General features: G+C 43.8%; 4 protein-coding genes across 5 annotated transcripts; 2 read left to right on the forward strand and 2 right to left on the reverse strand.

Moving 5' to 3' along the window:
* Positions 1 to 21138: 21138 nt before the first annotated feature.
* Positions 21139 to 22413, reverse strand: LOC142214453 (nuclear factor 7, ovary-like). Its single transcript, XM_075283401.1, has one exon. The coding sequence runs from the start codon at positions 22411 to 22413 to the stop codon at positions 21139 to 21141; it is 1275 nt and encodes a 424-aa protein (XP_075139502.1).
* A 14055-nt stretch (positions 22414 to 36468) lies between these two features.
* On the forward strand, positions 36469 to 60730 carry DEF8 (differentially expressed in FDCP 8 homolog). Its single transcript, XM_075281968.1, has 12 exons — positions 36469 to 36613; positions 40824 to 40946; positions 41602 to 41699; positions 44485 to 44634; positions 46169 to 46310; positions 48315 to 48479; positions 51879 to 52006; positions 53208 to 53321; positions 53980 to 54060; positions 54446 to 54586; positions 58977 to 59086; positions 59591 to 60730. Exons 2-12 carry the CDS (start codon positions 40835 to 40837, stop codon positions 59688 to 59690), a joined length of 1341 nt encoding a protein of 446 aa, XP_075138069.1. The 5' UTR covers positions 36469 to 36613; positions 40824 to 40834; the 3' UTR covers positions 59691 to 60730.
* Positions 60731 to 66473: 5743 nt separating this feature from the next.
* On the forward strand, positions 66474 to 85250 carry LOC142213590 (mitochondrial inner membrane m-AAA protease component AFG3L1-like). The gene is made up of 16 exons (XM_075281969.1): positions 66474 to 66596; positions 68534 to 68621; positions 70002 to 70099; positions 70635 to 70784; positions 71779 to 71847; positions 72028 to 72152; positions 73564 to 73834; positions 74731 to 74868; positions 74962 to 75115; positions 76668 to 76775; positions 77023 to 77148; positions 77248 to 77358; positions 80018 to 80133; positions 81207 to 81407; positions 82275 to 82469; positions 83102 to 85250. The coding sequence occupies exons 1-16, from the start codon at positions 66498 to 66500 to the stop codon at positions 83303 to 83305; spliced, it is 2253 nt and encodes a 750-aa protein (XP_075138070.1). The 5' UTR covers positions 66474 to 66497; the 3' UTR covers positions 83306 to 85250.
* Positions 85251 to 100076: 14826 nt separating this feature from the next.
* Positions 100077 to 111615, reverse strand: DBNDD1 (dysbindin domain containing 1). Of its 2 annotated transcripts, none has more exons than XM_075281975.1 (4): positions 111321 to 111615; positions 103819 to 103966; positions 103024 to 103164; positions 100077 to 101347 (listed from the first exon to the last, which is right to left on the reverse strand). In XM_075281975.1, exons 1-4 carry the CDS (start codon positions 111417 to 111419, stop codon positions 101190 to 101192), a joined length of 546 nt encoding a protein of 181 aa, XP_075138076.1. In that variant the 5' UTR covers positions 111420 to 111615; the 3' UTR covers positions 100077 to 101189. The 2 variants fall into 2 exon arrangements, with proteins under 2 accessions (XP_075138076.1, XP_075138077.1); XM_075281976.1 differs by having other exon boundaries at positions 103819 to 103971; positions 111321 to 111611.
* Positions 111616 to 121548: the final 9933 nt, after the last annotated feature.

The following is a 121548-nucleotide window of genomic DNA, read 5'->3' on the forward strand; positions in this document are numbered from 1 at the left end:
GCCTCTATTCTGGGGCAGCGACAAGTCCATACGCCGCCCCACCTGTGTGGCCTCACCACAGGACCGCAGTACTCTGCCGCAGCTGGACAGGGGTCGCCTGTGCCGCTCTCTGGAACGCCGGTTCGGCCAGCGTCTGCCGTCTCTGGACACTACAAGTCGGAACATCGGTGCACGGGAAGCCCAGGGTGTGGTGAGGCCGGGGCCACAGGTTGGTAGGGGGAAGGGGACACACAGTCGCCAGGATCTGGTGGGGGGAAAAGGGGGCACGGGGTAGGTAAGACAGGGGAAGGGGGTAGGAGGAAGGAGTGACCACATGGGGAAGCGGGTAGGGACAAAGGGGGATGGCGGACGCCAGGAGGGAAAGGAGGTAAAGAGTTACAGCGGGCTGCAGGGTGGCGGGGCATGGGGTAGGTAAGACGGGGGAAGGGGCCATGGGGTAGGGGGAAAAAGGGGGCACAGAGACGGTAATACGGGAGAAGGCATGGGGTTAGGAGGGAAGGGGGCACGTTCCTCTGGGGCACAGGGTAGGAGCAAGGAGTGACCACATGGGGAAGCGGGTAGGGACAAAGGAGGGTGCGCCAGGAGGGAGAGGAGGTAAACAGTTCCAGCGAGCTGCAGGGTGGGCCCCGAGGGTCCATGGACCCACAGGTGTAGGAAGGGCCTGTTGCGGACACAAGGCAAAGGAATAAGCCTGCGCACCGCTCCAGGTGGGTCCCGCAGGAGGTCGGGGTTCCGCGAACGAAGTCGCGGGTAAAAGCTAGTTATCTATTGCACCAAGTCAGAGTTGTAGCAGGGAGTTATAATATGTATATATTGTGACGTGGAGAGGGGTATAGTGTGGGAGAACGGCTATTTTTCCCCAATACTGTTGCAGTATGCACAGGCGTTTAGCTTGTAGGTCCCGGACTGGAGTAAAGTTCGGGCCAGTCCTGCAGGGCAATCCATTCCAGGCTTGGAAACAGACCAGCAGAGCTCTGTAAGTAGCACAGGTGTGCTGGTTAGTGAGAGAGAGGAGAGAGACTGAAACACTGACACAGTCAACTAGCCTGAGAAAGCTCTGCCAAAAGGACGCTGTTAAAGTGCTGGGTATGTGTAAACCTTGTTTTGTTAGGAGGTCAGCAGTAGGCTGACCCCCTGGTTAGTGAGGGAAGAACTCGTTTAGTAAGCAACCGGACAGGCATAGGTCTTTATTTCCAATTGTTTGTTTTGACATGCTGAGCTGCTGAGCAGCACTACCTGTACCTGTAAGCTTGTCTGCTGCAATAAAGACTGCTTTTGGGAAAAAAAACAGAGGTTCTGAATCCCCCGTACATCACTATATATATATATATATATATATATATATATATATATATATATATATATATACACACACTAGCCTCTGCCCACGACTTCATCTGCGTGTTGTTGGCATTGATGATCCACCTATATTCAGCAAATTGCTGCCGTTGATAATCTGCCTGCTCCGGCGTTTTGGCAGCTCTTGAGCTTTCCTGCTGCTGAACTTGTTCCTCTCGCCGTGCCTATGATTGTTCCAGCATCTAAGCAGCTGGCTGGGACGCTAGTAATGCATAAAAACAGGCACTGAATAAGAAAAGAAAGGCACAATAGGCTGCATAAATTCCCCTGATTGACTAAACACACTTTTCAGCCCCTGTTGTAATATATAGTGTTTCTCAATTTCATACAAATGTAGGAAATCTGTTGAAAATATTTCAACAAATTGCTGATTTCTAGCTCCTTTTGTTTGTTTTGCAATAGTTTTATGGTTAAAGGGGTTTCTGCACTACTAACTCTTATCTCCTATCCAAGGGATAATGGCAAGGACGTTTATAGACAAAGTGTAGCCCTAGGCAAAATTTAAAGTGGCAAAGACCGAACCAACAGCATTCGCATTCAGTCAATTCAGAAAGAAGTGTGCAAAGAGGTACAGCAGTGATCTTTAGTACTTCCAAGGGCATTGCTCATAACTTAACAGGTTAGGGCACAATCTCCAAGTCATATGTCTATCCCCACACAAATACCAAAATGCCATACAAAGACAAATGTTACCAATGACACTACTATAGAAACAATAATACCTTCACATATTACGCATATAGTGTATTAATATGACCAAATTGCTACTAAATAAAAAACAGCACAACGAGCAGTATTGCAACCTTAGGCCGATTGCAGACGGCTGTGCTGCAACCGGCCTGCCATAAATTTAAAGCATGGGCTGCACACGGGGAACATGTGGATGTCCCCGTGCACCACCCGTGCACAAGCCGTACTTCAGTGTCTTTCATTAAATGAATAGGAGAACAGACTCTCAGCCTTCAAATGGGACCATGAAATCAGTGGCATAATATAGGAATGGCTAGGCCAGAAGACGAACATTTGCCATGGCCCCCACCACCCGACCCACCTACCCCTTTCCCACCACACACACACACAAACCACATTCCTACACACACCATCATGCCCCATAGTGGCCCCTGCACACAGTATTATGTCCCATAGTGGACCACCCAGAGTATACTCGGACCCTAGAGTATAATGAACAGAGACCCACGGGAGGATACAAACATAAAAAAACGCTGTTACTTACCTCTGCTGGGCTCCCTGCTGATGTTGGCCATCTTCAATGATGGACCAGACATCACGTGAGCCGGCCTTGAATCGCGACACATAATGATGCAGGCCCAGCCCACGTGCCATCTGGAACATCACCAAATAGGCCTGAAGTCTTCAGGAGCACAGGTAAGTATCAGTGTTTTTCTGAAACACTGATACTGAAAAGACACCCCCGCATATAATGATAGCAGTATTTGTTGAGTGTATGAGTCTGTGGCCTCACTTACTGATCCCCCCTCCTGATCATAGCCGTCTCAGCAGAAGGGGAAGCACCAGCGGCCATGAGCACAAGCGAGGATCGGTAAATAGATAGTGGAAACGCTAGTGGAAACTTAATTCCTACCTCTTGGACGATGCGGCTGTCCTCACCGATGTTAAATCATGGTTAGCGGAAAGAGACTGCGGGACTTGTCCCCCCTGTAGTGTGAGAAGCCCATCATTGTTTGATTCACGGGATCCTTATACAACATGGCTCCCGCCTGTAAAAAGAACAGCTATGTAAGTTCCCTTTTACAATGTACTGTATACACATGCTTGAACTGCTTCATAAACGCAACACTACTGCTGACACTTATGCCCAACTTGTAAGCATACAGGAAGAATTGTGCTCCTTTTTGCCCGACAAAGCTAAGGGGACCCTAGTGAATCCCACAATAAGTGTAGTCATTCGTTGGCGAGAGCCCTCCGCATGCAAAAAGCTTCCACTTATGGACCACAAACCTGAACTACCGTATTTTTCGGACTATAAGACGCACTTTTTATCCCCAAAATTTCGGAGGAAAATGAGGGTGCGTCTTATAGTCTGAATGTGGGTTTGCAGCATGGCCGCGCTACTGCCACCGCTGGTTTTCTTCAGCGGCAGTAGCGCGGCAATCCGCAGGCCCCGGCAGCTAAGACAGTCCCCGGCATCTGCTGTAATAGACCGGCGGATGCCGGGGACTGTCTTAGCTGCCGGGGCCTGCAGATTGCCGCGCTACTGTCACCGCTGGTTTTCTTCAGCGGCAGGAGTGTGACAATACTGCAGGCCCCGGCAGCTAAGACACTCCCCGGCATCCGCCGGCCTATTACAGCAGATGCCGGGGACTGTCTTAGCTGCCGGGGCCTGCGGATTGCCGCGCTACTGCCGCTGAAGAAAACCAGCGGTGGCAGTAGCACGGCCATGCTGCAAACCCACTGCTCCTCCGCAGGTCCCGACAGTCAGTTAGCCCCCCCCACCGGCCCCATACCTTTAGTGATGCAGGCCGGCTCCTGCACGGCGAGGCCGCAGGAGCCGGCCTGTTCCGATGACAGCCGGGAGCTAATGAAGGCTCCCAGGCCTGTCATAGATATATATTACTATCGCGGCTGGTCTATGACACTTGTATTGCCGTCTATGGGACTTGCAATCAAATGATTGCAGGTTCAAGCCCCCTAGGCGGGGGATATTAAAATAGTAAAAAAAAAAAAAAAAAAAAAAAAAAACAAACCACTTAAAAAAAATATAATAAAAAATAAAATAAATAAAAGTTCACCTCCTTTCCCTAGAATACATATAAAAGTATAACATTACTGTGAAACATATACATTAGGTATCCCTGTGTCTGAAAATGCCCGGTCTACACCTGGCCACACAAAAAAAAACGCCCTATACATCCCCGTACAGCTGCAGGGTCACCTGTCAATGTGGCCTTGCAGCTGTTCCAAAACTACAACTCCCATATATTAAATATTTTACCATTTTTTGCCTGAAAATTTTTTTTCCCTATTTTTCTCCTCTAAAACCTGGGTGCGTCTTATAGTCCGAAAAATACGGTACTCATAGCACGAGATCAAACCTCCCTTCTGAGATTGCAGCGGAGTTTCAGGAATACTATGCTTTATTATACTTGCTCAATGCCTCTAAACCTGAAATGACTCTGCTTCAGGTATGTGCAGTATCGTGTATGTGTGTGTGGTGTGTGTGTGTGTGTGTGTGTGTGTGTGTGTGTGTGTGTGTGTGGTGTGTATATGTGGTGTGTTATAGAAGAAGAAAACCATTGTTGAAAGAAAGACATGAGAATTGCAGTTTGGCACAAGTCATATAGGGGACACAGCAAATATTTTGGCCTAAATGCAAAGAGCTATGTGTTGCTGAAAAGTAACACTACTCATTACCCGGAACACACCATCCTCACTGTGAAACATGGTGGTGGCTGAATCATGCTGTGGGGAGGCTTTTCTTCAGCAGGGACAGGGAAGATGGTCGGAGTTGATGGGAAGATGGATGGAGTTAAATGTAGGGCAATCCTGGAAGAAAACCTGAGAGGCTGTAAAGCCTTGAGACTGGGAAGTAGATTCACCTTCCAGCAAGACAATAACCCTAACATACAGCCAGAGCTACAGTGAGTGAGTGAGTTGGTTTAGATTAAAGGGAATATTCATGTGTTAGAATGACCCAGTCAAAGTCCAGATGTAAATCCCATTGAGCGTTTGTGGCAAGACATGAACATTGCTTTTCATCCAATCTGGCTGAGCTTGAGCTATTTTGCAAAGAAGAACAGGCAAATATCTTAGTCTCTAGATGGGCAAAGTTGGTAGAGAAATACCCCCAAAGGCTTGAAGCTGTAATTGTAGCGAAAGGTGGCTCTACAAAGTATTGATATAGGGGGCTGAATATTTTTGCACATCATACTTTTCAGATTTTTATTTGATTAACATTTTGAAAACCATGCATCATTTCCAGGTGGGTTAGTAGGCCCCTAATTCCTGCAACTGTGGTTCATGACAAAGAACACTTAATACACTACATTCAGACAAGCAGTGTACAGCCTCTCATGCAGCTTATGAAACCATATAATAAACTGGGTAAAATATTTAAAGAGATCACCTTTCACGTCCTCGGAAATGGGTGGTATTATGTTCCACCAGAAAGCTGACAGTGCGCTGAATTCAAGGTGCTGTCAGCTTTCCAGTGGTAAATAATATATTATGAAAGGTCCTCTTTAAACATTATATTCAGTTTATTATATGGTCGCAAAAGCTGCATTAGAGGTTGTACACTGCTCTTAACCAGCACCATCAACAGAAAAATAAAAATATTACGACTCTCAGAAGTTGGAAATGCAAAAACAATTGATTTTCTGACCTAATTTTATTTTGCAAAATCATCAAGTATCACTTTAATCGTACCAACCGATAGAATAAAGGTAACATGTTACTTATGTTGTATGGTGAACAGAGAGAAAATAAATAGTGAAAAGCAATGCAAGATTTTTTATTTATTTATTTATTTATTTATTTATTTATTTTTAATCCCACCCAGAAAGAGTGTGTCTGGTGTCATCCCACAAACATAGCCCCAGAGAAAAAAATATATAGCGTGTACTATCTAGCAACAAAAAAAAAATAAAAAAAAATCACTGCATCTTTAGTAGTAAACTGGTTGTGGGCATAAAAGAAATGTATAATCTATGTGAGTGTACTGTATATCAGAGTATACCATCTGTATAGAGTTCGAAATAACGTGAAGAAGACCCGTTCCTGAAGAAGATGGAGGCGGTGCTGGAGAGTTCTCTTGCAGCATTGGGGACGCCCCCAGTGCTGTTTGAGCGCTGGGGCCGCCCCAAGTGCTGTGAGAGAACTCATTTGCATACAGACGAAAACCGGATTATATACTGAATGGCGGCACGGAGAAGACATCTAAAGGTAAGAGACGAATAGCCTTTCTTAAGGCTATTCCGATGTGGTAGGCAGAAAATAAATGAGTTTTAATGATAGGATCCCTTTAAAATGGGGTCACTTTCTGGGGAATTACACTTTACTCCACTTCAAGACTCCACATAATCTGAATATTCACTCTAAAAGCCAAACAACGCTCCTTCACTTTCAAATACTGCTGTGTGCCCAAAGAAGCAGTGCTATTTGGATTTTGGAGCACAGATTTAACAATTTGGTCTTTGGATACCAGACTCTTTTGCAGAGCCCCTGAAATGCCAGTAAAGTGGAATAAACTGTGCATTCATTTCTGGAAATTGAGTTGTGGGAGGAAAAAAACACAGAAAGATGCGCTCTTTTTGAGGCGATAGATATACAATGCGGTATACCAGCCAAATCCTCCAATCTGAGCTGCAAAACAACTGCCCCCAAAGAGTTGAGATGTCCACAGTACAATATATAGATGCAGTTGTCTGGGTGAAGGTCGAAATCTACCCTGGTGGACCGACTGGCAGCCAAGGCCATATAGTGTCGGTGTCAGTCACTGGAACATACACTGAAACAGTGAAAAAAAAACAGGTGGCGCACTCCTCAAGGCACGAGCACAGATGTAGATAAGTAGAAGCTTTATACAGTAGGATAACGCGTTTCGGGGTTTGGCGAGACAAAACACGTATCCCTTCGTCAGATCTCTAATCTAGTGTGCAATGAATGGATACAGGGAAGTACGAGGGATTCATCAGTGTTTTCTCCATTTCTGGAAATAAAAATAATGCAACCCTGGAGGGGTAAAAATGCTACACCTCTGACACTGTCCACCTCTGATTGGCGGTCTGAATCACGCCACTTCCCTGTTCCTGCAGAGCGAATGTAACATATCAGGAATCAAAACTTACTGCACTCATTGCTTGGGAACAGTGGGGGCTAGAAAAAAATATAAAAAATTTGAATCAGTAGACTGGCACCTATTAAAAGGTGCTAAGATAGAGCCCCTTATAAGTAGACTAGCCTCTGCCTTTGACTTCATCTGCGTGTTGTTGGCATCGATAATCCGCCTATATTGAGCAAATTGCTGCCGACAATGGTTTGCCTGTTCTGGTGTGTCGGCAGCTCTTAAAGAGGACCTTTCACCAGTTTTGGGCACATGCAGTGTTATATACTGCCAGAAAGCCGACAGTGTGCTGATTTCAGCGCACTGTCGGCTTTCCCGATCCGTGCCCGGTGTAAAGAGCTTATGGTGCCGGTACCGTAGTGCTCTATGGTCAGAAGGGCGTTTCTGACCATTAGCCAGAGACATCCTTCTGCCTCTCCTGATAATACTCGTCTATGGACGAGCAGAGGGAGGGGGCGTTCCTCCCCGCTCCACAGCACAGCGAGATTGGCGCTGCGCGGCAGAAGGACGTCTCTGGCTAATGGTCAGAAACGCCCTTCTGACCATAGAGCACTACGGTACCGGCACCGTAAGCTCTTTATACCGGGCACGGATCGGGAAAGCCGACAGTGCGCTGAAATCAGCACACTGTCGGCTTTCTGGCAGTATATAACACTGCATGTGCCCAAAAGTGGTGAAAGGTCCTCTTTAAGCTGTCCTGCTGCTGAACTTCTTCCTCACGCCGTGCCTGAGCTTGTTCCGGCATCTTAGCAGCTCACTGGGATGCCATATAATGAGCATGTTGTTGTCGTTGATGATCTGCCTGCTCCGGCGTTTCAGCAGCTGTCAAGCTGGCCTTCCGCTGAACTCATTCCTCGCACTGTGCCCGTGATTGTTCCAGCATCTCAGCAGCTCGCTGGGAAGCCATATAATGCGTGTGACTTCCTTCATAGCTCTCATTGTTTTAGAATTCTGCAACAAATTATATTTTCTTTTCCCTGGCATGTTTAAAAGTAGCAAACTGCCAATTTGGATTAAAGGTGCTTTCCCATCCAGTGTGTCAACATGTTGCTTGAAGCAGATCAGATAATATGCAAATGCATGTACAGAATCCACTGAGGGTTAACTGAGTGTTTACATAGAGCGATAACAGACCTGGCTTTATCAGAACTTGAGATAAGCTGGTGCAACAGCAGTGTAATATGGTATGTGAACATAAATTCATAACAGTCATGAAGCCATGTCATTTACCGAGATAAAAAGTTGCCTATGTGTTAATCAAGGTTACAAACTATCTATGTGCCAAATTTCATTCAAATCCATTCAGCCATTTTTGCATGATTGAGGAACAAAAACACAAATATCCAAACACACAAACTTTCACATCTTAATAATATTATAAATGTGAAAGTTTGTGTGTTTGGATGTTTGTTTGGACCTCATCATTATATATACCCTGCGCCTGCCTAGAGTGTGGCTGCATGTGTTTACAGCTGCTGAAACTAAACTGATCTTTCTCTATCCCGTCCTTTTTTGTTCACTTTTTTCTATTACTATAAGGAGTATTAGTATAAGAACTTACCATGGGCTGGAATTTGATGCAGAAACTCTTATAAAGAAATCCTTTTTGAGCCTTTTTGTCTGAAGCATGCCTCCACACAGACAAGGAAGACTGGTTTACACTAAGGAGACACTATTACACCTTAGAAGCATGCTGCAGGACAAGCTGGACAAGCATGCTCTTACCATCCCCCACGAACTAATAAGGAGACTTAGAAAACGCAGAAAACGCGGAAAACGAGCCGGCATACTGAGACGCGAAGGAAGAAAACGCAAAAAGCATGTGATCCCGTCCATCATTATGGGGAATGTGAGATCAATTGTGAATAAGATGGATGAACTGACAGCACTGACCAGACATCAACAGGAGTTTCGTGAGTGCAGTATGATGCTGTTTACAGAGACTTGGCTTACTGAAATCACTCCGGACATACTTGCCTCCGTGGAGGGCTTCAAACTTCTTCGGGCGGACAGAACACTGGAGAGCGGTAAGCGAATAGGCGGAGGAATTGCAATATTTGTCAATGAGAGATGGTGTAATCCAGGACATATTGTGGTTAAGAAACAATTGTGTGGAAAGGATATTGAACTGCTAGCCGTGGGCATGAGACCTTTTTACCTGCCAAGGGAACTATCACATGTTATTGTACTAGCTGCCTATGTCCCCCCCTCTGCTAAAGCTGACGCTGCCTGTGAAGTCCTCCATGCTGTTGTGAGTGAGCTGCAATCATCTCACCCCCATGCCCTGCTCCTAGTGTCTGGAGACTTCAACCATGTCTCAGCATCCACTCTACCAGGCTTCACACAGTATGTAACCTGCCATACAAGAGACAACAAGACGCTGGACTTGCTCTTTGCCAATGTAAGGGATGCATATAACTCATCTGCCCTACCACCCCTAGGCAGATCAGATCACAACCTGGTACATCTGCGACCCACATACATTCCACTGGTGCGCAGAGAACCGGCGGTTACCCGTACCGTGAAGATTTGGTCAGAGGGAAGTGTCGAGTCTCTAAGGGACTGCTTTGATATAACTTTATGGGAAGTGTTTCAAGACTCATTTCCAGAGGACATTGAGGGACTCACACATTGCATAACGGACTACATTAATTTCTGTGTGGACAGCACGGTACCAACTAGGAAGGTGAGGTGTTTCTCCAATAACAAACCATGGATTAACTCTGAGATTAAAACTCTCCTCAAGCAAAAAAGAGAATTTTTAGGTCTGGGGACAAAGATGGCCTGGGGGCGGTTCAGAAACAGCTGAGACAATTGATCAGGGAAGGGAAAGCCAACTACAGACGGAAGATGGAGCTACAGATGGGGGAGGGTAGAATCTCTGAGGTGTGGGACAGCCTTAAGGCAATTTCGGGACACAAGGAAAAGACAAGGCACCGAACAGTAGGGGACAGGAAGTGGCTTAACGAGCTTAATCTATTCTTCAATAGATTCGACTCCAAGCAAATGCTCCCTCCACCAGCATGTCAGCTAACCGCCCTCCCCTCACACACCAAGACCCAACCCCCACCGAACTGCGGTCAACTGCAATCTGACTATCTGATCCTGCAGGAGTCTCAAGTGTGTAAGGAAATGAAGAACATTAGAGCGAACAAAGCGGGGGGACCTGATGGTATAAGCGCAAGAGTTCTTAAAATGTGCAGTGACCAGCTGTGTGGTATTATAACGCACATGTACAATATGAGCCTGAAGCTGGGGGTGGTACCTCAACTGTGGAAAACATCTTGCGTGGTACCAGTCCCAAAGAAACCCAACCCGATGGGCTACAATGACTACCGACCTGTAGCACTGACATCACACCTAATGAAGGTCCTAGAGAGACTGGTCCTGACACACCTACGCCCCCTAGTGAGCTTCGCTCTGGACCCCCTCCAGTTTGCCTACCGGCCAGGCATTGGGGTAGATGATGCCATCATCCACCTTCTTCATAGAGCTCTCTCTCACCTGGAGAAACCCGGGAACACTGTGAGAATAATGTTCTTTGATTTCTCCAGTGCGTTCAACACCATTCAGCCAGGGCTACTGAGGGAGAAGCTGAACCTTGGTGGTGTGGACCATCACCTGTCCAACTGGATCCTAGACTACCTGACAAACCACCCTCAGTATGTGAGAGCCCAGGACTCTGTGTCTGACACTGTGATCTGTAGTACGGGGGCACCTCAAGGTACAGTTCTTGCCCCATTCCTCTTCACACTGTACACTGCTGACTTCAGGCACAACTCATCCAGCTGTTACTTACAGAAGTACTCCGATGACTCTGCTATAGTCGGCCTTATCACTGATGGCGATGATAGGGAATACAGAGACTTAAACCGGGATTTTGTTGAATGGTGCCAGCAGAACCAGCTCAGGATTAATGCTGGGAAGACCAAGGAGATGGTGGTGGACTTTAGTAAACGGAGAGGTGCTCCGACCCCGGTGGAGATCCAAGGAACATGTATTGAGATAGTCAGGACCTATAAGTACCTGGGCGTGCTCCTCAATAATAAACTAGACTGGGCTGATCACCTGGAGGCGCTGCACAGAAAGGGCCACAGCAGACTCTACCTGCTCAGGAGGCTGAGGGCCTTCGGAGTCCAGGGGACACTTCTTAGGGCCTTCTTCAACTCTGTGGTTGCCTCAGCCATCTTTTTCGGTGTGGCCTGCTGGGGAAGCAGTATATCAACCAGGGACAGAAATAGACTTGACAGGCTGATCAGGAGGGCCAGCTCTGTCCTGGGGAGCCCCTTGGACCCAGTACAGGTGGTGGGTGACAGAAGGATACTGTCTGTGGTGACCTCCATGCGGGGGAACAAATCCCACCCCATGTATGGGACCCTGATGGGACTTGGCAGCACTGTAAGCGACCGTCTGCTTTACCCCAAGTGTGAGAAGGAGCGCTATCGCAGGTCCTTCCTTCCAACCGCGACCAGGCTGTATAATCTACATCAGACCAAACGAAGAGCTCTCCGCACAGAGAACTAATGATTATGAGGATGACCATGAGGTCTTCCTCTTTCTCTTCTGTTTTTCCTTAGCTGCCATGGACTCCTAGTATATCTTCTCTTCTCAGCTTATCTGTGTCTACGTCTGTAACATATTACTCTGTATTATCCTGTATCTGTATTACTATGCTGCTGTAACACGCTGAAATTTCCCCAAGGTGGGACTATTAAAGGATTATCTTATCTTATCTTATCATGTGTCCTTAAGCCGTTCTTGGATAGAATCACGCTATTGGGTGGGCGGAGCTACATGCTATTTTGTGGGCGGAGCTATATAGGATGAAACCGTATGAAAGCTGCAGAAAATGGAGTCTCATGGAAGATCTGGAGAGTGCAGAACATGCAGGCTGTGTGTGAGCAAGAGGAGTATATCGGGTGTAGAGTTTGTGTGATTATGACGGGGAATGTGCTCTGATGGGGGAGGGAGAAGAACTTTGGCAAATTTCAGCAAGATCCGTTCAGCCTTTTCTAACACAGAAGCTGCTCAGACACTCACATAACCAAACCCCTGTAATCAAAATTGCCGGATGTAGCAGAGCTTAGGCAGTACTGTAGCACAGCTCAGTAGGCTCTCCATAGGCAAAGATGTGCATACAGCTAGGTATCCTGCACATATGCAGCGATGTAGCAGAGCCAAGACGCGGGAGCAAGCTGATCAAACTGCGGCAAATTTCAGCTACATCAGTTCAGCCCTTTCTAACACAGAAGCTGCTCAGACACTGACATAAGAACACCCCTGTAATCCAAATGGCCAGATGTAGCAGAGCTAAGGCAGCGCTGTAGCACAGCTGAGTAGGCTCTCCATATGCAGAGATGTACATACAGCTGGGTATGCTGCGCATATGCAGCAATGTAGCAGAGCCGATACACGGGAGCAGGCGGATCATCGACAACAATTGGCTAAATATAAGCGGATCATCGCCAACAACACGCAGACAAACTTGCGGGCAGATACAAGTTTATAATATTAGTAGGATAACATGGATCCTTATAGGCAATAGTGCCCTTACAGCTAATAGTGCCACATTTGGTTAACAGTGCCATCCCATAGTTAATAGTGCCTCCTTTTCAAAGCATAAACATATAAATCTTGTACTCAATTTAACATCAATCTGCCAATTACTATTGTGCCGGAAGGGTCTTCTGGCTTTTGGAGTCAATAACTTGGTACAAGTGTTACAATGCAGTGATTAGGGTTGAGCCGATCTTGAGATTTCAGGATTGCTTTTTAAAATCTGATTTTCGATCATTTTCCAGCCGATCCCGATTCCAAACATGAAATTTGCTCGATTGCTGATTGGGATCCGATCTTTCCCGATCGCTCATCCCTAGATACAACTTTATGTTTATTAGGGTTGAGCCAATCTTGAGATTTCAGGATCTGATTTCCATCATTTTCCAGTCGATCCCAATCGTGACATTTTCTCGATCGGGATCTGATCTTTCCCAAGCCTGATCGCTCAACCTTAGTGGGGGTGGATTAAGAAAGGGGTCATATACTGTGGGGGCCCCTAAGGGGGGGGGGCATCATGCAACCAAAGATATTGGGTGGGTAATTTTTAGTCTGAACTAAAGGCTCTCGCTCATATTGGATATGTTTCTCAACTACACCTAAGCTATTATCTTGCTCACATCGCTGAGGGTTTGCTACACCGTATCAGTGTAGAAAAGAGCTGAAAGAGGAATTTCTGCTTCAGTGCATAGCTTAGGAAATTGTCCACACTGATACACTTTAACATACCCTAAGCTGTAGGAGCAAGACTTGATTTAAATGCCTGATTTTACTTAAAGACTATGTGCTTCTTCACAGCCTTCCTTTATATACTTTATTTGCATATCAAAGGTAAGAAAATGAAGCAACTTTGCAATACGTAGGTTTCAAAGGGGCTTTCTGGGATGATGATATTGATGACTTTATTTGCTTGAATTTCCACCAGAGGTCACCATAACTGGTCTGTTAACTAAAAGCCACTTAAGAAATATTCTGAGATGGCTTGGCTTTTCACCATACAGAAAAGGGCACCGCCCAGAAAAAAGTAGAACCACCCATGAGGAAAGAGCCATTATGAGCTGTCAGCTGGCTTTGCTCTCCACCAATCAGAAAAGGGCCCCACCCTTATTTCCACCAATCAGAGAGCAGCACTGGGTATAACTAACAGCCACCGCCACCTATTCCCCTCATTCTTGGTTATTGTCTTGTATGGTAGCCATATTGTTCCTTGTGAACATGTCTCAGAGAGAATAAGCAGATAATAAGCAGGATGAGCAGAACATCCAGAGCTGGCCTGAAGTTTCCAGTTGGCCGTTTTCATTTCTTTCTGACGAAAGGGAATTATGGCAAACACTTCAGTGCTAATGCTCCAGTATTCCTGATTGCTGTGATGGAGGATTTGACCAAGGAGATCTTGTTCTTGGCAGGGTACGAAGCCTGGGCCTGGGGCAATCACCATATCATACCCCATCACTTACAGCTGGCAATACATCAGGATCTGGACCTGGATGAACTGTTTAAAAATGTCATCATATCCCAGGGGGGCGCTGTCACCTGCGCAACAATCCGGGATGTATACCAATGTGTCATCCAGGTACTGCCATCTGCAGACTTCTAAATGCCTCTCTCACAGACCCAACGGCCCTTTTAAGGGCCACCCAATGTGTCAAAAAATAGAACTAATAATCAATTTATCATAAACCTGCAAGAGTATACTCACAGCAGTGCAGATACACTAAGAGGAATTTTCTTCCTTTTCGGCCACGTGATTGCTTCACCGGAATGTAGTGCATTGGCATTCCATTGCGGCATTCCTCTGCTGATTAGCACCACGTGAATGGGTTTCCCAAACTGTGGAATCTTCGCCAACCAGATTAGGTGTGGAATCTGCCACAAATTTGGGGGTGGAATTCACTCCCAAATCCGTGGCAATTTCCTCCATGTGAACTTAGTCTAAGACTCTGCATCACTATTTTGTTGCAAAAAAAAGTCATAAATGAGCAGTTTCCGACTTTTTAAATGACACTTTTGACTAAAATAGTTGCAAGTAGCGTTTTTACATCAGCCTTGTCACTTTTGTAAAAATGGATGGGCATGGAGTGGCTGGAGACAACGCCCGCACCAAACCTACTAACATTTACGCCAATTTTCTGCCCGATGATGACGCTGAGCTGTGAGGCCGGCCCCTCTGACAGTGCAGTGATATTGGTACCCAAACTAACATTAACAACATCTCTGGCACCGGGCAGATACCTGCAAATCTGACACTCCACTCAGTTCAGTTTTGCATCAGTGTGTAACATGCTACACTTTCTAGGACAAAATATAATAGATTATAAATACAGTGAAACCTCCCTAGAAAACCCCTCATTTAAGAAGATCCCCCCTCTCATCAATATTGATTTTTTTTTTCCAATTAAGGATTTCCCTCCCGTTATACTATATGGAAGTTGCCACTTTATGAGCAGACCACCCCCTTATCCAACTAAATGCCACTTTTTGGAGCAAATTTTTTCAACGGGAACCTTCTTGAAAAGACCACACATTTTACTTACATACACTGTTGGACCAATATGGACATCAATATTAGATCCACGAGGGTTATGCTCCATTACCTACACTATCCACTACAGTTTGTACAGCTAATTTGTGACTATATTCTGGTTAGATGCTCCATTTGACATGAAAATGTTTTGTTTTTTTTTTCCTTTTTTTGAAGGTGGAAGGCTAAGTGTTATAAATCTTCTCACTTTACTTCACCAGAGGACAGGGATAATAAATTTAGAATGTGCAAACTCCTAGTCATCAAAGAGATTCAGAAAGGTGATCAAAGAAGTTTAATCAGCTTTAGTTTGGTGACCTATGAACCCCCAGGATTATGGACCCAGTGGCAGTGAACCATTTGTTATATCGGTGCTTACGGGCCCTCTAAGGCTTCTGCAAAACACAAACTTGTGTACCGAGCAACCCTCCGCTGTCTCTTCCTAGGTAGGAGGAAGTTTCTTGACAGTTCAACTGATAGGTGTCGCTGGAGATATAACAGCAGCAAGGATGTCCGACAACCCCTTGGGGAGGTAACGACCAGAAAATACTCGACCAAACAGATGGACACTGCGCTACTCCAGATGGGATGGAAATGTACAAGCACTTTATTGAGAATTCTTTACACTTTACACTCTAAGGCTTCTGGACCCAAGTTATGTCCCCGATACATTGCAAGAAGGACAGTGCAAGTACCTACCTCCATATGCGCTACTGATATGCCTCTTGCTTACTGCCAATAACTTTGTTCACCTTGTCAGTAACCTTCTTTGCTAAAGAACCAACTTTGCTAAACTAATGACCTATACTGTTTAAAAGTGTGGATTATGGTCTACAAAATATACAACTACAATATAGAAAAGTGAGAGAAGGTCTCAGAAATATATTCAAACATTCACGAGTGGAATAACAGAGGATGGTGAAAAAAAGAGACTATTTACTGGGAATTCAAGAAAGATAAATTATCAATGCAGTGAAACATCTCCAGAAGAACACTAAGACTCATTTTCATTTCCTTGTACTATATGGAAGCTTCCACTTTATAAGCAGACCACCCCTTTACTTGAAGAGGACCTTTCATGGTCCGGGGCACAGGCAGTTCTATATACTGCTGGAAAGCTGACGGCTTTTCCGATCTGTGCCCCGAGTAAAGCGCTATCGGTCCCGGTACCGTAGCGCTTTACAGTCAGAAGGGCGTTTCTGACAGTAAGCCAGGGACGCCCTTCTGCCCAGCAGCGCCTATAGCACTGTACTGTGTGAGCGGGGAGGAACGTCCCCTCCCTCTGCTCACAGTGCTCGTCCATAGACGAGTATTATCAGGAGGGGAGGGGGGCGTTCCTCCCCGCTCACACTGTACAGCGCGATAGGCGCTGCTGGGTAGAAGGGCGTCCCTGGCTAACTGGCAGAAGCGCCCTTCTGACTGTAAAGCGCTACAGTACCGGGACCGATAGCGCTTTACCCGGGGCACAGATCGGGAAAGCCGACAGTGTACTGAATTCAGTGCACGGTCAGCTTTCCAGCAGTATATAGAACTGCCTGTGCCCAAACTGATGAAAGATCCTCTTTAAAGGGGTTGTCCCACGTCGCATACTTACCCGTCTTCGTTTCTGTGAAATCTTCTTTCTTCCGGCTTTGTTTCGTCATCGGTGGGCGGGGTCACATATGCAAAGCCAAGCGGCGAGATGCCACTGGCCCTGCGTGCACGCTCATACACCAGTCTAGCCTTCACAATGCAAATACAGACCCGACAGGCATCTCGCCGCTTGGCTTTGCATATGTGACCCCGGAGCGGAATAACAGAATTGCTTCTGCGGCTGGTTGCTTCAGCGATGTTGCTGGCTTCACCTGTGCCAGCGTCTAACTGTCTCTCTCTATTACAGCGGATGCTGGGGAGTGTTAGACGCCGGCACAGGTGAAGTCAGCAACATCGCTATGCTTCTGCCCTGCATGAAGCAAGCAGCGGCAGAAGCGATGCTGTTATTCCGCTCCTCCGCGCCCAGAAGCATAGCGATGTTGCTGGCTTCACCTGTGCCGGCGTCTAACCCTGTGCCGGCGTCTAACCCTGCATTGGCGGCCCCTTCCCCCAAAGGGTAAACTACCCCCCCCCCCTCCAGGCTCGCTCCCGTGCACTTAGCCCCTCCTCCCTCCCCCTGAGAGCAGGCAGACACATCACTTGACTCAGGAGCAGCTAGGTCAGGACTGTGGCCACAAAAAAATGAAAAAAGTAATATAGCGGCCAAACAAAGCAGTTTTGTTGAAGTAATGTATTTAGGAAAAGGCTTACATTCACATTTACAAGCATTATAGATAGGATCCTTGTGACGGGGCAACCCCTTTAAACGCCACATTTTTTAGCAAATTTTTCAGTCTGAACCATTTTCAAAAGAATTGGCAGACATTGGCAGGGCCGATGGGACACTGCGTATGGGATTTAAAAATGGGTCATATACTGTGGGGGTGGGGTGTAAAAGGAGGTCAGAAACTGTGTAGAGCCATAAATAGTGGAAACATATGCTGTGGGGGGTAAAAAAAAGGGGGTCATATACTGTGTGGTGGCCATAAAAAGGGGTCAGATACTATATGGGGGGCATAAAAAGAGTTCAGATACTATGTGGGGGGGGGCGGCAAAAAAAAAGTGTCATATATTGTGGGGGAGAAAGAAAGGGGTCATATAGAGTGGGGGTTAGGGTTGAGCCGATCTTGAGATTTCAGGATCGTTTTTAAAATCCGATTTTCGATCATTTTCCAACTGATCCTGATCCCGATCGTGAAATTTGCCCGATCGACGATCGGGAACCTTTCTTTTCCGATCCCAATTGCTCAGCCCTAGCAGTGATGTCACTCTGTTGCCTGTTATGAGATGCAGACGTACTATAGGCCACAATTCTGTCATCCTATAGGCCACAAGCAGTAAAAGTAACAATATTCACTTCCTGAAGAGGTGAATACAGATGAAAGTGCGGCTCTATTCATCACTGAAGGAACCAGTTTGCCCGTCCTGCTGTTCTGTCCATTACCAGTCTGTCAAAGGGGTAAACACGACAGCTGGTTTCCCACAAGTCCAGTGCTTTAGAGTGATGAACAGACTAAACGACAGTAAAGAAATATAAAGATGTCCGTGTGACATGTAAAAGAAAGGGGAGACAGTGAAGAGATTGAGATTAAGTGTGCTATGTGCAAAATTAAGTTGGTTACATGTCTGTTGGTGCCGGGGTCTTTGAGAGGGAGGTAAATGAGTAATAAAAGGTGGTTCTTCAGGTAGTAGGTGTCAAGGTAATTGGATGAGGGTAGTGGAGTGATGTGGGTAATAAAAGGTCGGTGAGGGCAGAAGGTTAATGCTATTTCTACATCACATGCCACCCACCTAGCACTTAACATAGGTTTTGATGTAATGTGTTTTGTAAAGTGGGATTACGGCACTTAAAGGGGTTGTCCCACGTCGCATACTCACCATTCTTCGTTGCTATAAAATCTTCTGTCTTCCGGCTTTGTTGCGTCATTGGTGGGCGGGGTCACATATGCAAAGCCAGTGGTGAGATGCCGTGGCGGTCACAGGCTTCAAGAAGGCCCTGAAGACTCACCTATTCAGGAAGGCCTACAACCTCCAATAACACTATCACCGGACCACCATCTGTACAGGCTCCCCCTCTCCTTCTGTCTCTACCCCCCTTCCCTCATAGATTGTAAACCCTCGCGGGCAGGGCCCTCTACCCCACTGTGCCAGTCGGTCACTGTTAGTATTATATCTACCTGTATATTGTATGTAACCCCCAAATGTAAAGCACCATGGAATTAATGGTGCTATATAAATAAATAATAATAATAATGCCGCTGGCCCTGCGTGCGCGCTCATAGACCAGTCTAGCCTTCACAATGCGGCAGAAGCGATGATGTTATTCCGCTCCACCGCCCCCCCCCCCCCCCCCCCCCCCCGGAATAGCAGCATCGCTCCTGCTGCTGCTGGCTTCATGCAAGGCAGAAGCATAGCAATGTTGTTGGCATCTGTGCTCGAGTCTAACCGTCCCCGGCATCCGCCTCTCTATTACAGCGGATGCCGGGGTCTGTATTGGCGGCCCCTTCCCCCCAAAGGGTAAACTACTCCCCCCTCCAGGCTCGCTCCCGTGCACTTAGCCCCTCCTCCCTCCCCCCTCAGAGCAGCAAATACATCACTTGACTTATGACCAGATAAGTCAAGGGATGTGTCCCAAAAAAAATGAATAAAGTAAGATAGTGGACAAACAAAGCAGTTTTGCTGAAGCAATGTATTTAGGAAAAGTCTTACATTCACTTTAGCAAACAGTATAGATAGGATCCTTGTGATGGGACAACCCCTTTAACACATATGGAGGTAATATATATGGGCCATTGCAAGATGACCCCAAGCTTCACAGCATGGTTTCTTGTCTGTGGAAGGGCAAAAGATACACGGCTGGCCCCTGTTTCAGTCGGACTTAGGCAACAATGAAGTTTGGTCATGGTGGCCAGTGGTTGCTTGGGAGGAATCAGTGGGCAGGCCAAGGACAAATGTGCCCCAGCTCATTAAGTAAGGTTCACCCAACTGTCTGGTATGCTGTTGTTAACAAACAGTGGCTCATGTCACAAAAAATCTGCCACAATATTGCTGGGTTTGGTTATTTATTCTGGAGGAATGGATGTTTAACTTAGGCCTGGTTCACATCTGCATTTGGTAATCCGTTCAGGGAATCCGCATGGGGACCCCACCAAACGGAATACTGATAATAGTTAATAATAATAGTAAAAGGAAGACCACGAAAGGCACAGAAACCCCACCCCAGGAAATACCAGACCAGAAAAAGGTGCGCTGTTTCAGCATCACAAATAACATAAGTCACATCACAACACACCGTGCAGCAAAGAATCAGCAGCAATGACAAAACAGTAAACTTTACAAATACAATGTGGTGTTCCCACAAGCCAGCCCTGAGTGAGGACCATCACCTAACCTCAGTCCTTCCACCACCTTGTAAGAGGATCGCAGGGGACCCAGCAGCTGCGGTTCTAAACAGTGGTCAGCTGGTATCAGGGTGAAGCTATCAGCAGATGGGTGACTAAATGCTCTTGGGCCCTGATGCAGAACCTGTACCATGTGCTCTGTATAATACTGGTGTATTATTATGCTGTAATGAGGCCTTTGGGGCCCCTGAGCCTCCAGGGCCCGATAGCATTGGCTATCTGCACTCTCTATAGCTACGCCCTTGTTTAGCACATTGGATATATAGGATTATACTGCAGTACTGCACTAGAACAGGTGACGGATTATCAGATTTCTGTATTTCTGGAGGCTATAGTGCCTGAGGGGTGTAACATGAAGCTCCTGGGCCCCAATGCAAAATCTGGACTGGGCCCCTACCTACCTAATGGTATATTTTTTGTAACAGAAGGATCTTCGGACCCTCTGACTATAGCTACGGTCCTGTTATCCCCATAAGTACACAAGTGATCCTCAAGGAACTCTTTATAGAGCAAATGGAGAAACCTGAGGAACAGGAAGACTTAGATCTAGTGTGTATACTGGCCTATAGTCTAGCAGGCATGAGGATAGGAAGAGGGGCCTAACAATAGCACTCATTCCAAAAAGAAAGCTGTGTCTCTAAGGCCGGTTACACATGACTATGTGCTTACTGTAGGCCGTGACTATAAGGCAGATGTCCCCCATATCACGCCTAACGTGTCATCTAATAGATGGAAGGAAGCGTTCCTAAGGTGACATTGGTCATTGGTGCGCATTGGTTGCAGATATGGCATCCCCACTCCTACTCTGCAGACCATCGGTATGACTACTATCACTAACCCCTAAGCCAACTAACTTAGAAATGTGTGACGTGGTCCATATGTAAAATTAGCACAGGGAGTAGAAGTCACCGCCCTGCCTTATACCGAGGCTCCCTTTTTCGGATTGTTATGCGACTGTCTGGGAACACACAGAAGGCGGCATAAAGGATCTCGGTGAAGGGGGCAGAAAAGCTATATAAATGTCTCATATGGTCACCCAGCTGGTAAAAGGATATGAGTCCAGATTGATAGTTCACGTACACACCGAGCAGATGTATAGGAGAGTTCGCAGCCACTTCTGCCCTCACTTTATTGTGAAGAGCAGAAAGACAATGGTGGTGCTGACGGTATTCCAGACCCCACGACTTGTCATTGAAACCTATGTAGGCCTCATCGGCCAGTGATTTCCTGTCCATGGTCTGGTAAACCACTCCGACAATCCATTCTTTGGCCTTACGCACATCCACCACCCAATAATGCTGTGCTGAGAAGCTGCAGGTGCTGAGAACCTGACAGACATTGAAGCGCTGTGGGCCTTCCGGATACCCTTGATCCACATTAACGTAAGAGGCCGATCTGCAGTCGGGTGATACACGTATATAGTTACAGGCGGATTTTATATCCAGGAATACATCCGAAGGCTTTAGCCCAGGGCTCGAATGGATGAATTCAGACAGCATATGAATGAGACTGGACAAGCACCGCTTCAATGTCAAGCTGATGGGTGTCTGGTCCAAATAAACCGTAACGCTGTCACTTTGGTGATACCTGTCCACTATTCCAGGCCCCTGTTGTAAAACGGTTGTGGGATCGTCAACATGGAGCATCTCCTGGGTCTCCTGTATCTTCTTGGACAGCTCGTGCTTCCTCATCTCCAGCTCCTGGATGAATCTGGAGACCTGTCCCAGGGCATGTTCCTTATTTCTAGAGATCTCGCCCAGCACAGCCTTCTGGAATTTCTTGATATCTTCTTCTATCATAGTAAAGAATTGGTTTATTACCTTCTCCAGACTATCCGAGGTTTCTTGAATTTTACTTTTCTGTTCATTGAGATTGTCAATCCTCTGCTCGGTGGCTTCTCGCTCTCTGGTAAGGTCCGAAAGTGAATGTTGTAGTTTCTTCTGAGAATTCACCTGCAGACCTTGTATTATGTTTCGCAGCTTTAGGTTTCTTAGTATCACAGGGTATTGGTCATACTGTATCTTGCACTCGGGGCAGGTGTAATGTCCAGATCTATTGGTTGCGGCCAGAGCACGGTGAATGCACTGAAGACAGAAGTTATGGCCACAGGACAGCATCATGGGGTCATTGTAGATGTCCAGACAGATGCAGCAGATCAGCTCACCGCCCAGTGACTCCATAGTGCAAAGACACTATCGGAAACCTGAAAGCAGAAACCAAAAAAGACACGGTGAGAGTAATCCTGGCTTCCTGTACCTTGTTGTTTCTGTTTCTATGTGATGCACAAAGTCCTCAGAGAAGGAGAGGAGGAGAGGACTGCAGAGTCTACTGAGGATACGACCTGGTGTTTCTTGGTTCATTCCTTGGATTCACACGGAGAGTGACAGTGGTAGATCAGAAGCTCTGCTGTATACAAGGAGCAGCCGGTTATATATGACCCAGCCCAGTACATGTCTCCTGTGTATCCGCTCCCTCTGGAAGTGTCAATAATACAAGTGCTGCAAATGGCGTCCCGCACTTTCACTTACTTAAAGAGGACCAGGTCTGAAAAACCCAATAACATACGTGATATGATGTCAGCGGAATAGTTCTGGATTCCGGGTGCAGTCCTGGTTGGTGGGAGATATGGCCCAACTTAAACTCATCTGTGCTTGAATATAAAGGTGAAGCAGCGAGCCATCTCATTCCCTCCTTCACCATTTGGGCCCTGTCTCTGCTCCCGGTGTCTTGGGATAAGTCGGTGTAATGTGAGGATGTCATTTATATTGTACCTGCTATTCCCTGAATCCTCTAGGAGCAGAGATGGGAGACACCAGCAGGGGAACAGGGCAAAGTGAAATTTGGGTATGGAATCCGTTCAGCCATTGTAAAGAAATAAGCCCTTATAGGCTAATGCCCGGCGCAGGTCGCAGCAAAAACGCACTGCGGGAAAAACCGTGGAGGCAACGAATGGCGGTTTTTCCCACAGCGCTTTTCACAGAAAGTCTGCAGAGGTTTCTGCTTCTATTATACCTATGGGGAAACTGCTATCATTTCCATAAGTAGAATTCAGATGCTGTGATTTGCAAAACCGTGACGGGAGATAAAACGCCACGTGGGGCCTTAGTGTTGATGCCACTTGACCACCAAGTGGTTGGTAAAATTGCATTATATATAGCAAGCAGAGATCCCTCTCCCAGAGAAAACACAATGTTACAAGCCACTTGGCCACTTACAAATGATACAGATCTATGAATGGCTGATCAGATTTGGCTAAACAAAACCCAACTATTGGCAACAACTATTAGATGACACATGTTATGACATATTAAGAGGATGGTAAGGCATCATCCACAGGCATGAAGGACTCCGCAGTTTAGTGCTGAGACCAGAACTCAGCATGGCCAGGGATGAGACTTAAGGGTCCCAATTTTACCAACCTCAGGGATGGAAAAAATGCATCATGGCTGCTGCTTCGGACTTTACTTTACATGTTACAAAAAAACTGCCCCCCAAAATGGCCCGGTCTTTGGGTTGATTCCTTCTGAACCTCCCATTGAAGTCATATAAATATGACTTTGCACACAAGGACCCAACCATGCTGCACCTTCCCCAAACTGTTGGAAACTGTTCTTGTACATTGTAGCAATTAAAATTACTTAAAAAATGGATGCAACGACGGGATAGTAACACACCAGGTATTTCTGCAGAGCTGTTGCTACTCCGAGACACTTCCCCTTCTCTATAGTTACAGTAATTTACCTTTCAACTGTCTTGGATTTCGGGTTCTGTCCTTCACTGCAGGCAGTAGGTCCCGGCTACAACTCTATCTGCAGGGTAAAGGAGGAAACGGGGGCAGATATGTTTTTACTATGGAGTCTTCACAGATGTTGATGTTGTCCTGGTCGCGTCTTCGAGGTATCTTGAATATCCTATTTCCTGATGCAGCAATTGCACTTACCCACAAGGAACTCAGTACAAAAAAATATACAGACACAACAGAAATAAAATTCGGCTCCAACCAGAGAGAGGAACATCCAAATAGGTCCAAATTGTAAGTTTAAAACTTCAATATTTATTAGTCATCCATATGGATGTTCCTCTCTCTGGTTGGAGCCGAATTTTATTTCTGTTGTGTCTGTATATTCATCGGTGAAGTCCTTCCCGGTTCTGGTCTCCCAGAAAATTTGGATTGACTTGTATACAAAAAAATATATTTACTCTCACCTGTAAATATTCTTATAGTTTTCCCTATCAGGACATTTACGAGCCTCAATAAGCGGAACCACAAGGGGGACTTTCCTCCCGAAAGAAACAAAAGAAGGTTCCAGAGGGCTCCCCTATAGTATGACAAGGCGCGCATATATTAGGTGCAATCTAAGACAGGGCAAAGATTAAGAAGACTGGTGAGCCTTGTCGCAATCTTCCACCCACAGGCAGAAGAAACTTCCTTTAGGCGACCTCCTTTTCCTGTCTGCATCCTCTAATTCTGCAGAACCTCTTGGTCGGTATCAGAGATTCCCTATAGATAGAATCTCCAGATTTTAGGAAGTTTTGTAAGAAGCCGCTATATGTAACATCTTATGTGTTTTCTTACCAGCTCTTGCATCTTGAAAGTTCTGCGACACCTGCACTCATATCTTATAAAAAAATTATCTGGCTTCCAAAGTCCGATCCTCCACTTGGTTGACAATGGATCTCGCTGTATAGAGGAAATATGGAAGACAACTGCATAAGCCAAACAGATTCAGTGACATGAGGTAGCCCACCCACTAGCTAAGCAGATCATTGCACCCACATATGTCCTACAGGGCCGCCCCACACAATAGCACCATGATGTACGGTCATATACCTTCCAGGGAAGTCCTTTAATCTTACTTAAAGGGATTGTCCAGACTTAGGTGACAAAATAAACTACGTTTTCCAATCTACATATTGTGTGTAGAATTGCCATTGACACACGACCCCCCACCTATCATCTGTTCTCAGCAGCTGAAACACAGAAAATAGAGCAGGAAGCAGACAGCGCTGTTCTCTATGTAGTGGCCTGACTAGGTACTGCAGCTCAACTCTTATTCACTGCTATTTGTGGGTTTTTATGGCCACTCTGAATCCCATATAAAAGCTAGACATTTGGTAGCATGGAAAAGCTGAGTGACAATCTGTGGAAGCTGTAAAGACACAGGGATAGTGGTAATGATGTCTGTACAGATTATCAGGAAATAATGGGGTGTTTTGGACAAAAACCATTATTAAGATGCCTTGGTTTGTAGTAATTTGTTGGGGTCAGACCCCCCACCCAGCGCCGCACCTCCCATGAGGCGACCTGAAGCGAGCGCTTCAGGCGGCGCTATGGCAGGGCCCCAGGGAGGGTGGCATTTTTTCTTACCTAAGCCAGTCCAGGACAAGCTGTCCTGGACTGGCTTAGCACGGAGCGGTGGATTGGGGAGGCCACTGGAGCAGTGCTGCTCCAGCAGCCTCCCCTCACGCTCAGGCAGAGAGCAGGTCTTCTCCGTGCCTGTTCTCTGCCTGTGAACGGTGCTCAGCCCCGCCCCTTCACTCCGCCATGCCCCCTCCTGGGGGGGGGGGGGCGGCTTTCTGTAGTTCGCTTCGGGCGGCAAAAGGAGCAGGTTCACCCCTGCCCCCACCATACTATCCATAACCACCTATCCATGGCATAAGTGACCAGTATACTCCTTTACAGACCCGGGTTCTGTGTGCACTCCCATCATTCACCATGCTCAGATCTGCCGCCTGCTTCAGATGATGGAATAGTCATATATATATATATATATATAGCAGCTCCGGCAGCAGGGACACGCCGTAAACATGTAATTACTGTATCGAGGTTGTTTTGGAGAATATGTCTGAGCTGTGACTGTCTACATCTATTATTTGTATTGTATCCAGTAAGAAAATCCCACAAGACATCAGTGCAAAATGTACAGGGACCCCAAAATCTTTAATCTGGGGCCCATACAATGCATTATATTGGTCCCTCCCTTTATTCTTCCCTGGTGGTTGCTATCGGGCCCTCAAAGAGAGGGGTCCAGCTCTGGTTGCTCCCACTATAATGAGTAATGACAGGGCACCTGAAGTTCCATCAGCAGAGAGAGGACTCACAACACCTCGGCCTTCCTCTGTATTGTAGATGTTGGGGTACAGGAGGTAACACATCCAGGCCTTGTTAGCATTAGTTGCACAGGCCTTTGGGGTTGCATCTGTACCTGGGCTCCCACTAACCATATACGCTGGGGTGCGCTGGATCCCTGAACCATATACTTATCAATATTACAGAAGTCATGTCATCATATAATCGTATGTACAAGTCTCCGGGTAAGAAATCGATTCCTCCTGTCTGATATTAATGATATGAAATATATTAGAAGTTGTCTTCTCTATCATGTAAGTGAATGTCCGAGAAAGAAAATACAAAATGACGAAAATGTTGTTTTTACTTTTTTTAGTCATCTCAAGTCTACAAAGACTGGAATCAAAAAGTGACCAAATACCCCAAATTGGTACCAATAAGCAGCTCTCACAATACAAGTCCTCCTAGCGCTCTGTTCACACAGTCCTCTCCCAAATATAAACTATAAGTTCTATGTACCCAAAGATTACATAACCCACAATGGGGTCTGCCGGGTTTCCACCGGTTCTATACGTTTTTTGTTTTTTTTTCTTAAATGTAGATTGTGAGCCCCACATAGAGCTCACAATGTACATTTTTCCCTATCAGTATGTCTTTTTGGAATATGGGATGGAAATCCATGCAAACACGGGGAGAACATACAAACTCCTTGCAGACGGTTTTTGCCCTTGGTGGGATTTGAACACCAGGACTCCAGCGCTGCAAGGCTGCAGTGCTAACCACTGAGCCACCGTGTGGCCCTATGTTTCTATACGTTTTTGGCCGAATCTGCAGTGGATGTGAGCCGAGCCATAGACTGCTGCATGGCCGCCTGCCGGGACCTCCAGTACTCAGGACAGCGAGCCTCCTTTCATGCTCCAGTTGTTGTGGAACTACAAGTTTCAGCATGGCTTCTTGCTTTTACTTCTCATGGACATACCCATAGAAATAAATTAAGCATGCTGGGAGTTGTAGTTCCACAGCAGCTGTAGTTCTGATGGTTGCCGAACAGATACCCCTGTAAGGACAAGTCCACACATGACGGCGACAGCAAATTTTTCATCATAGAAATCCATAAAAAATCTGTGAAATCCGCGGTGAAGCCTGCAGCGTAAACTGACATGGGGCAGAATGAAAAGCATCGGATACACTGCAGATATAGGAGAGCATTATACCTATAGGGGGAGGAACCCTATACGTATATATAGCATCAATGGTCTGTATACAATGCATAGAAGCCAGGTCTGTAGGTGCAACCACCAGGGGCGCTATTACAATAAATGGTTAACCCCTCTCTATCCCAAATACACTAAATATAGAGTAAAGCTCATTGTAAGAGGGGGCAGAACTTTCACATGATTATTTTCTGTACCCTTAGTGCCAGAGTGTCCCCTAAAGATTAGAGTACCCCTAAAGAATATTAGAGTGTCCCATAAAGAAGAGTAGAGTGCCCCAATAACCATTGTCAGAGTCCTTTCATATGATTATGTTTTTTATAGACCCCCAGGAACATGTATTACACATCTATTCTTCCCATACACATTAGTAATAACACTGTATAATAATGGACTATGGGCATGGCCGGCCCTCATACAGCGGTCACTTCTTCCCCATCTACTAATAAGGCAGCACTAGAAGTTGCCATAAAGGTCTCTCCCAATCCTCAGGACACTGGACTGTCTCTCACAGTGTATATGTCAGTGCAGGGCAATGGACACTGCCAGGCAGGAGCTACCTGAGGGTCTCACGGCCATGACATCACGTCACCTGCGCACGGCCAACTGACATTCAGTTCTTAACTGTCGACGGCGGAGAGAAGAAGCGATTCGAAAGATTTCTAAGGATTTCTACAGATTTTATTTTGGATTAATTGGATTAATTTGGACTGAGTGAGACAACCAGGATGGTGTCCACTGGAAGAGGAGAGGACGGAGAGGAGAAGAAGAGGAAGAGGGAAGAGGAGAGCAACGGAGAGGATGAGAAGAGAGAAGAAAAGAGAAAGAGGGAAGAGGAGAGTGACGGAGAGGAGAAGAAGCGTGAAGAGAAGAGGAAGAGGGAAGAGGAGAGCAATGATGGACTAAAGGAGAAGAACAAGAAGAGAAGATCCCAGGATAAAGGATCGGAGGAAAAAGAACCGACCCCTGGCAGGAGCCAAGACGCTGACACATCAGGCCCCTACCCCAGCTTTACCATCAGCCGCTTCATCCTCCACAAGATGTTGGGTAGGGGCAGCTTTGGCAAAGTAAGTTATATCACTTCTTATTCATTTTGACCATTTTATTTTGACCATTTTATTTTGTGTTGTCAACATTGCAGACTGGGTAGATATTAATTGTAGTCTAGGTCTATGGGGTGACTGTTAGGATGCCCAGAGACTTTCCTGCCCCCATGACCACTGCTTTGTGCCCCATATCTCATCTGCTCTGTGTATCACCATAGTTAGGTTTAGTGTTAATATAAAGGAGTACTCTGACTCATGGAGGATCTCAGGATTAGAGCTGTGGGGGTGGGGTGGGGTGGGTGGTGGTGGACTGTTTATTTCCATGCTGATCCCAAACCGATCCACCCAGCCTTCTTGTGCCTATTCTGTCCATTCCCATATGGTAATAGTAGAGTCCCCCTTTATGGTCTTTCCATACACAATCCCAGAGCTGACACTACATGATGCCTATGAGCCCCATTTCCTTTTTGATGTAGTAACCAATTTCTATTTGTCTCCTTCAGGTTTTCCTGGCATCAGTCCCTGGCCGACAGACCTTCATGGCCATCAAGACCATCGACAAAAGAGAGGACAATATGGATACCATCGTGAGAGAGCAGCAGATACTCGCCGCTGCCAGAGAATGCCCATTCATATGCCACCTCTATGCCGCACACCACTCTGAGCAGCGGGCATATTTAATAACCGAGTATCTGTCTGGCGGCAGCCTGAAGGATTTGATAAAGATGTGCGGCTGCCTGAACATCGGCAATGTAAGGTAAGAAAAAGGGGAAATACCGGGGGGGGGGGGGGGGGGGAAGGGGGAGAAGATAAAAGCTGAGGTCGGGGGTTGTAGTCAGGGATTTACTAACACTGACATTTCTCTTTGTTCTTCCCCGAGATTCTACGCGGCAGAGATCGTTTGCGGACTTCAGTTCCTCCATGGACACGGCATCGTCCATCGGTAAGAACTTTCTTCCTTCTATGTCTCCCCTTTACATTCTGGATTTCATGCACCCAGCTTTCCTAGGGTCCTGCCTGGTCTTGTAGTCACCCATCCCCCGTCTCCATTGTCATTGGTCAGATTGTAATTTTCTTCTCTTATTTCATTACAGTGACATCAAGCCAGCGAACATCATGTTGGATGCAGAAGGCCACACCCGTATCATCGACCTGGGGCTGGCCCAAGATGGAATCACCACCTCCTCCAAACTCTGTGGCGTGACGGGCACCTTCAATTACATGGCCCCAGAGGTGCATTTCAACACAGGATATAGTGTAGCAGTGGACTGGTGGAGCTTGGGAATAGTGACATCCAAGATGGCAACAGGACGCCACCCGTTTTCCGAGGGTAAAAACCGACGGGAAGCCTTTAGAGCCAAGCTCACCAAGAAGCCAGAATTTCCAGATGACATCGATGCGGACTTGAAAAATCTTGTCGAAAATCTGCTACACAAGTTTCCTAAGGAGCGCCTGGGTGTGTGCCGGAACATCAGAGAGCATCCATTCTTTGCTACCATCGGCTGGGAGGAACTGGAGCAGAGGAGAGCGCGGCCACCATTTACACCGTTTCAGCCAGTTCTGGAGAAGGAACATCTACAGTGGCCGGAGGACAGGAGCGCCCTTCATCCCACCAACCACCATAACTACATGTCACCAAGCTGGGATGCCTTGCAGAATGAACCGGCGCCCACAGCCCAGAACTACACGACTCCTCCATGTCTCTGCTGCTCTGAACGACCAAGGCTGCCTTGAAACACACAAACTCTCTCCATCACCATGCCACACTTGCCAGAACAGCGTGAAGATCTTCTGCGTCCATCGGGATTGGCCTGTGCTCAGCTCAGCACAGGCCTGGTAAGTATGACGCACAACACACATCACATACACTACATGATAGGTATAGGCAGCACACGCACTACATGATAGGTATAGGCAGCGCACACACTACATGATAGGTATAGGCAGCACACACACTACATGATAGGTATAGGCAGCACACACTACATGATAGGTATAGGCAGCACACACTACATGATAGGTATAGGCAGCACACGTAGACACATAGAGATAGCGGCCATTGATCCTGGGATTTATTCCGATTGCCAGATTTGGGGTCAGGAAGGAATTTTCCCCTATGCTGAGGACAATTGGCCCATTCCTCACAGGGTTTTCGCCTTCCTTAGGATCAAAACACGGCCTTAAATAGGATTAGATAAGTAAGTAGTAGTAATAGTAAGCTAAAAATAGGAATTAATAGGAAAAAATGTAGTTACAAAAATATAAAGATTAGATAAATGTATAAGAATCTGGAAACAGAAATAGTAGAATAGAAATCTAGGAAAAAACTAAAAAAAACTAAAAAAAAAAAAAAGATGTAGCTCACATAGATAATAAAATTTTAATATTATAGTATAAAAGAAAAAATAAAATAAAATATAACTCATAGATCTCACACACATATAGAATATATATACACACTCGCTTAGTAGACGTATCAAAAAAACTTAATACATAGTTTTAAGATTATAGATTAAAATAAAACATAAAAAAATTTAAATAAAATATTAGACAGAACACACATACCTGTGTGTATATATATATATATACATATATATATATATATATATATATATATATATATATAAAAACGTACAGTAGTTTAGTAAGTATAATAATAGCGTAATATATTGTTTTAATGTATAGTATTAAATAGTAAAATATAAAACTAAAAAAAAATAAAAAAATTGCAAAATGTAATTCTGACTACCCATGTTAATATATAGCAGTGTAACACATAGGAAAAAATAGTATATCTATATACACATGCAGGTATACAATAGTGACATATAGCATTAATATAGTAATAAAATGTAACCCCTCCCCCATCTATAAATAAGATTAGTATAATACACATTATATAGACGTAATATAATAGGAATATACCGTAGTAATGTAATATAATATGACCTCTCCCCCATCTATAAACAAGATTAGTATAATACACATATATATAGACGTAATATAATAAGAATATAGTAATATAATACGACCCCTCCCCCATCTATAAATACACTTAGTATAATACACATATATAGACGTAATATAATAGGAATATACGATAGTAATGTAATATAATATGACCCCTCCCCCATCTATAAATAAGATTAATATAATACACATATATATAGACGTAATATAATAAGAATATAGTAATATAATACGACCCCTCCCCCATCTATAAATACGCTTAGTATAATACACATATATATAGACGTAATATAATAGGAATATACGATAGTAATGTAATATAATATGACCCCTCCCCCATCTATAAATAAGATTAATATAATACACATATATATAGACGTAATATAATAAGAATATAGTAATACAATATGACCCCTCCCCCATCTATAAATAAATTCTCCCCTTTACCTCTTACATCTTTGTCCTTGTCTTTATTCTCATTGGATCTCCTTGTAGTAAATGTTGTTCAGGCCTCGATGTCCTTTCCCAGCACTTGGGATCTTCAGGGGTTTCCAATCTCACTTTAAGTCATTTTACCTCTAGATGTCTATAGGTGGTGTGAACAGAGCCCCAAAGGGTTGTCGGCTCTTTACCATCCCGTCCTGTAACCTGTGGTCGGACCTGACTGCAGCCATTCACTTTCCCTACAGCGCCTCTAGAGGTAATAAAGTATAACACACTTCTCACTAACATCACTGGGTTCTCCATGGACATGTTGGGTCTTCTGTTAATCCCATTCTGGGTAATAGTTGGTGGTTGTGGCTGGAGGACCCCCTCTACTACCTTAGAATTCCCTGGGGCAGTATTTTATATGGGTTTTCTAAGGCCTGGTTTACATCTGTGTTCGGTATTCCGTTCGGGGAGTTCGGTTGGATAGCCCTCAAACAGAATACCGAATGCATTAAAAAGTGGTTAGCTAAGAAACCACATGGACCCCAGGGTAGGACTGGGGTGTCTAGGGCCCACCAGTGGAATTGTTTTTAGGGGCCCAGCGCCAGGACCCCTGTAGATGAGCTGTACCGAGACAGGGCGGCTAAGGTAATAATATATCAGGAGCCGGCTGCTCATCCGCCATACAATGTGTACCACTGCCCTATCTAAACCCACTGCTACACACTGTATGGCAAGGACTCCTTGGACCCGTATATATAATAAATCCCTTGAACCATGGTGACGTGAAACATAAGCTTCCTACAATAAAAAACATGACTCCTTAAGTGTGGTATACGTCGGGTATAAGTGGGGTATACATGGGGTAGGCCACAGCTTTATTGATCTGAACAATCCAAAACACTGTGAAAAGTAAACATACTTGTCCATGCCCCTCCTCCGAATACGTCTTCCTCCTCCTCCTACTCCGCAGTGAACCAGTGAGCATGTAGGTCCCTACTTTACCGTATCTGGACATGGACCCCCCCCCCCCCTTTCCCCCCGCCTGCTGTGACAACGAACCTGAGTGAAGAGAGAGAGAGAGAGAAAGAAAGCAAGAAGGTGTGAACCCGCGTTCACCTGTAGCCGCACTGTAATGGAAAAACTCATCTGCAGAGGTCCTGGCTGTCAGACTCCCGCAGATCTAATATTGATGGTCTATCCTAAGGACAGGCCATAAATATTAGAAACATGGATAAATCCTTTAAAGATGTTGTCCAGGAATTGGAGCAGCCCATGTGGCGGGCCGGAGGTTTAAAATAACAAAGAATACTCACCTGTCCTTGGCACCCCGTTGTCCGCCACCAGTGTCCATTCAGTCTCGTGCTGGCACCTTTTTGCTGGGAGTCCTGCACCTCATATGACCGCTAAGACGAATTGGATACAGGATTTCCATAAATGAAGCCATGAGACCGAACAGACAGAGGCGGAGGACAACAGGGTGCTGGGGACAGGTGAGTATGTTTGTTTCTTTAATTTTTACACCTCCGTGGCAGCCGCAGCGTCCTGCACTAATTGTTTTCAATGGGAGTCAGAATGAGGGAAGAATCAGCTGTTGCAGTGAACCGTGGTACCTGTGTAAGCGCCGTGACCCCTTCTCTGTTTACACATTGTCGTACATCTCATAGTGGCCATGTCATGTAATTACAGCCTCGTCCTATAAGCGTCTATGTAACAAGACTGTAACTACATCATCACACGGTCACTATAAACATACAGCGTGTGATATACACAGGCACCATGGCCCCTTCATACAGCTGATCAGGGGGTCACTTATCTCTTATTGATGATTTATTCTGAGGAGAGATCATCAATATAAATGAGCTGGAAAACTCCTTAAAGGGGTTGTCCTGTCACAAGGATCCTATCTATAATGCTTGTAAATGTGAATGTAAGACTTTTCCTAAATACATTGCTTCAGCAGAACTCCTTTGTTTCTTCACTATATTACTTTATTCATTTTTTTGTGGCCACAGCCCTGACCTAGCTGCTCCTGAGTCAAGTGATGTTTCAGCCTGCTCACAGGGGGAGGGAGGAGGGGCTAAGTGCACAGGAGCAAGCCTGGAGGGGGGGGGGGGGGGGGAGTTTACCCTTTCGGGGAAGGGGCCGCCAATACACTGTTAGACGCCGGCACAGGTGAAGCCAGCAACATCGCTATGCTTCTGCCCTGCATGAAGCCAGCAGCGGCAGAAGCGATGCTGTTATTCCACTCCGGGGTCACATATGCAAAGCCAAGTGGCGAGATGCCGCCGGCCCTGCGTGCGCGCTCATACACCAGTCTAGCCTTCACAATGCGAATACAGACCCGACACCCTGTCGGGTCTGTATTTGCATTGTGAAGGCTAGACGGTCTATGAGCGCGCACGCAGGGCTGGCGGCATCTCGTCGCTTGGCTTTGCATACGTGACCCCGCCCACCATTGACGAGACAAAGCCGGAAGACAGAAGATTTCACAGAAACGAAGACTGGTAAGTATGCGACGTGGGACAACCCCTTTAAGCTTAAGGCCCCACGTGGTGTCCTGCAGCAAAAAAGCGCTACGGGAAAACCGTGGCCATGACGCATCACGTTTCTTCCTGCAGCCCTTTGCACAGAAAGTTTGCAGAGCTTTCCGCTGTATTTTCTGCTTCAATTATATCTAAACCGCCAGAATCTCTGTAGCTATGCTGCAATGTCTAAAACCGCTGGAAATTACAGCATGTATCTTATTTTACCACAAAGTGGGGATGGGGCCTCAACGGTTGAAAACACAGCGGGAAAACAGTTCCTGCAAAGTGAATGGTAGTCTAGCAATTCCCATCCACACATTGTGGAAAAATTATGTGCAGTGAACATGTTTCCATAACCGTTTGGGTTTTGGAATTTGCAGCAAATCAATTATACCTACGAAAACATCAGCACTTTCCCTATAGGGGTAATGGAAGCAGAAAGTGAAAAGCGCTGCGGAAAAAAACCCACAATGCGTTACTGCTTCGGTTTTTCCTGCAGTGCTATTTTGTTGCAATTTGCAACGTGAGGCCTTAGTCTTAATAAAGCCCAAGTGCCACATTCATTAAATGAATTGCCCCCACATAGTATGCCCCTGATTTCCCCTGACAAATACTGCACCCCTAATGACCCCTAATATCAATGACCACCCCCTTATGTTCATAATGCCTCCTAAGATAACATGCAACTGTGAACAGAGATGCAGGGACATGAAACTGGGCAGAGATGGAGGGGCATGAATCTGGGGGAGAGATGGAGAGGACATGAATCTGGGGGCAGAGATGGGGGAACATGAATCTGGGGGCAGAGATGGGGGAACATGAATCTGGGCAGAGATGGAGGGACATGAAACTGGGGGAGAGATGGAGAGGACATGAATCTGGGGGCAGAGATGGAGGGGACATGAAACTGGGGGAGAGATGGAGAGGACATGAATCTGGGGGCAGAGATGGGGGGACATGAATCTTGGGGCAGAGATGGGGGACATGAATCTGTGGGCAGAGATGGAGGGGACATGAATCTGGGGGAAGAGATGTGGGGACATGAATCTGGGGACAGAGATGGAGGGACATGAAACTGGGCAGAGATGGAGGGGACATGAATCTGGGGGAAGAGATGGGGGGACATGAATCTGGGAGCAGAGATGTGAGGACATGAATCTGGGAGCAGAAATGGAGGGGACATGAATCTGGGGGCAGAGATGGGGGACATGAATCTGGGGGCAGAGATGGAGGGGACATGAATCTGGGGGCCGAGATGGAGGGGACATGAATCTGGGGGCAGAGATGGAGGGGACATGAATCTGGGGACAGAGATGGAGGGACATGAATCTGGGGGAAGAGATGTGGGGACATGAATCTGGGGACAGAGATGGAGGGGGGACATGAAACTGGGGGCAGATGAAGGGGTGTATATGAAACTGGGGGAGACATGGAGGGGGGACATATAATTTACGGGTGACTGTAGGAGGATTATACTGTGTGCGGGCACATGAAAAATAAATGAGAATGGGTGGAGTCAACACAAAAGTGGGAGGAGCTAAATATGCTACCGCGCGCTGCACTTGTGCACATTATGTGCCTCTTTCTGCTCTTCAAAAGTTGTGAGGTATGTGAATGACATGCCATGCTGTCTGCTTGCACAAGAAGTTTTTAAAAGGGTTCACTTTTTTAGGTTGAGCATTAAGACTATAGCCTTCTGAGAGATTGCACTGCAATATTACCACAGCCATGAAATATAATAAAATATCACGTCTATATTTGACTATTGTCTGATATGGCCAGACAAGACAGCTATTTTACCTCGTCAGGCTGCAGCTACAACATGGCCGGGAACACAACACCCTGATAACAGAAAGGGCAAAATAATGGCATTTCATATCCCCGCATTTGGCGAGGGAGCGGCTTGCAGTACCCACATTCTGCCAGCAGAGGGAAGCCTGGCGATCACATAGGAGGGGTTATGATCGCCTGATGACTGGAGCCTGGTAATAGCGGCCGCCCCGCCCCGTCTGACAACCGGAGCGACCAGGAGGGGGGGATATTGGTTACCGGGCCGGCAGGGGACCGGAGGAGGGCCGCTCCTGGACGGGGAGGCCTCAGGATAACGGGCCGGACATGCCGAGGTGAGCTAGAGCGCCATGGGGGACGTCTGACAGCTGACGTGTATACAGCAGTGGGGTAATATCCGGCCATCGGGGTGCTATTTACTAATACATCGCTCATCCTATAGCCACCTGTATATTGCTATGTGTGCAAGGCTGTAATATTGTGGGTGTATATACAGTAAGATAAAGTGTGGTACATAGAACTACAATATCATTCTGTACATGTCACTGCACTAGTCTGTTATTCAATGTTGTAGTTGTGTACAGTAAATAAGCGTCATACATAGAACTACAAATATATATATATATACAGTATATATATATATATATATATACAGTATATATATATATATACAGTATATATATATATATACAGTATATATATATATATACAGTATATATATATATATATCAGCAATGTTCTATTATTCAGTATTGTATACATACAACTTCAATATTGTAGTAATTGTATTGTCACTGTGTTGTTGTATTATCCAGTATTGTGCTTGTATATACAGTAAATAATGTGATATCTATACCTATAATATTATTATGTATGTCACATGACCAGTATTGTGTTGTACATACAGAAAATAATAGTATGGTTCATATAGCTGCAATATTTTATGTGTCACAACACTGTTCTATTATCCAGTATTTTGTGGATTATTGGAAGTTGTAGGCTATAAAGGTCTATACTATAGACCTTATACTATAGACTCTATAGTAATGTTCCTGTCTTGCAGCTCATCTCCTATAGCTCATTTGTATACACAGCCTCATGATAACATTAGGAAGTGTGATCTATAAGAGTATGTTCACATGGCACTGCAGTTCCCAAGTTTCTCGCCACTATTTTATATGTTTGCAGACCTGCAGTTCAAACTGCTAACCGACGGCGGAGATCCATAATGGAGCCTGTTGTGAATTCTATAGCTAAGGCTTGGTTCACATCAGCGCACGGGTTTCCCTTTGGGGGGTTGGATTGGGGACCCCCTGAACGGAAACCTAATCCACATAAAAAAAGCGGTTACCTTAGGAAACCCCATAAACTATAATGGGGGTCTGCATGGTTTTCGTTCAGTTTCTGCACGAAAAAGGCAGAGACAAAAGCACTGCTTGCTGCGCTTTTCTCTCCACATTTTCATGCGCAGAGGCGACCAGAATGCCTGTACGGAGACCAAGTGCATATGTGAACCAGGCCTCATTTCTTTGAAAAATCATGTGTGTGAACAGATCCTAATGTCACTGTAGCAACTAGCTTTATCACACAGCCCCACTCCACAGAGGACCAGAAGGGGACGCTCTCCTGATGAGTTGTTATAATGTTTCAGCGTAGTAAAAGGCTTCATTATGTGGTCAGGCAACTGAAGCAAACCCTCAGCTGTGAAGCGTATTAGGACTATACAATTTCCAGATGTAAACATAAAAGAATCTTTTCAGTAATTTTTCTTGTTCTCCCACTTTTCTAAGTGAGTCTGTATGTACGTATGTAGGGAATGTTGGGTATGTAGGATAATGGCGGGTATGTAGAGCAATTCACCCTCTGGTACAAGATGCGCCTGAATTATTAAGATTCTCTGGCCTCTTAGTAATTCTAACACACTCCTGTGCGGCAGAACTAAAATCTACACCAGGCAGAGAATTGAGTAGATTTCAGGTAGGCGATTATGACCTAAATAGAAATCACAATTAGTTGGGCATTTTGCCTCAATTACAGTAAATGAACAAACTGCACAATAGGTTATTAGGGTAAACGTTCGATTAATTTCCCTGGCGTGAGATATAGTATTTGTAGGGCCGAGACTCCCTCTCACCACTGACTTTTGTAAAAACTGGCATAGATGGGTTAATAAATTCCCCCCCTGTTGTGTGTCAGATTGGCAATGCAGATCTAGGCCACAGACATGCAGTGGCAGAGCTTTCAGGTATAACGCACGGTCATCTTCTGGCAGGAATTCTAGTAAATCTTGTCGGGCAGAGACACCTTGATTCCTCTTCTGCTTCTGCATGCTTTTCTCAAAGCAAGCAAATCAGAAAAGAGATAAGGTGGTATTTTTTAGAGCAAATAATCATGAGCCAAAATGTGACACTTTTGTGCCAGAAAAAGTGGCATGCTAGGCGCAACAAGGTGCCTCAGTGGTTAGCACTAGTGTAGGAATGCGTGTAATCTGCCGAATACCAAGCGGTTAAACGCTTCGAATATTCAATGTGTTTAACCCCTTGGTGTTCGGCCGATTACACGCATTCCTATGCCGGTGAGGTATTTGAATACCACTCGCTCAACACTAGTTAGCACTGCAGCCTTGTAGCGCTGGAGTCCTGGGTTCGAATCCTGCCAGGAACAAGAACTGCAAGGAGTTTGTATGTTCTCCCCGTGTTTGTGTGGATTTCCTCCCATTCTACATAAAACATACTGAGAGGAGAAAAAAAATGTACAGGTAGTCCTCGACTTATGACGTTGATCCGTTCTTACGCGGCGTCATAAACCGAATTTCGACGTAAGTCGGAAACATACCATATGACGCCGCATAGAAACGGATCAACGTACTGTACAGGGAGAGCTGGCAGCTTGCATTTATGCGGGAGCTTACTTTTTCTCATAGGAATGCTTGGCCAGCATTGATTGGCCAGTGTACAGCATTCGGCCAATCAACGCTGGCCAGGAGGCGGAGTCTAATATCGGACCACAATGGAGACTGCTGTGGTCCGATCTTAGACTCCGCCTCCTCACAGACGAGCCTCCGGCAGAACCAGCGTTGATTGGCCGAATGCTGTACACTGGCCAATCAACGCTGGTCAATTCAATCCTATGAGAAAAAGTAAGCTCCCTTATAACAGCAAGCTGCCAGCTCTCTTCCAACTAGCAAGGACGAGCCTGCAGCAGATCCAGCGTTGATTTGCCGCAGGCTCGTCCTTGCTAGTCGGGAGTGCTGGCAGCTTTCTGATACGAGTGAGCTTTACTTTTTAGCTCATCTCTAGTCATAACCACGAAACATCATAACCCGAGAACTACCTTGTACATTGTGATTTCTATATGGGGCTCACAATCTACATAGAAAAGAAAAAGTGGCATGCTGACATTAGTAAATTCACCCGACTATGTGCATCAGCAAAGCAGAGAGTAGGTCAGTTCTTCAATGGGGTGCATATAACTTCCCAATAAAGTAGTCAGGCTAGGTTCACATCCGCGCTCAGATTTCCCCAAGCGGACCCCCCAAATGGAAGCCTAATCAGCATTAAAAAGCGGTTACCTTAGGAAACCCACAGATCCCATGAACTATAATGGGGTCCGTGTGGTTTCTGTTCGAAAAGGGCGAAAAATGCCAAGCGCTGCAAGCAGTAGTTTTCTCTCTGCATTTTTCATGCGGAGAGGGGAACTCTGTTCTCCTACAGATTGGCAAGCGCAGATGTGAACCGAGCCTTAGTTAATCTGTAACATTACACTACATACAGGCTCATTTTCAGACAGGAGGGACAAAAGTTATTTTTACTGGAGTGCTTCTTGATTATTTCTATTCAGTGCCTGGAATCATATTTTGCAACCAGTCAGGAATTGATACAAAAAGTATATCAGAAAATTGCTTTGCTTTTCATTCTACTGTGATTTGGCTTATTCACATACAACAGGAAACCCTTAGAAAGTTCGACCGTCCTCTTTTTTTGAGAGGAAGATTCATTGCAAATATTAGCCAGAGAGAGTGATGATAAAATGGGTACATTGCCCCAGCTGCTGCCAAACTTCTTTGGGGAAAAACAAATGTCAGGAATAGGAATAGCAGAGGTGCATTTACAGATCTGAGCATTCATTGTATAGACACTGAATGTTATTATGCTTTGCATGCAGTTTGCTAAAGTGTGGGGTGTGGACTGTGGGGGTTATCCTGCTATTTGCGGCATCATGTAAGCAGTTAGTGATCTGCAGAGCTGCCAGGTCCAGACCAAGTCCTCTGCTGATGCTGTGTAATGATGCCCCACAAGGTGCTGATCGGACACATGTTATCTGCTTATTCGATATTGGATATTCTTCATTTATGAGCATTACGCATAATATTATGTTACTAGGGTTATAAGAATTTCACAATGAGGCAGACATATAGACTAATATTTCATCCAGTAGAGGGAGCTTGTGTCTATAATGTATATACTCTATGTTCGCCCTATAAAATAAATGCACTTGTCCTGATGTTTATATTGCTACGTGTCAAGTGTTGCTACTGTTTTGCAGTGTGACTGGATATGGAATACAATGACAAACTGGCCAGGTTCCGTCAGGGTCATCTCAACCCTTTCAATAAACCTAAAGAGGAGGAAAGTCCCCAGGAGGACGGAGAACAGGAGTCTTCCAAGGGTTCGTATTTCAAGAATGAGACAATGTTTTATCAATGAGAGCCTAACCTTCACAGACATAAACAAGCAGAAATAAGTCCTTGAGTCATCCATTCTGTCAATGCAACTATTTCTTAGTTATATGTGTGGCGGCGAAAGTAGGGTGACAGCTGTTATAGTCACAATGACATTTCCCATTGGGATTGTCACCAAGACTGTCGTGACCCTATATTGGCAAAATTGCCTAATATTTAAGCATCACTCTCTTCATATAGACACATAATAATGTACATTTGGCATTCAGGAAAGTAAGAAAGTAAGAGTCAATGCACACTGAGTTTTTGCGCGCTGAATTTGACTTGTAATTTTTCCGTGCGGGAAAAAAACCTGATGTTTTTTGACGCCTCACGGTTTTTACCAATTCCGTAACCAAATCGGCAACGCGGAATTTCTGCAACCCAGTGACTGCGTTGGTTTTTGCAGGTGAAATCTGCCTGAAGGAAGCTTTTTTTTCCACTTGTGGAAGAATTCCGCGAGTAGAAAAAAAAGCAAGCGGAACCCATAGAACTCTATGGGGAGGTGTTTTTTCTACGCGGTTTGACACAGATCCATGTGCATTGACCCTTAGGTCACCAATTTTGCGCTCCTTGAATGTCTTACACTATTTTTACTTTCAGGATCTCCACCAGGATCTCCCCTGCGTGTACCAGAATTCCAGTGCCCCGAGCGAGTTATGGATTTAGGTGTGTCAGAAGATCACTTCTCCCGGCCAGTGGTAAGCATAGCACAGATTCATAATACTACCATATAAAAGGTAAAGGATCTGTGTAATCCTCCTGTCCTAATACAGTTTGTACTTTGGCTTTTGGTACCTTTTGTTCATTTTTAAGCATATTAATGTTATTGTCCTTCCTTTTTCTTTCTTACTTTATGAAACCATTTTATGCCTATGCATGTATAGTTTGTCTGTACAAAACTGTATATGTTCAAACTTTAATAAAAATTACAATTATATTTTTAAAAAATAAATAAATAAAGGATCATAAGTTAACATCCTCGTACTGCACAAGGGTTAGCTTACATGAAAGACAGGGGACCCTAGCAGGAGGAAGCAAGAACATGGAGTTCTACCCAAGCTACAACATTTAGTCATGACCTTTAGGCTAGACACCATGTAGCGAAGTGCAGCAAAAAATCGATGTGGTAAAAACTCCAGCGGACACCCATCATGTTTTTTCCTGCATCATTTTTCATTGTAATTTTGCAAAGTTTTCCTCTGCGGACTCTCTGCCCCTATTATACCTATACAGAAAATGCCAGGGTTTCCGCAGGTATAATTGACATGCTGCGATTTTCCACTAAATATTTTTTTCTGCAGTGTGTGTATGGGATTAGCCAGAATCCCACCCACTTTGCAGATACTGTAAAATGCAGTGTTTTTGCAGCGTGGGGCTTTAGCCTTAAATTCTCAGAAGGGTAAAGTGAGTAGCATGGGTTATCTCATTACAATGGCACCTTCAAAGGGTGAAATATATTTGGCAACAAGTAATGTGACCGTTGAGGCCAATCAGCGAAGGGCCTGAATGTCACTAACTGTGACCCAGGTCCTCTTCCTGAGGACAATCACCAGCTTCAGCACAATGCCGGAAGATACCCGGAAAAGCAAACAAACCGGGACCCTTGGGATGACAACAGAGCAACTGGGACAGGTGAGTATGTTTTTTATTTATTTTATTTATTTATTTTTATTCATTGTCTCCAACGCATTTAAAGGGGCTCTATCATTGGGAAAAGTCATTTTCAGCTAAGCACATACTTGCATTGCCTTTAGAAAGGCTATTCCACACATACTTTTTGTATGTAAATTACCTCAGTAGTTTTTGAATGAGTCCATTTTTATTCATATGCTAATTAGCCGTCTCCGTGCACTCCGGGAGTGTCTGTGTCTGCTATTCTCTATGTGTATGAGAGCAGAAAAGTTGCTGTGCTGATGACTCATCTCTCTAACTTTTCCCAATGATAGAGCCTCTTTAAACTTTAAAAGTTTAGCCTGGACAACCCCTTTAACGGCAGCCGGGGAGAGTGACCTGGGGACCACAATGACTTTAGATCAATGGCAGGAGTGTTGTATAGTTACTAGCAAAGGAAGTTGACAAATCACAATCGTGGAATCTTCTTAAGATATTGCTTAGGATTTATATAGTCCCAATTAACCCCCCTCTGGTTTTCGACTAGCAGGACTTGGGACTTAAAGGGATTCTATCATAGAATATCCTTCTTTAACTAAGTACCTTTATTATTTCTGATATGCGCCGCTGTTCCTGAGAAATATTTTCTTTCTTCCTTATGTAAATGAGTTCTTAGACAGCACGGAGGAAAACTCTCCAGTGATGTCTCCAACTTCTTCTCCAGACTGCCTCTTCTCCCGCGTCACCGTTGCATCTTCATCCAAAAGTGCCGACTGCGCATATCCGTTGGCCATTTTCCTGCGGCCACTTCCGTTAGGCCACAGGAAAATGGTCGACGGATATGCGCTGGAGAGTTTTCAAACAGCACAGGGGACACCACTGTGCTGTCTAAAAACTCATTTACAAAAGGACGAAAAAAGATATTTCTCAGAAACGGCATCGTGCATCAGAATAATAAAGGTAAGAGAAGAATAGCCTTTCTTAAAAAAGGGAATTCTAGTGATAGAGTCTCTTTAAGCATAAGTGCATTACAATTCACCACAAGTGTAGCATGCTTATTGACACTGTGACTTTAACTCCAGAGCCAAGCCATGAGGGCTGCAATCTTTAAAACAAGACCAAGATTAGGTCTGTAGCCCCCGTAGATTTAGAGGTATCACTGGTTAAAACAGAGGTGCATATACACACCCTTTCAGTATAACCAGTGTACAGAAACACACCAACAGCTGACAATACAGGAAGAGAAGAAAAATATTTTGTTATTCTCCTGTCTCTGTCACTTTAGATTAGATAACCCCAAGGAAGGGGATATGGACTTTTGTTCATGATATCCCCCCCTCCTATTATCAATCAGAAACATATTTGCCATTCAACCCTTTATATGCAGCGTTCGTCCTTTTACAGAAAAAAAGTAAAAGTAAAAATAAAAATAGACTTTTTTTCCCCCCACTTGTTAATGAAAAAACTAAACAAACACACACTTGTTATCACCACATCTGTAACAACCCCTAAAATAAGATGAATACTTTTTTATTCAGATTGTGTTATATTTTATTTCAGCCATTTATAGAAAAAATATGTGTGTGAGGTCCAGAATTAGGGCAAAATTAGCTCACCTCCATCATTCATTATCATTGCAATTCCAGTAGTGCCCAGGTCCTCACTTCCTGCACCATTAACTTTTTGCTCAGCATTGCCAGGTTATGGGTATTTCTTCCAAATCCAGTGACTACCCCATAATCTATAATAGAAGTGCTATTTGAACACTGGTCAATGTTTATGATTGTCATGATGTTATATCTGTTCGGAATAATGGGTTTTATAGCCAAAACTCACAAATTTGTAATATCTTTTCCCCTGCTTTTCTTTAAGGGCCTCTTTCTGGCGTCTGACATCCAGCAGTTGAGACAGGCGATTGAGGAGTGCAAGCAGGTGATCCTTGAGTTACCTGAGCAATCAGACAAGCAAAAGGACGCAGTGGTCAGACTCATTCATCTCCGGCTCAAGCTGCAGGAGCTGAAGGTATGCAGTGGTTATTTTGTTTATTCGCCCCAACTTCTTGTCCTTTAAGAATTATAACAACAAATATTCCTTACACATAATAATGAGGAAAGAATTAAAATAAAAACAAGCCCTTAAGTGTGCATTATTATTTTACTGCTATAGTTGTATGGAGTTACAGTGCTAAATCTTGAAGCTGCATTACTGAAAGATTCTGATGACAACACTTTCTATTCACTTTCTACACAATATACACTGATGTCCCCACATATGTTACATTATTCAAGCAAGGAAGGAAGGAGATTATGATTTAAATAAAAAAAAAATCACAACTACGGTAATAGCACATTTTACCTCAATTACGATTGATAAACAATTTCCTTAGGGCATTCCCCCCCCCCTTTTTTTTTTTTTGCCACATCCCTATCTATTTGCAATGCCATGCCAGTGAATTTTGGGTTTCAATCATTCACGTATCAACAGTTCTGATTGCATAGTGTACAGTTAGTGATCTATTCTTTAACCAATCCTAATGTGAGACAGGATGACATGGATGGAAAATAAGTTAAATGATACAATGAAATAATTGAGCCAACTTTCCTTTTTGGTTATTTTGTATTAATTGTCCGGCACCTAAGACCAGAATGTGATTTGCTGTTGTTAGAATTTGTCAGTAGCAGCTTCAGGCTTTGCATCTCTAACCGTAAAGAATTTTTCATTGACCTATATTAAAGAGGACCTTTCACCACCTCCAACAATCCAGTTCTTTACATCAATTAATAGGTACTGGTCCACTGACTCTGGCACAGTTGAACTTTTTTCTCTTCCCCCACCGTTCCCTAGCAATCAGTGCTGTTAGTTTTAGTTCTTCATATGCTATTTAGGTTCTCTATTGTCAGGTGAGCAATGTCAGGCAGGAGCGGACAAGGGGTGTGATTGTGAGCTCTGACACTGGCTGACTCTGATTGGAGCCATGAACATACCCCCCTGCCTGACACTGCCCTTCTAATATTACAGAGCCTAAATAGCACACCAGGCAACAAAACTAACTGTGCTTGTTACATAGGAAAGTTGGGGGCTAGAGAGAATATTCCAACTGTGCTGGAATCCATGGTGTGGCACCAATTAATATATGATAAGAGGAATTCCTCTTCATTTTATGGCCACCTTTTTGCAGCAGTCGGCTCAGCGCAGCAGATGAATAGGCCTAATCAGAGGGGAGTGTTGAACCGTGGACATCCATGGTAAGATCAAGCAGGATGTGTATTCTTTCAATATATTTCCAAATTCCTACATGTGAACAGCCCCTAAAGTACAGCCATCTATTAATTGTCTTCTAATGACAGAAATCAACAAAATCATAAAATGTTTTATAATCTACCCTAAGGAGACAACAACCTAGTATGTGCGAACTTGCTGAGCCCTCATGATTAGCTCACCATAAAATAACTGGCTCAGGAAAAGGGGTTGCCCCAATAAGTCATGCTGCTTAAAGTTGCTGTTTCAGCTTTGGTACAGTGTCCTCATCATTATTTCTTTCTTTACTGTTATCCAGGACCCACATGAGGATGAGCCTAATATGCGGATTATATTAGAACATCGATTCTACAAAGAGAAAAGTAAAAGTGTAAAACAAGTGTGTGACAAGTGCAGCACTTTTATTTGGGGCTTGATCCAGACTTGGTACATTTGTACAGGTGAGAGACCTTATTTACATCCACTACAATTCTGTTCACACCAGTGATTTGTTTGCTTGCTTATGTTACATATACATCTAGGTTACTGATCCTCATGGTTCAGACAAATTGAAATAGAATGTCCACTACTTAACATTATATTGTCTTTCGATCTAACAAAATTTTTTACATCTTTACACCAGTCACACTGGGAAGGAGAGTGGGAATGCTCAGGCTGGGTTCACACCAGCGCTTGTACTATGTTTGGGGATTCTGTTCCCTTTTCAGCATGAAAAATGCAGAGAGAAAAGCACTGCAGAAGTGCAACATTTGATAAGTTTGGCACATATAACGCCAACACAGACTCCAGCAAAACAGAACAAAACCCCCTCATGGTAAATTCCCCTCTGACATCTACCGCATATACTCGAGTATAAGCCGACCCGAATATAAGCCGAGGCCCCTAATTTTACCACAAAAAACTGGGAAAACTTATTGACTCAAGTATAAGCTGAGGGGAGGAAATGCAGCAGCTACTGGAAAATTCCAAAAATTAAAATGGAGTTTTTGGGTGCAGTAGATGCTGGATGTTGGGAAAGGGGAGGGGGTGTTTTGGTTGTCTGTCTGCCCCTTCCCTGAGCTTGAGGATTGGGATTTTTTTCCCCCCACTTGGAATTCAGCCTGGCTGAATATAGGGTATCTGCAGTGCTCCTATTAACCCCTTCTCGACGGAACAGGAGCACTGCAGATCCCCTATATTCAGTAGACTGGGCACTTTCAGACACAGGGAGACCTAATGTGTATGTGTTTCACAGTAACTTTCTACTTCTATATGTATTCTAGGGAAAGGAGGGATTTAGAAATTTATTTTAATTCTTAATATATTTTTTTTCTTTTTTTTTTAAACTATTTTATGGGAGATTCTATACATTACTTTTGCGGCTGGTCATAGACAAAAAAAAAATAAAAAATTGTTTTTGCTTGACTCGAGTGTAAGCCGAAGGGGGCTTTTTCAGCACAAAAACTGTGCTGAAAAACTCGGCTTATACTCGAGTATATACGGTATTCAATCTGATCTGCCACAGTCATACTATAGAAAATGATTTGCTGAGTAGATTGTAGTACATATATATAGTGACATGGAGAAAGAATGGAAAAGAATAATAAGAATAATTTGTATTTTAGTTTTTTTAAGTTCCTGCTCTTTCTAGGCTTGGGATTGACAGCTATTTCTGAAGCTGTGCATATACTGGGAAGCTTGTTACTCATTGATAAGACTGCCCATTGGACTCCTACACCCAGAATTAGCAATAAATTATAAGTTTTACCATATATCAGTCCATCTCTGGTCTGTAAGATGCTGCCTGCAGAGCAGACTGCTATGCTTACTGAGACAGGTTCCCTTTAAAGGGAATGCATCCCCATAAAAATTACCTTTTATTTTTCTTTTCAGCAGTCACCTCATTAATATCACAGACAACACAGTCAGGATTAGAATAGAAGATAACATCTCTATAGAATACACCACATACCGATTTCTTCCACTACTGACAATAGATGATGTCACAGTTTATATTCTCCCCCTTTCTGCACAGAGAATCCCTTGAAAACTCTCATATATGTCATTGAATTGACTCCAGACTATTGCTGCCTGTGACCATGACTCAGTCAATCAAGTGAGGCCATTAAAAGATTCACGACCCTCAGAATTGGAAAAAATGTAACAAAACTTTATTCAGCGCACAAAGTTAAAAACATTTTTTTAAAAATAAAACCTTCCACAGCTGCCGGAGAGGATAACAACCACATTATAAAGTGTGAAACACACAGAGCATTTGATGATGGTGCATATCGGGTATTTCCTGGGATGGCACATTATCTATATCAATTTAGGCCATTCCCTAGTAAGCAATGACTTGACATAGACCCTGGGACATAAGTACACGGTGAACTCATCCACTGTGTATAGGTTATATCTTCTAGTATACATATCCTAACCACTGTAAACACTTTGATTTTTTTCAGGTTGTTACTATCGCTGTCATAGCAAATGTCTAAACCTTATTACGAAGCCTTGTGTGAGGTCAAAGGTCAGTCATCAGGCGGAGTATGAATTAACCATTTGCCCAGAGACTGGACTGGACAGTCAGGACTACCGCTGTGCTGAGTGCAGGGCACCCATCTCATTACGTAAGCATAGAAAGAAAGTATATTGAGGATTATGACCAGAGGTTGGCGTCATAGGCACCTGTAAAAGGAACTTTATGCTTTTATTAATTGTCTCATGTGTATTAATGTGTGTTCTGAGCGGGGGAAGAAGCTGCTGCATGCTGGTGTGAAATTGCTTTAATTAATTATAGCATCAGATTTGCCATTGGTAAGGAATAGACTAACAGGTGCTGTAATCTGTTAAAGTCACTGTGAATAATGGCGTGCAGTTGCTGCAGAATCCCTCTATTGGTCACATTATGAGTACTTGCAAATAAATTCTTTTTTTTAAAGGGGTGGTGCTGTTAAGGACACTTTTTCTCTATCTATTGGATAAGAGATATGTGTCTGGTCAGTGGGGGACTTACTACTAGGTTCCCCAGAGATCAGGAGGACTTAAATCTCCCCTAAAACCTCTGAATGAAGTACCGGTGCACTTGTGGGTCCGGCGTTCCAATCACTGCTATGGGACTACTAGACTGTAGTATTCTGCAGTGCCCAAAGCCCCATAGCAGTGAATGGAGCACTGGTCACACAAGTGCAATGGTGCTCCATCCACAAAGAGCCTTTAGAGGGACTTTTGGTCCCCCTTCTTATTGTTAGGGAATTTGGTAGTCGGACCTCCAGCAATAAAGTACTTATTCCCTAACCCATGGATAGAAAATAAGTGTCTGGAACCTCTTAGTATTATTTATGCCTGTATGTTATGTGTTGGTATTACTACAAATTTCATACTCCTCGAAAGGAATATTTCTACTCTTCCAGAAAAAAATTATTGCAACCTCTGATTATGACGGTGCCAGAAAGTGATTTCTGTGCCTAGTGTGTTTCATCATAGTGAATGTAATACCAGATACTAAGAACCACATACTGCTTACGTTTACTATTAGGTGGAAAATTGATTTAATGATTGGATATTACAAAATGCTGAAAACATGGTTACTTGCCTTACTGTAACTTACAACTATCCCATGTAATCGGTAATTGCTGAGAAGAACTGAGTACAATTCCTGTGTCTATTATGGCCAGTGGAACAAATTTCCTTTTGGTTAAAACTGATCATTTTATTTCCATAGAGATGACATTAATTGCTATTGTTCGTCCATCTCATTGGAATTGTTCACTGTTCACAGCAAGGTAGACGTTGTGGGAACAGCACAGTCTGGGTGAGACAAGCGGATCAGAGCAAGCATTTTGTGTAAAGCAGCTTAGAGTGGACACTATATGCCTGGGAGTACGAGTATATGGTGTTTTTACCTTTCTACATGGTAAACTGCAGACAACCTATGATTTGGTTTAGCCTTGGTTTTACTCACATTGGCATTTAAAGAGGACCTTTCACCGATTTGGGCACAAGCAGTTCTATATACTGCTGGAAAGCTGACCGTGCGCTGAATTAAGCGCACTGTCGGCTTTCCCGATCTGTGCCCCGGGTAAAGCGCTATCGGTCCCAGTACTGTAGCTCTTTACAGTCAGAAGGGCGTTTCTGACAGTCAGTCAGATACGTCCTTCTTCACAGCAGCGCCTATCGCGCTGTACAGTGTGAGCGGAGAGGAACACCCCCTCCTGATAATACTCGTCTATGGACGAGCACTGTGAGCAGAGGGAGGGGCGTTCCTCCACGCTCACATTGTACAGCGGGATAGGCGCTGCTGTGAAGAAGGACATACCTGACTGACTGTCAGAAACGCCCTTCTGACTGTAAAGAGCTACAGTACTGGGACCGATAGCGCTTTACCCGGGGCACAGATCGGGAAAGCCAACAGTGCGCTGAATTCAGTGCACTGTCAGCTTTCCAGCAGTATATAGAACTGCCTGTGCTCAAATCAGTGAAAGGTCCTCTCTTCAGTACCGGGCCAATTTGTGGTCCAGGACCAGACACATTTTAGGTTTATTTTGTATGTGCGGTTTTGAGGGCTTTTTCCCATATGTCTGTCAACTAATTTTTGTGTCTTTTTTCGGGGACACATAGGGCTTTATTTTTATGTTATCTTTATTTTCGAATGTGTTTTAATTTTTTTTATATCTGGGAAAATATAAACAAAATAGGAGGGAAATTGTGTCTGGTTTTCAATTTATTTTTTTTTTAAATTTAATAACACAAAGTGTCACTGAAAAACTTTATAATATAGTTTTTCCTCTCCGTTACGGTAATTTTTATTTTGTATGGTGTCGTCGGGGGTGGGGCTATAACCTTTAATAACGGCGTTTTATTAGCGTATTATTTATTTATTTTTTATTTTATTTACATTTTTTTAAAACTTTTTTATTATATTTTTATTTTATTTTTTTTCCAGATTGTGTCCCCATAAAGTCATAAGAGACCTTTGGGGACATCTGATCACTTTTTTTTTTGTACTTGAGGCTGATTTCTCCTATAACTGGGGCTGGTACATTTAACCTCAGATACAGGAGAAATCCAACCTCCTGCATGCTGTATACACAGCTTACTGAGCTGATCTGAGTCCTGTAGGACCCAGCAGCTCTGGTAAGACTCTGCTCCCAGCGGATCACGTGTCCGCCGGGTCAGAGGGCGGCTGAATTATGGCAGCATCCATAGCTGTGTATACAGGGCTCATTGAGCGCTGTATACACAGCGATGGAGAAGGCAGGGGAGGTAATAAATCTGCCCTGTCTTCTCTCTGGGAGCTCCGGCTGAAGTTACAGCCAGCTCCTAGTGAAAGCAGCTACAATATCTCCGTGCAGCTGCTGTGTACTGATGGACGTACAGGTACGTCCTGGCAGAACAAGGCAACCACTTCCCGGACGTATATAGTCTATGGGCGGTCCGGAAGTGGTTAAGGCAACACTAACCAAAACTGATATATTGTGTTGTAGGATCTAAGGAAGCTGTGTACAACACAGGGATTCTGTTCAGATCCTTGTGTCTAGTTTCCCTCCCTATGACCTACATAACAGAGTGTTCCTTTACAATGTAATCTGAGCTTTTATTTAATATAGCATTCCATTATATCATATAATCTTACCATACACATAAGATATACTGAACAGCAAAACAGCTGAAAACAATCTTTCCAAAGTCTTTCCAAAACTTGCACTTTTGGGTCAGCAGATTACATATGCCATTTTATTAAGGAGAGGTAATTGGCTTCCAGACATATTCCCTGGCTATGTAACTACTAGGAGTTTATTCTCTAATGTTCTTTCACGGTTACAGAAATTTACACAGTGGATCTGCACAAAATAGAAGACACTGGGTATCTCTGTTTAAACTAAAACAAAAAACAATAGGTTAGCATACAATGAAATACAGTAGCTTAACATAGGGTGCAGTTCAGTGGCACTGCACCCTTTCAGCTCTTTATTTGTACCCAAATACATGGGAAACCCTCTTTCAATATCAGTATTCTGGTTTACCAGGAGCAGTGCCCAGCGAGGCCCGGCAGTGTGATTACACGGGGCAATACTACTGCAGCAACTGCCACTGGAATGATCTTGCTGTCATTCCAGCTCGTGTCATTCATAACTGGGACTTTGAACCACGCAAGGTAAGCATGTATCTGACATCAGCTGTTATTGAGATGTGTCAGAAAATAAAATAGATGTTAGTATGCATTTTAGACATGTCAACATTGTGTATATTGCATAGTCATCAACTTGTAGATAAGGAAATAAAGTACTGCTGGTCCTTCATTTTAGTGATGGACCCTTCTGCCAAGCCTCAATGACATGTTAGTGGACAGGTACAAGTGGAGCTGTACTGCTGCTGATAACTAAATTTGGCTCATTCCTCTAATGACATCTGCAAATCTGCTACATCCGTTGGACAATGTTTACTGCCAGTCTTTTGGAGTTTATACCAGATAATGGCAAATAACTTCCAATGCACTAATACAAGTGACATAGTTGACTAAGGCTGTATTGATCACTCCAGTAGTCTATTTAACCCCTTCCTACTGCAGGCATTTCTCAATTTTCTTTTTTTTATTTCCCACCTTCCAAATCCCATATTTTTTTTTTTTTTGTATTTTTCTATTCAAACAGCCATATGAGAACTTACTATTTGAAGGACAAATTATACTTTGTAATGGTACCATTTAATATTCTGTACAATGTATTTGGAAGCAGGAAAATAATTCAGAATGAGGTGGAATTGGAGAAAAACTGCATTTGTTCAACTTTCTTACGGGCTGTGTTTTTACAGCATTTACTTTGCAGACAAAATGACATGGCACCTGGATTTGGCCATTATGATTTTGGGGATACCAGAATTTTATAGTGTTTTGTTGGGGTTTTTTTGTTTTTTTTCTTTACATTTTAAGCCATTAAAAAAAATTCTTGGAGTTGCCGTATTCTGAAATCCATATTTTTTTAATATTTCCATTAAAGATCCAGGATACACTATACTACTATGGTGGAGGTCGGGAAGGGGTTAAACAATATAAGGTTGTTACCCTGGCAGGAAGTCTAGTGCCATTTGCATTGTGTTGAGATTAAAGCTGGCCATACACAAAGTTGTCTGAAGCCATCAGTGGATTGGCTGACAGTCATGTTAGAGGGAATCTGTCACCCAAACACAGCATACCAACCCAGCCCCACAGATAGATAGGTAGGGTCACGTGAATCAAACACTGCTTCCACTTGTAAATCGGTGCCTCTGTTACCAAGATATCGTCTTTTTTTTTTTTTTTAATTGATATGCAAATAAGGTAAGGACGTTTAGACCTAAACTGCCGTCTCCATCGCCAGGTGTCTCGTTGCAGTATGCGGTATCTTGCCCTGATGCTGGGACGTCCAGTGCTGAAGCTGCGGGAAACTAACCCTTTGCTGTTTAACTATGTGGAAGAACTGGTGGAGATTCGGGTGAGAAATGACTACACCCTGAATATATAGGGTGGTGTACAGAGTGCACTCTGTTCTCCTAATTCCATCCTGGAGAATAGATTTGCATATTTTTTACCCAGAATCCCTAGCGGAGCAGGAATGACTTGTAAGTCTCCGTACTGCCTATGTAGGCACACGCTCTCCCTGATGTGTACGATTGTCCCCTGACCCTGGTCTATAGTCTCTCACTCTGCCAAATCAGTATCCCTACGCTATGCTGAGGATGGCCCAATAGGCCGAAACAGCGCTGTCTATAGTTGGGAATCTGTTCCTTTTGGGACAGAAATACTGATTTGGCAATTAAATCCACATTATGATTAAAAGACTTTATAACTGAGTCGTTCATGATGTTAAGGATGCTGCCCTCTATAGGGTGGTGTACAGAGTGCACTGTTCTCCTAATTCCATCCTGGAGAATAGATTTGCATATTTTTTACCCAGAATCCCTAGTGGAACAGGAATGACTTGTAAGTCTCCGTACTGCCTATGTAGGCAAACACTCCCTGATGTGTACGATTGTCCCCACACCCTGAATATTAAGTGTATTTGTTTCCCCTATATCCAGACATATAATTTATATAAATGTAATTTGCAGAATGTCTTAGGTGACTGGTCTTTTCTCTCGTCTCATCCATAGAAGTTACGTCAGGATATCCTCCTCATGAAGCCATACTTCATCACCTGTAAAGAAGCGATGGAGGCCCGGTTGCTGCTGCAGGTCAGAATCTTATTTGGATTTCATTCAAATTGTTTCATTCACATTGGTCCAAATTTACTAATAGACAGGGGGCAGTCTGAAAAAAACAGCTTTAGAACCCTGACTGATGCTGAATGATAAATCTTGTGTACCTGTGAACAGACTAGTCCACATTTCTGTTACCTCTTAGTTGGCTTACTGTGAGTCAGAGTTTTATGACAAAGGGTTGGCACATTGTGGCACGTTTAATCTATGCCTCCTTTTTCTTTTTTGGAGCATTCACACCAATATGTCGAAAGTTGAAAAATTAGGCACATCTAGTTTTTGACTAAATTTTCATCTAACTGTATCCACCATAGTACTTAGGGACATTGTTTCTGTTTAACTATATATGTTCTCTATACAGCTCCAGGATCGTCAGCATTTTGTGGAGAACGATGATATGTATTCCCTGCAGGATCTCCTAGATGTTAGCAGTGGACGGCTGGGAGCCTCCCTCACAGACATACACACCATGTTTGCCAAGCATATTAAGCTGGACTGTGAGGTGGGTCATTCAATGAAATGGGATTTTAATAGAACATAATGTATTAGAGGTGCCATTTTTATTGGAAGTTGAAACATCTTTTGACTGAATTCTTTAATGTGTGTTGGTTTAAAGCAAGTCGATGCTGTGGGAAAGGTCTATATCATGGCTCCTCCTTAGACATTTATGTCGTCTATCTCTACATTTTGTAGTCTTTTCTGTCAGTAACCTTCTCAACAATCTGTGACTAGACAGCTTTACTTGTCCTTAAAGTAGGACTCCCACAGTTAGTACAATTTCTACTGACCAGGATGGCCATTTCCTAGTCAGTTATTTTTGTCCCCCTCATAATATTGTATGTAGCAGCAGCACTCGTGTTGAGCCATGGCTGTATACAGATCAGTCAGCACCGTGTCCAGGAGGCTGAAGGTCCAATAATGGAAAATACAAAAAGCAAGGAGGTAATTTAGGTATGTGTACTAAATATTCAATAGCAAACTCTGAGAAAATAGTGGGATTTGAGTACACTATAAAATTTAACTTTTATTAATATTGTCCATAAAAAGTAGCCATCAAACAATATTAAAAACATTCAATCTATAATCTAATCTATTTATTAGATTAGTGCACCAATACGCACTGACGCTAGCCATCTAGCGGTACTCAGTGAAGTCCTCGAATCAATAAATGGGGTCTGCTTGGATCTGTTCTGAGTCATATACATGTTATGCATTACGGATGATTTATCAATACTAAACACTATATATGGGCGTGGTTTTTTTAGGGATCTAATGGTGACCTATAAGGTTTTCATCCATATGTTCATAAACAGTGTTACTATGGGGAACATGTATATGGGTCTTTGAATAGGGGTTCACCGTTTTTACTATATGGTGAATCCTATTTACTTTCTGGTGAAACAGTTTAGTAGGGATTCAATCTGGGATTCAATCATACTCATCCACATAGATTGAATATTTTTAATATTGTTTAATGGATACTTTTTATGGACATTAATAAAAGTTAAATTTTATAGTACTCAAATCCCACTATTTTCCAATAATGGGAAACAATTCAAAATAGAATTCTAAATTCAACCCCCTAGTGGGGATGCTTTTGAAGGAGCTCTCTAAGTTTGTGACCATACATTGTGGAAAAATTGTATTTTTAAAAAAAAATATATATATTTTTTTTTTGTATGACGTTTTGCTGTGTATTTTTGAACCAAAGCCAAAAGTGGCTTTAAAAGGAATGCTAACATAGTTGAAAGCCACATGGACCTTGGCCACACTCTGAACAGACGTGACCTCATGCCCACTCAGTAGTATACCATTTGCTTGTATCTAGTTGTGCTCATCATCCCCTCCCTTCGGTGCGGTCTGGATGTCCAAGCAGGGTAAATCTTTCATATCCACCTAACAGGCCAAATGCTTCTCCCTTTTCCTATAAGGCCGTGATTGCATCTAAGGCACAGGAAACAAGCTACAAGACCACTGGTACCCATATTTCCTACTTGTCTGCTGCCTCTAGCCTTGTACTTCACTCTTTTCTTCCTTTCCTTACCCATTGTCTGTTCTACCTATTGTTATAGCTCTAAGATTTTTAGACTTTATACTTGGAGTAGGAGAATGGCCTACATGTGATATGTCCTTTTATTTTATTTCTCATATGCACTCTCCAGCCCAGTCTTAATGGATGGCCACTGTGACCCTATCCCAACACGTGTGATAGGTGCCTCTTAGTCATTTTAGTTTCCTGATTATCACTGTTTAGCATCTTTTGTTCCTTTTGTAACTTTTTCTTTCTTGTAAGTTACTACTGTAATTCTGTCTATTACAGAGGTCTAATGCCGTATTCCCAACCAATGCTACAGACAACGGTATAACTATCTAAAATGTAACTTTTATTGAACTCAATTAAAAATAATGTACTTGAAAAACTACTGGCGTCTCACAATGGAGATAGTTGGATCAGAGTGTGTAGTATTCGTCCGAACCATATATAAAGCCTCAGATGGAGTAAGAAGATGACCACCTCCCCTCTGAGTGTTATGTTAGATTCAGAGCCCACACTCTACCCATTGATACAATTAAACAAACATTCAATTTGGCATGCAGAGGAGCGCAGTGATAGCCAAACAATATTACTTCATATACTGACAGTCTGAGGCATTGACTGTATCAGTCCCGGCTATAAAACTGCCCTTCCCCGTTAGTGTCCGCCAATCAAATATGGATTAATATCCCTGATATAGCATTCGCTGAGGTATGTAGTTGCTTCAACCACAGCTTTTAGGTCAGTGCCCCATTAAGTCTCATATCGCAAGGGTCTCAATATTAAAGGCCACCTTGATGCCGTGGCACTCAGATCCGTATTTCAATAGACCATCATGGAACTACCTATATATGTAGACCCCAGCTGGGACCTAAGATTGTCAGTGTCACAACCAATGTAAACGATTGTGTCTGACACTATTAATTAAACTGGTAACATTCTCGTGCTATTTAAATGCTCTACGCATTTCCCCCTATATATTAAGGGTTCGTCAGGAGTTCTGCACTTTCTCTAATGACCTAATACTCAGGATCAAGAAAACAAAAAACTGCAGTCAAAACTGCATTTCCTGGTCCATTTTCTGATGGTGAGCGGCCAGTACTCGCCAATGTGTAGACGCCGCGGCCACGTCTCCTCTGTCTTATATAGACCTAATGCTGTGATGCGGTCACGTCCGGCCCCTGTCACGTGACACGTCCGGCAGCCAATCATTATTCTTGTTGCCGTCACTCCCTGGTTCGTCACTCCCTCGTTCGTCACTCCCTGGGGGCGGAACATGCTCCCGATGTAAACAGAGCTTCTACGATCGCAGAACCATATATAAAGCCTCAGATGGAGGAGGTAAACAAGAAAAATACGAAAAAACAACTAAAGGCAAAAAAGTTTTAGATGATAATCCAAAAAAATTAATATAGAACATGGACAATGGAATCATCATATGTAAAAAAATGATTTATTTGAAAATATTAAAAAACATTGATACAACACGGTGCAGAGACATAAACATATACGGGGACCAATGCTACCTGTCAAAGAACATACGTGGAACGAGCCCCGACGTGTAAATATGTAACAAAAATGTAATCTAGCAAAAAAGTATGGTGATAAATAATAGCCTTTAGCAGAGAAATCAACATAAGTGTTTATATGTAGTGACGTCGGCAAAAAGCGCGTCGGGGCGCGTTCTTATCGTGGTATGTACTATCCTTTATGATCTGACTTCATTTACTTCACTGTTTTCCAGCATCCACAGTATTTTTTACACTTGTCCTTATGCAGAGCGAACTATATTAACTCCCATATGAAAGCTGTCACTATGACTTCACTACATATAAACACTCACTTATGTTGATTTCTCTGCTAAAGGCTGTTATTTATCACCATACTTTTTTGCTAGATTACATTTTTGTTACATATTTACACATTTTTTCAACTACCACGTATGTTCTTTGACAGGTAGCATTGGTCCCCTTATATGTATATGTTTATGTCTCTGCACCGTGTTGTATCAATGTTTTTTAATATTTTCAAATCATTTTTTTACGTATGATGATTCCATTGTCCATGTTCTATAAGGAGGTAAACAAGACTAAATGGTAAGTATTTAGGTTCTCTTTGACCAACAACTATTCCATAAGATCATAGTGTGTTCTAATGTATCTGAGCTCCCTTATTAAAAGGTGAATGTGTTTGCAGTCAGTGGTCGTTCATATATGATATTGTATTTTGGCCACTGACATCTCAGTCTCAGGGATCAATGTTAGGTCTCCGTTTAGTGGGGATATATTTCTGTGTAATGCTCAGTACTCTATTAAAAGTGCACATACTGATGCGATAGTCAGCCCTCTATTAGATGTATCTATACTCATCGTCCATCCCCAGGCTGTATCTCCTCAGGGGTCATAACTCAAACCATAAACCTGATCTATATACTGCTCCCATATGTGCATTGGAGTCAGTCCTATTAGATCGTTTTACTCTAAGCCCGTTATTCAGAGGCTATGAGACCATTGGGTCCCATAGTTTTTTAAGTACATTATTTTTAATTGAGTTCAATAAAAGTTACATTTTAGATTGTAATTCTGTCTAAGTCCAATAAAACTTTGACTTTAATAAAACCAGTTCTAAATCTCCTCCTTGCTTTGGCTCTAAGTACTGCAGCAATAGCTGCCACAAAAGAAGAAAAAAAAAACACTGCTTCTCCACAACTTGTGGTTTTGGCCTAAGTTTAGCTTTCCAAATCCCCTCTTCCTCTTCCTCATCTGTCACTGGCATTGCATTGGCTGGTAACAGAAACCAATTTAATGTTTCTCTGATTTTTATTTTTGTGTTCATGGTGTAACCTTTACTTTTTCAGCGCTGCCAGGCTAAAGGCTTTGTGTGTGAACTGTGCAAGGAAGGAGACATTTTATTTCCATTTGATAGCCACACATCTGTGTGCCAGGATTGTGCTGCTGTGTTCCACAGGTGAGACTGTTTATGTAAGACTACATGTGGACAGAAGGCTAAAGGGAAATTCACGCAGAGTTTTTTTCAGGCTGAAAATATCTACGGCAGACATTACAAAGCATTTTTTATGTGGTTTTTGACACTTTTTTTTTGCCTCTAGCACAGAAAATTTGCTTAAAGAACACTATCCTTTTTTCAAAAACTGCATCAAAACACTGCAACACGTTTTTTTCCAACTTCCAATCATTTCTATGGGGTTTGCAAGGCCCATAGAAATTAATGGGAGACATTTGAAGCAGATTCAGCAAAAACCTTTGTGTGAACCTACCCTAAGACTGTCACAATTTATACAGATGAATTTCTTTAGGATAGAAAATGACACCAGTAGTTTTTTGTTTTTTTTTTAAATCTTGGCTGTCTGACCTCACATGTAACTGCAGCCTCCAGATGTTTGTATGCAGACATGACCTATTAGTAGAGATATCTACTGTTATATGTAATGTATTTTATTTTCTCTACCAGGGACTGCTATTATGACAATTCGACAAGCTGCCCCCGTTGTATGAGGCTGAACCTCCGGAAACAGATACAGGAGCCTGAAGAGGAAACGTGGCAGCAGTGAGAGAAAGATCCCACCTATGGAACAAACTATTTACAGGGAAAGGGATGCTTGAATCATGTGGGACAAACAGAGGGAGCAACTGCTGAGCCCTAGTGGGAGACCTTGGAAAGAACCATCTAAAGATCATGGACAAAATATGTTCATTGAATTTGAGTCTTATGAGACATTCCAGTATAATAGACACTTACTACGGTATTCCTGCAGAGATGTTATGTCTCGATGAGTGACTATGGTTATTCCTGTATGTAGATCTCATGTGGTGCCTTATTACCGCATTATACGTGGTGATCTCAATTAGAGTGGGGGCTGACATATAAGATACAGTCCTGTAATTCCCTACTCTTGCTCTCTCCTGCTGGCACTGCCAAGGACAACACCATTAAAAGCAGGTTTATGGCTATTCTGCATAGCTGTAACATCTTTTGCATATAACGTGTATAGTCCCTGGCAGTCTGTTTAATAGGTAAAAGTCTTTAGGAATGTTCAGTGCCTCACTTAATCTCTCTGACTAAGGGGCTGAGGTTCTTTTTTTTTTTTTTTTCTTCTCTTGTCTTGCACCTAAATTTGCAAGCTTTAAAATGCCCTATGGGTTTGTACAAGCCAGAGAGGGTTATTGCACATGAAACTCAGCTTTTCACAACACTAGACCCCAGTCTCTGTCTGGACCACCCTTTCTGCCATGAAATAGATGCTGGCAGTCTAAGGCCTCATTCAGACAGTTGTAATTTTACCCATAGGGTATTCACGGTGCTGAATGTTATATTTGGATTATGTAAAGGTATATGCTGGTGCAAAGCGCCTATCTGAATGAGTCCTAACTGTTGGCATGATATGTTGATCTTTAGAAACTTGTTCAGTTCTGCATTATTATTCATCCTTTTGACATTGCTCAGAAATCAATCATTGTAAATAAGTGAAACCCAATAGTTTACATAATGGGGGAGGTGCCAGAGTCATATTATTTATTTAGAGAATTATCGCTATTATTTATCCCCTTGTACATTAAAAGCAATTTTGTCAATAAAATCTATAATATTCAATACTGTGCTGTCAGTACTTTTATCAAGAGGACTTCATTCAGCTACAGATGTAATGATATGGCCATTAACAATTCTCAAATACCAATAGGTTTGATTAAGAAAAAATCTTGCACTGTTCTGTTATATCGCTCTTATGCTTACGTGTCCTCCATGGTGACAGACTACAAACCTTGTGTGATTTGATCTTGCAGTCATGTGTTATCCTCATCGCTCTAACCAAGAAACATCAGATGGAGTACAATAGCACATGACTCCAGGACAACTTTCCATAAACTTTAGGAAAATGGTTATCATTGGGGGAAGGGGAGAAATATTTCTTACTCAAATTTCCCTTCTTAGAACCAGGGCAGAGAGTGACTAGGGAGTGCTGATTTGGAGGACCCCACCCACAAATGTTACCCTTCGTTCACATCTGCATTCGGTATTCCATCCAGGGGGGGCCGCATAAGGACCACCCAAACAGAATACCGAACGCAACTACAAGCGGTGTGCAGTAAAAGCACACGGACACCATAGACTATAATGGAGTCTGTGTGCTTGCCGCACATCCCTGCGGAGACCTGGCTGCAAGTACACGGATCCCATTATAGTCTATGGGGTTCGTATGCTTACACTGGCACACCGCTTGCAGTGAAACGCATATGTGAACGAGGTCATTGTGGAGTAAATGTCTGGCAGCCCTCAGGTTTTACCAGTTATATCAGCAGCTGGATGAATTTGGTGCAACTGTACCCTCAAACTCTTTAAGGGTCTTTTCACAGTGAGCAGTGTTCACCCTCCCACTAGAATCCTCAGAAACATACCTTTGAGAGAGGCCAATGAGTGACATAAAACACACAAGCACCTACACAAAATGCTGCAAGTGTTTTTCTTTTTACTGATGCTTCTGTATGGAATAGCGCTGTCTATAGTAAAATCTAAACTGGACTCCAGCCATAATACTACCAAACTAAGGCCAAATGAAGACTCTAGGACTCGGCCAATTAATCTGAAGGGCCTGGGCTCCAATGTCAAGCGATGTTTGGTCTTTGGCGAGCTTCGTTCCCTTTGGGCTGATGTAGCTTTTTTGCAGGAGACTCATTTTGACCATACGAGAACGTTTAATTTTGCTAAACACCATTTTCCCTTGGCCTTCTCTGCGTTTCATGATCGTCGCAGGGCGGGGGTTGCCAATTTGCTATCTCGTTCCTGCCCGATCTCAATCAGGGCCTTCCACCTTGACCCTCAAGGCTGTTACGTTATCCTAGAGTGAATCCTCCATGGGTCCCTGATAATTTTGTGTAATGTCTATGCCCCTAATTCCTTCCAGATACCTGTCCTGCGTCAGGTCCTCTCCCCGCGCTTGCGTTCTCTTTCATCTGCTACTTGGCTTCTGGGCGGGGACTTTAACATGGTCTTTTCTGAGCACACTGATTGTCTGTCTGTACCCCAGAGGCCATTGCCCCATCCACAGGTTCAACTGGCTAAGGAATTCCGGCGGTTCATTCATTCCCATGCACTGTATGACCTTTGGTGAGTAGACAATCCTACTGGGCACTCCTTTACTTTCTTTTCCCAGCCCCACAACAATCACTCACGTATAGACTACTTTTTTGGGAACACCCCAGCTCTCTGCTAGCTGACTGATGCACGTATTGGCCCTCTTTCTTGGTCCGACCATGCCCCAGTGGTGGTGACCTTGTCCCCTAACCCCATGACCACTCAACAGTGCCATTGGCACCTTAATGAGTCTTTACTGAAGTCGCTGACTTCGCTCCCTATTTTACTCACCCTTCTAGCTATTTCCGCGATAACTTGGGCTTTGTCAACTCCCCTGGGGTTCTATCGGAAGCCCATAAGGCTGTCATGAGAGGTCAAATACGAAAACACAACTAAAGGGTGCATTCACCCTACGTAACGCCGGGCGTGTATGAGAGCCGTACACGCCGGCATTACGGCAGACTGCCGAACACTTCCCATTCACTTCAATGGGAGCGCTCGTAACAGCGGCGTTTACGAGCGCTCCCATTGAAGTGAATGGGAAGTGTTCGGCAGTCTGCCGTAATGCCGGCGTGTACGGCTCTCATACACGCCCGGCGTTACGTAGTGTGCATGCACCCTAAGGCAAAAAAGTCTTAGATGATAATCCAAAAAAAATCAACAATATAGAACATGGACAATGGAATCATCATACGTAAAAAAAAAAAAAGATTTATGACCTTCTATACGAGGCAATAAGGCTCATACTTTACTAGCGAGGACCCTCAGAGATTACTGTGCCACTTCTGTCCTGCATGCCGTTCGTGACGCCTCTGCTTTTCACTCTTATTACACTAAGCTGTACAATCTCCCTGTTCTGCGGGCCTTGCATTCCCCTGGTGGTCGATCTGGTTTAGCTTCCTACCTAGCTGCCTGTGGTCTGCAGAAATCCTCTCAATGTGTAACCTTCCGTGAGGTTCAATATAAGCTGTTGATGCAATGGTATCATACCCGTTCTCCTTCATGCATTGAACCCTGGCTATTCCTTCGGTGTGTTGGCGCTGCCAGGCCGCGGTGGGTACACATTTTCTGGATGTGTCCTCTTATTCTGGGCTTTTGGAGGGAGGTTAGGGCTCTGATGGCTTTTCTCTTTATTCAAGGGGTTCCTCTTGACCCGCTTATGTACCTCCTTGGCCTCCCTCCTGGGTCCCTGGGTCAGAGGACATCCAGGCTGTTTTTGTATCTTTGCACAGCAGCTAAAACACTCATAGCCAGGCATAGGAGCAGCGTGGCACCTCCCAGTGAGTCTGCGTTTCTGGCCAGGATGAATGGTGTCTTGAGTTTTTCATGCTGAGTTTTAATAACACCCTTGACACCTTCCAATCTATTTGGGCCCCCTGGGACACTTATTGTATCTTGCAGGGCTTTTAATTTTGGTCTCCCTCCCCTCACCCTCTCTTTTTCCTTTCCTTTTGTGCCCTTCCTCGGTCCTTTATCTTATCGTTGTCCTTCCCCTTCTTGTTCTAGTCTTCCTTGTCTTTTTGGCACATCCTTTTGGTTTGACGATTTATTTGCACTTTGCTGTTTAGAAGCCGGGGGGGCATCTGCCCCTTCCCTCTTATTGTTATGCCTTTTCTTGATTGGTTTTTGTATTGGAAAATGTTTAATAAAAATTAGTTGAAAAAGAAATAAAACAAAAAACTCCAGCTGCTGCAGCATCTCAACAAGGATGACCCAGATTGGCGCACTGAATTTCCAGAATGGGCAAAACAAAAATTGGAACAGGATTCTAAGTTTAAACAGAACATTATGTTAAGTGATGAGGCAAACTTTTTTGTGAATGGTGAAGTTAACAAACAAAACCACTACTATTGGTGTGACACTAACTACACTGGATAGATCCCTCCAAGACTGGTGGAACACAAAAATTGATGGTATGGTATATGGTACAAAGATAGTGGGGGCCATTCATCATCAATGGAAACCTTAATGCCACTGGATATCTGAAATTGCTACATGATGTGTTTCCCTCTTTATACACTGAAGCTGGCACGTTCCCTGAGATTTTCCAATAAGATGGTGCACCACCACATTATGGGTGTCAGGTCCAAGCATTGTCGTGGGCCAGTTGAATGGCCACCAAGGTCTCTTCATCTGACCTCCTTAGACTTTTATCTATGGGGTCATCTGAAGGCAATTGTCTATGCTGTGAAGATATGAGATGTGCAGCACCTAAAACAACTGATACAGGACGACTGAGCTAGTATTTGTTCTGCGGTGTTGCTATCAGTGTGTCAAGAGTGGGAGAAGAGGGCAATTGGCAATCCAACACAATGGGCAGCACTTTGAACACATTTTATAAGTGGTCAGAAATTTGTAAATAACTCATGAAAGAATAATAGTTACATTAAATCCAACCACACCATTGTTTTTCTTATGAAATTCTCAATAAGTCTGATGTGTCACATGACCCTCTTCCCATTGAAAAAAGCTAAAGTTAGGATCCAAAATGGCTGAGTTCCAAATGGCCGCCATGGTCACCACCCATCTTGAAAAGTTTTCCCCTTCCCATATGCTAATGTGCCACAAACAGGAAGATGATATCACCAACCATTCCATTTCGGTGTATCCAAATACATGGCCCACCCTCAGTGGCGTAACTAGGAATGGCGGGGCCTCGTGGCGAACTTTTGACATAGGGACCCCCTCCTGACTGACGCCGAAGACCTTGACCGACCAACCCCCCCCCGCATTCCTGCCCCTGCTTTATTATGCCCCATAGTGGCCCCTGCACACAATATTATGCCCCATAGTGGCCCCTGCACACAGTATTATGCCCCATAGTGGCCCCTCCACACAGTATTATGCCCACTGTGGACACCCATTAACAATTATTATACTCTGGGGTCTTTTCAGACCCCAGAGTATAATAATCGGAGACCGAGAAAGGATACCAACATAAAAAAACACTGTCAGTTACCTATCCCTGGCTCCGCTGCAGTCCTCGGTGGTGTCGGCCATCTTCAATGACGTTTGGACGTCACATGACCCGGGACGCAGGCCTGAGTCATGTGACATCAGAGACGTCACAAAACTAGGCCTGAAGCCTGTCTGGAGCGCGGAGAGGTAATAAGGGTGCATTCACACTACGGAACGCCAGCGTGTATCACAGCCGTACACGCCGGCGTTACAGCAGGGCTGCCGGACACTTCCCATTCATTTCTATGGGAGCCGGCATGCGAGCGCTCCCCATAGAAATGAATGGACTGCTTTTTTTCCATTCATTTCTATGGGGAGCGCTCGCATGCCGGCTCCCATAGAAATGAATGGGAAGTGTCCGGCAGCCCTGCTGTAACGCCGGCGTGTACGGCTGTGATACACGCCGGCGTTCCGTAGTGTGAATGCACCCTAACGGTGTTTTTTATGTTCTCTTACCTCTTCCGGGCCTCCGATCATTATACGGAAAAGACCCTCGAGTATAATAATAGTGTTTTTGGGGCCTGCGGCATCACTTACCGATCCCGGCTGGAGTAATGGCCTATTAAGAAAAAAACAAAAAAACGCAGTGGTAGCGGCTATCGCCGGGCACCTAATGCCCCGGGCCCTGTGGCAGTCGCTAACCCTGCTACCCCGGTAGTTACGCCACTGCACACCCTTCTACACCCACACACTTACTCTGAATGACCTATCACCTTTGAGGAACAGACCATAAAAACACAAGTAAAAACAAAATAAAATATACACATGAATTACCCCCTAAACATGACAGAGATAAAACACATATTTGGGGATAAAAGTATTTGATTATCAGAGAAATGAACTAGAATGTAAAAAGGATTTTCTTTTTATTATTGGTTTACTGGAAATAGCCTGGACCTGAACTGGTTAAAGAGAGAACACTGCCCATAGACCGCCGATAGAGGGTTCTCATGGCCAATGCTTCAACCTGTGTAAAACTACAACTCCCAGCATTGCTTGTCACACCATCGGTGGGAAGCTACTGCCCCCTACAGTAAATACATTATAATGTGAATGTATCATCCCCTTGTCCAGAGCTGAGCGATCTACAGGGCCAAACCACAACACCTCGCAGACCTCCGCTAACGGGAACCAAATAACCGATACTTTGTTTCTTACCATACAGTAATATATGAGGAACCCCGAAGGGCCGGCCGTGAAGGACCCAATGGTGTGCCCTAACACTGCCTGTCCAGAATGCCGCTCTTCTATTGGCTAGAAGTTGACCGGCGTAGATTGGAGCAGAGTATGTGTCAGTTTCAGTGACATTGCTTCAGCCCCATGCAGTGAGATGAGTACCGGGCTCGCTCGCTTGTTCTCCTCTGGGGTTGTGAGATGTTGTCGGGTCGGCTGGTGGCGGGGTCTGTCTTGTGGGGCCGGAGCACGTCAGGTGAGGGCTAGTTGTCATTGTGCGGCTCGTGTGCTGCCTACTACCTGTGATGTAAGTGTATTGTTGTCATTATCTGGAGCTGGTGACAGGAGGAACTCCATAGGGTACTGTATAATGATAAGTTCCTAATATTCCTTGTGTTCTAATTTGTCACTATAGTCACTTCCTCTACTTGATGTCAATGAACGGGAGCATTCTAATTCACTTCCAGAGGCTGAAATCTGTTCATATCTTATTGCTTTTCACAGCTGAGGGTTTGCTACTATTGTATCCAGTGTAGATAATTCCACAACTGTAAACTGATACATGTAATGTAGACCTGATACTTTTGTAGCAAATTATTAGGTCAGTAGGGACATTTTTGTGTCTGGAATGTTAAACTCATAGAGTATTTAAGATAAGATAATCCTTTAATAGTCCCACCATCGGGAAATTAATTGTGTTACAGCAGAATAATAATACAAGAAAAATAACAAACAAAAAGCACAGATATAAAGATATAGGAGAGAAGATAGTAGGCGTCATAACAAAAACTTCAGGATCTTGTAGTTCTCGGTACAGAGTGCTCTTCGCTTAGCCTGGTGTAGGGTGCAGCAGTCGGTCACTGACAGTACTGACCAATGCTGTCACGGTCTCATGTATGGAATGGGAGTTATTCTCCAACATGGAAGTCACCACTGACAGTATCATTCTGTCTCCCACCACCTGCACTTGGTCCAGGGGGCTCCCCAGGAAAGAGCTGGTCCTTCTAATCAGTCTGTCAAGTCTATTCCTATCCCTGGCTGGTATGCTATTCCCCCAGCAGGCCACTCCAAAGAAGATGGCTGATGCCACTACAGAGTTGAAAAAGGTCCTAAGAAGTGCCCCCTGGACTCCGAAGGCCATCAGCCTCCTGAGCAGGTAGAACCTGCTGTGACCCTTTCTGTGCGCACATTCAGGTGATCAGCCTAGTTCAACTTATTATGGAGGAGCACACCCAGGTACTTATAGCTATTGACTAATGTCCGTCCCCTGGATGTCCACTGGTTTTGGAGCACATCTCCGCTAACTAAAGTCCACCACCATCTCCTTGGTCTTCCCACCATTAATCCCTAGGTGGTTCCGCTGGCACCAATCCACAAAATCTTGGTTTAAGTCTCTGTACTGCCTGTCATCTCCTTCTGTGATGAGGCCTACTATAGCAGAGTCATCAGAGTACTTTTGTAAGTGGCAGCTTGATGAGTTGTACCTAAAGTCAACAGTGTACAGTGTGAAGAGGAAAGGGGCAAGAACTGTACCTTGAGGTGCCCCTGTATTACAGATCAGTGTCTGATACACAGCCTCGGATTATGGATTGCAGCAACCTGCTGTGTAGTGAATTAAGTATGATGAGCATGATTATCTATTTATCTCTGGACAAGGACAGAACTTTTTGTGACTGAGAATTAGTTTGCTTGTATTGCATGATTGACCGATGAGTTATAAAAGTAACTCGCAGCAAGCACGACAATGAAAGCGATCAAAAGATAGTAGCTGTCAGAGAATGGTGGGGGTTGTATTGGGTTGAATCCACTGGAAGTTGAATTCGGGCCTGTGTAGTCAGTAGACCAAACCACCAACTCCAAATCCTTTATTTTTCCACAGCCCGATTCTGACTCCAACTCCATAATTGGCTGATAGCTGTGGTCCATTAGAAGCAGTTATCCTCAAATTCATTAATTGATTTCCTATGAAAGTAGATATGCAACAAACTATGCATCTAATTATTATACAATGTTAATAATTGTACAGTTAAAACGAAGTGAACATTTTATTTTTAAACCGAGGTCAGAAACGGTTTTTCTGGCTCCACAGCCCTGGTCGGAGTACCACAGTTTGAATACTGCTGTTGTTAAGGTTGACGTTGCATTGCATTCACAAAGATGACTGACACTTGTGTTGTGTTTTTCCTGTTGCAGTCTCTAAGAGGAGGCCTGGTATTACATCAGAATCTCCAATGGAGGCCACCACAGATGTTATCATTTATGGGCTCTAAGCCTTTCAGAGGTAAGTAGCACGTAGTGACATACCCTGTGCTAGCATTGATGTAGTAGACTAAACACCCACAAATGTGCGACCACTGGTTTTGTAACAGACATTTCTTAGTAATTTTTACATTGCAGGAGATGTATGATGGCTTGTATGGCAGTTCTGACGTAAATTGTGATTTTAGTGCAAAAATAGCAACTTTTCCTCTTTTATGCCATCCTTGTCATTTATGATAACTTACCCTAGTTTACTGTCATAAATAATGGCTGAAATCTATGTCCGCTATGGGAATCCATTCACAGCAAAAATGGCTTCTTAAAATATAACTTTTAATACATCAGTTAAAACTGCTTCATCTATATGGTAAAAACAGATCCAGTCACCATGTTTTCTTTTGTTGTTTTTTTTTATTTTGGCCCTTTATATTATTATTATTATTAATAATAATTAATATATATATATATATATATATATATATATATATATATTTTGAGAAGTCTTCAATAAACTTTAATGTTAAAAAATAGGGGGAAAGAGGGGGGGGGGGGAACCAGGCACAAGGCAGGCTAACAAGGTAGGGTGTAAGGGAAGCAGGGGAGGGGATTTGGGGAACAAAGACTCTGACGCAGCAGAGCCAGAATATTCAAGAAGTACAAAAAAGAAGAAAGGCAAAATCCAATATAAATGGCAATGAACATGAGAAAACGAAAACTTAAAACACAGAGACAAGGACATTTGACAACATTACAAGGGAACAGAGGGGAACAGAGTGCGGAAGGCAGCGGAATAATAGAAATGGTTCCATAGTAGCCAAGTCTGCTGATGCACCCCATCATCAGGGTGGAGCCGAGCCATCAAGTCTTCCATCATGCGTAAATGTACAAACTCCTTCAGCCAGGAGAGGAGTGTGGGGGAGGGAGGGGGGGGGGGAGTCCTGGGATTTCCATAGTCTAGGTATGACTGACTTTAAGATTATTCTTCTACGTGGTCCAACAGTGATCACTTACTGTGAAGTAGCCTTCTCGTCAGCTATCTTCACGTTATGTCCTACCTGTCCATTTATCTTACGTTAAGAGGCATGTCACTCATGTTAAAAATATATTTGTATGCGCGCTGACTCCACAGAGCACAGATTATACTTCTTTACTAAAGGACAATACATGTAATAGTTTAGTCTTCTACACTATTACATGTAGACAAAAAGCAGATACCTCAATGAATACCTTCCAAACTAAGGTTTAATGAATGCTCCAGGAGCAATGAATGGACAGACTGGATATTATGTGAAAGTAGCTTTCCTTTGCCAGTAGAAGCTATTTTATATGACTGTACTTATACTTTTCCCCTGAACCTCTGAATAATGGGATTATGATAAAAATATGTGTATCTTCATTACAGACAAGTCAAAAGAACCTGGTTCACAAGGCAGTGGTTGGAACAATAGGAAAAATGATGGAAACAAGAAAGAACCCAACTGGTGGCAGCGAATACAGAAGGTGTGTGAGTAGGAACATGTTAGGATCCCATATAAAGAAGCCCATGTAGACAAGTGCTATTAGCAGAAGTGTTAACATTCTTCCTCATTGTTTAAAAATATTTTTGTAAAGGGCACCTGTCATCCATCAGAACCCAACATATTAACCCAGTCCTGCAGATCGATAGGTCAGGGTTACCTGAAGCAAACAGTGTTTTTACCTAGTGAATAATTTTCTCGGTTGCCATTTATGCAAATGAGCTCTTTGGAGCAACCAGGGCATTGTCACTTACCTCTTTGGAGCAATGGCAGCATCCTCATTGCTGCAAAGCTCATTTATATACTGACAAAAAAAACTATATCACCAAAATGGAGGCACCAGTTGAAAAGATTCACATGACCATAAGTTATCTATCTGTGGGACTAGGCAGGACAGAAGTGTTTAATCTCCTAAATTATTCAGTGAAAGCCTGGATTCTCATATGGCTGTTTATAATAGGTAATCTGCTTGGTATAAACAAATATTAACATTTCTTTATTCTGCCTTGTCTCTAAAGGGTGAGTTCCCATGGGATGATAAAGATTTCCGCAGCCTTATGTTTCTCGCAGCCGGACTGGTTACTGGATTTGCGGTATTTTACGTTAGAGACTCCGGCAAGGAAATAAGTTGGAAGGAATTTGTTCATTCCTACCTGGAAAGGGGATTGGTATGTGTCATTGTATATTGTGCTGTGAAATGTGGCTGTGTTGGTGTGTTCATATATTGTCGTGCTCCTTCATTTAGAACTCATCGCAGAGATGGAGATAAGCAACTGCTAGGCACATTGCATCTAGTTACTCCATAAAAGACAAATCCACCCTGTCTGTCCCTTTTTATTGGCTGTTGCATTACAATGCAAGTTTTGTTTTTGTCAAATCCTGTGGAAAATTAGCAGAATCCACCATGAAATATATGATGTCTGCCGCCAAAGCATGTTACTTCAATAGGTGTGGAGGATATAAATCCCAGCAGATCCCTACCATTTCTCATCTTGGCAGAAGCAATACTCTGGACGCATTTGTTATAGATCTATTTCTAAATGTCCCACTACTCCCCGGTATTCCTTCAGCGACATGAGACGTCATCGCTGCATGACTTGTGGTGACATTTAAAGACTGACTCAGGGCTCGTTCACATCAGCGTTGTGAACTCCGTTATGCAGGTTTCCGTTTCCTGCCTAAAACAGAGGCAGGAGAAGGAAACCTGCAGGAGTCTCTCTCACCCATTCATTTGAATGGGTGAGAGAGATGTCCAGCCGTGAGCAGCGGTGAGCGTTTTATGCTCTCCGCCGCGAAACCAGGTTTTATAATCCGGACACAGAGTCGGACATGCAGTACTGTGTCCGGATAAAAAAAATCCGGTTTCGCGGCGGAGAGCATAAAACGCTCACCGCCGCTCACAGCCGGACCCGGTCTGCGCTTTCCGTCTTCTGGCATGCAGAAGACGGAAAGCACAGAACGGAAAGAAGAACGCAGGTGTGAACCTAGCGTCATGGGTGTTTCGTTAGTTTTTTACCGATTTCTGCATCAGTATTTTAAAAAGTCCTGGAAACTAATTAACTAACTGTTGGCAGAAATTTAATGTCTGTGAACATCTTGGACACGAGAATGGATTGAGCATTATTGCTATCATATATCTTTTTGCTTTTCTATTCGCTATAGGTGGATCGCCTAGAAATTGTCAATAAGCAATATGTAAGAGTGATTCCTGCACATGGGGCCTCTTCTGAGGTGAGTATAATGCTTACTATCCTAGCTACGTCACCTGCTGCTATAGGGAATGTTTCCAGCTATAGCATTCACCACTCTGCTCCCTGCATAGCTCAGTGTTCATTGGGCCTTAACAGTGTCTTTGTGTATATATCATAGGAATATATGTGACGCATCATGCAGTATCCTTGTGAATTGCAGGCACAAGCTTGGTTTAATATCGGTAGTGTGGACAGCTTTGAGCGCAACCTGGAGATGGCACAGCAGGATCTGGGGATAGAACCAGCTGATCGTATTGCTGTTGTGTACACCACTGAAAATGATGGGTGAGTGATTAAGCTTTGAGGGTATGTATGCATATGCAGAGCCTGCATCCACAACCTAAAATAGCTGATAAATGAGAATATTAGACTACATTCAGCTGCTTAGCAGTATACATCAGACAGATTTTTAGGTTAAAGTATTTTAACCCTTTAAGGATATGGCCTAAAAACACCTTAAAGACCAGGCCCCGTTCTTAATAAATGATTGTCAAATTTATGTGGGGTAATTACTTCAAGAGGCTTTAACTTACCCAAGTGATTTTAAAATGTATATTTTTCGTGACACATTGTACTTCATGTTAGTGGTAAACTCTGGTTAATAATTTTTTTTTTGCATTTATCTATGAAATAATAACAACTTCAGAAAAATTTGCAACTTTCAAGATGTGAAATGCTCTGCTTTTCACCCAGATAGTCATACCATCCAAATTCTGTAATAAATATTTTCTAGCCTCAATTCTGTGCAGGATCAACCAGGGAATTGGGCTCTGGCTATCGATATTGGCACCCCCCCTCTCCCTCCCAAACACACTGTGGGGGGACAATCACGTACAAAAACCCCTTAGATGTCATGATTATGATTACTTGCAGCATTTAAGGAGGTTAATGCCACCAGACCTGGTGGCTTGTCCTCTCTCTATAACCGCCGATGTGGGTAGCAAGACGGGGAGAGCGGAGAAGCCACCTGCACTTCTAGCGCAGGGGGCTTCTCCAGTGCTTTTTTTTTTTTTCTTCTCCTTTTTTTTTTTTTTTTTTTTCTACCAATGCTGAATTGGCTTGGTAATTGGGATGTAAATAGACACGCTAGTGCCTGGAAACGGTTAAAGGGTATCTGTCACTCTGGTGAAGAATATTAAACCAGAATTAGATGGGCCTGACCTATCTAACACTTTTTCCTAAGGAAAATTTGTACCTCAGTTGCTGAAATATTCTTTTATTTCAGAATTTGTAAATTAGAAATCTGGAGCACCGCAGGTTGGCTCCATTTCTCCAAACTGTTATGTTCCACACTGCCCAGGAGCCCCCCACCCTCACTCTTTCAGTCACTGGGCCAAGCAAGTTTTCAGTTTAACTATCTTGCCCCATCACTCAAATAAGGAAGGAGATAGAGGGCAATGTGGGGCGTCGAATTTCGGAGCAATGAAGTCGCACTTGGTGCTCCAGATTGCTCGTTTGTGTATTGTGAAATACATTCTTGGCAACTGAGTCACAAATTTTCCTGGGGAAAAAAGTGTTACAGTCAGATGAGCCTGCATTGTGTTGCTGGTTCAATATGCTTCACCCTCGTGACTGCCTTTAAAAACCTTGAGCCAGTTAAATTTTTATTGCTTCTGATTTCAAAGCATTGCACCATGTATGTATGTAATGCAGGCTATGTATAAATATAAAGGACTTTATTTGCTTGTTTTTACAGATCGTTTCTCATGAGTATCATTCCCTCGCTACTCATCATAGGATACATATTTTATAGCCTACGGAGAGGCATTATGGGGTCTGTCCGAGGAGGAAAAAGCGGAGGAATTTTTGGTATTGGAGAGACAACAGCCAAGATGATGAAAGGAAACATTGATGTCAAGTTTCGTGACGTGGCTGGATGTGAGGAGGCGAAATTGGAGATAATGGAATTTGTGAATTTCCTTAAAAACCCCAAACAATATCATGATTTGGGTGCAAAGATACCTCGGGTAAGAGACATTGGAAAAGTGTGAATTATGCAATGTGGGGCATTAAATGCGCCCACTCTGTTTCGCTGACCACAGAAGGATTTTCCTGCTATGTTCTTGGTATGAATATGGATTGCTAATCTTTGTTTTGCTTGTTCTGAATTCAAAGCAAGATAGATATTGTTAGAAAGTATCTTAAAGAACTGGTATGGCAATATGAAGTTCTCCCCAATCCACGCCAACACTGGGACTCTCACCAATGATGACAATCAGGGTCCAGTTCCCAGTTTGCGTATGTGACTGGAACTGCAAGTCAAGCACACTCCCATATCCTTTCCTTTTTATGGGACTGCCAATAGGGGAGCACAATGCTCAGCTATCTACAACAGTCCTGTAGAAGTGAAGGGAAGTGCAATACATATTCAACTAGTGGATTCATTCATACAAGAAAAATTAAAGGGGTTGCCTTGTCATAGACCCCCCTCTATTAGTCCTAGATGAAAAAGTGACCGCACACTCACTGGTCATCTATTCATTAAATGGTCACCATGTGGGACTATGTTCTTCCATCACTGGTGAGAGTGTTGTGGAGTTGGTAGGCCAAGCCACTAACTGAGATTACTTTATTTTTTCACAACCTGATTATGACTCCTTTATATCCAGCCGTGGCTAGCAAGAAGCTGTAAAGCTCCCCTGATTCATTAAAAAGCTAGTAATTGAAAGTAAATATGTAACACACTATGTATCTATCTATATCTATATAATTATATAAAATTAAAATTGTATGGTATGATGTTATATAAATAACATTTGTTATTTGTATTTGTTTCAGCAGCAGGTGTTTTAACTCATCTAGATATTACAACCGTGTTAAATAAAACCCTAGCTTTATTCTTTTATTTCTGTTCTCTTGATAGGGAGCAATGCTCACTGGACCCCCAGGCACTGGTAAAACCCTACTTGCAAAGGCGACTGCAGGAGAAGCCAATGTACCATTTATAACTGTGAATGGATCAGAGTTCCTGGAAATGTTTGTAGGAGTTGGCCCTGCCAGGGTATGATTGTAGTTGCCCTTCTAGATACTCATTGTTTTAAAACGGATATGATATATATATTTTTTTTTTTTTAAATAATAATTTTTTTTATAGGTGCGGGACATGTTTACTTTGGCTCGAAAAAATGCACCGTGTATCCTCTTTATTGACGAGATTGATGCTGTTGGCAGGAAACGAGGACAAGGAACCTTCGGAGGGCACAGTGAGCAGGAAAATACTTTAAACCAGCTGCTTGTTGAAATGGATGGTTAGTACTAATTGCCTAGAACTGATGTAACAGAGTTAGTGGAACTCGTACTAGCAGTTGCTGTGTAGTCCTGCAGCTTTAGGTTCCCCCAGAACCCTTATAAACCTTTACATTCAGTGCACTCACTGGTAAACCTGCAACCTGTGTTTTGGCTACACTGTGAGAAACTACAGTAATGTGCAAATGTTTTAGACAGGTGAGCAAAAATATATGCTAAGTAATATTGCTTTAAAAAATAGAAGCGTTAATACATTTTTTGTTAATTAAAAAAAAGAAAGTGAACGACCAAAAGAGAAATCTAATTAAAATCAATATTTGGTGTGACCACCTTTGCCTTCAGAAAAGTATGAATTCTTGTAGGTACACTTGCACACAGTTTGTGAAGGAGATCGCCAGGTAGATTGTCCCAAACATATTAAAGATCTAACCACAGATCTTGTGTGGTTGTAGACTTGCTCAAATCATTCTGTGTAATCCTAGACTGACTTGCTGATCTTGAGATCAGGGCTCTGCGACAGCCATATCATCTCTTCTAAGACTCTTCCTCTAAAGGGTGGTCACACCTAATATTGATTTGATTTACATTTCTCTCTTGTTCATCCACTTAATTTTGTTAATTGACAAAAATAAACTATTAACATTTTCCACACCTACCTAAAATGTTTGCACAGCACTGTATGTTCAGCCTGACTGGTAATTGACATCAGAACATCTGAATTATGATGATTCAAATGTGTATGCTGAATCTTTGATTGTATGTGTGAATGTGTTTCTTGCTGTATACTGTGTGCGTGCGTGCGTGCGTTTTCTTGGTTTGTGTGTTCTTCAGTTTATCTCTATGTATTCCATTGTGTGTTTGCTTGTGTATTTTTGTTGTTTTTTTATTTTATTTTATTTTATTTTGGTATATCTGTATTTTTATACATGTTTTATGTGCAAAATCCACCCTTTGTAATAATTGCATGAGCACAATCCATAATTTAAGCGTTCTCTCAGTTGATCCAGTTAATTGTCTTGAAGCTAGTGACTACCCTGGAGCATATAGGATTGTGTGACTCATGTAACCAACCTGTAATGAGTGAATAGATGATGCAATGTATTGTATAACATAAAGTCTACAGCAAGGAAACATAAGCACACCAGCAGGTGGCAGTATAGAGATTTTGGATCTACACATTGTATAAGAGAAGGGACTGTCTGACTTCTCTCTTATACAACCTCAGTGGATCACTTCTAGTGGTTCATTTTCTGGTCCGTCTGATTGCTAGTTAGTTACAGGGTATTGGTTAGTAACTGTAACTAGAGCATTGCTTAGTAAGCAAGTGTTTGGCACTGCACTGCACAGCATTGGATGCAGGATGAAAACTATTGCAGTAGAACTATTGCTATTCTTGTAAAATGTTAGCATGCATATGCTTTGGTAGGCCATGCTGAGAGCTGTAGTCTTGCCTTAGCTGGAGAGCCACAGGTTAAAGGTCATGGATTAGAGTAGATAGCCACTAATGTTCAGACTTCCTTTATTTCTCATTACTTTTTCTCTCTTTTGCTTCAGGTTTTAACTCTGACACAAATGTGGTCGTCTTGGCTGGTACCAACCGTGCAGATATACTGGACCCTGCCTTAATGAGACCGGGGCGATTTGATAGGCAGATCTTCATTGGTAGGTTATAACTCTTGGAGGGGTTACCTTCAGATAAAACCAAATCAGCAATTATTATATTGTAATAAATATGATCAATGAAAATCGTGCGATCTTTGGGTTTAGATTCTAAAACAGAATGGTACCATATATATTGAAAAGGATACTCTTAATATTTTTAACTATACAGTCATACAGTAAAACTGCAAAACTAGGAGATCCCTTGATAACTGATGTCTTTATATTAGTCATATATTTTATCCTGTAGGCCCCCCTGATATAAAAGGAAGGGCATCTATATTTAAGGTTCACCTCCGCCCTTTGAAGTTGCCTGAGAGCCTCAGCAAGGATGACTTGTCTCGGAAGCTGGCTGCACTGACTCCAGGCTTTACAGGTGATGATTTCATAGTATTGTAGTAGATTATGATCTAGAATAACTAGCCCACTTTCTTGCTTCTTCTGCACCATGACTTTATCACCATATTTATCCCAGGTGCTGATATCGCCAATGTCTGCAATGAAGCCGCTCTGATCGCCGCAAGACACCTGAATGAGTATGTGATAGAGAAACACTTTGAGAAGGCCATTGAGCGTGTCATTGGAGGTGAGAACTCTGGAAATTGCAGCCTTTATTTCACACTAGCAGGAGGGCCTGGTTTTGCACGGGTATATTTCATTTTTTGTTTATGTAGTGGCCCTATAAGCATTGCCCAGTTTTGCAATCGTGTATTTTGTATGTCATTTGTGTATGTGTGTGTGTGTGTGTGTGTGTGTGTCTCTGCCCGTGACTTGATCTGCATGTTGTTGGCATCGATGATCCGCCTATATTCAGCAAATTGCTGCCGTCGATGGTTGGCCTGCTCTGGCGTTTCGGCAGCTCTTAAGCAGTCCTGCTGCTGAACTTGTTCCTCACACCATGCCTGTGATTGTTCCGGCATCTCAGCAGCTCGCTGGGACACCATATAATGAGCATGTTGTTGGTGTTGATGATCAGCCTGCTCCGGCGTTTCGGAAGCCGTCAAGCTGGCCTGCCGCTGAACTCATTCCTCGTGCTGTGCTCGTGATTGTTCCGGCATCTCAGCAGCTCGCTGGGAAGCCATATAATGAGCATGTTGTTGGCATTGATGATCCACCTGCTCGGGTGTTTCGGAAGCTGTTAAGCTGGCCTGCCACTCAATGCATTCCTCGTGTTGTGCCCATGATTGTTCCGGCATCTCAGCAGCTTGCTGGGATGCCATATAATGGGTGTGTTGTTAGCGCTGATGATCCCCCTCAGCTCCACTTGAGGAGAACTCTGTTGACTTCTGGCTCCTTCATAGCTGTCGTTTTCTTAGAATTTTGCAACAAATTAGTTTTTCTTTTCCCCGGCGTGTTTAAAAGTAGCAAACTGCCAATTTGGCTTAAAGGTGTTTTCCGATCTAGTGTGTTAGCACTGCCTGGAGCTGATCAGATAATATGCAAATGTGTGTACAGAATTCACTGAGGGTTAGTGTGTGTTTACACAGAGAGATAACAGACCTGGTACCTGAGATAAGTTGCTGCAAGTGCAGTGTAATACAGTATGTGAACATAAATGCATAACAGTCATTAAGCCATGTCATTTACCGGGATAAAAAGTAGCCTATAGGTTACAATCTATGTGCCAAATTTCATCCAAATCCGTTCAGCCGTTTTTGCGTCAGGGCAGGATGCATTTTCAAGATTCTAGTCTATGAATAAATACACTTTGTATAAGGAAAAATAGCTTTGAACCGTGTTAGCCAGTGGATATGAAAAAAGGATTACACGCAATTACACGCAAACTACATCCACTACTGCAAAAAGACAACCATCTAAAATCTATATTTCCAGACCCCCCTCTCCTATGCTATAGACAGCCTCCAAACCTCAGGAATATGGTTATTAGCAACTCACTGTCACCTCCAACTAACACAGGAACATTTCCATGCGGACAGAAAAGTTGCAAAACCTGTCCGCACATACTAACCACGGATAAAATAAAGATCCCGAGCTCTGATCAAAACTACAAGATCCCAGGTACTTCACCTGCAGCACACCTAATGTGGTGTATTTAATAATGTGTACCAATGTCCTGGGGGCTTGTATGTAGGTGAGACAGGACAGACACTGAGGATGAGGATGAACTCACACAGACATACGATTAGAGAGCAGAGAATGGACCTCCCTGTGCCAAAACACTTCTGCAATCAAAATAATAATATCACCAATGATATGAAGATCCTGGTTTTAAGAGGCAATTTCAAAAACAAAAAAGATCGGAGGATATGGGAATATAAACTAAAGATGACCTTTGACTCCTTCCAAATGGGGCTAAACCAGTCACAGGGTTTTATGACGTTTTACAACAACTAGACACCACGTGACTGATCAAAGGAGCCATAAACCCTGAGAACTCTCCTGTAAACTGATATGTTTTTTTTTAAACTGGTTATTTTCATGTTCTGCTTTCCATCTATTTTGCATCTAACACTCTATTCCTGTATAAATATGCCTGCCTTCAGATATTGTGTTATACCAGCCTGATGAAGGGACCATTCTAGCAGTTTCCGAAAGCTCGCAATTTGTCATCGTTTTTTAAGTTAACCATTAATAAAGGTATCAACTACTGAAGACTTCTCTCAATTTTTATTTTTTTTAAATACACTTTGAGAGGATAAAAATCTTTAAAGACTTCACATGCGCAAGAGGTGGATACAGTTGTACCCAGTTTACACAATCCACTGTAAGGCTCTTTTCATGCTGAACTCTGAGGTGTCCTTCCAAGATTTATACAGTGTAGTAAATGCTTTTTCTGGATCTCTATGCAATAGAAATGTCTGCTGTGCTACTTCATACAGGAAAAGAAATCAACCCTGTCAGTGAGTGTATCATGTGGTGCACACTTAAAGAACTCTAATTTGTTCTCCACCATTGAACATATGCACCAAAAAGCATATGTCAGATGTGTCAGGGAATAGCGGTGTGAAAGGAGCCAAAGGAACTGGTTACATTCTTATTGATCACTCTTGACATAGACCACTGGTAATACTTTGTTAATGAGCATTTTTATGAGCATTTTGCAAATTATGTTAGTTTGGTTTGCTGTGATATTGAAAAGCAATGAGTAGTCTTCAACATGTTAGTATTAAGTCTACTCCTCCAAGTGTAGCAAGACAGCGTTTGTTAGCACTTATCTGTGTAAGGTACATTATATGAAGTGGCTTTTGAAACTGACAACTCTTGTTGCATTTTTCTGCTTTCAGGACTGGAGAAGAAGACTCAGGTCCTTCAGCCAGATGAGAAGCGCACAGTAGCTTACCATGAGGCTGGACATGCAGTGGTTGGCTGGTTCTTGGAACATGCAGACCCCCTTCTCAAGGTGGCATGTAGATATAATTTGTTAGGCACCATTAAAGAGGTCTTCCAACTCTTTAGTTTTGATGATCTGTGTATTAGACTGGTGACATTCTCACCCTCGCTGATAAGTTGATTGAAGGGGCTGCTGCTCTCAGGCTGAGGATCTGCCTTTTCATTATGCCAGGAACAGCACCTTACATCATGTTGAGGCTATGCCTGGTGTTGCTGCTCAGCCCCCTTCACACAAAATTTTTATTTATTTTTTTCAATTCAAGTATTTTATTAAATGTTCCAAGATAAAATAACATCATAATAGACCCAGAATACATGAATATAACATACAAACAGAGCAGAGCCACCAAACGCAAACCCAAGGCTTCTGTCAGATGTAGATGCAGAGACACTGGTAATGCCAGCGGTGGAGGACCACTGTCAGAAATTGTAGTCCACCATTTAAGCCCTATAGGGGGGTCCAGAGCCCAGAAGCCTCTGATACTCTGCAGAATGTTGGAATTCCTAACCGTAAAACCAGATATTGTTAAAGGCCTCACTGGTGTCATGTAGGAAGGAACACAACCTACACAACTGGTTAGTGAGGGTCTGTGGACTAACCTAATAGTGATGACCTGTCCTAACGTTAGGATCAATTTTATGTTAGGAGGCCCACCTTAAAACCTTGTTCGTAAACCTAATGTTTGTTAATACATATTGAAGTGATTCTCTAACAACATAAAAGGACTGGTTCAATGTTTGGAGCAGATTCTGAGCAAAAGTCAGGATCATATTTTAAAGGAATTGAAAATATAAAGGAAGCGCTTGTACTTGTATTTTTGTTTCCTGCTTGATCCACATGTGTTTTTATACAAGAAACATGCATGTGTTCCCAGCCATGTTGAGGAAGTGGAAAAGGTTTCAGTCTTCAGACAGAAGTGTTTTGAGTAACAGTTGTTCAAAACTTACAATGAAATGCATACTGTAATATATGCTCATGTGCTTTTGACTTAGTCGATGATATTTTTCATATTCTGTTACAATTAAAAGATGTTAATAGGAAGCACAAACACATGTTAAATCTCTAATTTTGTCCACATCTAGGTATCAATCATTCCTCGAGGGAAAGGCTTAGGTTATGCACAATACCTTCCTAAGGAGCAGTATCTATACACCAAGGAACAATTATTTGACCGCATGTGCATGATGCTTGGGGGCCGTGTAGCTGAACAGATCTTCTTTGGCCGCATCACAACAGGGGCGCAGGATGACTTGAAGAAGGTCACACAGACTGCATATGCACAGGTCAGGACTAAATGAATGATAAATTCAACAAAATCTTTTCTTTATCACTATAAATGTTTAAGATGACGCGTTTCGGGGTTTAGGAGTCGCACAAGATCTTCCAGCCTTTCATCAGATCTGTGAGAAGCTGCAGACTCCTCTCTGAGTAGTGCACAGGCACGGATAGGTGTGTGTTTAAAAAGCAGAAGCTGTGAAGGTAGACCGGCCCCTCCCTTCTGTTTGTGTTCTGTCTTTAGACTACTGCTTTCTAAAGACAGACCTTCACTAGGAAGTGAGGCGATACCTAGGGACAGGAAATTTTCTCTAAACTTCCTGTCCCTAGGTATCACCTCACTTCCTAGTGAAGGTCTGTCTTTAGAAAGCAGTAGTCTAAAGACAGAACACAAACAGAAGGGAGGGGCCGGTCTGCCTTCACAGCCTCTGCTTGTTAACACACACCTATTCTTGCCTGCGCACTACTCAGAGAGGAGTCTGCAGCTTCTCACAGATCTGATGAAGGGGTGGAGCATCCTGTGCGACTCCTAAACCCCGAAACGCGTCATATTAAATATCTGAATAAATACTCGCCTTGATTCTAACCATCATCTTTGTCCCGAGTGAGCGCGTTTTACTGTCATCTATTGGTATATCCAATACTTACCTGTTGCATTCCCACCGACCTACGGTTGTTCGAGTCTAACGCTGCCAAATATACTCGGTGTATCTTTAAGGGCATATACATGTGATGTAAGTGATTCCTGCTGTTTTGAAGATCAAAAAGAAGCGCGGTTATTCTTCCAATATATTATCACTAAATGTGTTTTAGCTAGTTGTGAGTATGCTGGTTGAAGTGAATTCTATCGAATTTCAATCTCTTTGTCCTTACAGATTGTTACATTTGGAATGAGCAAAAAGTTGGGTCAGGTGTCCTTTGACCTCGGACGTCAGGGGGAAATGATTGCAGATAGACCCTATAGCGAAGCAACTGCAGAGCTTATTGACCAAGAGGCCAGAGAGCTCATCAACTCTGCTTATGAGAGAACTGTGGAGCTCATAACACAGTGCAGGGAGCAGGTGGAAAAGGTAAAGTAATGCCAAGCTCAATTCACTGGCAAGTTATTATTGCTGTCCAGAGATGCCTTGCAGAGACAACAGAAACAGGTCGGGTTCATTGATTCAAAGCAGCGCCTATAGTGCTGTGCTGTGTGAGCGGGGCGTTTCTCTCCGCTCACACTGTACAGCACAATAGGCGCTGCTTTGAAGAAGGACGTACCTGACTGACTGTCTGGAACGCCCTTCTGACTGTAAAGAGCTACGGTACCGGGACCGATAGCGCTTTACCCGGGGCACTGTCTGCTTTCCAGCAGTATATAGAACTGCCTGTGCCCCACACCATGAAAGGTCCTCTTTAATGTCTTCTGTATAGGAAAGCAGTGTGCTGCCCTTTCCTATACAGTTGGAAAAAAAGTATACTAACCAGTTTGACAGAACAAACACACACTCGTTTGACCTCCATTGGATGATTGGAACCCTTTATAAATGTTTGCCAGGGGTTAAATGCAAGGCTCAACCACAGTGTGCACTGATCCATAACTTCCTGCATTAGTTTTTCAGTTATGGGTATAACAGTCCTCTGTAGCTCTGCTTAAAGCACATGCAGTAGGTCATTCTACCTTGACATGTGAGTAATAACTTGTAATGTTTGCCACCAACAGGTTGGGAAGCTGTTGCTGGAAAAAGAAGTTTTAGAAAAATCTGACATGATTGACCTATTGGGCCCTAGGCCTTTCCCAGAGAAGTCGTCTTATGAAGAGTTTGTAGAAGGAACTGGTAGCTTTGAAGAGGATACATCTTTACCTCAAGGGTTGAAAGACTGGAATCAAGAGAAGACTGAAGAGCGTGACAAAACAAAGCCGTAAACCAGCACTTACCTCATTCTCTGATATGGACCTATGAGTATATTACTCAGCTAATAAGGCGGAATCTCAGGGAAGTCTACCAAGAAAACAACGGGCCAATTTTCTTCCATATTGACAATGTAGGACCATACCGTCAGTGCCTCAGCAATAGCTATAACACTTCAGAAGAAAAGTACATAATACAGAGTTAATCTGTAATGGCATTGAGTTCAGGAGACTCTGTATAGCATCAAGTGTTTGCCTAGAGGGGTATTCCAGGCAGAGAACTCCTCACTGTTACAACAAATGTATATTTATCTAAAGCGCTTAGTAATGTACTTGCTGTCTGGCAATTGGACTCTTTTGTGAGATTAGATCTCATCTCCTCCTGGCAGGAAATTGGTTGTCTTCTGTTTTTACACAACTCAGATGTCTCCTCTTCTATGCAGGGTGAGGAACGCTCCCCCTCACTTCTAAGACAAGACTTGTCACATGAGCACTGACTGAGTCCATGAATGCAAATACAACAATGTATTTAACAGGGAAGAGTTTTCTCTATCTGCAATACCCCTCAATTCTTGCTCCCCTGCATTACCCCTTCAATTTTTACTCTTCTGATTAAGTAAATTATTGATTAAGATTATAACTGTACTTCGTTTAGTCCCTACATTGTGAAACAAGTTTTTGGATATTTGCCACCTCCTTGTAGTGGCTTCTACCATCGGTAACGGAGGGCACACACGTATTTACACTATAGCTCCACCTAGAGAGTGGCACTGTAAGCGTTTGTCTACACAATTCATCTGAATGTTCAGGGAAATTTCTCTGTTTCTAGTATCCTTTATGTTATGTTGCTATAGAGGTTTGAGGTGCTAGGAACAAAAAATAATCCTTTTCTATCTTTTATAGTGCTTATTTGCAGACGTCTGGATGGCGGATGTGTCTGTTACAGAGGGATTTCCATATTACAAAGTGATCTGTTTGTATATGCCTATCTAGCAATTAGAATGCACACATTAATAGCAAACCCCAGGAACATCTTAGTTTGTTACTGGGAATAACATAGTACTATTGTATGAGCCAATCAGCAACTCCCCTGTTTAATTGAGGGGAATCTATAGATAAAAAATAGCACCTCCCTGATTCATTGGGCTGTATCTGGTATTACAGCTCAGCCTCATTTAGGCCACAGGGGCTGTGCTGAACAAATAGATGAAGGATAAGAGTGGTACCGTTTCTAGAAGAAAGCATCTACAACCTGATTAAAAATATATAGGGAGCAATATTTCCTCAGATTAATTCTTTAGGGGTTATCATTGTAGCTAATGGTAGAACGGTAAAAATATTCTGTCTTGGCAGGCCAGTTAAATCAATTAAGGCAAAATGTCCTGCCAACATCCTTTGCCCTTATAATCCTGGTTGGTTAGAGAAAGGGCTTTGCTCAGCAGGTGGCAGTAGTGAGCACAAGAGAAGGCTACTATTGGTCATAATGGCAGGTTTCTTTATTCTGTCTGATCACATTGGCTGTTGTGTATATACAATGGCATATGAGTAATAATAGTGATTTCCATAACATCAAATATGGAATGACTGACTATAAAAAGTAGGTAAACCTGCAGTGAAAGAGACACCAGAAAAAGTTTTTGCGTCTTAAAAGTGACCTCCTACATCAAGGTGACTGTGACCTCTATTTGATAATAAGAAAGATACAAATGCATATATTGCAGTAAAGTGATGGTGCTATCTTGTAAGGGGGGGCTTGTAGTATACGACACAAAAGCAAACACAAGAGGCAACAGTGGCAATACAACATTTAGGGGCTTGCATTTTTCACTCCACATAGGGTTAGTTAGGGTTGTGGTATGAAAGAGTCAGTAATGCAAACCAGGCGTCTTCTCTGTGCCAGGAGATTCTTTTGCTACCACATTTCCCAAGCTGTGTTGATTACTGCAAATAAAGTATCAATTGACCCTAATATAAAATTATCCTTGTCCTTCATCTGGCTCATATTGTGGCTTAGGGTGGGGTGAAAAGAAATAATGAACCAGCATCTTATGTTTCTACATACTGAGAAAAATGGAAGATAACAAATGCTGCCCATACATAATAAGGGCAAAGCTGCCACTATTCTAGATGTAATAGTGATATTAAAGGGGCTCTATCAGCAAAACCTAAAAAAGAATGATCTACTTACGCATCGTGCACACTGGGCGGGCATTCAGGGTGTGTCTTCTTCTTCATCCACGCCTCCTCTTCCTCCGGTCCCGTCCTCCTCCGGCGCTCGCTAACTGACATTGATTTAAAAAAATGGCGCATTAGCCGTAGTAGAAGCTGCATGCTACTGCGCATGCGCCCAGGCCAATTTTTTTTTATCAATGTCAGTTCGCGAGCGCCGGAGGAGGACGGGACCCGAGGACATCGGAGGAAGAGGAGGCGTGGATGAAGAAGACGGCGCACCCTGAATGCCCGCCCAGCGTGCACGATGCGTAAGTAGATCACATTCTTTTTTAGGGTATTATTTTAAAACGGGGGGGGGGGGGAGGTAGTTTAATATAAAATTGACGGTGCCTGAATAGCCATATTCACACATATGTGGGGCTCTGTCAGCATGATTTTGCTGATAGAGCCCCTTTAATAGTCAAGTAAACTTATAAATACATCATTTATTGTATATTGATCTTGAGTGACATCTTGTGATGTGATAAATGCTGAGCAAAATGTTAGTTAACATAAACTACTCCCCCCCAAAAAAAAAAAAAAGCAAAGTGCATAAAAAATGGGGCTAAATTAGAAGTAAATGGTTGCACTTAACTCCAGAACTGCACTCCTCCCTATTCTGATTTTACAAAAACTACTTGTCCCTCTATACTATGTTAGTGGTGTGTCTGACAACAAGTTTGCTGACTGTTTCCAGTACCAACTAACAGAACTGTGAGTGCAGTGTAATACAGGGCTGTAAGCTTTTTACCCCATCTCTCTTTATGTGACTCTCCTATTGCAGCTTCTTATTTTCAGACCCAGCCAACACCGTTAATGAAGGGGAAAGGAACAGTACAAAACTACAAGGCAAGAATAAATTGCACATACTGTACATGTCCCTTGAGCTTAATCTTTCTCATGCACAAACCCCTAGCCTGTACTGAATAATACATAGAAGCCTTCCCTGTGTACGATTGCAGCCTCTGATAACTAGTCATCTCCACTTTGTAATGAGAGCAGTTGCCTTCACTGTAGTGTCACTCGGGCCCTTCCTCTCCTACGGAGTAATTCATAAATAAATCATGCCTTCCCTTTAGACTCCAGAATCTTCCCCTCCTCACAACACAACCACTAATTATTTATAAGACCCAATTGCTCTGGTTTTTCTTGTCTTTTATTTTTTCTAAGTGGTTGAGCGGGAACAATAGAGAATATCCCAGGCTTTCACCACATCAGAGCAACGGTGCAGGGAAGAGGAGAGGCCAGGGGCCCATAGCATAAGCACTGTGCAGGACCCGCACTGCGTTTGTCGCCATCCAATAATGCTGATTATTCGCTGTAAATCTCACAGATTGTGCAATAGCTTTTATATAAACTGTCACTTCCAAAGTTGTTACTGAAATGTGCCAAGTCAGTAAGGACGGAGGCGGCAAGAGATCTTATTCTGTTGTGGAGTTGCTTCTATATACCAATGTGCTGCTGGCAGGAAATGATCTCTTTACTGCTGTGATTCATAAGGCATATTAAGGGATATTCACACATGGCTGGATTGTTGCAGACATTTCTGCAACTGCTCCATTTATATGAATGGGTGTTTATGGAAATTGTGCAGGCTGCAGAAAGAACCCCATTCAGAGGAATGGATTGGATTTTCATGCACAGAAATGTATGCAAAAATTCTACTGTGTGCAAGTATATCCTCAAACATGAGGCATATTAGATATACAACAGGTCTTATGCATTAAACACCTCTTTCGCCTAAAATCAGATAATCTATATTAAATATAAGTTTTTGAGTTTTAAATCTATTCTTTTATTATATAGCAAAATTCCTCAAATCTGTCACACAGTATAAACAATTGTGGTGAATTTTGCACATTTTGTGACTTACATTATTATTATTAATTTACATATAGAACACCATTAATTCTTTGGTGCCGTAGATTATTATATTAATTCCATAGTGCTGTACATTGTTATATTACTTCCATAATGCTATACATTTGAGGGTTTACATACGGTACACAAAATATACAAAATAAATATAATACTAACAAAGACCGACTAGCACAGTGGGGTAGAGGGCCCTGCCTACAAGGGCTTACAATCTGTGAGGTAAGAGGGATAGAGACAGGTGAGGGGAGAGGCTGTTAAGATGGGGATGTGGTGACAGTGTTATTGGGGGTTGTAGGCCTTCCTGAATAGGTGAGTCTTCAGGGCCTTCTTGAAGCCTGTGATTGTGGGGGTCAGTCTTATGTGTCTTGGTAAGGAGTTCCAGAGTATTGGGGATACATGAGAGAAATCTTGGAGACTGTTGTGTGGAGAGCGGAGTTGGAGGTCTTTGGAGGATTGGAGGTTATGTAGGTTGTGAGCAGATATCGGGAGATTAGGTCAGAGATATATAGAGGTTGTGGATGGCTTGAGGATAGCATTAGTATTTTGCACTCTATTCGCTGGGCAACGAGTAGCCAGTGAAGAAATTGGTAGAGGAGAGGAAAGGTGTTAAAGTGATCTAAGTGGGAGATTATGAGGGGTGAGGAAGGAGCGGATTTGATGGATATTCTTGAGTTGGAGGCGGCAGGAGGTGTTGAGAGTTTTTTTGTTTTTGTGTGACTTGAAAGATAGATCAGAGTCCAAGGTTATCCCAAGGCAATGGACATGTGGGACAGGGGTAAGCTTGTCTCCATTAACTGTGATAGATGGGTCAGGTAGAGGAGCCGTGCCAGGTGGGGTGAAGATGATGAACTCCGATTTCTCCATGTTCAGTTTGAGAAAGCAGGAGGCTACGGCTGCTTGACACTCTGGGACTCTGGACCACAGAGAGATAATGTCTGGTCCAGAGAGATATATTTGAGTGTTGGCAGCATAGTAATGGTATTGAAAATCATGAGATAACAACTAAAGGTGTTTACATTTATGCTGTGTAATGGACAACATTAGTAAATGTGGGCTGCTATTCCTCATAGGTCTGTATATAGGTTATTTATCAGTTCCTGTGAGATGGAAGGACCCCTCTGTCACAAAAGGGTCCCAGTGCTCGCAATTTCACAATGATTGGAGACATTGTATGGATATTGTTTTTGGGTTCCAGAAGCGTCAAGCTTGCATGTAAAATGACTAACGTACAATTTAGGATGTACAGCACTTATCTAGCTAATAGTATCAAGACAGTACAGAACTGTGCCCTAAGCCATGTTATATGTGTGATGCCATCTGGAGCCATGCATATGGCATTCTATTTTCTGAACCATCACACCCTTCCCTGAAACTACTGCTGTGTACATCTTGCCGTTTGCTATATATTATAATATGTACATCAAGAACTTTATTTATAGTTTCTAATCTCTATATAACACAGCAAAATATTCTGGCTCTATATAAGCAACAGGGAAACCATAAAGAAGTACATTTCCAGTGGGCACTCATTTTCTGAAAATGCCAGGAGTTCAGACCTTATGCTTATTCCTTTTAACAAGTGAAAGCGCTGACTCGAGCCAGCACAAGCCTCAGATCAATAAAAGCTCCATTATCCAACAGTGACTTAGCTGAGAATGGGGAAACAAACGAGAATTACACATGAATGTTAATGATCATCACATAAGGGATAGACTCCTCTGCTGTGGGTTTTGCAAGGGTTAAATTTCTATATTTCAATCCCTGTTTTTATATGTGATTTGCCATCGGCCTCTTCACACCCTAGACTTTTAATTTATATAACTAACATCATTTTTGCTGCAGGCAAGAAAGGTCAGACTGACGCAACTTCATATTCCCTGCAGGGCTTCTGTGATGAAATGCGTCACGATCAGGGGTAATGGAATTGCACATGTGACACCTTAATATACACGCTGGCTTCAGATATTCTCAGAAATCAAGCATCTTGGCCTGGTGTGAGCTGCCAGCAGACGAACAATTACCTCCCAACATCCTGCTACCCAATTAACCATCCTGACATTCTATTTTATGGCTTAACTAAATCTACAGATTGGATGTGGGTTCAGTGTTATGTAAGTCTCATAAGTTATTAACCTCTGCTGGTGCTTAAAGGGCAACTAAACTATATTATAGCCCCTTTTTTTAAGGGGGAACTCAAATGAAAAATGAATTATTATTAATATCTTTTGAGAAACTGTATCAAGTATGGTTATGCACAGATACAGGGGTCACATACAGTAAATGCACAGATGATGATGATTTATCAACTCTGTGCAGTCTGAAGGGTTGTTCCTCTTTGGAGCCCCATATCTCAGGATCTGTTAGGGGGGGGAGATTCACATGGAGTAATGCGGCACTGATTCTGGCACGATAACTCGCGTAAGAATCAGCACTGCAAAACAGAATCCCATTGACTTCAATGGATTCCGTTTAACGCATGTAACACATTGAAATCAATGGGAGGCTTTATAACCCATTGATTTCAACGCGCATTACACAGAACCCATTGAACTCATTTCCCCCTCTTTCTTTTCTATCCCCTATTTCACTTCCCTCCCTCTGTCTCTCCTCCTGTCACTGTTAAGCCAACTTCTCTCTCTCCTTTTTTGCTGGCCTCTCTCCATCTCCTGGTAACTCTCTCCCTCCTTTTCTCTGTTGTTGCTCCTTATATCTCACCCTGGGCCCTCTTGTCCTCTTTCTTCATTTACTTCTCCTGTAAGTCTATCCTTCTTCTCTTTCTTCCTTCTAGTCTGGGTTCTGTTTGTTTCCTCCCTTCCTGCCACTGCTTCCCATCCCTTCCCTCTTTTCTTTCTTTCTCCGTCGCTGCCCGAATCAACGTTTCCCTGCTCCCCCTCCCCATTTTTTCTCATTATTCTACTTCATTCCCTTTGTCCTTCATTTTTTCCTCACTCTCAGTCCAGTTTGGTTTTAATAATTTACTGCTGTGCTTATAACAATTTATTCCATTATCCGACCCCAGATGGATAAATGTAACAGTCTTTTTACTTGGTTGTTTAATGGCCACCAGTATGGACTATATCTGGGATAATCTTATGTAACAAAACACCTTCAGCAAGTATGTGTGCACCTGCATTAAAGGGGACTCGCCCCTATCCCATGTTCCCTCTGATCTCATGTGAGCAGTATTACAGGATCTCAATGTCTGCTGAGGAACACAATGATTGGGTTGCATTTAGACATGTCTAATCCTTTGTGGATCCTGAGGAGTCTGACAGCTACTTATTTGCCACTCCCTATGGCAATAGATATCAACTCTGGACTGCTGAATTTCTTCTGGTTGGCAGGCCAGGCAGATGAGAGCTGCAAACAAAGAGAACAGAGGAGGAGGAGGGAGTGTCTGAGCAGTAAAAACCCCTGGGCAATAGTAGCTTATGTCTTCTGGGAGCCCAGATCTAGAATGGAACTCCTGTGACTGCATTATATGTACAGTGCTGCAGTATATACCAATGCCAAATACATAGTAATGAAAAATAAATATATATACATTATAAAATAAATATATATATATATATATATATATATATATATATATATATAGTGTATATTATAAAGACCTTAATCCCACTTGTATTGTGAAAGAATCAGGACTGAGAATGGTTCAGCAATAAACTCTGCAAGGTAATAACTTCATCTGAAAAATAAGTAACTGCCAAGGGAGAAGAGGAATACGTGAGAGACCTGCCAACAAGTCCCACATCAGCCGAAAAATCATTAGCTTCAAGATTACTCAATTCAGATGATGCCCAGAAGAGATGAGAAGAACTTCTGTGCCACAGCAATTGGAGCCTATGCTATGCAATTACCCTAATGCTGAACACAGAAAGACCTACAGAAAAACTTATTATTTAGCTTTCTTATCCTATCCTCCCACAATCCCTTTCACTAGAGAATGAAATGGGAAGGGAATTCAGCTTTATGTAGTGAACTGATTTTTATTTTATTTTTTTTTTACCATGTAGGGTGTCTGTAGATATGGGGAAGTAAAGCTAACCATATACATTAGATATGTCGCCTTCCAATCAAGGATGGGATCGTTCATATGAAAAATCAACTTTATGGGCAAATTCACATGACCAAGTCCTGTCCAGGAAATACAGTGTATTCTGGACTGGACCACATGTGAATGAAACTCACTGCATCATAGTGAGTCATGATGCCGTCAGCTTCCAGATAGCTACTGACTGAATACTGTAGTGATCCAGTGTCTGGGAAGCTGACTGCGTCATAACACACTATAGTGCAGTGACTTCCATTCACACAGCCGAGTTTGGTAAACACAGACCACACCAATTGTGTTTTCTGGACAGAGCTCAGGCTAGGTTCACACTTGCGCTGGCTTCTCAATAGTTCAGGTCCCTGCTAAAACAGCAGTTATCCATGGACCCCATAGACTACAATGGGGTCCAGTGGGTTTCTGCCATTTTTTACTGAAACCAAATAATAATTTAAAAAAAGTGCTTAGTGCAGGCCTTTTCTCTGCGCCGATTTTCAGTGGAATCTACAGCGGAATTATTTGTTAAAAAAAAAAAAGTGCAATGAGTCTACGCAGATTGGCTGGTGAGTGGCCATTTCATGTGACTACAATGTAATGTTCATGGGCTGGGCAGATCCTCCCATGGACACTACAATTGCTGCAGTTATTGGTTACTATACCCCTAACCATCCTGGATTCCAGCTGTTGTCCCAGGCAGAAGGACATATGTCAGGACTCTTAGTATGCACAATGTAGTGATGTCACTACATCAAGTCTGCTGCTCCAAACCACTGTAGAGACTGGAGAGGAAAAATGGCAAAGTGATTTTTTGGGGGGGGGCATATTACTGTGTTCGTCCACAAAGTTGACATTATATTGTATGGGGAAGGGGTCATAATTGCCATGATTTGCTGACAGGTACACAGAATATGGGAGAACAGCATGCTTTGCCCACTGAGAACATTTCGAGGGTGGCCACATTCCTATTTATGACACAGTTAGCAAATGTGCTAGTCAAGGCCTTTTTTTTTGGATATGACTAGCCCATAACATGTCCACATCACATATACAGTGACAGAGAGTCTGGTGGATGCAGAACATTATATCAGGCCTGGAACATTTGCCGGCTCTTTCTGTAGTCCAGGGGGTCACCTCTTATGTTGGGAGCATTCTGGGAAAGTTGGCAAATATGGTGGGGGCCATAAGGGATCATGATAACATAAGGAGGGCATTATACCATACAGAAGTACAAATGGGTGGTGTTATAGTCATGGCTTATCATGTAAATTTGCTGATTTCTTTCCCTCTTTCTATTTAAGTGTTTTCAATTGCTTACATGGTATAATTCCTTTCCCCCTACGCCCAAACAGCAGCACAACTGGGGTAATCCTGCCCCTATGAGCTGTTAGGACAGGTGGAATATTTAATTACCTAACAGCAATCAACCCCTATAAGAGGTCAGAGGACCAACTCCCCTTTGTGTTTTTTTCTGTCCTGTGGGACAGGACAGGTGGATGGGGGAGAGGTGCTCTGGCCTCTTACAGGGGTCCCCTCTCCCCCCCCTAAGTTTTTTACCTTGCTGCGTGGTCCGGATGAGTCTCTCCCCCTGCTCCGGTCCGGGTCCCCGCTGGAGCGTGTGCGGCGGCATCGCGGACGTCGGATACTGCAGGTGCCGGCAGGTAGGAACTTTCGTCGGCCGGCAGGGCCTGGGAACTAGTTTTTTTTTGTTCCCGGGTTCCGCCCGAGCCAGGGACCGTTTCCGGGGAAACCACGCATGCGCAGACCGTGCGGCCAGAGTTACATGCCGCGGCTGTCGGATGACAGTGAAGATCAGCAGGTAAGCCACTGCTGGTGAATAACTTTAAGGCTAATAGGAGGAAGTAGCTCGGACCCAGGTGGCGGGGGCGTGGCTCCGCCCACTGTCCCTCCCCCAGCCAGCCTATTTAAACCCCCCTCCACCACAAGATGGTACCTGTCGCTCCGGTTACAGGTACTTCTGAAGCATTGCTGCCTCAGGATTCAAAGCTCAAGAGCTGGAACTGCTAGTTCGTGCTATCAAGGTTGGTGGAGGGGAGAGTGGGCTGGGGCTGTAACTGTGGTCCGGATTTTTTATATAGTGCTCCTTGGGTTCTTGTCTCTTTCCTTCCTCCCTTTAGTATGTCCTCCTCATCATCCTCGACCCTCCCTCGGAGGAAGACCACGGCCAAGAGGAGACATTTGTCTTGTGCCCAATGTAAAATTCCCCTCCCTGATGCCTGTGAATACAGGTACTGCCAGGGATGCAGAGCGCCTCCCTCTGAGGCTACCCCGATCAGAGAGATGGTCTCCTGGGTTAAGGACTTTGTTTCCCAGTCCATGAGAAAGGTGGACGAGACCATTTCCCACCTCGCCAAGAGGCCCCGGCTGGAGGCTTCGGAGCCCTCCCTCCCGCCTCTTGAGAGGCTTCACATCGGGGAGGTTGAGTCCTCTGAGGAGGACCCTGTGGAGGTGGAGAAGGAGGTGTTTCCCCTCGACAAGATGGGCAGACTTTTCAGAGTCCTCAGATCATGTGATCGGGAGGCAGGGGAAGGGCCAAGCAGGAGGGCTAAGTCCTTTAAGGCTAATACTGACCTGGTCCAGGTAATGGAGGGCGAGTGGAAGCGACCCGAGAAAGAATTTACACCTTCCGCTAGATTCAGGGCACTCTTCCCTATGTCAGAGTCCCAGCAGGGTGTCTGGGGACCACCGCCTAAAGTTGACGTGGCAGTTGCCAAACTATCCCGCTGGACAGTCCTGCCAGCCGAGGACGGCTCAAGCCTGCAGGACCCGTTGGACCGCCGCGTAGAGGGGTCCCTGAGGCGGGCATACTCTGTCGCCTCGTCACAGGCCTCCGTGGCCATATCGGCTAATGAGGTGGTCTCTGCCCTACAGGCCGAACTATCTTCCCTTGCTAGGGACATAGACACGGGGGTCCACCGGGACGACCTCCTATCGGCTATGACCGATATTAATTTACTGGTGGACCACTTGGCTGAATCCTCCAGGTCGCAACTAAAACTCGCCTCCAAATCTATGGCCCTCACCACTGTGGCCAGGCGACCGTTGTGGGTTAAACCATGGAGGGTGGACAACGCCTCCAGACTAGGGATTTGTACCCTGCCCTTTGAGCCAGGTAGGCTTTTTGGTAAAGCCCTGGACAAAATCATGGAGGATCTGGCGGACACTAAAACCAAAAATCTGCCGCAGCCACCTGAAAGGAGAAGAACTGCCTTTCGGGGCCGAGGATCCTCCACCAGAGGCTTCAGGGGGCGTGGACGCTCCACTCCCCAGGGCAGAGGTAGAGGACGCGGCACTTTCCGCGATCGTAAGAAGGATCCCTGACCCATCAGTGGTCTGCCATCCTGGGAGAAATCGGGCCCGTCCATCTAGGGCCCCGACGCAAAGGTCCCAGGGTCATTTGCTACATCAAGGCTCCACCGGCCGAGAGAACATCTTGCCCTTTTTAGGGCCCCAAACAACTTCATCTTTGAATACCCGTCCAGAAGGATCTCTCTCTAGACTTCTTGGTTTCCAGAATCCTGGGCAAAGGACTCAGGTTCATCTTCGACCTAGACTGCTCCCGCCACGGGATGCGGTTTCCTTAAGGGACCTTCAGGCCAGGTATACTCGCAGGTTCTCTCATAGCTCGGCCCAGGACCTTAGATCAAAGGGACGAACACCCAGATGGAAAATCTTGTCCTCAAATTTCCACCCTCCCAGACGGCAGAACTTCAGACCCCCTATTTCCAGGGGAGTAGTATCCACGGGTCTTCCCCCAGCCCCCTAGTAAGGCTGGGGAGCCCTTTAATGGGACAGAGGGCTTCTCTAAGCCAGGATCAAGGAAGACCCGTTAGGATTTTTTACGATTCCATCAAATCTAATCCAGTTCCGGGGATTCACCAGGGACTCTCCTACCTGGAGGCACCTTCTCTATGTCAAGAAGCTGCGAGTCCGGAATCGCTGTCCCTAGGGACTAAAAAAGCCTATCCAGTGAACCATCAGTGCCCAGCCATGATTGGCCCGGCAGACCCATCTTCGCGATGGCAGGTCCTCGGTCAGGTTTACCTAGACCCTGTTGACCACAGATGCCTCCCTGTCCAGGGGAGCTCATCTGGGGGAGACCCTGGTACAGAGCACCTGGCGTTACCTGAAGAGAACGCGCTTACCCAGCTGGCGAGAGATTACCAGAGCTCAAGTGAAGCTTCTGACATGGACTGTACAGTTTCGGGCGTAAAGGACCAGGACGGACAGCCTGATCATAGCCAATTACGGTCATTCCAGACGGAAGATGAGAGCCCTCTCCACGTTACCAGACGCCAGGATCCTCATCTATTCGGATCTATGAATCTCCCAGCGGCCAGCGGTTCAGATTCCAGGTTACAGTCTGCGGGACTGACTCACCAGAATGTGGATGACCTTAGCCAGGTCATCCCCCGACCAGGGTGCTCTCCACTTTCCTACCAAAGGATGAGGTCTCCCCGAGGTGGATCTGATGGCCACCTCAAACAGCGCCGCAATAGAGGAACGTTGCTCCCCAGTTCGGGAAGACAATCCTCCGGCGCTGTATGCCCTGTCAATACCGGGGAGGTTCAGACGGAAGTGCGTCTACCCTCATCAACTGAGGATTCGGAAGGTATTGACAAAACGCAGGCAGAACCAGAGCTTGGCAAGGAGCTCGCCATTCTGGTTAGAAAGGGCATGGTTCACCGTCTTCACTCTCATGAGACGGAGGAACACCTGGAGGCTTCCACCAGTGTAAACTCTGGTAATCCGGAACAGTCGGCCCTATCAAGGCCTGAACAGATGCAACCTCACTGCCTGGAGGGTAGCCAGCCTTTAGCTGGCAAAAGAGGATTATCCCAGGGAGTGCTAAGAACTTTGGCGCACTCAAGAGCGGAGTCAACTAACCAGAGCTACCGGAGGGTCACCCGAATCTTTCAGAACTGGTGTTCGAGTAACCAGCGCGACCCTGATAGGAATGCAGTCTTGGAGTTCCTACAAGACGGCCTGGAGAAGGGGCTAGCACCTGCTACCTTGAAAGTCCAAGTCTCAGCTCTGTCCGCTCTCCTGGAGACCCGGCTAGCACTAGATCCTCTGATTAAACAATTTCTAAGAGGGGCTAGTAGACTTCGTCCTCAGGTGCAGTCTCCGGTCCCGAGCTGGGACCTGGCCGCAGTTCTGCAGGGGCTCTGTGCGCCCCCCTTCGAGCCCCTAGCTGAAGTGGATTTGAAGTACCTAGCATACAAGATAACTTTCCTGTTGGCAATAACCTCCGCCAAGAGGGTCGGTGAGCTACAAGCCCTAGCGGCTTCTGAGCCATTTATAACCTTCTTTCCAGACAGAGTGCAACTAAGGTTCGTCCCAGGATTCTTGCCAAAGGTACCCACACCTCAGAACATTAACCAGGCAATCGTCTTACCAGCGTTTTTCCCCTCTCCCACCTCTGAGTGGGAAGAAAGGATGCACAAGTTGGACTTGGTGAGAGCGTTGCAGATTTATCTTGAGCGGACTGCGTCCTTTCGGAAGTCGGAGAATTTGCTGATCAATGTGTTTGGCCACACCAAGGGGACCAAAGCATCCAAACCAACTCTATCAAGATGGATTAGAGAAGCCATTATCTGCTCCCTACGTGCTCAGGACCTCCCGGTACCAGACCTTATCCGTGCCCATGCCACCCGAGCAGTGGCGACATCATGGGCCGAGAGACGTTTTCTTTCCTTGGAACAGATATGTGCAGCGGCTTCTTGGAGTTCTCAGCTAACTTTCGCCAAACATTATAGACTTGAGTGGCGAACAAGGGAGTCCACAGCATTTGGACATTCAGTATTGGCATCAGCTTGCCAGGATCACCCGCCCTAGGGTAAAGTGATACTTGCTAAATCCCCAGTTGTGCTGCTGTTGGGCGTAGGGGGAACGAAAGATTGTGAATGACAATCTGTTTTCCCTTAGCCCAAACAGCAGCACAAGGCTCCCTCCCTATGCTGTATTTGTACTATTTGTTTGTACTATGTCATATTACTCCTGTTAAATAGATGTCTAAAACTTTTTACTTGCTACTAACACAAAGGGGAGTTGGTCCTCTGACCTCTTATAGGGGTTGATTGCTGTTAGGTAATTAAATATTCCACCTGTCCTAACAGCTCATAGGGGCAGGATTACCCCAGTTGTGCTGCTGTTTGGGCTAAGGGAAAACAGATTGTCATTCACAATCTTTCGTTCTCAATGAGTAATGGATCCCAAGTAATTTTACAGATCTCAAGGATCTTGCAGTTTGTAATGTAACATCTTGAAGGAACTTTACATTCTATTGCTACCGACATGATTCTGCTTTGTATCTAAGATCTGCAAGATATGATGTTCCTAATACAGTTCCCCACGAGAAGTAGTGACCTGGATATTTTAATCTACGAAAGCAGAAGGTAGCTAAATTTGGATCAGAACGTGCCAATCTACTTAAGAAACAGCTACATGGGGTGGAAGCTGCTGCTGAAGAAATATGGTGTCTTCTGCAGAAAGACAGCTTATTACTGCATGTGCAGAAATCACAGCCATGTCAGGGGGTGCTTTGGTGACAGGTTAGGTGGGAAATTTCTAAATAGTGTTTTTATGGGGGTTGTCTGCCTTATCTATAGTAATGGACTAGAGGGGGCTCCCCCACTTGGTACTATATAACCCAGAGTGACTATAAGGATAGTCTCTGTATCTCTGGCACGTCCACTCCATATGACCAGCCCACTGATTTCAATCAGAACATAAAGGAGTTATGCCACAGAGAATGTTCATATTCTGTTCATACGATTGAGGATAAATAGCTGATTTGGTGGGGGCCTCACCGATCCTGAAAACAGGCGTGTTCGCCTAAGGCTAAGACCCCACGTTGTGGTAACGCAGCTTTTTTTGTTGCAGATTTTGTTGCAGTTTTTCTGAGCCAAAGCCAAGTTGATTGAGCAGAATATAGAAGTATAGGAACTTCCTATATATTTCCCATTCTATTTGTAGCCACTCTTGGCTTTGGCTCAAAAAACTCCTACAAAATATGCAACAAAAAAAGTTGAGTTTCTACAATGTGGAGCCTGAGGCTAAGACACTTTTAATATACTTCCCCCAATGTATTCTAAAAATAGACATGTATGCACTGTTTAATAGTTCTTTTTTGTTTGTGTCAATAAGGCCTAATATGTTTTTATCTATTTTTTAATTAATTTTTTTGTCCCCTAGGTGGCTTGAACCAGCAATCTTCAGATTGCTTATGCCATGAATTGCAGTATTATAATAAAATAGCTGTATGACTATTTAGCCCTGCCATTGCCTGGGCTCCATTGTAAGGCTTGGAACCTTCATAAGGCTTCGGGCTGCCATAGCAACTGAACAGCTCCTGCATTCTTACAATGCTGGAGCTGTTTAGTTCAGAGAAATCAAAGTAAACTAACCTTTCGGATGCCCTAGTCACATCTGACCAGACATCTAAGAGTTTAAAGGGATCCTATCACTCAGACACAATTTTTTCTAGGTACCAGGCTGGAATAGCCTTAAGAAAGGCTATTCGTCTTCTACCTTTCATCGTCTTCTCCGCGCCGCAGTTCGCCTACAATCCCAGTATTTCTCAGTATGCAAATTAGCTCTCTTGCAGCACTGGGGGCGTCCCTAATGCTGCGAGAGAACTCTCTCCAGTGCCACCTCCATCTTCGTCAGCAGCGTCCTCTTCAGCCTCTTCTTTTAGAGGTGGCTTGTAACTTCTACGCCTTGGGCCTTAGGCAGAGCAGACTGCACATGCCCACAGGCCACCAGGAAATGGCACCTTGCACAGTATTGTAAGCAGCCATTTTCTCGGGGTCTGTGGGCATGCGCAGTCTGCTCTGTCCAAGGCCCAAGGCCTAGAAGTTACAAGCCACCGCTGGAAGAAGAGGCTGAAGAGGACGCTGCTGACAAAGATGGAGACGGCGCTGGAAAGGGTTCTCTCGCAGTATTGTGGATACTCCCAATGCTGTTTGAGCGCTGGGGCCTGCCTCCAGTGCTGTGAGAGAGCAAATTTGCATACCGAGAAAACCCTGGATTGTAGGCGAACGGCGGTGTGGAGAAGACGACGAAAGGTAGGAGACGAATAGCCTTTCTTAAGGCTACCTAGAAAAAATTGTGTTTGAGTGATAGGATCCCTTTAAGTATATAACTCAAAGTAGTGCTCACTGATGTCCCTCCTCTGGAGAAGTTGGGCAGTGCAGGTAGAAGCTGGCCCCTCAGGCTATGTGGCAAGGGATTCCCTCACCGATCCTGCTGTCTTCACCTAGCAGTCACACCGCTAGTAATGTTTACTAGGTGAAGCTATTTTTTTCTTAAGGTGGCCATAGGACTAATCGTATATGGCAACAAGATTAAAAAGTCTTGGCGTGATCTGCAAGTTCCTTGTGCCACTGGTGACTATTTTGGTCATCTCAATCCCTGCATTTGAATCTTTTTCTCCATTCTCAAGGCCAAGGAACAGGGTCTCTGGAGGTGGGACCTACATTAATAAGATGGCAATTCATGGAATATCCTATAAATATTCATAAACTTCTTAAATGCAAAAGTCCCTGTTTATAAGACTGCCGTACCACCATGGTATTTTGCGGCGGACAATCAGAAGACTTAGCAATGCATTTTACAAAATCATGTGGTTCAGGAAGATTTTAATGTGCCATGTTGCAAGCAACAAAACCATTTGTAACTATTATGACAAACCTTTTAAGTGCCAAAAAGCCCTCGCAGGGGCTAAATCCCAATGCTGTGGGGTGCAGCCACATCATCATAAAGTGCAAAAGTGTCACCATAATAACAAAACAAAAGTGGTCACCGAAACACACGTTGTAATGCTGCTTTTGCAAGACAATGGAACGACTAACTGATAAATAGGCTTGTGCACTGCAACTCCCCATCAAAGTGCTCCACAGTAAAGGTTAGGTGGCAAGTTCGTGGCACACAGCCTCCCCGGAAAGGTATTTTAAGGAGTGGTGGATGGAGGTGTATTTTAAGGCGGCAGGGGAAATTCTGTGCTTATGAAAGAAGTCATGTTAATCGGAGTCTGTCCCAAAATGTCCTCTCTGCTTATGGAGAGTTGATGATGTTCATCCAGTTCTTCATGCGGTCCTACATTCATGGAGGGGCTTGTCCTCTGGGTTCTTCTAGGCAACCAATTAACATGTGCTGGTAACTGTTCAAGACACAATACTAAATTACTAAGGGCAGGGTTGCTGCTTCTTATTTCTATTATACCCTTGTATCTTCAAGCACCAGGTAGATCTTCTATATGAGATGATTGGCAGTCTGTCATGGCTACTGTACTGGGGCTCTCCAACTTATCTATTGATGTACTACGGTATATTCATTCTACAGCTGGTAGTGTTATGGTGTCTTAGTACAGTCTGTAGCTCTAACAAGTCTCCAGTTTATCTTCTGTCTTGTGTTACTTGCACTTGTAGGAGTAGATGATGTTCATCCAAGGTCCACTACTTACAGGTTTCTACTATAAATAAGTCCCTGCCCTGGACCTCTACTGAGCTGCACACGCTGAGCAAGCCCTATCTATCATCCCAGAGACTAGTAGTACTAGTAGTAGTAGTAGTAGTAGTAGTAGTAGTAGTAGTACTGAGATGGCCCCATTTGAGTCTCTGTGGTTAATGCAAATTTGAGAGCTATGGCCTTGGCACTTTCTGTGGTCCAATCCCTGATATGGATGATAAGAGGGCAGCAGGAACCAACTTCGGTGAGCTAAAGGCTTTCTTATTGTTAGTTCTCTTTGGATCTCTCTGCAGCGAGGAACGTGTCCAGCAGTCCTCCTTGCAGCTCTGAGTCACTTAGATGTTTCTTTTCCCTTTCAGCTCTTGACCGGGTCCAAGATGGAGAACGAAGATACCCGGCTCTAGGGAGTGGAGGTAACTGCAGACCTGTATATAAAAAGGGGATATCAGAGAAAAATTACTGGTTACAACCGTGATATCTTTAATGTCTCTGATCACTGTCCTCTTTGTAGAACAAGGTCATGGTTTGCTGCTGAGAGCTGATGTAACACCTTAGACATTCAGCACACGCTCACACTCCAACTGGAATGGTTTAATGAAAAGCTGATTAGCCCTGGGTTATATGCGGCGTGTCGGCTGGTCTGGAATAGTGGTCATTAATCTTAGTCTGCTCAATCTCATAGATTCCTATTCTCTTACCACCCCTGTTTCTGAACAAAGAGCTTGTACAGAATTAGAAAACATGGCTACTGTCTTCTTAATACAGATCACAATTGTCCAAAGGTTGTGATATGGCAGCTCTGCTCTATTCACTTCAAAACAATACAACCCGTGGATAAAATTGGCACTTTTTTGGAAAAAAAAAACATCCATATTTTTCTCATGCCGAAAAACTTATTTAAAGTGTAGCAGACATTTGCCACATGAAAGAAAAAAAAAGACCGCATCAAGTGCAACGCATGGTAAAACATTTTATTGAGGGTTGGATGTTGTGTGGGCAGACGTAACAACTATATACTGTACACTTTTGAGTCTATTTGACTGTTGAATAAGCTGCAAGTACCACAAAACCTTCCTAGGGGGATCCTTCAGATGCAAATGAAAGGGATTGCCTCATTTCAGGGTTTTACCTGCTCGCCTCTCCCCTCCACTTCTTGGTTTCAGTGTGATATTAGTGGCCGAGGTTAGTCTGTGGATGTACAGGTTCAGCCTGCTTGTACTGTTATCTCTGGATTTACATACAGAGATAACAGAGGCACTCATCAAGCAACATTCTATACTATATCAGGGCTCAGTATCTGTAAACACTTTGCAGAGCTGACAGAAAGTCCCATTCGCTGCCAATCACAAGGAAGATAAACAAGGACTGAGGCCACTAGATATCAGAGGTGGTCTGAACCCTAAGTAAGAAGCTAAGTAACAAGAGGATACGCATTCAGCAATACCTGACAATTGAAGCAAGATTGGTAAAGCAATATAGCTTAAAGGGTTTGTTTAGGATTAGAAAATGTGATTGTCTTCTTCTCAGGAAGTGACATTACATATGGCCATGCTGCAGCTCAGTCTTATTCATTTTAGAGGATTGTGCTATCATGGTTACTTATCCCCTATTCACAGAAAAGAGGATAAGTGTCCAATATGCTATGGCGCAGCTGGGACTGTAATCTCTGGTAGAGCCCATAGCCCATAGAAGTGAATGGAGCACCTGTCACGCAAGTGAACTGGTGCTCCATTCACAAGGAAGCTTTTGGGGGACTTTCAGTCCCTATTCAGTTCCCCACCCAGGAGTCTGGCCCACAGCAATCAAACCCTTATTCCTTGTCCTATGGATAGCGGATATATGTCCATAACGGCACAACCAGTTTAATGGGACTAAGCTGTAGCATTGCCATGTGACCAATGGATGTGAGATAACTTCCCGAGAAGAAGAACATGGTTATGAAGGGAACCAGTACTGGATTGTGGCTTTCTGGGTCACTTTTTTCTGATTTTTGATGGGCTGAGAAAGGTTGTCTGCAACCAAAAAACAAAACTCTTGAAATTTTTCTTTGCATGTTTTCACTCAGCAAAATAGGAGATTCAATGTAATCCTCATTACATACCTGGAGGGGGCTCATTGTGTGGATTTTCATCATCCGAGTCAGCAAACACTTCAGCCAGTTCCTGATCAGACATATCTGTGAGTTCTGTCAGATCCAGGAGATCAAAGTGCACTTCAAGAGAGGAGACGCTGCTGAGTGGTTCTACAAAGAGACAATTCAGGCCATTTTGTGTAATATGTCAGGTTTGTAAGGAAGTCACAAAAAATGACAATACTATGTCTGACTCTCATACAGATAGGGATTAGAATTTATTCAGACGTTGTCCAAGTATGGGGGTCTGATTGGTCTGTAGTGCAGTCTGAGCCTGAATAGACTTGGACTGTACACCATGAACACATGGACTGACATCAGTTCTTTTTTGTTATCTTCCATGGTTCCTGGAGGATAAAAGAAATGGTAAATATAGGCCGTGAGAACAGGACCTTAGGCTCTATTAAGATGACCAAGTATCGCTCAAATGTAGCTACTTACAGTATATACAGTTCCAGTCTAATGGACTAGACTCGGACTACTCACGGACCATCGATTTCAATGGGGTCACGTACACGTCTAAGTCTGTTTTTCCACACTTACGTTGGAAATTTACATTGAAAGTATTCATCATATTCCACCTGACATCTTAGAAAGATGTTGCAGAGGGTGAAGAGATCATCTCTAGCACAAGTGGAAGACCATGAAAAGGTTGGGTTACATGTTGTCACATTACAGGATTATAAAAAATGCATATAGAGTCCTCCAATCATATTACATGTTTGTTGTGGTACAGCGGTAGAAAATTGTGCTAGAGATACTTACGTCTTCTTTCTGTGACTTGCAGTAGGCCTGACGTAGGCGCCAGGACTCCCGTTTCCTCTTCAGCAACCAGGGGTTGTTGAGGTGCTTCTACAGTCACCTCGGCAGGAGCACTCGGGTGAGTGCCAACCTCACTCTCTGCTTCTCTGGTCTGCTCTGCACAGGAAACACAATGCAGGAATAATTCCTACTTCATTGGTTCTGACTTACACATAGGCCCATGAAATTTAATGATATAGCCTAGAGATGGATGACAGCAAACATCAGCAGGAGATGTATAAATACTACCAGTGGTCCCCATGTTCTACAATGGAATAAGCAATTATTGAATGTCAGTGTCTGTAATACAGTATGTGATAATCTGATTACTGATGGTACCTGGAGCCTTATAAATGGTGCCCAGAATGACTGGCCACTGAAGATGGGTCAGACCCATTTTAGCTTTGCCACTGCCATGAATCCTGACAGTGACCAGCGCTACTAGGGGTTCTACAAGATCACGTATGAACATGGTCACCATCATATAGTAAAGCACTGTAGCTAACCTATGGCCATGTGAGATTTACAAATCGATGACCAGTGATCTAGATATTTCATGCTAGAGATAGCGGGAAACACTACACTGATGAGCAAAAGGGTAACAATGTTTTGAGCTTTTGACTTTCAGGCTCCATATCTCACCATCCACTAAAGCTTGGAACGTGAGACTACTATCATTTTATAGACAACCATCTTGGCTATCTCATACTTAAATTTGACTTGCAGCTATTTAGCATATTATTAGTTATGCAGATTTTTGTCATGTAACTGCATTGTTGCTGTTTTGCTCCTGGTGGTGGAAAGATCTTTTTCTTCTTGTATACTATAAATTACAACCTGTTCTCACATTCCCTAATAGCTTAGTGCTATTAGGATGATTCTCAAGCAAAAGGTCACTGGTTCAAACTGAGGATCAACCATGAAGAACATTTCCCAAAAAAGGAGAAACATAATCATCCAGATCTTTGATCGTGGTCTTTGGCCAAGAAAATTGGCAAACTGTATCATGTGAGTACCATGACAGTTGGAAGAATGGAAAATTAAGTCCGTGTATCCATTCAAAAGCCAAGAGTTCATCACAAGGTCTATCAGTTCTGGCACGACAAAAACGACCATGGAGGTGGCTTGTATGCTTTGTAATAGTGAGATTATAGATATCCATGTAAGCGACGCACGTTACACAAATCTGGAATGGTGGCCCAAAAAAAGGTGACTTATGACTTCAATATCGTCATAAGGAGCATTAGCTCAAGTTTACAAGAAAAAGTTTGAAAAGTGGACAGTAGAAGATTGGAAATGGGTAATTTGGAGTGATGAGATAAAAGTCAATAGACTGGGCTCTGGTGGGTGCAAATGGGTCTGGAAGAAACAAAGGAAAAGAAGGCTAACAGATCGGGAAATTGAAGGAACTGTCAAATTTGGTGGAAGAAGCCTGATGATATGGGTTTGTTTCACAGCCAAAGGCCACCAGGATCGAAGGTGGTCTCAATGCTGAGCTATATGTGAGTATCCTACAAGACAAGTTACTTTGTACACTAATATAGGTATGAAAAGGACGACATAGTGTTCCAGCAGGGCAATGACCCAAAGCATATGTCGAGATTGGCGAGGAAATGGTTAATTGATAATGACGTAGAAGTGTTGGATTGGTCCCCCAAGACCTCAAGCCAATAAAACACTTGTGGGTACAGTTGAAAAAAAAAAAGAAGCTGCATTTGTACCCAAGTGAGTTGACCAGAATGCACCAACATTGGGAATGCTTAGAAGAGACCTGGGATTAGATTTCGGTTGAGACATCCTTGAAGCTGATTGAGAGTATGCCCAGAAGGATTCAGGCAGTGATGAAAGCCAAAGGTGGATTTACAAAATAATAAAAAGTTAAATTTAATTTCAATGTTTAGGAACAAAGCAGTAACAATGCAATTACATGACAAGAATCTGCATAACTAATCATATGCTAAATAGTTCCAAGTGAAATTTATGTATGAGATAGCCAGGATGATTCTCTATAAAATGTTGGTACATTCATGTTCAAAGCTGTAGTGAAAGTCAAAAATTCAAGACATTGTTACCCTTTTGCTCGTCAGCGTATATCTATATATTCTCGCTTATTTCTTGCCATTTACTTTCTCAATGTGCACTTCTGGGTATCTCTAGCATATTTTACAGTGCTGGACATCATCAAAGCAGTTCAAGGCGTTAACATTGTGACACAGGAAACTCATTAATTGACTGTATTTTTATCCTCTGAAATACAAGGGAAATAACTAGTTTGAGTTTATATTTTATGTCAATTTTTTTAAACTTGAAAATCCGTGGGTTTTGACTCACAATAGATATTCCTCAAGCGTCTTTAATTCAGTATATTTAGTTGTTAGACGTTTAGTTGTTACATTATTTAATCCCCCAGTAAATGCTATAAGAGCACATAGCACAAAACCACTAGAAACATTGCCTTTCTCCTGGAACTTTTCACAAGTTAACTCATCTGTATCGACAAACCCTGAGACTTTGTTCATGTAGGTGACTGTAGTACTTTATGTCTTATTCCCTTGGTGTCTTGTCTACACTTTTTGCAGAAAAACACAGTATAAGAAAGTGCAGTCTGCTTTACTTCCCTATACAGTAAGAAAAAAATGTATGCCAGCACATACTGCTCCATTAGAGGCCAGCTGGTGAAAAGGGCACTCTTTAGCGTCTGCTGGGTGAATGGCTGCCTAGGGCTACATGTGTGCTCTTGCTGTGTAAACACAGCCTTAAGAATACATCTAGGCCATGGCTTCATGAAAATATCGCACATAATTCCTGAGGACAGAGATCCCACAAGGGATATCTCACAAAGTTTATATGAAAGCATTTAAAAAATTAGGACTGTTTCAGCGCTAAGTACAGCAAGAATTCCCCGTAATGTGGCGTTCACACTTACACCTTGACCACACTTACGCCTTGATTTAGACTATCTGCTTAAATCCCAAGAAAAACTGCTTGGGGATGCCGATGGTCAGTGTAAAATTCCATTAATTTCAATGGGTTTTTAAAGCAAACCGTCGGTGTCCGTATGCATCCTCTCCACTGTGAATCCATTTTTTTGCACCGACACAAAAACAGACTTTGTGTCCGTGCAAAAAACGGTTTCACGGCAGAGAGGCTGCATATGGACACCAGCAATTTGCTTAAAAAACCCATTGAAATGAATGGGTTTTAAAACTGACGACCAGCAAGCCGTCCCCAAGCAGTTTTTCCTGGGATTTAGGAGGAATCACAGCAGATAGGTCAAGACGCAAGTGTGAGCGCCACATAATAATGGTAAGAAAATGTATCAAATTTATTTTGAACAACATATTTTTTGAACAACAAGTCTACAAGTCCAAACTTTGCATGCAAAAGGTCATTTGTTCTCTATCCCTAAATAGTGCCCCACCCAAGACCCCCAGCAATCAGTTGTAATCTGTGGGGAACCCTAGCAGAAAGTGTTCAAGGTCCCTGCAGCACTACCAGAGGTAAACCTATAACCTTATATAGAATTTTACACCAATGCATGTGCTTGGTCTGTTGTACAACACATCCCTATGGTCTAGTGCAGTAATGGCGAACCTTTTAGAGACCGAGTGCCCAAACTGCAACCCAAAACCCACAAAATTTTCACGGAGTGCCAACACGACAATATAGACTTAATACTATGCAGATCCACAATTGCGGACAGTTACTGACCAAAAATTACAGTCATGTGGGGCTTTACAGAGCTTTCAATAATACAAACAACGTTGTACTGAAATGTAAAGGTCTCGGCATTTGGTACTTTGAACAATTAATTTTCACTATTTACATCGCACAGGATCTGTTTTATAGTTACCGTGTAATATTCTTACATCCTGTACTAATATCACGTCTGCTATAAAACAGATACTGTGTGATATAAATAGTGAGGGGACCCCAGACAGTATTATATGCTCTGCAGTGGGCCCACCACACAATATTATATTCTCCACAGTACCACAGTAGCCCCCCAGTGTTATATGCTCCGCAGTAGGTGTCCCCCCCCCACAGGATTATATGCTCCACAGTGGCATCCACACACAGTATTGTGTGCTTATAAATAGCCCCCCCCCCCCAGTATTATATGCTCTTTAGTACGCACCCCCAGTATTATATGCTCTTTAGTACACCCCCCAGTATTATAAGCCCCCCCAGTATTATACACTCCCCCCAGTATTATAAGCCCCCTCAGTATTATACACTCCCCCCAGTATTATACACCCCACCCAGTATTATAAGCCCCCCCAGTATTATACACTCCCCCCCAGTATCATACACCCCACCAAGTATTATAAGCGCTCCCCCCAACATCATATACACAGTGAGCCACTCTCATACTCACCCCTGAAGAGCCGCCGGCATCCACCTTCTTGTCACTGGCGGTGCTGATGACGTCATCGCGCCCGCGTTGGGGCAGAGGTCAAACTCTGCAGCCAGTGTAGGCCGCGGTCGCGCGATCCGCGGCCTACCCTGACAGCTTCCAGCTGTATGTGCATTTGCACATACAACTGAAGGCAGTGATCGCTCATCAACGGGGAATCCTGTACCGGATTCCCTGTTGGTGAGCGATCCGGGCGACCGCACGCGTGCCAGCATGGAGGGCTCTGCGTGCCCTCTCTGGCACGCGTGCCATAGGTTCGCCATCACTGGTCTAGTGTAAGAATATATGTCACATTTGTAGGGCTTAGAGCTCATGCAGCAGAATGCCATATGAGATGAAGTGCTCAGTACAATAGTTTATAATGACTTATCCATTTACTGTCTTGTACCTATTGTGAGAAGGTGACAGGCAGAGTGCTGTAATCCCACTATATCTCCCCCAGGTTATTAACTTATGTACGGTCCAGTGCGGGTCTTAAGTAGGCCTCAGCTCCAGGTGTAGATCCTTGGCACAATAGTGGGCCAGAAAAAGTCTGCAGATTCTGCACTCCGATGCAGATCCAAGGAGTGAAAGGAGGTGTTAGGTCTGTCCTGTAACCCTGAGTCCAGTGAGACAAAGTAGCGCTTGTTTTGTTCGTGTGGCAGGTAGTAAGCCACACATATAGTTAGGTTAACATTTCTGTTTAGTTAGTCGCTCAGACGAGCAGGATTTTATTTTGTTTTTGCTTGAAGTTAAGGCTGTATTTTGTTTTGCTTATTTTGTGCCTGAAGTCAAGGCTTATTTATTTTCATGTTTTTCTCTAAATAAACCAGTTTGCTGCATATTTTGTGTCCCTGTCTTGAACTTCCTCACACTATAAACTGTGGCCAATACAAATGCAGCCGTACAATGCCATTTCAGGGTTCATATTTTGCAGGAAGTTGGCTCTCAATAGGAAAAATCAGACAAACTTTGCACAGGCATCAGAGGCCTATAATTTAACTGTAATTTTCCCTATCCTTATACAATAAATATCAGCACACCAGACTTTCATGTTGTCTAGAGCTTGCTCAATGCAATCACTATAATAACTCAGGCTTCCCTACCATCCTGATTTCTGTGGAAAAGACAACTTATACAGACCCCCTAAAAAGTCTGGTGGTTCCTATAAAACGCCATAGTGCCAAGAAAATGTGGTTGTACTTGGGAGCCCTTACAGTCTATTTATGACACAGATTAGAGTTTAACAGCAGAAGGCGAACTAGATCTTTGGTTCGGAGTTCTTAATGGATTGAATGTAAATTTTGGACCACATGTAGCTCCAGTTATATCAGCCTATGAAGAACATCTGCTGCCTCAATAAAAAGTATCACAGTCACTATGGAAATATCCGGAATATAAATAGTTAAACGTGGGAAATAAACATGTAGTTAAACAAATTCCAGTGGGATCTTGGAAGTCTCTAGAGGAAAGGTCTATGCACAGAATAAAGAGATGGGGAGAGGGCTAAACGTGTCCCCGGAATTTGTAGAATGTCCATGCGTCATGTGGATGTTCCTTACAGGAAATAACAGACTAGTACCTCTCCATCAATGAGAAAGGAAGCTATATGTCACTACTTACAATATACAATGCATCCTACAGACTTGAAGATTGAACCCTATACTTGCAAGCTAAAGTTCTCTCTTTGTATTTAGCACCATACATAACTCCCTCATTGTTTTAGTACAGTCCACCCCAAATTCCATGATCAATAGTCTTCCTTAAATCCAGTGACTTGCAATGATGCTGCAGTGGGCACAGCTTGTTACTGTGAATTATAGTTGCAGTGATGCTTTCCCCATAGGGCGATGACACTTGGATGAAATGCCACGTGACTCTCCAGACACACTGTGTTACCACTGGCATCACCAGACAGAGCCTTCTTTATAATGAAGCTTCCTCTGTTATTGTGATAGGGACTGGCAAGCTTTACTAAGTCCTAACATTTAGCATATGAAAAGCTGGGGATAGGAAGTGCATTTAAGGTTCAAAATATGGTGAGTGAAAAAAACACACCAAAATACAAAGTGAAATAAAAAACAACCTCACAAAAAAAATTAATTTTAAATAAAAATTCTAACAAAATACAAACCCCTACCCCATAAAAACAGAAATGCAAAAAAACAGAAAACAAATACGCAATTCAAAGCACAAAATAGAACAAAAAACCCCCATAAAAACAGAAACACACAAAACACAAAATAAAAGACTCACAAACAGAAAACCTTGATTGACAGAATGGCCAAGATGCCCAAAAAACATGCAATGAATTTATCATGTGTCACAATTTTTAAACTTAACTTCCTTTTATGCCACTTTTCATATATTTTTATTGTCACATCTATGAAAGGGAGGGTCTTCATTATCAGCCTAAATTGCACCCCAACTCTGCTCTCCCCCCATATTGCTACCCCAGCTCTACTGCTGTCCAGCAGGCTCTGCTCTAGGGATTACAGCAATGGCTTTACAGCTTTGGAAACTCAAAGTAAGCGGTGGGGAGGGGAGACCTTGTGTCTAGTGTCACCCTCCCTGTGTATGTGACTGTCTCCTAATCTCACTACTCTATTACATTTTTCTGCAGCTGTCCTCCTGCTACTATAAAACAAATACTCAGCATTCTCAGATTCCCATCCCCCCATACTAGCATTGTATCCTAAATTGTGGTTTTTAGAGAATGTCTGCAGCATTCTGGTACTTGTGGGCTTTTACTGTAAACTTTGTTACAATACTAATACTCGTAAATCCTTCCAAAGCCTCAGGTTGTAGAATTGTATATCTTGCTACAATTACTATGTGAAGGAAGAACAATAGTGATACATCTAGTGCACATCTATAGACACCCTGGTGCACATACCAGTACCACCCTGTGATGCCCTGTGCATTCATACCAGCAGTGCAATGCGGTACTGTCCACACACTGCAAGCATCCCACCTCCAACTCCCTACTTTACCAGCCCAAAGACTCAACCATCATGTCAGTTTGCAGACTAGCCCTAGTTCTTGTCCACGTAGCCTGTCAGTCACTCACCTGAGGGAGCAGGCCCTTGCTGGGGCTCCATCCAGATACTGAATCAGGGGTTCCACCCTCCTTCAGCTGAGCAGGAAGAGATGGGGCATAGGGCAGCATCAGATACAGCCTCCTCCCTGCAGCAAGCAGCAGGCTGAGAGATCTGCAGCACAGACACACATCCCCAAGCTGAGAACCTCAGTGATAAGTGAGCCTTGCATTGCAAATGAGCAGACAGAGGGAGTGAGAAGCAGTAAGGGGAGGGCTGAGGAGATGTGTCTCAGGGTGTCAGAGCTGGGTGTGTGTGTGCATGCGTGTGTCTGCTGTGTGTGTAATGTAGGAGACACTGGCAGGGAGCCCAGACTGGTGAGGTAGGCTGGGGATGTCAACTCCATCTCATCAGATGCTGCAGGTCTTTGCGGCTAGAATACCTGACACTAGTACAAGGAGCACAAGCATACAAAGTATCTGCACTCTCCCCCCACACTACAAAGATCAGCAGCAATCATATGTCCCCAGATTGTACTTTAATGAAAAACTGTGTGACAACCAATGACATGCTATAGCACACTCTAAGAATATCATGAGTGACAACCAGTCACGGTTCTGGAATCTAGAGGGATTACAACTCAGCTTTCCTAGACCCCACACTGGCACATCTACTTATAAATTGATACCTCCATTTAGGGGTTCCTAGAGCAGTGATGGCGAACCTATGGCACGCGTGCCAGAGAGGGCACGCAGAGCCCCCTCTGCTGGCACGCGTGCTGTCGCCCTGATCGCTCACTAACAGCGAATCCGATGCAGGATTCCCCGTTAGTGAGCGATCGCTGCCTTCAGCTGGTTGTGCAAATGCGCATCCAGCTGAAAGCTGTCAGTGTAGCTCAGTGTAGGCCACGCGTACTACGCGGCCTACACTGACTACAGAGTGTGACCTCTGAACAAGCGCGGGCGTGATGACGTAAGTCATCAGCGCGCGCAGTGAACAGAAGAGAGAACACCCGGCAGCTCTTCAGGTAACTATATTGTGTTTGTTTGCACTGTCAGGGGAGGGGGGCAACGGTAGACATTTCATGTTGTGTAGGAGGGGGCTACTGTAGACTTTCATGCTGTGTGGGTAGGGGGCTACTGTGGACCATTTTATGCTGTATGGGAGGGGGCTACTGTGGACCTTTCATGTTGTGTGGGAGGGGGCTACTGTAGACTTTCATGCTGTGCGGGTAGGGGGCTACTGTGGACCTTTCATGTTGTGTGGGAGGGGGCTACTGTAGACTTTCATGCTGTGCGGGTAGGGGGCTACTGTGGACCATTTTATGCTGCTACTGTGGATCTTTCATGCTCTGTGGGAGGGGGCTACTGTGGACCAGTTCATGTTGTGTGGGAGGGGGCTACTCTGGACCATTTCATGCTGTGTGGGAGGGGGCTACTGTGGACCATTTCATGTTGTGTGGGAGGGGGCTACTGTGGACCATTTCATGTTGTGTAGGAGGGGGCTACTGTGGATCTTTCATGCTCTGTGGGAGGGGGCTACTGTGGACCATTTCATGTTGTGTGGGAGGGGGCTATTGTGGACCATTTCATGTTGTGTGGGAGGGGGCTACTGTGGACCAGTTCATGTTGTGTGGGAGGGGGCTACTGTGGACCAGTTCATGTTGTGTGGGAGGGGGCTACTGTGGACCAGTTCATGCTGTGTGGGAGGGGGCTACTGTGGACCAGTTCATGCTGTGTGGGAGGGGGCTACTGTGGACCAGTTCATGCTGTGTGGGAGGGGGCTACTGTGGAGTATACAGGTATAATCCTGTGTGGGGGCCACTGTGGGCCAGATTGTACTGTGTGGGGGGCCACTGAGGGGCAGATTGTACTGTGTGGGGGGCCACTGAGGGGCAGATTGTACTGTGTGGGGTCCCCTCACTATGTATATCACACAGTATTTGTTTTATAGCAGACGTGAAATTAGTACAGGATGTAATAACATTGCACAGTAAACTATAAAACAGATCCTGTGCGATGTAAATAGTGAAAATTAATTGTTTAAAAGTACAGAATGCAGAGACCTTTACCTTTCAGTACAAGTTCTGTAAAGCCCCAGTCACATGACTGTAATTTGTGGGTTCGCAATTGTGGACCCACAGAGTTTTAAGGTTAAATTGCCGTGTTGGCACTCCGTGATAATTTATTTGGTTTTGGGTTGCAGTTTAGGCACTCGGTCTCAAAAAGGTTCGCCATCACTGTCCTAGAGGGTTCTTTACAAACTCTGTAGGAACAGCAATGGCAGCCTTACCAGTTGTCATCCAGATTTCCAAAAAATAGAAAAGTCTAGGTTCACATCTGTGATGGAGTCTCCGACTCTGTTGCAGATTCCATCTAAAGTCAATGGATAGAAAAGTCCTGCACAGAGGAAACCCCCAGGTAACCACTGGGGGTTTTTAGCAGATGGGCTCTCTATTTTTCCGGTCCCCATGCAGACTCGAATGATGAAGAATCTAACACTAGTGTGAACCAAGTGTAAGACTTAACAGCATTTAAAGGAGTTAGCCACTTTCTAATATAATATAGGCCATCAATATCAGATCTGCGACGGTACAACACCCAGGACCCCCACAGGTTATCTGCTCTAGGACAGTGTGGCTCGCTGTACAAATTCTAGCAGTGGTTTTCAGTACTGCAGTGTTACTCCATTTAAATCTATAGGATGGCTCTGCAGTACCTACAACCGCTATTACAGTTTGGATGGTGAATGAGTGACGCTGTTCTGGAGCAGATGATCTGCGGGGGAGTCGCTGGTGCCAAACCTTGACAGATCTAATATTAATGGCCTTTCTGTCAGGGTTAAAAGTAAGCTTCCTTCTGTCGTTTGTTTATTTTTCAAAGGGGAAAGTCCTGCACAAGAAAAGCCAACATGACGAAGAAAGATGCCATCTTTTTTTTTTTACATTACAGTCTATAATGCCAGATGAAAACAGAAAGTGCACCATCTGACAAGATACCATGCTGTACTATTTTGTCCAGATTTTTTGACCTGTAAATGGGACAGTTTGGTAAAGAGGGGTTGTGGCCTGAAATTGCCACATTCCGCCATGTGAACTTATGCTAAGAGGAGCGCATACAAAATCACAATATTAATCTGTTTGCCATTTATATCTTTTTTTTTTTTTTTTGCTACATCATTTATTGTTCAGTGCCCTCTTGTGCAAGTTGCAAGTTTATTGCCCCTTTAACATACTTTGATGCAGAAAAACACTAAGGTTGAGGCCCCACGGGATGTAAACACTGCGATTTGCCCGCAGCAGAGACGCTACGGGAAAAATTGCGACGTTGTACAGTGCAGAATCATGCGAATCCCATCCCCACTTTGCGAAAGAAATCGCAGGATTTAGTTGTCTGCTTGAAAAATCGGACATCTTTGTAAACGGACACCTAAGGACACCCACGGACATTAAAGGACACTAGATGATGTCCCATTTAAAATCATGCAAATTGCAAATGGACACAGCCAGTGTCCGATGCTAAAATCTTCCGCGGACATTAGCATCGGACACTAGTTGTCGGACACCGACGCTAGTGTGAATGCCACCTTATGGGGAAATAAATGGCAAATGGAAACTAAAGAAGTACTGAATTCTGTGCCCATTTGCCATTTATTTAGGTGGTATTTATGCTCCCTCAGTGCCCCCTTCAATCAAAACCTATAGTCCTAAGGGTCCATTCACACAGAGGAAATTGGTGAGGAATTTGGTGTGGAATTTCAGCGCTAAAGAAAAAAGCCTCTCATTGACTTCAATAGGATCTTTTTTCTGTTAGCAGATAAAGAAACCCATTGAAGTCAATGGGAGGCTTTTTTTTCAGCGCTGAAACTCCACACAAATTCCTCACCATTTTCTTCCATGTGAATGGACCCTTAGGCTTTTCACTTGTGAAATATATAGTCACACTTTCCATTGATGCTGCCAGTAAATTATTTCTGGCTGGCGGAGCCTGGACAAAAAATATGAGACCAATTCTCCTTGGTATCCTACTGCCACCCAATGTAAGGAATTGAATACGAAGAAAAGACATGGTGCACAGTGCCTCTCTCGCAATCTGAATGATGTTATCACACTTGTATATAGGATTTAGGATGCAAAACAGAGTGCTTCTTACTCCAGTTCCAGGCCAATGAACGGTGCAGATAGTAAGTGGCACACAACCTGCTGCTGCTCCCCTTACAGCCTAGCAGCTGACGCGCTGTGCAACTACGTGGGTCGCTATAGCTTAGGCAGGCCATGTGTGTAAATAATATAGGGCTAAATAACATTACCATACTGTGCCCAAACAGAATGCTGTACATTATCCAAACCAACTGCCAATTTACCATTTGCTGTAGCCATGTTGTGTTCATCTTGGTTAAACCTGAAGGTTGGGACAGTTCTGCATGCAAAGTTCTTCTGGCCTAGTCCCATGAAAACCCAGAATTTGTAGAAACCTGAACTCCTTCAAGTAAATGAGCTATCATTGCGATCCTTAGGTTGGTGCAAATCTTACCTTTGATCATGGTTGATTTTTTTTGAGACAGGAAGCGGCAATTGCCACAACCTCAGGGTCAAAACACGATCCCATACGTTTGCATTGCTTCGGGTGTCACACGGCTTCACCACATTCATCGCCATGCCGCCTCAGTCTGAAGGAACATTTGAATCAGACAAGCCTAGGTAGATGCCAGGGCTCAGCGGGCTTTGGATAAACAGGTAAACATCTTTACATTTGTAAAGCCAAAGGTGGGGTGGACAAAGAACTCACAGTGTCACCAAAGGCATACATAAACCTGGAGCTACCTCTAAATACAAATGGGTATATTAAACTAGTGCATTTGTTATTTCAACCCCTAAAAATGGCACATCTAGTTTAGGACAGTGGCATACAAATGTGCCCCTATAGACTGGGTAGATGACAATATAAAGGGATCAGTAAACCATTCTAATGTGATGACAGCAATCTGACAGCCCTGGCAGATGTTTCTGTATGGGAAGGAGGAATAATTGTGGGCTCTGCAGAGGGAGGGGTCCTGGGGCCTGAACCGTCTGAATTAGGAGTCTGATCACACATTGTCACAAGCGCTGGCTGCACAAGGAGAGGTGTGAGCTGACAATTCATCTTCACAGTCATCACCTGATTTTCTAGCGCCTGACGTGGTTTAACTCTTTCACTGCTGAGCAGTGAAGGTCATGTGCTACACCTTTAAACGCGTGTCAAGGAAATACTGTATATTTCTTCCTGTTTAATATCTGTTACTATGGCTAAGTACACTCTCGTGGTAACATGTACATAAATGATTTGGATGGGGGCCACACGGTGGCTCAGTGGTTAGCACTGCAGCCTTGCAGCGCTGGAGTCCTGGTGTTCAAATCCCGCCAAGGGCATAAAAAACCATCTGCAAGGAGTTTGTATGTTCTCCCCATGTTTGCGTGGATTTCCATCCCATATTCCAAAGACATACTGATAGGGAAAAATGTACATTATGAGCTCTACGTGGGGCTCACAATCTACATTTAAAAAAAATAAATAAAAATAAATAAATGATTTGGATGCACGATAGCAGAGGATAAAGGGCCCCAGAAAAGATTTCAAGTGGCTTAAAGGGTCCCATCTAGATCCCCATTCCATTAAATTCCTCAACACAACTGTGTCTGTGTGGTGTTATAAAGACTTGCAGAGTGGTAACACAAACTCATTGCACATCCTTTCTCTGTCTATGTCAGGGGTCAGTAACTATTCGCAACAGGGGTGAACTTACCCCTTTTGCCGCCCGAAGCAAACTACAGAAAGCCGCCTCCCCCCCCCCGGGAGGAGGGGGTGGGGTGAAGGGGGCGTGACCGAGAGAAGGGGGCGTGGCAGAGCGAAGGGGGCGTGGCTTAGTGCCGTTCGCATGCAGAGAGCAGGCACGGAGATGACCTGCTCTCTGCCTGAGCGTGAGGGGAGGCTGCTCCAGTGGCCTCCCCAACTTGTCCTGGACTGGCTTAGGTAATCAAAAATGCCGCCCTCCCTGGGGTCCTGACATAGCGCCGCCTGAAGCGCTCGCTTCAGGTCGCCTCATGGGAGGTGCGGCGCTGGATGGGGAAGCATGAAACTAGAGACAGAGATGGGGGGACATGAAACTGGGGGCAGATAAAGGGGTTATATGAAACTGGGAGAGATGGAGGGGGGATATAATTTACAGGTGACTGTAGGAAGATTATACTTTGTGGGGGCACATGAAAAATGAATGAGAATAGGCGGAGTCAACATAAAGGTGGGCGGAGCTAAGCTTGCCGCGGTGCGCACATGCGCTGCATATTTTGTCCCTCTTTCGGCTCTTCAAAAGTTGGGAGGTATGGGAACTACTATGTAATTGAATGCAGCATGTTGAGAAATGTAGATTCACAGCAACTGGAGTGCTGATCAGGACCCCAGGGAGGGGGGCATTTTTGATTACCTAAGCCAGTCCAGGATAAGTTGGGGAGACCACTGGAGCAGCCTCCCCTCACGCTCAGGCAGAGAGCAGGTCATCTCCGTGCCTGCTCTCTGCATGCGAAAGGCGCTAAGCCACGCCCCTTCGCTCCTCCACGCCCCCTTCTCTCGGTCACGCCCCCTTCACTCCACCCCCTCCTCCCGGGGGGGGGAGGTTTCTGTAGTTCGCTTCGGGCGGCAAAAGGGGTAGGTTCACCCCTGCCCCCATCTCTGCCCCAGTTTCATGTCCCCCCATCTCTGCCCCCAGATTCATGTCCCCACCATCTCTGCCCCCAGATTCATGTCCCCCCATCTCTGCCCCCAGATTCATGTCTCCCCCCCTTCATCTGCCCCAGTGTCATGCCGTTCTCCCCCCCTTCATCTGCCCCAGTGTCATGCCGTTCTCCCCCCCCCCCTTCATCTACCCCAATGCTATGCCGTTCTCCCCCCTTCAGCTGCCCCAGGACCGGGACTGCGGGACAGGACACCGAATTTGTGAATATCCCACAGAAATCGGGACGGTTGGGAGGTATGAGTTCCAAAAACAGCAGAGCAAGTAAGCAGGCTGGGAGTTGTTGTTTTACAACAGCTGGAGTGCCGAAGCTTGCCTACCACTCTATGTGCTCCTGGCTGATCATCCGCAATATACATGATATTGGAACAGCGGATCATAGCAAACAGTGGCTTAGCCTTTAAAAGGGGTGTTTTTAATGTAAAGGGTTGGCTAAGACCAAAGGCATCCACAACTCCAGATAACACATAATTAAGTTCAGACATGTTCTTGAAAAGCAGCTTTTATTTATGCAGATTTTGCTGTGTTTTTTTTTTTAGCCAAATCCAGGAGTGAATTGATCATGATGTTGACGTATAAGAGCTTCCTATACATTTCCCATTTCAATGGTAGCCACTCTTGGCTTTGTTTCCTATAAAAACACAGCAAATTCTGCAACAAAATTAGCTTATCTTCTGTAATGTGGGGGTGGTTAGAAGGGCCAGCTCTGTTCTGGGGTGTCCCTTGGACCCAGTACAGGTAGTGCGTGACAGAAGAATACTGTCCATGGTGAGCGCCATGCTGGAGAGAATAACTCCCATCTCATGTATGAGACCGTTATAGCACTGGACAGCACTGTCAGTGACCGATTGCTTCACCCCAAGTGTGAGAAGGAGCGTTATCAGAGAACTTTCCCCCCAACCGTGGTCAGGCTGTATAATCAACATCAGGCTAAGCGGAGATCACTCCACACATAGAACTAAATGATCCTGAAGTCTTCTTTTCTTTTTAGTTGCTATGACTCCTAGTATCTTTTTTCTATCTGCTATGAGCTTGTATGTGATCTTTCTTGTAATATATTACTGTATTACCTATGATGCTGTAACACACTGAATTTCCCCATGTTGGGACTATTAAAGGATTATCTTATCTCTTAGCCTAAATCCTCCTTGTGAAGATGCTCTACTTCGGTCCACTGTTCACCTGATTACTGGGGAACAAAGCGCTCGGACCCTCACTGATCTGACATTTATCCCCTTTCCTATGGATAGGGAAAAAGTGTCCTTAACGGCGCAACCCCTTTAAACCTCACACATGGCTTTATTAATAGCATTTGTACATTATTTTATGTTCTTAAAAGGAAACTGTCAGGTGGTTTTTCTACCATATACTGGTCCAGTCATGTGCAAGGCTAAAGAGGACATTTAATGGTTTGGGGCACAGGCAGTTCTATATACTGCTGGAAAGCCGACAGTGCACTGAATTCAGCGCACTGTTGGTTTTCCCGATCTGTTTCCCCATGGTAAAGAGCTTTCGTTCCTCCCTGCTCACACAGCACAGCGCGATAGGCACTGCTTTGAAGAAGGACATACCTGACTGACTGTCAGGAACGCCCTACTGACTGTAAAGAGCTAAGGTACCGGGACCGAAAGCTCTTTACCCAGGACACAGATCGGGAAAGCTGACAGTGCGCCGTATTAAGCGCATTGTCGGCTTTCCAGCAGTATATCGAACTGCCTGTGCCCCAAACCATGGTGGTTGTGGTGCATACTTGTAACAAGAAAAGTCTGTGTGCCACAATATCATCAGGAAACTAATGTAGCGGAATTGATAAATACCCCCTATGTGCTGGAAACTTTTGAGAGAGCTTCAGAATACTTTTCTATAACAGTATCATATGTTAAGGTTTATTTTGAATTTATTTTTTTTTTGTATTTTTTTTTTAGTAAAGACACGAGGAAGATTTCATCATCAGTAAGCAAAGAGTTAATAGGAATGGAAAACAAATTAAAATAATCCAGACATAACCACGCAAGTAGGAAAAGTGGAATAAGCCTGTATTCCAAATGTGTCTGCCAGGCTTAGAAGCCAGGAATCCTGCTATGTGTCTGTATTAATTAAAGGGGAAGTCAGGGCCTATGACTTATTCATCAGAGGAAGAAGTAGTTAAAAATAGAGTAATCCCCTCTGCTCTGTTGGCTCTTTGGTGTCACTTTCAGGGGAAGCTGTGCAACCAGATGATCAGCTGTTACATGTTCTCTGCTCATTCATACGTCTGAAAAATGCCTATAAAATCCATTGCAGAACCAAAATTAGGTTTTAAGTTTATTTCAAGGCACAGTCATAATGTCACACAAGAGACAGTAAAAAAAACAAAAAAACAATATGCCTGCCATTATGACTTCAACTTGAATTGTCTAGTTGCACAGTGACGCTAGGCTCACACGTGCGTTCCGGTTTCTGTTCATGGGCTCTGCTTGGGGACCCCACAAATGATAACCTAATTTGCTTAAAAAAGTGGTTACTTGTGGAAACCCACGAACCCTATAGGCTATATTAGGGTCCGCCAGGTTTCTGCCCAGAAGAGTGGAAAAATGCGGACAGAAATGTCATGTTGCAGGACTTTTCATTCATTTTTTGAAGCGCAGATGTAAAGCTAGCCTGACACGTCTTCTGCTGCAGTATTGCTGCATGACTGGGTAGACTGGTCATTCAGGACTCTAGAAAAGCCGAGGTGCATCATGTAATTGAGTTGTAATACTGAAATACACTATTGGATGACCTATTGGTCATATGACGATTGGTTACCAATCTCAGATTAGTGGGGTCCAGCTCCTGGCACCCCCTTCGATAAGTTTGTCAGGGCAGTACATTGTGTTGTGGCATTGCACAACTGTTTTTCATTTAGTTTTTTGTAATTTTTGGTGTCTTCCAAGTCCTAGCCTATTAAAAAAAAGGCAGAAAAACTATTGTATTTCTATAAAAAAAACGCTTCTGCCTCTGTAAACTTTTCATTAATTTGTTACAAACACACAAAGTAACAAGTAGCCGCAACATCTTTGGCCTTAGAAAAGTCGATGAAAAAGCCATCAAAACCTTCTAGGAAAACAGCGGGGCAGATTTATTATGCCTTGCACGCCTTGTCTCTTGCCACTCTCACCACTCTCCTGAAAGGGGTTGTGGCGAGTGAGCTTTATCATCATGTATGCTACAAAATATCTCTCATAATCTATCCTAGAGAGTGATTGAACATGCCTGGGCAAATTTTATGTTGTGCATAGGGATCAGGATCTCCTCTTTTACATGTTGTGGAAAAGCTGAGTTTCTATTCCAAATGTTGCTGCAGTTTTTTGAGTCAAAGTCAAAAGAGGCTTTCATAGGAATGAATACATAGAAAGCTCCTATAGAAGCTCCCTTCTGCTCAATCCACTCCTAGCTTTGGCTCAAAAAAAAAATAAATAAATAAATAAACAAACAAAAAAAATGCAACTTTTCAGAAACTTTTGGTCTCAGCCT

This window comes from Leptodactylus fuscus, chromosome 7, assembly GCF_031893055.1.
Source record: "Leptodactylus fuscus isolate aLepFus1 chromosome 7, aLepFus1.hap2, whole genome shotgun sequence".
Taxonomy (NCBI): Eukaryota; Metazoa; Chordata; class Amphibia; order Anura; family Leptodactylidae; genus Leptodactylus; species Leptodactylus fuscus.

Coding starts and splice junctions, on each gene's coding strand:
- LOC142214453 (XM_075283401.1), bottom strand. CDS start 22,413: ATGGAGTCACTGGGCGGTGAGCTGATCTGCTGCATCTGTCTGGACATC.
- DEF8 (XM_075281968.1), top strand. CDS start 40,835: ATGGAATACAATGACAAACTGGCCAGGTTCCGTCAGGGTCATCTCAAC. Junction 53,322..53,979: donor AAGAACTGGTGGAGATTCGG/GTGAGAAATGAC, acceptor TCTCATCCATAG/AAGTTACGTCAGGATATCCT. Junction 54,587..58,976: donor ATATTAAGCTGGACTGTGAG/GTGGGTCATTCA, acceptor TTACTTTTTCAG/CGCTGCCAGGCTAAAGGCTT.
- LOC142213590 (XM_075281969.1), top strand. CDS start 66,498: ATGAGTACCGGGCTCGCTCGCTTGTTCTCCTCTGGGGTTGTGAGATGT. Junction 73,835..74,730: donor TGGGTGCAAAGATACCTCGG/GTAAGAGACATT, acceptor TTCTCTTGATAG/GGAGCAATGCTCACTGGACC. Junction 74,869..74,961: donor TAGGAGTTGGCCCTGCCAGG/GTATGATTGTAG, acceptor TTTTTTTTATAG/GTGCGGGACATGTTTACTTT.
- DBNDD1 (XM_075281975.1), bottom strand. CDS start 111,419: ATGCTGCCCTATGCCCCATCTCTTCCTGCTCAGCTGAAGGAGGGTGGA. Junction 103,967..111,320: donor GCAAGGGCCTGCTCCCTCAG/GTGAGTGACTGA, acceptor TGTGCAGAGCAG/ACCAGAGAAGCAGAGAGTGA. Junction 101,348..103,023: donor ACACAATGAGCCCCCTCCAG/GTATGTAATGAG, acceptor TTTTATATACAG/GTCTGCAGTTACCTCCACTC.